Here is a 102,196-nt window from a genome sequence, read left to right on the forward strand (position 1 = left end):
CTTGCAGCCATATACATTTTGTTTTACACAACGGACGTACTCCCTCTTTTAATTTGAAACTTTTGAAAAATTTGTATGTGTAGGTAGGGGGCATGGTTTGAGTTAATTCACTAAGAGAGATTCTCCAGTTTCACAGTTTATCATAGTCTTCTTAAGTTGTTCATTTAATAGTTCATAGTACAGAAAAGACATTAATAGTAGATTTATGTAAAACAAAATACAAAGAGGGCCATTTTTGTCTTAAAAAGCAGGGTTGATAAATTTAGCTACATTCAACTTTATATCCGTTGGAATTTCAACTGGATGCCGTGACAAGGTCATGTGACTCTTGTCACTACGCTGTTATTTTTATTCGCTAAAACATTGGCATTATTTGATTAAAACACAGAAGCCCATAGGTATGTGCAGTTAAGACAATTTTATTGTTATCCTGCGATTCACCAAAAAAATCATTGTCAGTTGGTCATACAACTTCAAGCTGTTAAACAGCCCTATAGTACCTCATTTAAATTCGTGTAATTGAATGTGCATCGTGGGAGTCCAGATAAAATTAGTATTCACAAAAACGTAAAGTAAAGTGCGCTTTTATTAAGCTAGAACAATTTACAAGTGTCATGCTCTGTATTAGTATACTAACACTCACTTACACAACCTCGGAAAGGATCCGGTGGTTTTAAAAAAAAAATCCCTCGGGTTTTCCAGTGAGCAATAACAAAATTCCCAATTTTCTTTGACAGACGTGATTATTCTACGAAGACTCACTTGTGAGTAACTCTGGTTGTGGCAAGATTGTGACAATAATCATACAAAAATATTACTTTACAGAACCTACCACATTCTAGTTATGATACACGCACTATAAAAGTATAGTCATTTCCAATGTATGTGAACCAAAGTACTCATCTGCGTACAAAAGATTCACTGAAAAGCGTCTTATCCTGGAAACCCTCCGCGTTGGTTTAACTACCACCTATCAAGTTCAGTACCAGCAGAGTGTGGGACTGCTCCATCAAGAAACCTGCTTACTTTGTAGTCAAACCGAGTTGGACAGTGGTCTCTGTAGCACGCTTATTGCACAAAATGAGCTAATCTGTTGATAGAAAGAGCTTGTATATTTTTTTTTACAAAATAAGTGTGCATGGCAAGCCTGGCGTAACGTTTAGACACTCCGAACCGAAAGTAGAGTTAGGTTATCACATGATCAACTGACACAAATTCCAATATTGACCCTCATACAAATGTTAAATATTATGCTTAATTTGGGACTCGTCAACTGTTTTCATGCGATGAAAACGTAAAAGAAATAAAACCTGTGGATATCTATGCTATAACCTATACTTATCTATATCATTCTTAAATAAAAATATTTTACAAAACTTGTTGTAGTCAATTTTATACAATATATACATAAATAAACATATATTGATGGTCGTTAAACTGAACTGCAAGGACCCTCTATTTAGATAAAAGTACAACTTTAAATGGTAACTAAAAATCAAAACTAAACTTAGTGAAAAGTCCACTTTGATCACGAGACAAAAAACAAAGATTGTCAATTATTGGTATCATCAGTACAAAACAACAGCTATCATCATTACGATATTATCAATTGATGCTTTGGCATCAAAAGACAAATATTACAATGTTAAAGACAACTCGTCTTTCGGAAACTAACATGAACACACCATAATTCAAACCCCTATGCACAGTTAAGCACGAGTTTCTACTAAATAACAATACCACTGTACATGGAAGCAAGTGTCACACGTCTACATGTGCGTATTTGAGCTTGTTGCGTCGGCTTATGACAGTGACACGGTCACTTTATATATATATATATACTCATATATATTTAACGATAATATACACTATATCTTATCATCCATCTACGGTACTCTTTGAGACAAACAACGTCCCCTCAAATCGTCTGCTGTGAAATATTATCCGCCATTGTGGCGGGCGTCACGTGCTTCAGCTGGTCTTCTGCGTAGTTTATCTGGGCTGGGTCCTTTAAATGCTGGGGGCACATCTGAGCATTATTTTTCTATCCGTCTTTGTCCATGAGGTAATTGCATTAAAATAAGCTTTGAGCGTAACTGCTGGCTAGTATCCAGTGACTGGTGCAGAAAAAAGTTTTGTCGCCCATGCTTTCACTGAAGACGTGGTGACCAATACTGCGAAGTCATGGATCCCATTGAACTTAGTTCTTGGTGATGACCACCGCCTGGAACCTGTACCGGAACGGATACTCCTGGAGATATTAACCCTGTAAAAACAATTTTAACATTACTACTTTCTATCGTAAAATATTACTTTTTATTTCCCACAATGAAATTCACAATGAATGCTCTTCCGCAGTTGGGCTAATCAGTGTTCTTCAGTTAAACTAGGGTTGAAAACAACCATAACATTTTCAAATCCCACAAAATATTCATGCACTCTTCAACACCACCACCGAAAATTATTAACTTAAGGGTATGCATGTTTACCCGTTCCCTTACATGTCACGAACAAGTTATACCCATGCCATCATACCGGTGGATGCGCCGTTGGTGTTGCTCATATGACTCTGCATCCCTGGCGCATGGTTGTACGAGGACCGTGAGTAGCCGCTCAGGGACAGAGGTTCGTAAGCGCCCTTCGTGTAATCTGAGAAATGGTGAAAATGTGGTTATTAGTCAACTAAAATAACATGAAATTATCATGCACAGCATAAACATTATAGATATGAAAGAAAAAGCGTCAGAAGTCATCTAAAAGTTACTGCCGTGTGGAGATCATCCATTATACCACAATCCATGACATCGCCACTATGTCTAATGATTATCAACACTTTTTGACCGATTCTTGCTCATTTGTCTTCAATGATTTTCAATGTATTTTGTTGACACACACAAAACTTTTTAAACATCTATCAGTTTTTGAATCAAGTATGTAATGTTTACTTACCAGGAATCATACATGAATAGGAAGAAGAGGATCCCGATTGCAGGCACGCCGGGTTAGTTGGCCCAATGTTATTTGACAACGAGTAATTAGGCACTGTGGGGATAGAACTGGAACAAAAAATAAGATGTTTCTATTTTTGTAAAAACCTGTTCTTGCATAGAATCGTCACATTCAATTCAATGGGGGCAACAAAACCACAGCTAACACTTGTAAAAGTGGAAGTGAGTAGTTGTTAACAACCTACAGATTTCAACAACTTGGTACGTAATTTTATGCCTAATATGTTAGAAAAGCACGTACCTATTTTGCACGTACCTGTACGAATCGGCCATAGTTGCCATTGGTTGAGGAATTGTGGGGTACATGGTGTTCGGAAAACTGCTGTTTATTGGGATTCTTCCGGATCCTGGAGGACCCGACGCAGCTTCCCTTCGCTGGTTGCGGAGTTTTTCTTCACGGCGCCATTTTGCTCTCCGATTTGAGAACCATACCTGCAATAAATTCCAGACACAGCTATAATTCTCAATCAGTTAAACTATTTGCGTTAGGTACATTTGTTCGGTATTGATAAATTGGATCCCTGTTTTAGATGTAAACATCACTTCCGTTGTTACCAATGCACAAGTTACATGCTTTCATAAACGACGGTGTGTGTCACGAATGTTGATATACTAAAATTGACACCTTGATCACTAATTATCCTTTTCCATGTGCCTGTTATTTCAAAGGTCTCAAGTTTCCTATTACAAAAGAGGATTTAGATCGAAGAAGACGTTTGTTTACCTGTATCCGTGCCTCGGGCAAGTCAATTTTTTGAGCTAACCTTTCTCTGGCAAAGACGTCGGGGTAGTGCGTCCTTTCAAACTCTTTGAATAAAAACAAATAAAGAGAAATTGATTTGAAGGATAACAAAATATTCTCGATTGGAAAGAGGGGATATCGTGATATTATACTTCACACCACGAACCGGTACCATACAAAGGGGCCATAATTATACTATATTATTTGCCACATAATATGACCGGAATGTTGCTTGATTAATATATTTCATATATATGAAATACTCCTTCCTTATCTTCGAGCACTGTGTTAATGTATTAAATGGACAAACTGTAAAAAAACACCAAGGATTTGTAACATAGCCATAGGAATTGAGACTGTTCCTAAGAAATCTTCTAATTCGATTTTTTTACCTTTTTCAAGAGCTTCTAGTTGAGCATTGGTGAACGAGGTTCGGTTACGCTGGAGCTTCCTCTTCAGTCTCATTCGTAACTGCTCGTCATTTTCCGACGAGGAACCACCGTCGCCCTGCTGTGGACTGTCTGGGTGGTTACTATCTTCTGGAGCAAAAACATTATTACAGAACGGGGCATACACATTCCTCCCATTTCAATAAATTTGCAAACTACTTTATGTGCTATAAGAGAAGTAGAAAAAGAATAGCGGTTAGAAACTTTAATTTAGAATAAATACAATTGATCTGGGCGTTTGTCGTAAGATATTCATTAAATCAAGCATCATTAATACTAATATATTCAAATTTATAGGGAAATAAAAAAATGGGGGAGACTTGTCCCAGAACCTAGAGGAAAATTAACTGTAGTGCCTCGATATCACCAAAACTTGGAAGAGGTCAACAAGTCTAACCTCCGGTCGTCAGCAAGGCACTGATAGAGGTATAGTTTTCCAGAATAACTTAAAGAAGTAGCAGTGGCGGCACCTCTCGCAAGAAGCTATAGAGCTAGAATTACGCTCGAGACAATTTGCGATACAAATGCATCAACTCAAGTAGAACTTGAGCAATTTTCTGACAATATTTGAGATTTAAATCCCGAGGCAAAAATTTGCAGTCTGTTCGATCAAGATAAGCAGATCTGCTGTTTCAATTGAGGGCTGTTTGTGAACTCCACGAGTGACGAATGGGTCAGTAGGTACGTCCTCTGGTCGCCCGGGACGCACTTTCTCGGTGGCATCTTTGAGGGATTAAGGACACAATTCCACCAAAATACCTGGCTACTGACAGAGCCAGTGAATGCCCTATCCTTCCTTAATCCATGAGAATTAAACTCAGTGCCACTTTCCCAAACAGATAGGTTTAAATCAAGATGACCCCACACCAGACACCGCATTGGAACCCATCTTTCTGCGGTATGGTTAGAGTAGACAAATGCATTTTTATACATTAATACGTAAACACGCATGTTTAATTTTTACGCTGCAGGCATATCATTCATAGACCTGTTTACCTGCCATTTGCACTCTACTGGGCAAAATCCCTTTCTAAGTGAGATTATTTACTTTCGGTCAATCACTGAGCCCGTGTTCCTGCAAGGGACAACCCATTCAAGTGCAAATAATTGGTACTTGGGTGCCGTCAAGTACAAGACACTTATTGCTCATATTACATTGTATTAGACTGATAAAAATTTAGCGTTGAAATTCCCGTGGTGTCATAACCTAAAGGTGGTGATTCGTGGCTGATCTGTCGTAATTGTCATAAAATACAATAGTATTGAATTCTGCCCGAATACAGACTTGTAATTCCTTGTCTGTTGATTTACATCATCCTTTTATTAACTAACTCATTTATTTTACTTTCCAAATTTTGATAAACAGAAAAACGAATTACACAGAAATCGATGGCTTTAAGTCTTTGAATACACTCACATCAACAAAGTGACATCAACGAGTCTGTCACCCCCACTGCACCACAGATTGAGGGACAGATAAGCAACATTCCACGTCTACAAAACTCCACTACCTGTCAGACAGACCAAGTTGCCCTATACAGGCCAATGCCGAATGTCGCAACACCCAATCAAGTTTTAATTTGGAGTTTTATCAAAAGGTACAAATCTAAGAACTACATGAAAATGCTTTCTGGTGTGAGAGCGGTTGATAACGTTCTTACTCCCATCCATTACCCCGCAATAATAGAATGGGGAAAACTATCAAATATTTCTTTTGTCCCCACGCAACAAAATCCGGTGGACATGTTAATTCCTTTTATTTGGAGACAAATTTTCAAAATAGGTAATTTATCGCTGGGTTAGTTTTTAACAACACGTTGCCACGAGCTGATGGCCCTTCGCGCGCAAGGATATCTCCTCCGCGTTTTGTTGAATTATGGGGCAGGAAATTAACAAACAGAACCATTTCCACTCAACTGTGTTCTGACGTGTCAACTGGATCCAAACTACTGAGGCACCGCATGAATATGTTAGTGATAATTCTGGTCAAAGAACGCATTTCAGCCTATTGTACATATATGCCTGTGGCGTAAAAACGTACGCCTAGATATGTATAGTTAACCTTCAGTCTGATATACTAGACCATTTTATAATATTCTGCACGCAAAAAGTATTGGTTTTCAATATAAAGGTTTACCTTAAATCAACAAAATATCTACGTGTTTTATTCAAGGTGTTCAAGCAAAAAAAGAATAACCTGAAGGCACTTGGATCTCACGAAAGAAATCCACTGTTCTCACTAGCTATACAAGCACGTCTTCCTCTTTGAAAGCATGATAAAGGTAATATTCTTTTCCGAATGTGAAAAAGATCTCACAATAATTACAAACATGATATTTTCTTTTGGGAGCTTTCCCCCTTTTTGAGAGTAAAATAACGAGAGAAGCCACAAAAAACGTATAGCCTTATATCTAAAGATTTCAATATTAGTCCAATTTCTGAACTTGAGTGCCGATAAACGGCGACTTCAAACAGTCCAAACTAGTTCACCAAAGGGCAACAGAACTCTTAACCAACGGCTGGAAGCTGTGTCAACCCTATTTTTCGCACCTGTGATATTTGATCGTAGTGCCGCCAAAACAATCGGGTCAGCAGGTACAAGCGATTGAGAAACAGCTCCAGTATTGATCACAACACAGTCTTTACATAATGCCATTTATTAAGGAAATGGACAAAATCCTATTCACTCCTTGAATGCCTTTTGATCCGGTAGCATTGACTCATTCCAGCCAATTTCTAAAATATAATCAAAACGTCGGAAACGGACAGGTATGTCAATTTTTTTTCGGCTCATTGGACATGGACCACAATTCCTGAGACTCTTTTCCGCTATGGAATGCACTGCCAAAAGTACAATCCAGACAAGAAAACAATTTCAAAACCCTTTCATATTATTGACAATTTTCTTTTTTGTGTTATAACAGTGCAGCCGAACTTAGGTGAAAATAAAATCCTAGCAAACAACTCTCCGGGCAGCCGCGAGAGGTGCAGAGGTGGCGGCAGTAGAAGAGTTGCCATAGAAACCATGTAAGTCTGCGAGAGATTAGATTACTGCGCCTAGTTGATTTGATCACGAGGAAAGCAAAGTTCAATAAACCACCCGTAATTTGTTGTGAAGCTTGCAACAACGGATGAAGGAAGCCCATTAGAAACTGGGGCATGGTGAATTGTTCTCCCCTTTTAGAAAACAATGATATAGCAAAAGAGTCTTCGTGAGCACGAACAGACAAGGTTTACATTGCTCTTTATATTTTTTCTATGCTGCCTTACCTTTCTTAACTTCCGGTTGCGGGGGAGGCGGCGGGTTGTATTGGGAAGGCTGACTAAGGGTGTGCTGGGGCGCATACCAGGGGTTAGGACGAGGCCAAGCTAAACCATTGTTCAGTCCTAGTTTGTCGTACATGGTGTTCTGAGTCAACTGTTTTTGATTCTCACTGGCAAGATTCCGCAATACTCTATTTATTGATGAGACCTGAAAGAGAAAATGAATATCACCACTATCTGTCAATGCGCGCACAAATAAATTTGCTAAATATTTATGGAAAATAAAAAAAGACAGCAAATACATTTTCAACAACAGATAAATCAAAAGATGATTTATTCAATAAAATTATTGCCTCCATATCATTATGTGGATTTTGAATGGTTAAATGTAGACAACGAGGAAAATAAATAATTGGAATTTGAACATGTTTCAACTGGTGGATAAAGTCGTGTGATAATTCCTTATTAAGGTGTCACAGAAGGTTGAATGAGATACTGATTGGTTATTCAAACGAGAACAGAAAATTAGAACGATTTCTTTTATCAGCTACTCCACATTTAAATCATTTTACTTAAACAAGGTGATTGATCGTATCCTCGGTGGCGTGTGTGATAAGAACAAGATGTAATTGAATCTATTACAAGACCGTAAGACTCGACATTGTCTTCCACGAGGCACACTCCACCTGAAGACAACGCAGAACAGCAATGTGCAAACAAAAGGCACAATCAAGTTAAGAGAGATATCACCATAGACAATTATATTTCTAAGGATGACGACTCGGCAAAAGAATACGTATTAAATCGTGTTGGGAAATGATATCCAATGGCTGTGCCCGGCGCTCAGGGACAGAGAAAACTAGATTATGGGATGAGTTACAGAGCCGTGGTAATTTGAGCTACTGCTGCGAGCAGAGATAAAAGCCACAATGGAATTATGGAGATTCCATATTTTCTATCAAACCCTGATATATCTTTCATTAGGGAGCTCTTGTCATCGCTGTGGCGCCAAAGGAAGAGACATGTGCCGTTTTATACAGACTTTGATTTTTCGCTTGTCTCTTTTTTGAACGATATTTCTTACGTAGTATTATATGTTTGTTATCACCTGCTCGACGCCGCCCCACATTACTATTGCGACCGTGCATGAATAACATGCCATACCATTGTCACTTTAATTCCATAGTGATTTCAGGGCTTTTCAGATCCTCTCGTAATAGCACACAATACTCCGGCGTTTCCTATATACAACATACAATATAATCTCCTTTTCACTCATATTGTACAGACTTTGTTCAAACACTCAAGTAATTGATATGAGTCAGCAAGGACCACTGCAAAGCTGGCCAATTATTAGATATATTTTCTCGTCTTTTTATCAGTTCTGAATGACATCGAAGCTCAATTTTAACTTGGACAATTAACCCTTATAGGGAGCGGAACCCGCCGAGCCCAGCTGTTCAAACGATCAACCATGCTACCGTTTGTATGGATCACAATTTACAAGAAATACTGGGTAAAGAACTGTACAGCAAGGCAGCATGGCAAACGACACACGTGTTCTAACCTGTAATTTCCACAGCAAATATTTGACTATTATGCTAAGTACCGCTCTGAGAATCGTATTTTATCATTTTAACCATTAATACAGACCAAGGCCATGCACATTAAAAAAAGAATTTCCTTGCGCTACTAATATTCCGTTTCCTTCGGCAAACACGACCCTAGGATAATTGCTATACACTTTGGATAATATTCAGGGACTTATAATCCTAACTGTATACCGCTTCCGAGGAATAAATGGCAATTTAAGAAATTACTCTCTCAAAACACATTTAATTCTCTCTGTACACAATATTCTCTCCTGATGATTTGAACGAAATTGGTGTCAAATTAAGGAGAAAATGGAATCCTGATATTTTTGTCAAGAACTTCATTTGAAAACGAACGTCTAACATGGCGGGAAAATTATATTATCTGAAACTAATATTGGATGCAAACGACCAGAAGTGAGTTGAGTGTGCTGTCGACGTTACAGCCTGATATCAAATACATCATTTTTGCAGCACACGTGGAGATGCATGCGAATATTAAGATGTTCTGGAAAAAATATAGTTACAGCCAGAAACTGGCCACAACCCTTCCTTCGAATGCTCTATTTAATATTATCTTATAAGGATATTAAAAAAACCACATTCAGCTTGAAATGGCCACATTAAAGGGAAATGTTAATGAAAAAATATAAATGCCGTTTTATCACTAAAGAACGCCAGTATTTTTAAACTAACCTAAAACGCCTCGACGTTCGACCTTTAAAAATGTCGTTTAGGGCAGACTGCAAAGAAGTAACGCGAATTGACGGACCACAATATCTTTTACGACCTCGAAAAGTTTGTTCTTCATCATTGTATATCACAGCGTGGCAGAAAACAAAATTAGCAACCGCAAGGCAGATGTACTGAGGCAATTTTATCGAAGGAAATATCCCCCCTGATGCGCAGTGTTATCTAGTTTTTTTTATAACTTAGTCGCTGTCAGGAGAGGTGACGAGATGAAGACATCATAATACACTTCAAAATGAGTTGATGTAAAAACCACAATTTCTTTATTCCTAGATCCTTTACATACGACCGCAACAACTGGCGGCATTACAAAGGACAAAAGAAAAAAATCAAGTATAGGCGTTTCAAACTTACTCATTTAATGTGGAAAACGAAATACGTCTCAATCGTCTTAAGAGGCATCAAAAAATTATAACATTTAATTACAAAGATCAACAATAAATAAAAAATCTACTTACACTAGGAATATTATCCTGGTTACAAGTTCCTTCAGAAAGCAGCCTGTCTCTGATCTCCCAGGCGAATATGGAGGGGCACTCCCGCTTATAATGAGCAATCTTTGAGACTACCTCAGGGGTAGCGACCCTAGGTTTGCTTCCACCAATAGCCCTGGGCCGGATAGAGCCAGTCTCGTAATACCTGCCCAGGATTTTACTAACGCATCCGTTAGAGACTTGTAAAATGCGTGAGATGTCACATGGTCTTGCGCCACTATGGGCGAGCTCTACTATCTTTTGGCGGGTTGAATCGGGCAACGGGCGGCCATTTACAAATACCCCACCGAGCTGGTTGATGCCACTATGACCTAAAACGAGAAAAACGTTTGAAATACTTAATTTCAGCAGTTCTATAATTCATGCCCTTTTGGCGATTCTAAGATGGTTTTGTACACTAAATTAGAAATCAACATTTGAAAAAGATGAGTATTTCTTCCTCCAACCTTTCATAATCTATCCACATACTATCAATTCTCTGAACACGACTTGTATAAGACAGTCCTCTTGCACCGGGACACATTATATGTAATCCTATTGAATCAAAAGTTATCAGCTACTTAGCTGTTCATTGATAAAAAAAAGCCAAGATTAACCCCAGTTAGATAGGATCATCAAATGGAAACATTAATGTTCTATTTGTCACTCAATTTCACAATTTTCTGTCTGAAGTAGCAAATATTTCATCTGTATATTCTTATTTTATTGCTAGATACGTGATTTGGTTGCAAGAAGAGAAGCCTCAGGTTTTAATGGCAAATCTAACCACTTATGGATAATAGTAAGGAGTGGAGCAGCTATTCTGTGGACTTTTAATTTGAATTTAAAGAGACCCGAAGAGGGAATTAACCTTAAACAAACTGCAGCAGAGAAAATATTTATTGTGAATGTATTTTACAAAGTAGAAAAATATTGGGCACCCAGGTAATGATAAAAAACTGTCGAAATTTTGTGAATTTCGAATATTCTAAAAGCTACCACAGCAAGACCAACATATATACACATGCCTTTCCAGAACGATTATCTAAATGCTCAGTTTGTAAATGTCCTAACTTTTTTCATTTCAGAATTAAACAATTATTCTATTTTTGGCATGCAAAATTGAGAAAATTCTAACTTACTGGGGTCGTTTGGATCGAAGGACACGTTGTCCACGTGATCGAGATGGTGGACTTGCAATGGATTGTGGGAATCTAAAATTTCATATCAAAAGATTAATTTCTCAGCAAAGATAGGAACATCATCGACTTAACGTCAAGAGCTCATATTTTGAACAAAAAACAGGTATATGCCAGGCTCCATTAACGCTGCTCATATAAAAAACAGCCGGTCATATTGTTCTAGCCCCCACGCCAGCAAACTACTATTGGAAAAATAAGAACCAAATATCATTAATTATTGAAAATGAGAATTAAGAAATTATTGGAAATAATGAAATACATTGAACTGACAGTATGGGTAGATTATGAGGATAGGGATTCTCATTATCTATCTAATTAATGTTGTATGGAACGGCAACCCGAATATGTGACGAAGCTGACCAACAATTTCCCAAACGAAAGCTATCTCTATCTCATATTAAAAGAGACATCCGCTGTTATAATACTTAATGGAGCCGTTAAAGTCAGTGGAGGTTGTTAACGGATAGTACTAGTATCACAGATAACAAATGGATGATAAAACCAATGTGAGCACGTTTAAAGCGCTTAATGTCAACAAAGAGGACAAATTACCACCATCTGAATTTTCATAATTCATTCTCTGCAACTATTGTTCGGGTGTTCAATGATCTGAGCAAGAGCTAAGATGTGAAGTTTAAAACACACCTTTTTTTGTCTGAAAAACAATTCAACCCAGTGGATTGTAATGATACTATTCAATTTTTTTATTTGGCATTTAATCAAAGATTAATATTTTCAAAGATTCCAAATTCAGGAAATTCCCCTTCTGCTGTGTCGATGAGTATATATCTACATATAGCCGGATAACATATTTACACGTTCTTATATCCATACCACAAGAATTCTTAATTAAAACAAAAAATTGTACTATGCCCGGGGCTTCGTCTGACACAGTTTTCTACTAAGAAAAGGTAGGAACAGACTGAAAATCATATTTCTGGAAAATTGATAATGACACGCTGTGGTTTGACAGTGGGTTGAACAGAAAAGAAACCTCACTGGTTATGAACTCACCAGTCACAAATTTTTTCTTCTTTCTGGGAGAAGAAAAAATTTATCTGCAATATATCCTCGGATGAAAAAAATTAATCAGAATTCTGAATCTTAAAAAAGCAAAATATGCATATTCTCTGAAATCTTAATTATTCAAAAAAAAAAATAATAATAATAATAATAAACATGTCATTAAAAATAAACAATACAAGGTCAGTTTTACTACAAAAATCTTTGCACGAGCCCTAACTCTCTTCAAAGGATTGCCTACAGCTTGTGCTTTTCATTATACTTGCAGCTTCGTTATAATTACAAAACTCTGGGCCTTTCTTTGGCCACATCCCGAAGAGGCAGTGAAAATGGACTCCGGCAGATGAAAAGCCTTAGAATGAATGAAGACATACGACACGTGTTTTTCGAAGCCCTGTGAGTGCGTGAATAGAAAAATAGCTTCATCCCCAACTGATGTAATGACCTTTTAAATTACGGTCGTACACAACTCTAAACAGTAATGGTGAGATTGTTACGCGAAAACGAAGGGTGTCAACGAGTACGTAATGACTTTTCTATCAGATCCAAAACCTTATCGACCAACAGGTCCTTGTAAAAGACGCGTTGCTAAAGTCATGCAAAAGCCTTGAAAACAAAAGGGATCGATTTCGCATGGTTTTGTTTTTGCTCTTTCTCCGTCTTGTCGAACTCACGTTCTTGTATAGTGAGCGCATTCAAAGCTCACAAAATGTGGACTTTCTTATCGCTTGCTTTGATTTACTGCGACCCTGACCACCTGAATAACCTAGTATTTGTTATGAACGAAAGAAGAGCATGTAAGCAACAATAATAATTTTGGAAGGTGGAAATCTTTCCTTTCTGCGTATCAACCTTTTGAAAAGCAGAGAGAAGGTACGACTCCAATGTGCTCCAGTGAAAGGAAACCAAAATGGGGTCCTGACCCAATACTACGTTTTATGTGATGTAACCCGGTCAAGAAAGCCAGAAACAATGGAGTTCTTTCAAATCTTCAAAGACTATTGGTTTAGATATTAGAATTTGCAGATGTGCTCATTGTAATGGTGTATTGACTATATGATTGTCACATAGTTCCCAGCATGCATCATTTCCTTACACACATGAACATTCTTTTTGTTCAACCCACTCAGAAAAAATTAATACGAAGAATCAAAATTTCTTTGCAAAAACATAGTCATAATATTACTCTCTTAATTATAATTGATTTTCTGGTTCGATACAGCTGGGTGCAGCTCGTGCAAAATTCTTTTGAAACAGACGGTCACCGAGTCTCCAACCTTATGCACTCTAGGTTATGCTCCCCAAACTTTGATCGACTACAGCATTGTTTATTCTTTTCCTTTCAAATATTTATTTGTACATAGATTATTGAGAACATCACGTCCCATGTTACGTAAGTCTTGTAATATTTTCTCTGCTGAATAATGGAAGAACATGGTCAGTGAAATGGTCATTTTCGTCCTCCATAACACTCATTGTCGGCTGCTCATTTGGGAGACCAAGAAAACGCGGCTTGTTGCAGAAGAAATTGATAAAATCACGTTTTTTGGTTGTAACTTTCAATAAGAATGGAACTCGGTGAGTTAAATGCACATGGGCTGAGAGGTCATACTGGTGCTTTTATTTTCAGAGAGATTTAAGCAAACCAGTTCCAAAAATGGGTTGGAAAGCAATCGGCAGAATGTCCAAAAATAGACAGTTTTTATGTGCACATAAACAGTCAAAATTCCCAAAAGCAAGCAACCTTATGTTTAGCCGGACAATATGGATATAATATTAATCATATTTACCTCGCTTAGGCCTGGGTCTCGGTTGTGAGGAAGGACTGGACTGTGAGCCCGGTTGACTCTGGGAATCAGCTTGCTGCGCTTGCGGCTGATCTGAGCTGTCGTCTGCTCGAAAACAAAAACGAAAAAAAGTTTGAAAATTACTGGTTACTTTCATTTTTTACAAAAATATTTTTCTCATTTATTATTAAATATTAATGAGGTGTAAGCATCAGAATATGTATTTTCGAAAAAAAATCAACACTTAAAAACAAAATACAAAACGACATGATGTTATGTTCAATGAAAAGGAAATGGGACAAATTAAATAAATAGTATAGACTGTAACAGCTTCAACCAGTCAAATAACGGTGCCCTGTCTCCATTAGAGTGGAATTTCATGTTTTTGGAGAATGTTTTTGCCCGTCGGCGATATTTTTGACACTAAGTCTTATGTATACTTTAACATGATATTCGTCGTGGTCTGAAAAAAACAAAGATTGAAGGAGTTCGCAGCAAACAAGGTGGAGTACATCCAACTGACAGGCATTTTGGCAATTAAAGCAAGTTTGTTTGTATCTTGTTTCTGAAACTTAACACCAAAAATGTTAAGCTAATCTTAATTTGCTTAATGACCTTATTTCTGTGAGCTGTAACTTCCTTCATACAGGGATAAATTTGAAATAGTTTATGTTAAATCAAATTGAGAGAAAATGGTGAGTAACAGAGTTTGACTGGGGCAGATGGACTCGCCTACACTGTCTAAATGGATGAATTTCCGTGTTCAAAACATTAACTGAACAATGACTGCGTCCTTTATACTAAAATTTTTCCCATGTTACTGCTTCTCAAAGTGTCGTGTAATGGGCTTTTTTTATGAACTGGCTTGACGCCACAGCCTCTCACAAATGTCAATAATTTTTTCTATTCTTCTTTAGACGAATGCTTTGGAAATTATTTGAAAGAGCGGCATCGACTGGCACACCTGGGCCGAGCGGCCGTGCCAACAGAACTAGGTCAAACAAGGAAATTTACCAGTCAGAACAGCAGCTAATTAGGGTATTCCTCCTAATGAATTACCTTGTTAAATGCTGGTTGCGAAATCTTTTAGGATCTCTTGGTAATTATACGTCCGTATTGTTAACAAGATGGCCCCCGGCTTGTTCGACAGAATAGCTTGTGAACTGAGTCATGATGCAACGCGTAATAATATTATTAGTCGACCGTTTAGTTCGACGTGAAAGAAGGGATGTCCCTATCAGCCATGCCAAGAAGGTATTGTACAGATAAGTGAGTGACAGCGATGTTTGGGTGACACTGTCATCGCAGACTAATGAGGTGGAAAATAATTCTGCGAAGGAAAACAGGCTGCAAGAGCACTTATCATCCGAAATATTACTTGAAAAATGTATTCCGAGACCTAGAAATTAAAGTTGAAAATAACGCCCAATAGACGATTTGGGTATTACCGGGGATTTATATATAAATATATATAACAAACCGAACTTAAAATAAATCTCATTTCCTTCGGAGCAAAACTCCGACTTAATGAGTTATATCTATACGAAGTTAAAGAACCCAACGACAATTCACTATGGAAAATTGAACTTTAAGTATATTCCTTAAAGTCTAGTTAAATGGATTTTGGATTTAGTAAACAGTTGAATAGAACGCTCTTATGTCTTGTCAGCTGCGCGGGTATTCGTCGATACATCAAAGGGATTAAAGTTTTTAGCGTTTAAAAAGTGTCATTGTAAAGGGGAGATATTTTGGTAAGGTAAACTGGGAGAAGGCCGCGATCATATCGCTGCTCCCCACCGATGCTGAATCTCCTCGTTTTCAGACCTGTGACAGCTTCAACAATAGCATGGAAATTAGCTGTCCTTGCTTTAGATAAGGATTATTCTCTTCAGTAACTAAAGACAAAATTCAAGAAATCCTACCACCCAACAGCTCTCCTCTCTACGCTTCTGTAGATTGAATCTCCTTTTAATTATTTTGTCAGGGGAGGTAATAAACAGAGTGATCCAGTGTCACAAGCAGCGTTCTGCCGTCTTGGCTCTACATTCAATCTTAGTCAGGTGTGGGATATTTAGCTCACCTAATATGGGGGTTGGGAAGATCACTTGAATGGGCAAAAACTGCAGGTGTTAAGCTAATGTGGCAAGCTATACTTTTCTCAAGCTAATTGAAAGAAAGCTTGAGAGAACCCAAAATAAAATTCGTTTTCGACTTTAACTGTCGAGTTAAAAAGAAGAGAAATGTGCAATTTATTATGCATGTACCCCAACTATTTCCCCATAATATCTTTAACGGAAAAATAATTTTAAGAATAATTTGCTTTACATTTCTATTTTCAAAAGGAATTATTCATTTTAATAAAGGATCTCCGTCGCATAATGAGGACGTTGAGGTAAAGGGCCACAAAGCTGATTACTGACAGGAATTGAATATTGAATCTCCTAACTTCACTCCAAATAATTTCCCAGACAAAAGGGCGGTATGAAAAGCGCAAGTTTACATAAACCCAACGATCGCCGTTAAGTATTTTAGATTACGTGTATCGACTAGCGTTGAGTGCGTGTTAAGTCTGAATTGTTAGTCAAATAAAACTGGACGATATTCACTGACCGTTGTGGTCGCAGGGAACAAAATTAAGAACTCTTCGCTGCACTTAATATACGAACATTACAAATAGACCCCTAAGAAAACGTGATGCAGGGATGCAGAATAAAATTACAAAAAAATGTGCACAAAACCATATCTTCCGAATTTTGAAAGAATATTTACAGGGATTTTTTTAGCCATAAACGTGAAATATTTAAGAGTACATTAAATAGACCTACCTTTGTGTGGCATTGTCATTGGCAGGGGAGTGGTGTGGTCGTCGTCGTCTGCACAGAATGATTGAAGATCCAAGCCGTCGGGGGCTTGAGGGGTGTGAGAATACCTGAAAACGATAAAAAAATTATCTTACTAAGCTATAAAAATTAGAGTGTATATTGCTGCTCGAGGAACGTAGACTATGCCTAGGAAGTAAAAAAATAAATAAGTGCATAAAAGAAGCAGTCATCGTTGACGTGTGAAAAAAATATCATAATAAAAAAAAAGTAAAATTCTATTCATTCGATTACACCAGTATTGGTGTTAAAATTGAAAAACAAAATAAATATCATTCCACAGCCTGTTAAACCAACTTGATGGCGTTGAATATCCGTACCCCCAGTCCCAAGTCTGAGTTCTAATTTTCACTCATGTCCACTCGACAGACAGAACGCCTCGACGCTCACTCTCACTATCCTTGCTAGAGGTATCATCGGTTGTGCGACTAGAATGCCATTTGAGCATCGCTAACATGAAGTGAACGAAATAACCAGAGATCAAAACACCTTTTCCTCACGCTCGACCTCAGCTTTTCAAATTCGCCATCACCAATCAAACACGAGCATATTTTACACCGTAGTCCAACCGTGAGGAACAACATATACGATCAATCCGACTCCAGACGAGCCGGAGACTGCAGGGGTGATTCCCCGTTTATAAGGGGAGTCCTGTGAAAAAAATAAACCCATCGTAAATGAGGGCCTTTGCCCGGGGGTTAGAAACTTACTCAGCGTGCGCTGGCGAAACCACCGTGCCTCCCGTCACCAACATAGTATTGAACAGTGAGTTCCACTACTGAGCAATGCGGCCACCTCGCGCCGTGACGTAAATAGTCAACAGAGTATTCACCAACTTCGACCAATCAGCGCACAGCACAGGAGGGCAACCCCTCGCAGCGTAGAAATCTAAAGCGGGGAATTTCAATGAGTCAGTCAATCAAACTGGTTTTCGACGGGTTATCAACTTAGAACAAAAACTTCTCAATTAAAGTATATCTTTGACAGCTAAGTTTGACCTGCCAACATAATTATACAATAACCCCACAGCAACCAGCATCCCATTAAGTATTAAAAAATGTTATGCTTGCTTGTGGGAAGGTTTTCCAAAAATTAAAAAGGGGAAGGTTTAACAACAACTGTATTGTATTTTGTAATGTAATATTACTGAGATGAGAACAAAAAGTATTTGGTTTTCTTTGATTCGGTATGATTTTCATTAGAAAGGAAAAAATCGAAAGGGAGTTTTAGTATATTTCTATCAGATTTGTTCAAATGTAGATTTGGAAATGGCTTTAATTTTGGTATCCTTTCTTGTTTAATAAATTCATAATGGCAAGGACTTGACTTCAACTGCTCCTCTCTTTCACATTAACAGTACAATGTTAAGTGTTAATGTAAAGCAAACAGGAGCATTCTAACCAAATTTAAGTGTAAGCTGATTAATTTGCAACAGAAAACTTGTTTACTTGCTTGTCAAATTAGCCTTCTTCAAATGAATTGCAATTTTGAAGCCTGGCGTTTTAAGCTCTAAAATCCTCGCCCGCAAATTGGTTTCTTATTTAATTCCTAATCACGACACAAATGCGCGCTAACTAACTATCGGAGTAGGCCACAGGTCTAAGAGCTTCTCCGCCGTGGAAAGTATTGTACTGGGCGAAAATTACGCCGCATGCACAGCGTGAAAGGTGCAAATGGTCCAGAATCTAGGAAGAATATCAATACCGCTATTTTAGGTAGGTACTGTCAGAGTTCTCTGTCACCCCATGCTCTCGAATATTCAGCACAATAGACTCCGGTTAGCTATTGTGGCCACTTTGTACTAGACTCAACAAGAATTGCGTATCTTCGACAAATTTTGCGACGCACCCCCAGGGCTTTTAAAGGTGTGAATTACAATATTTCAAGGTGTCCCGATTGAGGTGGTATCTGGTTGGCTCTGTGGTACCCCTCACTGAGTGTTTATCCGAAATAAAATTTGCTTACTTCTTTATTTATTTTGTTTATTCATATATTCATGTTTATTTTCAATGTACTTCATTATGTTTTACAAAATATTTTGAAATTAAAATTTGGAACTCTTATCAAACCTGAGCTATGGTGTTGACATTTGTTGAAGCATAAAAGCAAAAGAAATTACTGCCCGAGATAACTGAAATCACACTCAAATTAATTGAAGTATGATATAAAAGTGTATTAGGAACGTAGGCGTCTCCGATAACACAAAACACGTTCAAACAAAACATAATTAGATAAAAACAAAAAAGTCTTAAATTTCTGATAATAATCCTACCTTTCTACTAAAACTTTCTTTTGATAGATTACTCATATTTTTCAGTCAAAGTCCGCGCACTAATAATCCTTTACATGTGCAAATGATATCTCTATTGGGTAGCTACAATGTTATTTACACGGAAAGAAACCTTCATCCGCACAACAACAACAACAACTGTGAATTGGTTACATGTCATTAGATCAGAAGTCTCCACGAGTGACCAGAACAGTCAGGAGCAGATTTTCTTGTCGACTGAGCTCCATAAATTTGCCGAAACCGCTCTTTACCCTATATTATCCGTCCAATATTTGCTAATTTCTTCCAATTTATTACACCGCTAAAGATATTCGCGTAAACGCTTCATATTAATGTGTCATTATATCAGTGCCATTGTTCAGTCTCTGAAGTGTGAAATGACTATTGTAAAAGCGTGAAATGTATTTGTCAAGACGGAGAAACTTTTCTCAGGTGTGAAATTTTGGAAAATCCACAGGTTATACCTCATGACCAGCATCAGGTCAGGTAGAACGGCATTCACAACGAAAACTAATAAAGTTGGAATGATAAATACCTGATACCCACTTGGTTCCCAAATGACTTCAATTTTTTGTCTGGGGAATTTTATTGTTATGAATACAGTATTATTGAGATGTACCCAATGCTTTAGACCTCAGATACAGTAAGTGCATTATACCTGTATGCTAAGCAATACCCTATATAGATAAAATTACAAGAAGTAAAAATCACGAATTCGAATGTAAAATTAAAAAGTCATGTGCTAGCTTTTACTGCAGGAAAAAACTCAACATAATTATCTATTTTTCAGGACAGATACTGTATCAAAAAACCTTGACTTTCCCTACGGCGTCAAGACAGAAACAAGTGTGTCTTCAGTGCGCAGCAAGTTAACTCGGCAGGTGGCTCGGATCCTGCCAGGATTAGGTACTTTACTGAACAAAAAACTGACAGTAATTAATTCAAAAACTCTAAGGGTCCAGGTCTAAGAAAACATTATATCTTGAGCTTCTCTTTTACTCTCCCGACTTAACCAATTAAATACTTCCTAAATAGAGAGCAAGGTACAGCACGGAGCACTTAGCCATGCTATCGGATGACATGTCTTCCCCGCCCAGCCAATTACACTTAATTGTGGTTCATTAAAGAGTATACCTGTCTTTATGCAGGATGTCACTTTATCCGACCAGGTTTTTAGCCTTATTTTTTTCTCACTGTGCTTTCGGCCCTCTGTGGCAAGGCATGCCTCCTCTTCCCTCTGCTATTAGTTGTGTCAAAGGTGTAAACCAGATTGTACGTTGTGTATACTTTTCCAAACTGGACGCACCGAGCAGTCTTGTGCAATTGGATTCTAAAGAAAACACCAAATTACGTCGTCCCTATAACATGCAGGGGTTGTTGAGTGTGGATTTTTGAAAACATCGGAAGCAGTGATTGATTGAAACGAGGCGGAGTTATGCTTTTATTCACGTGTGACAACGCATTTCACACTTTGTTGGCAAGCGATTGTTACCAAGCGTACCTGGTCCCGCTCGGTGCCTCTGTGTTCTTTCAACTCTGTTGTGCAAGTTACGAAAGAAGGAAGAAAAGAAGACTTTGAAAAGACAGCAGCGTACAATCAGACAACGCCTTTCAGCGCTCCCAGCCTGAACAAAGACGCTATATTCGCTATGGTTAACTTGTTTCACGCTCTTACACCTAAGCCAACACGCCGTGCCTTAGCGCACCCACTGTCCCAGGGTCCGTTTTATCACCAGTGGGGTCTACCGTGACTTTTCTTTTATTATTGTTTGTTGAGTACGCTGAAAGTCAAAGAGACGCCATTTTGAAGAGCATTTTTTTCACTGATAGCGCCCCCATAACTTGATATTGATTTTTAGAGTCTAAAAAAACTGCTGCTAATAACAAACACAATCGAACTAATCTTTTGAACATTTGGTACAGGTAATCTATCTGCAATATCTTAGTTCCCTCTGTACAAAACAAAATGAGACTAATAGAATTAACAGAACAAAAAAATTGTCTCGGTCTAAATAAGACATTTTGCTCGCTTGATAAAATATTTTGAGCGGATATCTCAATTCCCCCTAAAAGTATCAATGAAAATATCCCCTGACATTTTAATCCTACTCTTAGACATAATCAACGAAGTGCACATTCGTCATCAAACTGCGGCATTGAAAATATTCGTCCAAGGTAATTCCATGATATTCGAAGGCAATTTTGTGAGGTTACATACAATACGGTAGACGAAAGAAAAACAGACACATGTTTAATTGTGTTATAAACGAATTCCATTGAACCTTTAGTGGGGCAGTAACTAATCTGTTACCACTTTCAGTATTTCTCAAACAAAGCAGAGAATATATGTTGCCGTGTCATTCTTCTCAAAGGTCTCAGCAAACATGAGAACAATAGATTCGATCATTTCATTAATTTCAAGACCCGTAAGACGTGTATATTGTAACGTATACCAAACACTGTTGTTCAATTTTAGTCGTTGGGTGGAAAATCACATTAATATTAATTTTCATTGTGAATTCGTTCGAGCGGTCTTTAAGTATACTGCAAAACAAAACAAAACCAGACAAAACGTCATCTCTGCCGTAAAAAAACAAACAATTCTTATATTTTCTCGCAATATGGCTGCCACTGAAAACCACGAAATATGGAATAATATGTAAGATTTTGGCTGGGATATATATATGTGTGTGTGTGTGTGTGTGTGTGTGTGTGTGTGTATGATTACTGATTTGTATTAAAATTAATACTGTTCAACCTATGCTTATTATCATAGACACTTTTTGACGTTGTTTCCCCATTTTTTATCGTTTACATTTATGATGTCAGTAAAGCAAAATGTATTGGTCTGGATGCACATCCTAATTAAAGCTCGACTAATTGACCGTAATATCTGGCGTTTTACAAAAATTGCAAGCGCCCAGGATGATGTATTGGAGCAGTTGTGCGTGACGCGATTTAATCCGCCCGAGACCAGCGTTTCTTTTAGCCTCCCTCATTCTATCATTTTTGAACCACCGCTGCGCCACTTCGTCGTTTAGTTTTATAATGGTGATGAATGGCACTCATTAAGGGTTTTAATTACTATGTCAAATAGGTTTGTACAGTCGATTGGATGGGTTATTACGGGATGCAGAGACGCGATCTTGTGTTCAATTGCCTGTTTCATTGTCACCGCCAACCTGCCACGGTATTGCTACGATGCAGGTTTTGCTGGCAACAGACTTACAGTGAATTTTGAATAAAACAGTATCTCAGAATAAATTATTTGCCAACCTGCATAGATTACTATTAACACAGTTATCCTGGGTTTAATATTTAATTCGCAGTTTGTATAGCGTTTGTTTCATGGTGTGAAACCAGTGCGAGTCCGAATCAATGCTTCGACACGCAAGAGTAATTAACTCTACCTTTGCAGCCGCTTCAAAGTTATCGGACTTTAATAAGTCATTATTCCCCCCTCTCAATGGCCAGGGTAGACACAGCACTTAGATGACCAAAGACGCAATAGAAATGACCCTCTCTAATCGATTGTCACAACAAGTCAAGGAGTGCGTACACATCGACAAGCACGTAGTCTGAGTTATTATTTCCATTATTTTTGGACATACATTTATACAAGTAATGTGAACATTTCCTTTAAATCTACACCAGCGGAATTCATAATGAATTCAATATTACACCAGCTGCCCGCTTGACCATTAGAACGACCCACGCGGTCATCTCGGACGCTCACAAGTCGTTTATATCTGAAAGAACGCTTATTTGTTTAAGAAAGCCAAAAAATACGGGCATGCAGATGTGGTCGCTAATTAAATGCTTTAATAATTAAAATTTCTCCAACTTATTGATAATTCAGCTAACAAAACGCAATGAAAATTTCGCCCGAAAAAAAGAAAGTTCTGAATAATAAGTCCGAGCTTATTATGTAAGTTTTCACTTACGAACCATGGTCAGTGTTTTTGTGGATGGCTCGCGTACATTGTACCATGTGTTAGTATTTTTTTCCTGCTCGAGCCGTGCACGTCTGGTCGTCACGTATTGTGTGCTGGCCACACAACACCTTGACTTTTGAAGCATGACTTCGGTCCAAAAGGGCGGGTTGTCCACAACCAAGGTGAATGAAAAGGAATAATTTACCGAATGACCCCTGAATCAGAATCTGTATACTGAGACAGGATGAAACTTAAGAAATCATTTAATGGTTTTCTGGGGTCATAGAGTTCTCTTTGCAATATCTGATCACAATGATGATAAAATAAATAGGTAGGTGAAAAGGAAGACATTCCAAAGATACCAAAATGTCCCGAAGAAAGACAGTGACATTACCCAAAGAAATCTACATTTGCCGTGCTTTTATCCACACAATTAGTTTGCATGTTAATTATGTTGGATATCATACTAATACAAATAAACGAAGACATATATTTCTTATGAAAATTATTTTACAATTAGCTTGTCTTAAATGGCTCTATGCAATGTGTTGACAAATAAATGCAATGCATTTCCATTTGGATTCCCTTGAAAAGAAGTATCTTTTGTCAATGTGTAATCAATTTATTTGCTTTTTGCCAGTCAAGATGGTAATGTAAATGCCGTGTAGGTTTTAGTATAGTACGCCTCATGTGGGTTTCATTGGTCTTGTCTATTCATCCTTCTTTTGCTTCGATAAACATTTTTTACTTCAACAGAATTTCCATGCATAAGGTTGTCTAATAAAACGCTATAAATCGCTGACATAAAATGTTTTCTCCGTCTCCTGACACTGTGGTAATTACTAACAGTAGGTGCCCCTCCCCTCATATTAACACTCAATGATAAGCTTTGTTTAACAATTTGTTCAACTTATTAGCCCTCATAACATTGGGTCTCTAGTTCTTCCCGATGGCTACTGAGATACACGGCAATCGGTCCTGTGGCCACTTTAGTAGGTCTTAAAAGGTTTATCCAACAAATACTTCTTGGCAGGACGCACTTTTTCATCTCACTAGTGGTCCTCGGTAGGACGCCGAGACGCTTGAAAAGGCTTGGTTTCATCAGAGTACCCTATAGTATTTTAAACGCTCCTTGTAAATTTGTCGTCTTATAAAGCGATTTAATTTCAACCGGCGGCGTCTTTGCTCTGATGCTTTTTTGACACTTCCTAAAATGCAAAATTGTTTATTTTGTCCCTGCATTTATTTTAATCTCGTCGGGAGGCCAAGTTTATTGAGCACATTTTATCAAGGTAAAAAAAATACATATGAGCCCTAGATATGGGACAAAAGCTAATATATGAGATTTAAGCGATCTGAAAGGAAACTTTTTTTCAGGAGGGCAAGATCCTCTAATGTTATAGCCCGGAAGCTGCTTTATCTTTGAAAAGTCACTTCACAGAAAATAACAAACTATATATATATATATTAAAAAGGAGCAAATGTCGCTCTCAGCGTAGATGTAGATATTGACAACGATTTAACAATTGGCATTCCTAGTTTATTTACTACACTGGTTTACAAACGTTTTCGTCTTTTTTATATATAAATATTTACCATTAACAATAAATTCACCATGAATTGCGGTAGTTTATATTTTCAAGATTGGCATTTCACCAAAAGGTATGGCCCTAAATATTTTTATATTCGCCTTAAATAAAACGAGCATGCGTTTGTAATTGTAAAACAGAACACCTAAATTATTCCAATTTCTGTGGAAATCTCTACGAACCTTTCTTAGATCACAACTCTAAGCTGAATGGAAACCGTTTTCACTCCAGTGCTGAAAAAGAATGTCCCTCCACTGGACAGAAATAATAGCTCAGCTTGTACCCCCTCTCGTGAAATCAGAAAAGGAAATTAATCAGACGAAAATGCCTGCTGGGTCCTGCAATGAACGGCCTGGCGTGGTTTGTAACCTTGACACAGACCACATGATTCGCAATGAAGCCTGTGTTTAAGACAGATAAAGAAATCCGCTTGAAAACTTTGTTTCATAAAGTTCAAGTGTGCATTTTACTCGCTCAATTTCCCTGATAATTTTCAATTTCAAATCGTCGATTAATAAAAATCAAAAACAAAATATCATTACATGAGCAGGCTATATCATTTCAATTCATAAATTAGCAGGCAAAAATTAGATAATTAATTGAATTACAACGGCATGGATCTTTACGTTAGTGAGATGATTCACCCCCATCCTCTGCCGTAGGGATTGGTGAGAGAAGAGGTATGAGTCAGCTGAACATATGCGAAATATGACCTCTTCATACATTAGATAGAAGCTCATGAGAGGAAATGGAATAACATTCCCATCATTTCAAATTAAACAATTTTATTAATTTTCTACGACCAGTCACATTTCTACAGTGGGTTTTATTTGATAAATTCAATGAAACATTTTTATATTATTATAAGGACATACACATTTATCCTTTATCTGACAAATGAACTTGGAACTGATGGACGTTCAGGTTACGAATCTGGATATTGTACCTTGTCAATTTCAAATACCGTTCCTTAGGCAAAATCACAAACTATTTTTTACAACCAGGGGCTTAAAAGCATTCTTTGTGTACTCTTGTCATAATACCATATTACACAAACTCACATGAGGCGTACAACATAAGGAATATATGAATACGAAGATTGTAGAACTTTTCTGTCATTTATGTATTTATGCCAAAACAGATGGAGCCAGTGGGCACTACACATGGCTTTTGTGAATACAATCTCTGGGTTTCTGTCATTATTTCTGGGTTTGTCAGCCATTACTTGGAATTATTGATTTAAGTTCGATTTTAAAATGTCTACATAAAGTAGAATGAAAGATATTTTATGCCCACAATATACAGCAATGCTCGCTAGCATTTGTTGTCCTTTTTAATGTCCTCATGGTATCACTTTTAGAGTTTCTGCTCATAATGCTCTTAATTTCTGCTCAATATTTTCTTTTAAATGCACTGTCTGCACTTTTCTTAGATGTTTTTGTCCCAAGCACCTGTAGCGGATGAGTTACAACCGCGTAGCTACTACAGCTTACTACGAAATTTCCTTTTTAATCAAGTATCTACCATTGAACCGAGCGAGAGCGTTAAAGTTGTATAGCAGGCGAACAAAACGCGCAGAATATATAATGAAACACACGGATCGACGAAGAGATAATAAAGGAGCCGCCTTTCATGGAATCTAATTTAAAAATCTCTCTGATATTCATTTCATTCATCTTAAGGTACAGCACAAGCGTTAGATGGCTAATGAAAAATATACAAATTATATATATTTTACCGACAGAATGTGCTTCACAAATAAAGCAGAACATTTCAATTAGAAGACTGTGTCAAAACAATACATAAAATATGAAACCTAACAGATGTGTCAGCTTGATACTAAATCACTTTTCTTTGATGTTTTAATTTCTAACACCCCTTATATTTAAATAATATTTCAGTTTACAGAGACTCCAACTTGTTTCCACGACAAATACGTGAAATACGTGCCAAGATCGACCGTCCAATCAATGGTGCACGTGAGGGGAGGGACGCTTGAAGGCGCCCAGCAGTCTGGCACCATCAGACAGCATGGCGCTGACAGGGAGATCGATTTTTGTCGTCTGCCTTCAACAGGGCGAGAGAAATACACCCACGGGTGATTGGAACAAACAGGAGAAAAGAGTGAAAACATTGCCTGTCACAAAATTACCGTCACTGGTGATTTCCTCACTGATTTGCGATCTTTTTATTCAAGCGTAAATAGGGTTAAGAAAAAGCCGAGCTAATACAACATGTCATAATTTTCTATTAACTTAATTTAATATGTAAGTCGATACCTGTCTTTATATATGTACATAACCCCGTTCGTTTACTCAAAGACAAAATCGTTGGCGCACAATAGAAACCAGTTAAAAATAACAAACCTCATAGATAGGGAAAATGGAAAAGGAACTAGAATCCATAATTGCTATGATTTCAACACGTCTGCTATTGTGCAACGGGGTCAGTATATTGCACCCCTGTTCAATACTGCTTTCATACACGAATGTTCTTTTTTGCCAATAAAATGAGTATACGTGTCGTGATAATAGCATATTTGGCATTGAAATGAGCAGCCGACCTAAAGGGCCAGGAAGAATGGATGATTCAGTGCGTCAGCGTTCCTATTAATTTTTAATCTTAAAGGCACGTTATGCCACCTATCTCAACAGTCAGGAGGTCAAGGTGTGACATAACAATGGCGATATTGCAGAGACACACTGGAAATGTACTCGGTCTTTTTCTCTCTAGAATCGATCCTTTGTCAATATTTTGCATAGGTTCAGTCAGTTCAAATCAACAAGTGATCGCATAACAAGTCACTTGGTTTTTCGTATTGTCTATCTAGTATCATCTGGTATTTTTATCCCCTGCTTGTCGGACGAAATCCTTTTAGGAAATCATAATTAATTTTATGTCGATTCTTTGCTGATTGTACTCTATTTTTGAAACTTTAACCCCGAAGAAAGGAATACCAGCTAACATTTCCAAACATTAACAATGCCCTAAGCAAGAGCAAAAACTACAGCAACATAGAATCGAACGTAAAATCGTACTCATCACGATATTTACGAGAACGCTGTTAAATTATAATTCTCTGAAACACGTTGGCTTTTTAAATGTCAATTAACCCAAAAGGTTTTATTAAAGATAAAAAACAATTAATTTGTTTAAACTCTTTGCTTTCAGTCATAGAATTACTGTATGCCTTTAAAACAGATGCAATATGTTATTTACCAAACTATATATATATATATATATACATATCTCAGTAGATCCTAATTTGAAACATAAGAATATTTAGCTTGCAGCGCCACCTTTGGTCAACTATTTTCGGTTTACACAATCGATCGTTAAGTCCCAACGTCCCTTATAGATAAGGGAGGTCCATCAAATCTTCGTTATTATATTGCATTTAAAGGCAGTTCTGTACCGGCATTTAATAATGTATATTTTTTTTTCCTTTTCAATTTGTCTTTCTTTGTTTTTCTCCTTTTTTTGCGAAGAAAACGTTTGACTAATTCTTAAAGAATGAATGCCTCTGTAATCCTTCGATACTAAGACAATGCACTTTCGTGAGTTGTTTATGCAAGTCATTTTCCTGCATGCTTTATACATTTTGTTTTCATTTTTAACAACTATGTCATTAACAAAGATGAGTGTCTAGTATTTTTGAACCCAACACCCTGACTAATTTCCATCCCTGTAATAAGTAATATGTGCACAAGATTTCTGTTCTACATTGATTGGCTTTTATCATTATCATTATTCAGCACTCATTCTAAGTTCTTTTTATAACAAAGGGCAAAACAAACTAATTTCAACTATTGCATGTGAATGTATATACATGTATATGAAATAGTTACCAAAGGAAAATGCTAGAAATATAACTTAAATGTGTGGTTTTTAATTAATTGATATGTTTAAAGTAAGTGAACTATTTTCATAACACAACTCGGCACAGCAATTGAGATAAAATTCGTAAAACGACTTCAGTTATTTTGCATATCATCCGAAATTGAAATATTTATATACGCGTGTAACTTTTATTTCAGTGAAATGTCACTGGGAGCAATGAGTTAGAAATAGAAGTAATATATCTAGTAAGTACTGCTATTCATTTTAACCTGCATGGTAAATGGCTTAACATTTTAGCACCCATCATTCCCCCTGCAAGCAACAGCTCCGTTCTTCTAAACAAAACTATTAAAATTATTACCTTTGGTTTCATTATCCCCACCTTATTCTAAGAATGTTATTTTCACTATTTTTATTATGCAGAACTTAAGTCCTAAACTGTGTGGTCTCTCACTCTGTCGCGAACCAGTCTGCGAAGCCAACGATAATTTGAAAATAGCTGGCACAAAATATGATATGCTTTTACACAAAAAGAAGCTAATCTCATTTATGGATAACTGAGCATCATATTGTTACACTCAATATTCTACTGGGAATAAATATTTGCAAGAAAATTACTTAGAGTAATGAAACTTGATTAATTTTTCATTTATCTTACAGAGAAAGTTGTAGCACTTTCACGATGTGCCTATCAAAAGAACAAAAATTATTGGTATTTTTTATACATGTATCAGCGAGGTAGTTAAAAAAGATGGGAGTTTTTTTGCTAATTCGATATAAACAAACAGTAACGGAAATAAGAATTATTTAGTTCATTTAAGACTGATGAGTACCCGCATATATACCAAAATGTACGATAACTTCTTTGCACAGGGTTTGAGTATAATATTGTTTTTATTACATCGTTTTTCAGAAAACGGCACACAACAAAGGCCAACAAAATGTAAACCCATTAACCTAAGCGAACCGTCGTTTTCGTATCTTTTCTGCTTATAAAGAATTTAGTATTGCTTCTACACGACATTACCTCTGATATGAGATACCACTCAACAGTTAAATAATGAATCGTTTCACCAAAAACATCATTGCATATGAAGTATTTTGCCTCAAACTCTTAAATGCATTATACACTGTAAGTTGCAGAGGGTTCTCTGTCATTAACATACTATATCTCTGTTGTTGAGCTTATGGGAACCGTGTCAGGTTGCTAGTTAGATGAAGGAGGAGTGGAATATGGTACATTACGGGCCCTGATCTGATCCGCTCTACAACAGCTTGTACCTTAATCTGTGTGATTAGCCGATTGTCCGTGCAAGCCATTGCTTTCACTATCTACAACTACAGCAGCGCGCTGCAGGATTACTGCAATAATACCTGACGGTAGTAATTTAATGATTAAATTGAACAGATAAGCTTACAAACAATTACTGGTGCTCTTTGATCTCTGGTCCAGACATGACAAAGCATTGGCCACTGTGGGGACCATTCGTACCTGGTGACCTTTGAAAACTATAAAATTTACTACTATAGGAAGGCAAACACGTGAATGTTGTGACTCGGTGTAATCCCTTCGAGCATTCATGTGAGTCTGGGCATGGGGAGGACGGAGAGTTTCCCACGACAAGAGGGGCTGCTCACCATCCGCCATTTTAGTTCATCAAAAACCTAAGCGAATTTACAATCAATTGCACTTTTAACAAACTCGAAAATGAAGCCAAGTTTCTGTTTCAAAAGTACCGTTTCATGTGTTTTTAACAGGAGGCAAACTCTTCGAATGTACATTTCAATGAAAATGTAAATGATTCATATAACCGTCTCAAAAGAGGTGCCAACAAACAAGTTCTGGTCGATAACACCAACATTACCCAACAACGAAACTGGTTTTGCTATGGCATCAGGAACGAGTTAAGAACTACGTAGTAATTCTAGTAGTAAAGCTTGACACCTTCCGTCAATAATTGCACGGTACATTTGCCCCAGAGAACTACCCTGCCCCCACCTCCTCACCTTCCTGACCTTCGTTTCTTACTACAACTTCTTTGGGTGCCTTCATGAATAAACTTTTTCCGTGTCAAAGTGCAGGGGTTATATCTTAAGGGGTCATTGCATCGAATTACATTGAAATTGACCCAATTTTCCCCAGCGTTTATTCAAATAGAACTCTCACTTCAAATATAATGCATTTTTCATAACAATAGATATATCTTGTACGAACCTAAGTTGAAGTCAGATTAAGGGGAAATTGGCGGGAAAACACGGAGCATCGTAAACAATATAGGTTATGAAGAGTAACGCATATGCCTTATCAAACAAATATGTTTAAGAGAGAGTTACAGGATAAGGAGCAGCAAGACGGAAGATCGTTGAAAATTATATATTTGGATTCTTACAGTTTTTCCAGAACCGAACTGTTGAGTACCAAGGGTTGTCGTCTGCAAGCACCAGAATGTCACTGTTGTCAAGCTGTTCCAGCTACACAGTGGTTGCCTGAAAATGTCGAAAATTGTTACAGTCAGTAATATATATAGAAATGGACTTCTTAAAATGTCCAGACGTCTTTCACTGAATTTTGTTTGCGAAATACCTATGGCACCGAATATGTAATTAGCACAATTTTTATAATTTTGTAAAATTAGACTTTCGAACCTATAAAAGCGACCCTTAAAAGCATTAGCTATTGTTGATTTTTTTCCCTACATTTACATTGCATTTGAGGTATTTATATGGTATTTATTGAGCAAATTGTAAGTGCACCTAGCGATCTTAGAGGTAAAAGGTACAAAGTTGTATGGTTGACGGCGCTGCCAGAGGCGCTATGAGTTTTACAATGCACAGATATTGTGTTTCTCGCATGGCGGTACCAGCCTCTTTTATTACGTCATCTGAATTTGATCTCATTTTATTGTTGTATTATTTTTTGCTGCGGGTGGTAATAAATATTTCGTTATGAACTTGTCGGCTATTCGAAACACATAAGCTTATTAAATGAATGTGTGGTCATCTCCTTGTTATCTTGGTGTGTCGGGAATCTATGATCTTTGTGTGATCGGGAATTATAATCTTCGCAATATCCCAATTTTGTATCAAATTTAAATCCCTGTTATCAAACTTAATGGCAAATGTGAGTTGCATTGTCAGCATTTCCCTTGGCATCTGGCGGACGCGCTGTTGTGATGCAATTTGCCGGCGATGTAGTAGCTCTGTTACCTGCAAGTTTTCACTGCTGCGGCGAAACGCTTTGACAGATATAACTGCAGGTAAGAATTTTGTTTGTCATTTGGAAGTACTTGAGTTAAGTAGCAAAGATGCTTACTGATGACAGAAATAAAGTTATAAATCATTATGCTTAGAGATACACTAAGTTCAGAAAACGAATTTTTGGTAAAGTATGTGATATTTTAATGGTCATTACATTTACCTATATTATCGCAGCATTTTTGTTGGATTTTCGTCTGTTATTCTTTTCGCAAAAAAATTGAATGGTTGTTTATTTGAAGAACTGTGCTGTAAAATTTCTTTTTAGTCATCCTTAGAAGAAATTACTGCACATGCTTACTCTAGAATATATTTATTATTTCAAATTTCTATGTCCTGGTGAAACAATTTATTAAGTCTATATTTGGGCTATTCATTCAATCTTCTATTTTTTGTTTTTTTCATAACCTAGTTTGTTTTTTTTTCTTTAAGTACATTAACAAATTATAGCAATTACGTGCTATTCAAGTTATGATGATATTTAAAAATTAAATTTGAAACATATTAATTTACGTTACAAGTAATCGAACATTAAAATGCTGCGAATCAAATGTTTAATCAATTTATAATTACTTTATCTAACATTATTTTGGTTTGTTTGTTTTATTAATTAGTTTTGTGATATGAAGCAAAAATAAGGATCAGATATGTAGTGATCATGAAACTTATTGATTGAAAATTTTAAGCATAGCACTATTTAAAAATGCTAACGTTTTTAAAAACATGTTTAATATTTGAAAATGTATTATTAACATTTTATTTTTTAAAAAAATTAAGAAGTAAAATATGAAAATTATTTGTTCAGAATTTTCCAGAGCATCGACTGTTATAAACTCGCAATTGTCCGAAACCCATTTTATGCGCCCTTTGTCTCTAAATAAAACTACAATTTAATTCAAAATCACTGGTGAAATATTTTAAATTATAATGCATTTGTAAATATTATTTCTAAAAGAGCAGTAATAATATAATAACCCGAGGCTTGATTATCATATTTACACCTATTTGAGAATCATTAGAAATTTCACTATCATATTTAAGTAATTTCATACTTGCGCCTTTTTTACGCACCTTATCATACCATGCAGCCCTCTCTTTCAGCAATGCCCGCGCTATCCAGAGAGCTAACGTACAGCCGTTCCGTGCCACTGTAGTAATTATCTCCGATTCAAGCACTGTTTGTAATAACTACACTCTATTTCTAACAACACGGATCGATAACTACTTTATTCAGACCTACAATTGTAACATTTTACTTTCGTACGTTTATATTGATTATAGAGGCTGACACTAGGACTTGAGGAACAAAAAAAGACATGTCCTAACATAAATCACAAGTACTCAATGAAATTTCTGAAAAAGCTATTTTTTGAAGATGCCTTTTTTAAAAGAAAGCATTCATAAAATGGAAGTTTTAATAGGCAAGTTTTTTTTTACTTTAATCAGACACTGCAGAATTGATTTTTTAGTAAAATGCAAGGGTTTGTCACCCCACGGTTGCACATTGAAGTATTTCTACATTTTGCATTTCACAAATATCGTTATGTTATTTATTACATTCATACATTTAAAACTGCATGTTACCATCTGTTTCTCGAAATAAATCCAAATCAAACAAACTGTGCAAGCTTTAATATTTATGTTTTCTTATTCAAACCACTTAAACAATATGTATTTAAAATTGTATAAAGGTTTCCCGCCAATCAAACATGTCAAAACCTAATAGAATTGGAAAGCAACAGAAAATTCGAGGGTTAACTGGTGCGACTGGAATTCGCCGCCAGATGTCGCCACACCCTGATGGTCCCGCCTCACCACGCTGCGAACGCGAACAAGTAAGTGGGCGTTCAAAAACCTTCAGCTTTCAGTTAAGAAAAAATGAATAAGGACATACAACAAAATAAAAGTTAAATGTTGTCATCTAGCAAAAGTTCATAAATCAAACTTCATTCGGTTTCTATTGAGATCGGATTTAGGACAAGCTGTCATTTTACATGATAAGCAAACAGTTGATAATAAAAATGTTTAGAAATTTTATAACATTGGAGCTTTGGGGGTATCTGATAAATCGTAAGTTGTAAATTTTAAAGTATTGGTAAAAAATAAAAAACAAATATATAGCTACTGTATTAAATGTATTTACTTATGCAAATGTCTTCTTAATTTTTTGAAGTTGATAAAAACATTACTTTGGAAATGAAGGAAAAAAATAAAAGGGCAAACTATTAAAAATTATGCTTGTTCAGAACAAGATAGAATAATCATCAGAACAAAAAAGGTTACAAGAGTAAACTATCAAATCAATGGCAAGTGTTTTCAGAATTTACACGAAGGCAAAGAGCTCCTCTAATTAATTTGAATATAATAAGGTTGGATCACACGAACAGCGCTGGCTGTTGACGCTTTGCTGGCACGCACACACAGATAAATTGCATATAATGTGCACTTAGATAAATTATAGTGGTACTTGATCTCATCATCGTTTAAGAAATGCTGTTTTATTATCTTTTCTCTGCCAATTGGACAACTGTTTATAAAAAAAAGCAATTTTTTAACCGTGTTATTCTTTACGCGACATTATTTGTGATTTTTTTCACTTTTAAATAGTAGTCACAATAGAGTATTAATAAAATAAACGCGATTTTTTCAAATGTTGAACTAATTTAAAAACAATCAAAGTAAATTGAGATTTCATTCGAAATTATGTGTACAGGCATTTAAAATAATACATATCAATTCCAAAAAATTGTTCAAAATAACATAATATATAGTGATTTTCTTTTAAGTAATAAACATTTCCTTATTTCATTTTTGACAGATGCCTTTAAACCGACCATGCTGACAAAACCAAATTAGAATATTGCTTTAATGTCGTTTTTGAAGTTGCAAAATTATTATTGAAATGAATTCATCAAAGAAAAGACTTGTTCTCACAAATAAAAGAAGTAAAAAATCATCAGTATACTCTATATTTCTATGTTCCAAAGAAACGACCGATAATATTTTCAAAAAGGTAAAAAAAATGTGGACGAAAAAGATCTGCCAGCAGTTGACAACATCAAAAGTAATCATGGGATTCCATATATCCGAATGCGTGTGATAGTTTATATTCTCAGCAATATACAGCCATAAGACCTTGTTATCCATTATTTTTTGTCAAATATTGAACTGAAGTTGAAATGATTAAATAGTGCTTAACATTCCATGTCCCATCCTCTGAAATATTCATTGCAACACAAATTCTATCGAATTAGTGAATATTAAATTAATATCTGAACCGATAAGCTTTTTTGCGATAAAAACGCCATCTATATTTTCATTACAATAGTAAATAGCAAAATGTTTTTTTTTTCTTTTTTGTGTCTAAAATACAAGACAAAAAAGTTTATTCAAACATTAAAAATTTAAAATTTTAATGATGGTTTGACGACAAATGGCAACACATTTTAGATAAGTCATAAAATAAGCTTAAATAATGCTTTTTGTAAAAGGACATGTCTTGGGGGAAGTTGTTCTCGAAATATACATTTGAGATCCTCATCATGCAACAAAGATAAACTTGTTATACAATAATATCGAGCAGTTCCTATTTTTATAACTAGTCTTTATCGAAGTATGAGCATATCGAATCACAGGGAGGCCCTTGGCAAATACAAGTCATTAATTCAAATTCTTCAATCAATTGATGGCAAACAAACTTGACGTCGTTTTTACACAAATGAATGTGTACGTTACTTGACTCATCCGTAAAATCAGAAATGGGTCATTCTAGGGAGCGACCTGATCTTTTGATCCCGTGAAGACTAATCGGGCACACTGCCACAATGAAACTTCCTAGAAATATGTGAGCACCAGCATAGGTATGTCAGCGTTAGGACAGACGGATCTGTTGCCCTTTTAAGATGCATTTAAACCAGGTTTGTAGATTTTTTACAAGGAAATCCTTTGTGTGTTAAACCAAAGAACAACTTCCTTCTATTTCATATTCAATCGACATTTAACAAAGATACAAGCCGTCATGGCAGTGCTCGCCGCAGCTGACTTGTAAACAGTAACAGTAAACTCAGAACTGAGCAAACAGTGCCAACATAATAATGGTACTGGTGCAGCAACACGGTTAAATTTTGCAGATCTTTTCTTAAGCATATATTAATTTTCAGTAAAAAACTAATTCAGCATTCTTTAAACCAATCCATCTTAAAACGATAATATCCTACACCAGACCGTTAAGACCCTGTGTTACGGACACCATCCCAGTACTAGTGCGTCCCTGCTGCCATGTTGTCCCGCAGTGACGACCCAGCAGCGTCGACGGTAGTGATCCGTCAATATTTCCCCCGTCTACTGAACCAATGTCCTTTTAATCACTTATATATATAGCTCCTCTTTCCCTGTCATTCTATATTACACAATAGTTGTGTCAAACTTGTGACCAGTGAATTCCACTCTAATGCTTCGATGAACTAATCACAAAACTCCGATGTATGACTGCGAGGATGGGGAGATAATCATTAAAACCAGGTCATTTTTGAGCTTGATTAAGTGATTAATTGGAGAAATTATCGAAAGGTGTGTAGCTACTTTGTCACCTTCCCCTTCTCAAACATGCCTCATTAAGCCCTCATTCTTATCGAGATAAAGGCGCTTTTCAGATTTCCCCTGAAAAAACATTCAGTCAAAAATCTAAACAAGTTTGAATTTACATTACCTTTTTTCGCTTGAAAAAGTCAAGTGCGCTGAGTCAATCACTGATCTTCTCTCTCGCTTGATCAAAATAGCGAATAAGCACCAATTCACTTGCTAGGCTGTATTTATACGTCACATTAACGGGTGCAAATCTCCGTGATGTGATTGGCCAAGAGTTTAATGGCGGATCCAGAAGGTTGGGAGAATCTATTGATACGAGTCACAGCAGCGCGCATGATTGGCAGAGTATTAAAACCGAGCTTTCACAAACATAAAAGATGCTGGAGATTTAATACGATCACGGATTATGAAGCTTTGATTGTAAATATTTAGAATGTATGTAAGCAGCAGTGCTCAACGTGAATGAAAGCGATCACCGTTGAAAAAAAAATGATTGAGGGGAAGAATATAATGGTAAAATCTCGAGGGGCAAAAAAATAAGAAGTGAAAATTTTAATTGATTTGGAGACATAGAAATTTCCCGAGAATGAATAAGAGACGAATTTCGTGCCAGAACACCACAGACGGGAATTTGATAGACCTGTGTGATTCTGCTACCAGACGCTGACAAATCGCCTGCATCCTACAACACTCTGGCAGTTGCCGAAGCAGAAATATTGGAATAGGTAACGAGGCAGAATAAAGAGTATGATACCAAATTTTTGTTGACAGGTTTATTCACACGTAAGTTCTCTGCATAATTAGTTGGCAGGAACCGTTTTTTTTTACTCCGTAGAACGAGTCTGAAAACAAAGTTGACCCCTCTCCATAATCTACCATACTCTGCTGCTGTTTCCCGAGATAGTAAGCCTATGTCACTAAAACGAATGAAAAACCGTTTTGAAATTATTATCTTATATATAGAATTAATTTATGAAATGTTCTTTTTGGTTTATTTGATCTCAAACTAATGTAATTTTCGAGAGAATAGATGTTCCGTTCATATTTGTTAATCAATCGCGCTTGATTCCATCAAATGCCGAAAACATTCCTTTTGTATGATTCCCTAATATTCAACACGTTTTCAATAGGTGATGTTAATATTTTCCATTAAAAGGTCAACTATTCTTCGTGATTATGGAACAGAACTTTTGCAGAACCCATGCATGAATAATTATTGAACGTAATCCAACATTTTAACTGCAAGTGCCTTTATTAAACAGCACAGCCATAACTGAGTAACCCGAAAGATGGTCTTAAATATGCATTGGTAATACATGCCACACATAAAATAACTTTTAAAAATTATCTACTATAAACTCAATGGAAATACATTTTATATCTCTGTGTTGGATGAACAACGTTTACAATTCAGTTGTCTTTGTAATGTTATCAAGAAAGCTCACAAGACCAGTAAAATTATTGCCAATTGCGACTTAACATCTTCATACAGTATGATTTTTATTAATTTCTATCTTTAAAAAATCTAGCTTCTTATATGTACTTTACTACTTCACATATTCTGTCATTAACTTTAATAGTAATGAAGTTGCAACGGCCAGATGTGTACTGTTGCTCAATCGTATATTTGAATGACCACCTTGTTAACTCTAATATCTGATAATCAGCATTTCGCTGAGTCGAATTAAAAGCGACACGTTAATTAGACTGAGATGATTTGCTGCTGCCAGCTTGATGACTTAAGCCTCTGTAAACTGGTGTAAACAGCTCCACCTCTCTTCGCATTTTCATATTGCACACGGCAGGATGGAGGTGTGTAATTATAAGCAGTTACAGATCGCAAAGCTTAGGCGTGAACAATGGGGTTAACACCATGATTGCACGCCTCTGCCTTAGCACGCGCGCGCAGCAATTATGGAGCGTCGTGGGGCTAATTTTCAGGAAGTTATGCTATAGGATTTCGCAGGTGAAGAAATTCAAGAAAGTAAGGACAGATGCTGCAAAAATCTCCACAATATATGAATGTCAGAAATACACGAGTCTGTTTCTTTTACAAGTACACGCAAGAACTACAAAGAAAAATTGAGGAGCAGTTGTTTACGGGTTCTGGATTTTAAATGCTGCCTCGGAGTTCGTTGTTGATAACAGGTAGCTGTTACCTAAGCCTCCCTCTCGCAGCGCTGTAAGTGCACCGCGTGTTCGTGTATTTTCATCGTGATTGGAAATCTCTTAAAATCGCCTCAACATCATTAACATGATTAACAGCGCAACATGCAAGGGCCTATCGTGACACTTTTGTGGAAGAGGTGCTTCATAAGCTTGTGGTATATACATATCCTTCACTGTTAGCTTATTTCATTATCTTTCCAGGCAAAGGTTGACTTGATTAGATATTTTGAATGCTCAAAGGGGTTGATGAAAAATTAACAACGCGTCCATTTAAAGTCCACATGCAAATTTCGCCCCGCTTGGTCGGAAAGAGACACGATAGCCTCTCCATCGTAACGCAAAATAATTATGCATGATTAGTGTGCAATATGTCAAATTGCTCTTGTATTTGTGACAGGGATTAGTAACATTTTTGTAATCATCCCAGAAGAAGGTATTCTAGCAAAAAATTAAATTAATTCAACGCGCTTGTTAGTCGCTAGAATATTCGCCTCAGTGAATGTTCGAGATGACCGCAAGCGCACACAGACTATGCAGGGCTGATGTCTTCTGGCGGATGAGCACGCACAGAATAGGATATTATACAGAAGGTTCTTTACTGAGAGGACATGCTTGTTACATCGCCAATTTTTTTCACTTCCCAATGGGGTATTGTTTTACAAAGCGTTTCCTATGGCTGTTTTTCTTTTTTTTTCGTGAATTTCCCAGATGATCTAATTAGGGGGCTGTCGTTGTAACAGATTGTTGCGGTCATAGCACATTAATATCTCTAATACGTTGATCATATTCCTTATCGGTTTTATTATTGTCAACATTTTCAGCGTATGATGCTGAAAACACCTTAGCTCACAAGATAATTTATATTTGACGCATTGGATCCTTTTAACACCCCCAGTGACGCACTTTTCTCAGTGTGGTTATCTACATTTATTTTCGTTCAAAATCATGTCGGTTTTCACATTATTTTTCATTCTCAGAAATAAATAATTGTGCCGTTCAGCGTCATTGAAAAGTTTTCGTCCACCAGCAGACATTTATTTTCTTTAAGTAGTTCCACCTGAAGAAAACACGTGCACGTGTCCCTATTAGTGGTTCATGCGGCGACGAAGAGAGAGTAGGGTTTAAATGAATAAAAATGTCTTGTAAGAACGAACGCAGATATGACAGCATGTCAGCGTGCGTAAGCCTCTTACGGTCACGCAGTATTTTAAGTTGCAATTAAGAACATTTAGGTTTCGATTAATGTCGACGTAGTATAATGAAATACAAACTAGGAAAGCACAAAAAAGGCTATTTGCCTCATAACTGTGCTTGTAATCTCATTGTCAGTAAGATATTTCCTCTGGAGTTGCGTCAGATTATGGACCACTTCACGTGGCATTCCGGTTGCGAATGGCACAACTTCAATCCCACTCCAGACCTTAAGATGTTGCCAAACAGGGCATAATAATAGAAATAATCCGGAGTAATTTGAAGACATTAACAGCAACTTCTAAGTATACAACTTAGATGCCGGTAATGAGCGAAATCTTTCCTCTCCGCGGCATCATCTCCCATCTGTTCAAAGTATATTCACATTTCCCTTGTAGTATTTTTAAATCCAGATTATCATTGGATATGTAGAATGGCCTTTTAGTGAAAAGCCTTCTAAACTGCTGTCCAACAAACTATTTTAGAAGTCTTTTTTTCTTTGGTTTGCTGAATTTTCTCGGCGTTTCTTCAATGATGACTGCACGAATAAAATGAATAAATCACAGTCAATAAATGGGGACTGAAAATTGTTAACAATAATAGTATCATAAAATCGTTAAATGTTAAATCCTGTCGGTCCAATATGTTACCTATTTAAGCCCTGAGTAAATTCCGAAAGAACCAATATTTCATCTGCAGTCATTTGAATCTGTAGGGCATCTGACATTGCGTATGTTAGCATATCCTAGTCCCTAATGTGCTATCAAATTCTTCTACAATGTGATAAAAATACATTAAGAAATAATGAAATACATGAATGTCCTTTTGTCAAACAAATCAATGAACCAATATGGCAATATAAAAAAGTTGCAAATTTTTTAAAGAATGAAAACGTATTACTTAAACCAATATCATCAAAATGTATATTATCATATATAGCGCTTGACATTCATTTTACACCAATGATAAAAATTATATCTATTTACCAAGTTACCATTATCTTTGTATGGAAATATCCAGTGAAAGCGACTGCCCCTGTTTTGAGACGCCATGCTGTTGGCTTTTCCTGGCGAATGAAAAATTGAGAGAAATGCGTTTTGCTGAGAAGCAGTTTCCCCAAAAATGTGCAGGTTAAACTCCAGCAACAACGTCGGCGTATAATTCTCACTTGTGATTTGCAGTTTTGCCAAGCTATATATATTTTAATTGCTGGTGAATTCAGCTGGATGCATTAAGTATAGAAGCAGAAAATCTGAATCTTTCTGCTAAATGAACAATTGTTTACAGATAAATAGAGTGACGATTTGTCTTGACGCTCGGACTTAAATCGGTTCGACATGACTCTAGTAGGGTCCCAAAAATGCTGAAAGTGCGATAATTTATTTCATCAAAGCCGTTCAGCTATATTTAGAAAGCATTCTTTATGATGGAATTGTTGTGTATTTTTCATATTTCTTTAAAAATAACTTTGTGACTGTGGTTGGAAATTGAAATTCCAGACACCAGCGTTTCTCGGTAATTAGGCGTTCGTTGCTTCCAACGCCCTCGGGGTTTGGGGCTTTGGAAATGAAACAAAAGCCTTGATTACTAGGAGCTGCAGATAACAACACTGTCATCCTACATTGTGAAGATGAGCGGAAAATCGTGCGCTTTAACAACTATCAAATTTCGTTGTCTTTTGATGCGATCTTAATTAAGTTATTAAGGAAACTTGTAGTAAATTTGCTGTCCATTATCGGAGTAAAAGTGATTAGTATTTAGTTGTCGCGACGAATAATGTAACATTTATCTGGATTATATTATTATATTTTGTTTGTATTATACAGGATCAGGGGAAATTGCTGAGTTCATTTTCAGAAATTGCAAGGAGCTGTTTTTCATTTTCATTCATCTGGTTCATTCTATTCAGAGAGTGATGTAAAAAGTGGTAATGAGATCAAAATAGAAAATGAATCCCGCCATTTTTAATCTCATAACGTGCATAAGAATAACAAAGCGACTGAAAGTCATACACAGTAAAAAAGTAAATTATATCATCCCGGCCAATACTTTCAGTGTTTGCATGTCCAACGAACTGCGAGTCATTATTTCATCATTCCATTCTAGGTAATTCTAGCGCCAGTCGCATGTTCCCTGATTGACGTGGAGCGGATATGGGGATTTTATTTTAAGATGTTTGGGCTGAGTCGATACGTTTCCTGGTCACCTGGTGTCCAGCGCTTCTTAAGGCTGCTTCTTGCCGGCAACCAGAGGAACTTTGGCAGATGCGACCGGGTTCGTGTCACGAAAAAGAAAAAAAAAACAACCAGCGTTTATACAGCAGTTATGAAATTTTGCTTTCTTTACTTGTAAAACATAAGTGTGTTTTTCGGTAATGATCTGCTCATTTAAGGTTTTTCTTTATAGCAGGAAAAAGGTCAAATTCTAAAAAACCAAACCACAGGAAAATGAAAACTTTAGGAATGTTTGCTTTTCGTCTTTAGAGAGGACTTTTTTAAATAGGATTATTCTATTCTAAACATTATGAAAACGGATTTTTCTTGAATAAGACATCGCCTTTCTGCATGCTGAAAATAAAATAATATTTTAGCATTAGACCAAGAGTTTGTCAAAAAACCATTACAGCCAAGATATTGTACTGTGAAAAATAGGCATTGAAGTCCTCTCTAAAGATAAAACTGTCTGCTGGGATGAAACAGCTGTAGCTGAGCAAACTAGCTCAGACATTAGTATTCTTCACTGGCAATTGCCCATGTCTGTGTATATTTCATATTTCATTTCCATCTGTGTTATCAGTAATACCCACCACGTATTAATCAACAAGGAAATGAGGAATAAAGATTAGCTGACCCTTATATCATTCGGGGCCCTCGAGCAGAAGATGAGTTTGATTGAGCTTAGATGATCATATGAAATCAGATATTCAACTGATATTACTTCTCTCGTTGGCAACGTTGTGGTTCCTTCAGCACTTGCTGTGCTAGTAGAGAAGTGTGTAGCAAGCCAGGCCTTTTTTTATTATTAACAGTTACTTATGATCCTCAAACTTCTTTCGCTTGCCGCAGGACATTATGACAAGGCAAAAGAATTAAAGGAGACGCATTTTGAAGGTTTACTGTGCAGAACATACATGGAAAATCATCTTGTCGAAAAATGTGTGACGGCATAGTAACAGCACGCTTTTGAATATTATACGCGTGGACCTCTGCCTATTGACACAGACCAATTAAACCTAACAAGAGGAAAATGTTCACATTATGCAGATCAGTTTATTCTGACAGGTGATCAATTTCGACAAAAGCAGGTATGCTTATCGTAATCCAGACATGACTGGTGCCTAAACTCTGAAACAACAGCGGGGTGCATTTTACTGAACGAGATGTATAATATGAAAATAAACATGGCAATTCAGGGATTGTGTGCATATTGTTATACATTTATTGTCTGTCTTGAATAATGATAACATTTTGTGATATCAAACTTTTCTCGAACTCTTTTGACAGCTTACTTTACAATTAAACATTGCTGTGTCAAATAGTATTGATAATATAGTGGCATATCTTATGCAACAAGTCCAAAAAAAATCATATTTTAGCGAGGTGACTACCTACAGGATCCCATGTATATTTCATACTGTAAAAGTACTTATTTCTAATGAACTGTATGCTAGTTTATTTTTCTATAAGTTCAATAAGTGTTATACCTACACTTTTTCCCTAATCATCTTCCTTTAAGTCTGTGTAATTTTACTACCTTTACATATTGGCGTAATTTGTATAATATTTATACACATAACTATATTAAAACCCCATCCGCATTTCATAATAAATATTGTAAACCACCAGCCTGACTATTTTTCCTTCTTTTCATCCATAGTAACTGGTCAGGGAGATAATAAATTTCAACCTCGTTAGATAATTACACTGTTACACGAGTATTCCAAAGCAAGGGCATCCGATAGAAACGTTTAAGTTACATAAGTACGTGATAGATCGCGTAAATGTCATATGTGAGGTCTTTTTCAACTGCACTTGTATTACAGGCTGTCACACATCTCCACTGTGACCGGTGGGACCCAAAAAGAAGAAAACGGCGTTTGGGTAACCCTTTATCAGCCATCAATGAAATATTCAATATTCGGGGAAATGGTTCTGAAAACGTAGTTTGGGTCATATTAATGAGTGGCTATCTGTAAGTAAGAATGCGAACTCCCTTGGCATAAGACATAAATCATACAGCTAAATTGGATTTTCGGTCAATGGTGTGTTATTCTATTTGCAGAAGTAGAGGTTTAGTCAATGTTAACTGGGCATAAAAAGGAAAAGAAATAAAGAAATATAATTTTCATGGAACCGGAAGACTTGTTTTCGTTCTTGCTACATATTATCAATTTTCACCATCATATATTTGATCTCAAAAAGTGTGTGTGTGTGCGTGTGTGTGTGTGTGTGTTTACCATAGATCAGATTGAAATCGGAAACACGTCATTAACATTTGGATATCTCTGATTAAAATTCATTAAATAAAATGAAGTTCAATATAACAATGAACATTCTTAATATGATTGGAACCATTTACATGACCTCTTTGTCTCATAGCCGTTTTCTGTTATACTTTTTCTCAAAAAGAAAATCAAGCAAAGTGGATTCAATTAAGACCTTATTTTCAATTATTATTATCATTATTATCTTTTATCTCTTTTTTTTTATTTTAAATTTTTATAGAAATATTCTTATGGCTACTTTTGATAAATAATAGATTAAATAAATAGCATTTAGGTTTGCCTCTCTGAGCAAAATAAGATTAAATTTCTCTTTACCTGGAACGATTGGTAATGTGGCTTGACTCTCCCGAATAGGAGGCACAGTAAGAAAACTTTAAACCCTTTTTGTAAGGAACATTTTAGTCATGTATCAGCAAATTACCTTGTATCTGAATTTTTTATTTTAATATCTACCAAAATTGCAATTAAAATGTTCTTTTATAGTATGGTGCTATCTAAATTTAAAATTGCTCTGACTTTGTTTCACATTTCATTTCAGGTTTAAATAAAAAAAATAGGCACTGTACACAATCTTGAAATATTTGTGATTTCACCAATATCTATTTTTTGGCTAAAATCTCTTTCAAAAATACCCAAATATAACATCTTGATTATTATTATGTTTTTATGATGATTCTTAAGTGACCTGAAAACAAAACTAGTTCAGATAAGAGCTGAACTGGATTCTGATGTGGACTGCAACATATGTATTTGAAACAGCAAATATGTGACATTTTGGATTTAAAATGTCTAGTAATAGGGGCATTTTATACTTGAATAAAGTCATTTTCTGTTGTATTAGGTAAACCTGTCATATTTAGAATATCAAATCCGAATATATTGAACAAACAGAATAAATCCGATATGATATGCAGGTTTTACATGGTGAAAGCAAGTTTAAACTGCAACCGATCAAAATTTGTAATCTTTGGAATATATATAGAAATCGCAAGACTGGTAATGTTTTTCCTGCTAACAAGCCCCTGAAAAAAAGATTTATCGAAAAACTATCAAATGTATTTCCTTCGCAGATTACTTTCAGTATTGCTTAAAAAGGTTGTGCTTATTTTTCCATTATTGTTTATCCGTATAGAAAACTATTGCATGTCAAACTGATAACAAACCGCGACCAAGTTATTTGAAACGATTGAGTTTTTCAGAAAACTTGATTTTTTTCTCCAAGCAATTTTCTTGGATACTCTCACCAAGTGTGAGTCAATACTTCTAATAATAGAAATACTCCCTTTACACCAAACACTAAAAAGCTCACATAAATACACAAGAGAGAAATGTAAGTTCTTAACACAGACAAAAGACGAGGCGGCGATCAAATTAATGGCAAACTTCATCACAATATACTGTAAAAAGAATTTTGTTATAATGAGCCATGCACATATACAAAAAAGTGTACTCTCTATATTTATATTTATTGGCACATGATTTAGACATCATACCTATTACTGCTCATCATTAACATGTTAGATCATAACCTTTGTAACAAATGTGCCAGTGTTAGTAAACATTATCATTATCAATAATCCTTCTTCGCACACAAGAAGGCGATATTACATCCAGCGTTTGAAGACGAAATATGCTTAAGTCCATAACAGTGCAGGGACACGAACATGTCCTTCCTCATTATAACTGATGATCATACACGGCAGTTGAATACCTAGGGGTAAACGTGTTTATTTATCCTACCTCAATTATAGAAAAGTCACTGGTTTCATTAGGATACGTTCCTTAGTGGCAGTGGTATGCAGTCTGCTCTGATTTAACCAGAATAAATGTTCTTGCATGACTACTCCACTTGGCTCAGACCATGCGACATGGCGCACCATCGTGTAATGCAGGCTAACTGGGAATTGTTTTACCAGCCTAATCATGCGCAATTTTACTTGACTGTAACGTACAAAGTTTAATGAAAAGAAAATAGTCAAAAGACAATGAAAGCCATTGGGAATTTCCCACCTCGAAGTTTACAGAGGCAGCAAAAGGAGCCTCTATTTAAGTATGCGGGCCACACGGATAGACCACAAATAGAAAAAGAAAGAATTGCACAAAAACTTTAAATGTCTGACAAATGTTTCTATTCTCTAAAAATATATGTACCCCCCCCCCCAAAAAAAAAAAAAATACATACATACATATTTATTAGCGACATCTTTCTTAAATTACCTTGTACTGGTCAAATATACACTTATTAACCCCTTTGTTATCATTTTTACATGTTTTAACAAATTTAACCTTTGAGAAAAATTAATAATAATCATGATTGTGTCATTTGCTACTAGACAGGTGACTTCTCTTTGTTTTCAAGTAAGATAGCCGCATGTATCTCATTTATTTTCACGGATTCTGCACCCGAGTAGAAGTTTACCAATCAAGCACAATCACATGGCGAGTTTTCACGCCATTCTCTTACGGCTGATTCGAAGAAAACAATTTTTTCATCTTGGTCGAGTGAGCTATAACGCCTGGTCATTTCAAGTAGAAAATTCCCGCGTAACGCCACCACTGTCGCTTCCGAGAGAGCGTCCTATGGACACTATGGCCAAACGCCGGTCTATAATTTACTGGGAAAGACCCTCAATTTTCGGCGGATTAAAATCAGACCAGTTTAATGTTGTTTTCCATGTCGTTGACCATTCGAGTGCGATTTGAGTAGCGGAATTGATTTGCTGCAGATCTCCAAGGTAATTATAGCGATCTCAGCTAAGTCGCCCTTGTCCGTAGTATGAGAGGCACGCTGCTGCTCTTGCCTCTGGCGTCAAGAGCACCAAGTGCATCTCTGGATGGAAGCAGTCTTCAAGAGGCATCATGCAGATGTTTAGTAAGGTTCAACAAAGGTCACAATCCAAGTCCCCTATGGAAATTACACTGAAAGCATAAACCCGTAGATAACAGAATTTTTAAACTTGGGATTTTTTTCACGAATTTTTTTTTGTCTAAATTTTTCATGCGGATAGGGCGCAAAATTAGTTCCCCAGTGTTGGTCATTATGATTCAATTTTTAGCATTTTTTCCACATCCAATTGTTGTCACGCCTGCTTATTCCCAAACGGCCCCTGTCCTTGCAACATTCTGTATTTTTATACTATATATCCCATATCGTAATGATCCTTTCTGTCTATATTCATAGTATATCAGCAATACTACAGAAATCTCGAGAGGGTGACTCGGAAGCTACAGCCTACACGATAGCAGAGCTGATCTACGATGCTGATGAGCACATAATGCAGACGAGGCGGTAGACTATTTATCTAAGTAAATATGTCACTGTTAACCTGGGGATTGCCTGCACACAGTTCATGCAACTTCCACAGACGTATAGAAGTTATTAAACTAACGAAGCTTCAATAAACTTGTTACGCAGAGATGCGTGAATTATGGTTAATTATTGCTGCAGGGCATTAACTAATGAATCCCAGGGCTGCAAAGCGTGGTGAGATCGTCCTGTTCTTTTACTTGCTTACATCTTTGATTTCAATAGGAAACAAAAAGAAATCGTAGTGAGATTATTGTGGTGGAGATTGAAGAATTGTTAACTACCGGTTTATCAGTTCCCCGAAGAATTTCAATCGACAAGGCAAAGAAAAAAGGTTGGATTCGCAAGGAAATAGTTAGGTATGATGAAATTAAATAAAAGTTTGTAAATGTGCGAATACACCATCTTTAATATAGTCAGGGAGCCTAGATTTTTTTCACATGCACAAGGTGAAATAAAAAAGTTGATTTTAGAACAATAGATTTCAAGGGTGTTAAATATGATTCTTGGTACATTAGATAAATTAAAAAGGAAGTGTCAGACACCATGTGTAAAAACCGGTCATAAGAAAAGAAGCTGTCGTAATTATTTAGAAACAAGCTGGTCGGCAATCAATAGTTTCAAGACTGCCCATCTGGTATATATTCCTTTTTTCATTTTCGCGGTATCCGTTTGCTGTGCAAACAAAAGTGTATTGCGTTTTAAGAATGCATCAAAATTATATTGATATGCTTCAGGCCCATTTTTAGACTCACATTCGTAGAGATAGTTCAAATGCTCCAAAATGGTCCAGAATCAAGGAGTACACGGTATCACCACTATATCCCCACACCACTCCTACAGTTTTAACTCTCTTGTGCTATGTGCTAAATACACGATCGGTTATATGTACCGTTGACCACTGAACGCTGCTACCAAATCTTTGTTCAGGTGCGCCGTCTTCTAGCAGCAAGGTGAAATATATTGTACCATTTGTGGAGTACTCGTATCTTTTTCCTATATTTTCATTCAGAGTGAAGGAGGATAATATCAAAAATATTATACTGATATGCATAATTACATATTTTCAAAAGCGACGAGATTTTTACCAACCACACGCTGCGTAAAAGACTGCGTGTATCTGAGCGAATGAGCTGTCGCCAGTTGTAGTATAGCTTATGTGGGTAGTTAATGCCACTCTTTGATTTCAGTATCAATCCTTGTGTTTTTATGATAGTATCTTTAAAACAACAGCTAAGATCAATTATTTGCAATCCAAAATTATGTAAACCATAGTAAGTGAATGTATCATACAGCTGATGAAATACTTTTTAGACCTTTTATTACATATGAATTGTTTTTTCTGATATTTTCATTTAGAAAAAAAATTTCATCTATTCCATTTCAGTTATTCTATCAGTTAGTGGGAAGGTTATGTGCCCATGCTCACCACACTCATCGGTCCTGGGCAGTCTCACTGTGGTCCCCACATCGCATATTAATGACCTAAATAAATAATTAAATATCTCTTCATAATTTTCCTTTCACCTTCTGCTATTTAGGCCACCTTGTATTCAAAGTTAAGATGACAAGAACCTAAAGCCCCCCCCCCCCTCTCTCTCTCTCTTGTGTCAGCTCACGTCTACACATCCCAGCGAGTTTTACCTCCCCGAGGTCCACAGATTTATAGTTTAATGAAATTGCTTCAAAACAATATTGCGTTCGCATCTTAATTACTAAGAACTTATGTTGGTTCAGGCGCTTTTAAAAAGAAAATCTTCTTATAGCAAAGTACTGTTCCATTTAAATACCAAATGCAGGATTTGATTGATGGTACGTAGGTCATTTTTACGGCACCCATCTCTCCTTAAAAAAGTGAAAACGGGGAGAAAATTTAACTTTCAAGAAAATTGTCTTTACTTCTTGAGTGATTGCTTTTCCTACATTTTTATTTTGGTCTTATTTTTACTCTATAAATGCGGTATCGGACAAAAACGCAATTCTGTCCCAGTACCAACTACCGCAATGCATTGGTAACAACTGCTCACGTATAGAGTCACTTGTCCTTCCACCGACACCGTTTACTGTTCAACGACCATCCTAGACAACCGGGCTGTTGAAATGGCAGCAGGGACATTGGTCGTCGTATTTTCATTTCTTTGGGTTCGGTTTACTACACTGCCTGTTGTATATGGCCTACCCGTGCCCGGTAAGTTTGAGCGCAAGTTATTTTCTTTTATAACTTTTTATACAAAGTGAAAGGGTTTGTGGACGAAAACTGACCGCCACACAGGTTTTGTCTTCACAATAGTGAAGTCTAACTAGAACGTTTAAGCATGTAAATAAAAGTCTACATAAAAGTTTACGTAACAGGCTTTGAGTTTTCTGCAAAACGGGGCTGGTTCGATTGGACTAGATGTTGTTCTTTCAAAAATCGTACAGTATACAGTCCAGCATATTGCTCAGTGGTTTTTACACTGTTTGGAATGCATATTTCAGACCAGTCTCTTCCCAGGGCTTGTAATTCTGCACTTCGGCCAGAAAGACTCAGTGATGTGAAGGGAGTCTTTATGTCACCACGTACCGGACACGGTATTTATCCAAAAAATGTGCGATGTGAGTGGGACATTCAAGTTGCCACCGGCATGGTAATATCTGGATTATTCCCAGTTGTTTTTGAATGTTTGATATGTTAAAACGATCGTTTTATCTGAAAATTTAGATATATGTGTTCGTTTAATTAGGTTTTTTTTCTATTAACGATTTCTGATTATGATTTCTCTTTGAATATGACGTCATAGTTAAATAGCACCAAGTAAGTAGCTCATAAGGGCCCTTTCTGGATATATGATATATGATATATATGACAATTGGTCCCAAAACTGAACTACTGACGCTGCAGTTTAGATGTGTTTTATCACTGTTAAGGACCAAATTTTGATATATTTCAGATTGTAGAAATAACATTTCAAGAATTTGAATTGGAAGAGTCTGTCGCCTGCGTCTATGATCATGTGACGTTGCTAGATGGTGGGCCCGGCGGTCGTGTTTTAAAGCAATTGTGTGGAACTGACGGCGTTGCGGAGTCTCCTATTCTGTCTATACACAATAACGTTAGAGTGATTTTTGAATCTGATGCTTTTACGCAAGGCAAAGGGTTTAAAGGGTTTTACGTGCCATTTGATCCTGCAAAAAGAGGTAATTCGTTAATTATAAACATTTTTCCATCACATCATTATCTTTCATCATTTTCTTTTTTTTAATATAAGGTTATCGTTGTCATCTATTGGTAGAAATATTAGTTTCACCAAAAATTTGGAATCCAGAAATTGAAATTTAGGGAAACATTTTAAAAGATTAATGAGAATGCTATCCTATGATTGTAGATGACATCGATGGTGATCCGTGTGATGGAACTCCCCTTATTTTTCAAACCTTCTCGAGCGGAATTTTTTCCTCAAATTTCCCCGGCCGGAATTACTACGGCTATAACCAAGTCTGTGAATGGAGGCTTTTGGGACCACCTGGCACTGTAAGTGTTAGTCATGTTGTTATTTTGTCAGAGACATGAACGTTGAGTTTTATGAAAGAGCTTCAACGTTCAAAGAATAAAATAAAATGGTTTGCAATAAAACATTGTCATTTTATTTTAGATACTTCTTCGATTTACCTTTTCTTTTAAGCATTTTATTATTTCCTAGAAATGAGATGAACAATGTCTTGTTTAAAGAGGGCCTAAAAATAAAGTTTCGGTCCTATTCGGTCTTTCTGTTGCAAATTCAAATTTCTTGTTTGTTAATCTGCTTTGGTTTCATATTTCTTAATTATCCAAATGTACATTTTCTAGGTTTTCCAGCTTACATCTTTGAATTTCAATGTAGAATATACCGAGAAGTGTGTCAAGGATCATATGACGATATATGACGGCAGTGATCCGTCTTATGCCATAATTGAGAAATCCTGCGGTTATCACGCCCAACCTCTCCGCTTCAATTCCACTGGGAATGCATTGTGTGTGAGATTCATAAGTGACAATACCACTACTGGAACGGGATTCCAATTCAAGTTTTGGAGATTTGAAAGTGGTAAGTTTAGGCATCAAAACCAGACCACAATTCATGTTCGGACTTGATCTGAACACTTTCTCTACCTCTATGATCTGAACTAGTACGAGGTTGGTCTGGAACTCTACCCAACTGAAGATCCCAAAAATTCAAGAGTGTAGAAAAAAAATATATATAGAGAGAGAAGGAAAGTAAATTTCATTATGATCATACAGTTTACTTTATCATTCAATTCTGTTTACAGAGGATAATATTAAACTATTGGAAAAACATTACGAACCAGCTGGAATCATAATCGTGGCAGGGAAAGGAAAAAACATCTTGACTCAAGTAACCAAAGGCAAATCCACCGGGGCTCCACCTGCCCAGACTTTTACAAGTCCTGTATCAGTGCCAAAGAAGACGTCAGCAATTACCAAAACAATACCTGTTAAAACAAAAATGGACCCAGGCTCAGTTACGAAACAGCGTGTCATTTCACATCAACCTGAATTTGCTACGGCTTTGACGACTTCTGTCCCGTTTTACACGAAAGCGAAGCTGGCACAAACCGCTAAATCTGAAAAGCAAGCAAAAATATCCAAATTGGTCAAAGAATTCAATCACGTACCACATACTACCTTAGTTATTACCCCAACGACCTTGAAGCCAGAGAAAATTTCGATGAAAAGTCAACAGTACTCGACATCTTCAGGCATCGTTTCACAGACGTCTTTATTTACAACTGTAACGCAGACCACTAAAGAAATAATTAGTACACGTGTACCTTCTATAAAATACAACCAACACCCTGAAGGTTCACAGACAGAGAGCGAAGAGCTTGATGTTGCTCATCATTGCCGACCTTCCCTTACACAAGTGGACTCAGTTTCCGGGTTTATCAGGTCTCCAAACTATCCCCATCAGTATGATAGCAATGTATTCTGTGAATGGGATTTGACGGCTCCTGAAGGCAAGGTAAGTAAAACGTCTACACGTCTTTAAAATAGTAATAATTATAATGCTTTTATTTCATCATGATCAAGCCATCGTTGCTTTTATAATGCTTTGTTGATTTATGGTGTTTGATATCCTCAGAAACGCACTGTTAGTTGCTCAGATATTGTTGGTAATTGCTTTTAAAACAGAATAAATGCACTTAGTTTTCTACTCAATATTCCATTTTGTTAATGTCTTGATGTTTGCGAAGAAAATGTCATTGATAGAAAAGTTTTTCATTAAAATCCTTTGTTATAGGTTATAAGGTTTGAAATAGAAACGCTATCCATTGAATTCCACCCAACTTGCAATTACGATAGCCTGACCATTAAGGTGCTAGACCGAGAGGAGTACAGAACGCTTGCACAGTATTGTGGGTCATACCGACCGAGCCCGACCTTCATCATTGTACCTCAGAGAAGAGCTAAGGTTGTGTTTCAGACGGATGCATTTACAAACAAATACGGGTTTTCGACTAAGTATATCTTCACAGGTGAGTTAAATGAAATGCAACACTAATAAAATGACGACTTACTTTTTCATGCATTGAAATTTATATCCCGAATGAAAATAATTGATATGCGTTTCTTTTTTGATAATATTTGCTTTAAAATTATTGGTTTTAACTTCTTACAGTTCTTGCTGTCTGTCCAGAGAGTGTAACAATATCGCTTGTAAATATACGTTTCAGAGTGCGCAAATGAAGAGGAATATTTTGAATGTGGCAGCGGTGAATGTCTGCCTTCTCGTAAACTTTGTGACGGGAACAGAGACTGTCGTGATGGTGGAGACGAGAACACGAGATTTTGTGCACGTGAGTGGGTGTTTCATTGTTTAATAAATTGTGCTCTCCATGTAAGATTGACTTAATTAACTAAAACTTATATAGCCTTAGGCTTATCGTATATGTATGATGGGTCCAAGTCTACGCGTTGCATGTAAGTGTTTTATGGGATTGCTACGTATAAATGATTTCTCTCCCTTTAGCTACATGGGCGCTGTGCAGCTTCATACAATTTTCTGCGTTGTATTTACCTTGAGTTTAGAAGCTAAAATAGTTCTGTTCAGATCCCATTTTGTTTCAGCTGACTGTGGTATTAAATCGATCGAAGACATCGGAGCCACAGCCAGAGTCCTTGGCGGTGTTCCAGTCAAGTCGCCGACAGCGTGGCCCTGGGTTGCCGGAATCGTGGACCTCTCGGGTCGCCTGCTGTGTGGGGCAGCTCTTATTTCACCTTCATGGGTGCTAACCAGTGCTCATTGTGTCCAAACGTACGTCTTAAAGTTTTGAGAATATTAAGTCATCGACAGTTCTTTCATGTCTGTCTTTCAGATAACAAAATAGGGTTGAAAACCCATTCAATATTTATCCAAAGTAAAGTTCGCCATTAAAATATATTTTGAATGGAAACATTTCTTACATTTCCGTCTGGTCTTGCTGGTTTTTCTATCTAAAACATTTTTGTTAGGTTCTTATCAACTTAAATTACGACCACAAACATAAAAGGATTGCTTCATAACTTTTCCACTCAAAAGATATGAAGTTGTCAGTTATTCAATCACTCACCTTACGTCCAATAGTTATGCCATTAGTATTCGATTACGTATTTTACAGTGCAACTTCAGATCAGCGAAAAATCCATATCGGGTCACATGTAATGGATAATGTCAATAGTAATAGCGGTGTTTCACAGTTGATGGAGATATCGAAAATAATCAAGCACCCGAGGTATCATAATGAAACAATGGAACACGATTTGGCACTGATAAAACTTGTCCAGGCCAAAAGTGGAGCGACTGCCATTTGTTTGCCAGAAGCAGACGATTTGGTAGTTGATGGACAGGCGTGTGTTATGGTAGGGTGGGGAGCTGGAAAAGGTAGGGTGGCATTTTGAAATATTTTTATTTTATCTTTTTAATTTTCTTTCATTTACTCTGTTTAATTTCCTGTGTGAACCTATAGCTAAGCCTTAATTACCCAACTGCGAAAACGGACACTTCAAAGGGAAAGAATTAAATGAGTACATGGTATATTACATTTAAAATAACGCAGAAATATAATTAAAAAGATACCACCTGTTCCTCTTTTTATTGTTTTTTCTACAGCTGGACAAACCACCGGAAGCACAGTGCTGCAGGAAGTAGCGCTGCCTGTACTGACAACGGGCATGTGTCGCGAGAATACTATTTATGGCAATGCCATAAAAGACAGTATGTTCTGTGCAGGAGATCTTCAAAATGGCGGAAAGGATGCTTGTTCAGTAATATCTAGATAACATACTGTTAGATTTTAAGTTATTTGATAAAAAAATTGCATTTGTCAAATAATCCTTATTGAGACGTTTCTGTTCTCAGTTATAGAGATATATTTATAGAGAAAATATCTTGGCATGATCAGTGATGTCAGTGGAAACACTCGGAGATTTTATGAACAACCGTTAGGTCTTTAGTAGTCCGTTATTCATTTGAAATCTGATATTGCCTTTTTGAAATAAAAAAAATACAAAGCCTGTGTAGTTTCACTTGTTTTTTTTTTCTTGACTTTGATACTACGTGTTTTTTTCTTTTCAGGGTGATTCTGGCGGACCACTACAGTGCCATGTACGTGGTGTGTGGACAGTGGCCGGAGTGGCCAGTTGGGGGAGTGGCTGCGGTCAGGCAGATAAACCAGGCGTATACACTCGTGTTTCAGACTACCTGACGTGGATCTGGGCAGTAATGTCAAGAAACTGATCTCATTGCCGTTGCTCGTGTATACCGGGCATGCATGAGACACATTGAATACAGCCGTTAACCACCAACGAGCACATACTTGCAGCCTTGTTTTGACACACCTGCCTTACCTGTTGCTATAAACCTTACTTAGTTATCGTCATTTATGAGTACATAACCGATTATTAAGAAACTGGTCAATACCTGATGCATTAACTGACAGAAATTTACTGGATAAAACCCTATTGGCGGCGATAAGCTTGTGTAAATTTTGTTTGTTGAAACGTTATCCATTTCGATTTAAGTGGCACATAAATATTTGTTTTAAAACAAACCATTAGTGGAGTCGATTGTGTCGACCAGATCTATTAGTAACATTGATTGTAAACAACTGCAACTTGTTGTTACGAAAATGTGCCTTAACATATTCATTTAAATTGGCAGAGAGCGACATTATGGCCAAACTAAGTACCTGCTGAGTCATTCCATCATTACAGTTTTGGAAATCGGTCTAAAAGTGCATTAATTTAGGTGTGCTTCAGGTGCTTTAATTGCCAATTTGGTTGACATGTGTTTTGTTCTGAAAAATATATTAACTACACGTTTATTGTAATTTTTTTCTTTGGGGGGGGGGGGTGTCAATCCACACATAATGAACAAATGGCATTACTGAACAAATCTTTAATGGTGCGTTTTTGTAAACCAGGATATGGATGGAGAGGCAAGAGGAACATCGCTCTCCTTTTAAATACGTATCTTTTATTAACTTATTTTTACAAACAAGATATTACGTGTGTCCTTAAGCGCAGATGCAAGATTTGCCCCAAGTCCTCATTCAAAACAAGATGGGAGGACTGAGCCCCTACCACCTTTCTTAATGTTCTGCTTCCGCCAATGTCGACTGTAACGAAAGTGGCTATTAATCAATAACGAACTGGGATGTTGTTAATGAGATGGTCAACAGTTTCATTTTCTCTACTGGCTTGCCAAAGAATGAAAAGATTGATGTTTTAAAATGGACTTTTTGACTGTAAACCTCTCTGTAAATGGAAACGGACTAAATGGTCAATTAACGGGCAATGTGTTTGTCGTGTGTCTTCATTATATATGTAGTGTACAATGAAAATTCCAGTTTAAAATCAATATCTCAAACACAATTCTTTCAGACTTAGTCTGTGTACTTCCCGTTTTAGATGGAGACGGGAACAGTTAACCAGCATCAACAAAGTTCTTGTCAAGTGCACACAATGCAAAGTGCGCTTATTATCGTTAGTGACTACATAGGTTTCAACGTGAGCCCAAAGTAGTCATTTGCTGGCTGTCTCTTCGTCACGAACGCTTTTGTATATACGCGTGCATTAACTGAGGCAAAGTCCGTCCAGAGGGCTAGGTTATGGATATGGAAGAAAGGGTCGTCATAAATGTTGGTGGTACCCGTCACGACGTTCGCCAAGAAACACTGCGAAGAATTCCAGGGACAAAGCTTGCATCGCTTACTAAGCGAACTTTTCACTCTGATGATGAAGTTAAAGAATACTATTTCGATCGAAATTCTGCATACTTTGAAGTTGTCCTTGATTGTCTTCGCACTGGACAGCTTCATATTCCACGTAATTTGTGTGTTAAAAGGGTCCAGCAAGAGCTGGATTTTTGGAAAATTGATCGTAAAGAAGTAGGCTCGTGTTGTCTCCATATATTTACTGACGCAGAGGAACAAGAGACGGAAGCACTGGAGATGTCTAAAGAATTTGGACTCATCCCGATGAACGATGACCAGATGACAGAAAAACTAATTGGTGTGTCCAGTCGTCGTATCCGATTGTGGACTTTTCTTAGCGATCCGAATTCTTCCAAGGCAGCTCTGGTAAATTTTGTGGCTCATCAAATAATATTAGCTAGACTTGTAAGAAGTTAAAACCAAAAAAATTAAAGCAAATATTTTATCAAAAGGGAACACATATCAATTATTTTCATTCGGGATATAAATTTCAATGCATGAAAAAGTAAGTCGTCATTTTATTAGTGTTGCATTTCATTTGAATCACCTGTGAAGATATACGTAAGACATATTCTGGTCCCTTTTCATTAGGAGGTTGTGACTGTCGACGACGGGTTCTAATATTTTAAACTTAAGTCGTACAATATTAGAGACTGATTCAAACTACTTTGAACATACCTCAATCATATTTTCTTTCATTTAAAAAGCATCTAGTTGATCTTTGTCTCACAGTACCTTTAATACATTGTGTTTCAGGCATGGCTATACTTCTACCTAATTTTGGTCGTGTTGACCATAATTTGTACAGCCTTAGGAACTGATAACAATCTACGAATAGGCAAATACTTAGGAAACATATCGCTGGACGAGGAAGCTTTGGCAGCAGAATTTGACATCAGTTTGAAAAGATTACAACTAACAATAAGCAGCAAACCACAGTGGATGCATATAATTGACAATGTTGCTTTACTTTTCTTTTCCACCGAACTTTTCATTCGTTTTGTGGTTAGTCCGATGAAAGGGCGATTTTTCAAAGACCCGATGAATATTATTGACATTATCTGGATCATTTTGAATTTGACTATAATAGTCACCACACCATTCCAGGAAAGCAACCTAGATCTTTTTATTTTTGCAGTCATTGTAGACGGAATCGTGAGTGTTCTGCGTGTTTTTAAGATTTTAAGAGTCGCCTCTTGCTGGCTTGGCCTCAGAGTGCTTTTGCTGACCTTAAAGGCTAGTATTAAAGAATTGTTATTAATGATTGTATTTCTTGGAATGGGTTTGGTTATCTTTGGGACATTTATATATTATTCAGAGCTGGATGAAATGGAAGGCCAATTTCCAAACATACTAGTTGGCTATTGGTGGGCCGTGGTTACTATGACGACGGTAGGCTATGGGGACATCCATCCCACCGGAGCAGTGGGTAGAATCGTTGGGGCGATATGCATTATAATCGGCATGGTTATCACAAGTTTACCAATATCTATCATCGGGAATAATTTTAGCAAATATCTTTCTTTTTCAAAAACTGTAAAAGTCCTAAGAAAGAAAAATGATCGAAACCATAAAAAATAATGAGTCAATTTAAATGTATATAACCTTTAAAATAAAGATCGCACAAAGTATAGGGCCTATAGGACCATGCAAGGATCTTAAAACGGTGAAGGATGACGAATTTCCATTGCGCTAACCATTTCGTGATAATGATATAGGGCTGTTATCACGAAATGGTTAGCGCAATGGAAATTCGTCATCCTTCACCGTTTTAAGATCCTTGCATGGTCCTATATATATAAGGAACTCATAAACGTGTGAATTTTTTCTTTCGGAAAATTGACCCCTTTCAGAGTCTCAGCTTTGTGTGTTTGTTTTTTAAGCAGAAAACGTAGCAAAACTAGGAAAATCAGTGGCTGCGAGAAAAGAACAAATGAGATGATAATGATTTAATAACATTCACAGATTGGTAGATTGTGTCTTGATGTGTATTTATAACGTTTAGTTCGTGAGGCAGACCACAGGCACAGGATGGACAAACGCATAGCAGCACCAGTAGGCCTACATTGTGTGTTTAAATAAATGTAGTAGGTTACACAGACTTTACGTATTAAAAAACGTGTACTACGTTACGCAAGCTTTGCGTTGGATTGTATCAAACAAAACTCAGCTACATATCTAAAGAATGTATTTCATTTGAATTGGTGATACTGTCTTAGAAATGTCAGTTAGAACTTAGTTCTCTGTAAGCGTCTTTCACAAATTTCTAATGAGAAAAGAAAAATAAAAAGTTTTTTCCTCAGAATTTTTTGTTTCAACTCGCTTTGGCTTTATTAGCCTGGGTTTACTGTGGGGCTTTTTTCTTTTTCGCTACAAAAGCAACTGACATGGGCGTTACTAAGCAGCAAATCTTAACCAAATATGTTGACCTCCAGAGAAACCTAGGCTTATGGCCTTACTTGGCTTATTTGTAAAATAATTTGCGATAATTGAACACAGACTCATCTTGCTCTTCTTTGATGGGACGTCTATTTTCACACGTCCTTCAACGATAAAACAAAAGGAAAAATATCAAAACCGTGAGACCGTCCTGTAATAATGGACCTGGGTCAATTTGGTGTATTTTGTGCAAGCTTCAGAAGTGTATTTCATAATTTTTATTTTCTACTTATGTATTTCATAATGAAAAGCAAGATTGCTGCCCTATGAATCCGCCTGGTAGAATACATTTGCTTCACTACTTTACATATTTGAAATATTCATCAAACGTAAAATAGTACAAGAGGGCCTGTGAAAAAAAATGGGTCGATTGTGCCAAAATCCACACTCCGAATTTCGTTCAGCACCTCTAAAGCAATGCAATTTGTCAAATGTTTACGAGGCGAGTCAAGTGACTATACTTCGGTCGAATGTTCTTCATTAAGGTTCGGTTGACATTTGATCAAACTAAACTTTGTCTGTGATAATTTCTATGGCTGCATTAATGGTATGCTGATATCAAAGTTAAACTTCTACTGGACTGTCCATATATTTTAGACGCCATTAACGAGCTAACTGTTCATCTTGCTCTGGTCTACCGATTTTTGTACTATAACTAATATTTCCCAAACTAGAAAGAAAACAATATGAATGTAACATTTCTAAAAGGACAAAAAGGTATGTTTTACAGTCTGCTATTCTCCCAACATCAACTATGCCATAACAATTATGTCTTCCTTCTGATATTTTTTTATTCAAAACTTGACAAAACGTGATTTTTGTAAAATTTACCAAATTTCTGATAAATTTTAGGGGAACAGATTTCAGGGTACAGTTCTTGTAAAATGGAATTCTATGGAATCCCAGGAGGGCCAAGCGGAAAAAAAAATTAAAAAAAAAAAAAATTTGAAAAAAAAATTTGAAAAAAAAAATTTTGAAAAAAAAATTTGAAAAAAAAAAATTAAAAAAAAATTGAAAAAAAAATTTTTTTTGAAAAAAAAATTGCGAAATTTGCGAGATCGCGTGTAATCCCGCGAGATCGCGCGTAATCCCGCGTGGTCGCGCGAAATCCCGAGAGGTCAATCGTGTTTCATTTTCAAGATGAAATTTTAAAAAAACACAAAATCTCGCGAGAAAGTGCGAGAAAGAAAAAAGCATTGGCGAATGAGGCAGGGAGGGGCTGTTCAAAATGCCGACATTGCACCGAACATGAAGAGGAGGATGTCATTTGTAAAGGGAAAACCGCCCAACAGACTGGGATATTGGCTCCATGCTAGGCCAATGCCACGATGAGAAGGGATTTTATGGAGCTAGAATATTTAAAAAAACACTCTTTAGTACCACCAGCATGTACGCTGGCAGTATTCATGGCTTTAGTCCCGACCTATCTCATATGGCTCTGCAGGGTGTCGTGAACTACAAGTCACCGTTACCGCTTCTCCTCCTAGAGCGCATTATTTCAAGGTCAAACAGGTCACATTTTTCTAAAATTGCTAACTTTCTTGTGGAAAACAGTTATTATTGTCTATTTTCAGAAACTAAACAGATCTAATCTATAATACAATGGGCAGGTGTTACCCTTAGGGTAATCTTTGATCTTCGTGAGTTTGGGGTCAATTGGGGCATTTTCAGACGAGTAGTGGCTATTAGATGCCAAACTAAAAACTCTCTAATTCTGGAACCATCATTGCTAGAGACCTTGTTTTTTCATTTTGTAGAGCTTTGCATGCGCAACACTGCAGGTTTTTTGTATTTTTTATTTTTTTCGTTAGGGCTCGGGCATTGTTCTGTATCAAATAGTTCAACATCCAATATTCAGATGTGAAAATAAAATGTAAAATACACCAAAATTAGCAGAGATACACCCATTGTTACTACTGAACTTGAATAGGAAGGAGCAAACTGGTAATCAAAAATGATAGGACAATTTTATTAAAGTTGTGCTGTTTTTATCATTGACTTAATTGTTGAAAATGGAAGTAAACTCATTAGTTATAGTTCTCACTTGTGAACATAGTGGAATTTTCAAATATCATGGGCCTGAATACCTTTGCTAATTAATTTTTTTGTAAATACCATTTTAACTGCATTGCATAATTAAGAATTGGTGGTGAATATGCTCTTAAGCATTATGTAATATAGCATCAAAAGTGAGGGAAAATAAATTTTGGTCACTCTCACCTTAATGGCCATAAACGTCATGCTACTCGTGGCTCTCAAACCTACTGAAAGGGTTCTTGGTCTGAATTGTACCTAGACTTGCACCAGTTTGACTGCCTTTTATGTGCGTTCAATATTTTTTAAATATTAGCATTTTTATTGAGGGATTTAACCCCCAAAGGCATGAAGTCAAATGGCAGTGACCTTTTATACATTGTACTATTATGATAGTTCAAGGTTGTATCATTATGTAAAATTGTATCAGATTTGGCAAAACAAATTGTGTACTGCCAATAGTAACATTATAAAGAAAAAACAGTGACATATAAGTTTGAAAATCCAATAATAATTCTTAAGCACAGATCAAATTGGGAACCCAGCTTGATTGTTTTTTTTTCTGAAATTTATGCATTTTTATTTGAATGTTCATATTTCTCTTGCTTGCATATTTTAACTGTGAATTTGAACTGACATGGGTATGCTAGTAACATATTCCTAACAGACATATACCTGCAATGCTGTTCGACTTCCTGTTAAGCATACTGTATTTTGCATCAGTATTGACAGTTACCTACTTTGTGCATTTTTTAAATTCTTTTTTTGTAGTTTTGACAGCTATGCTGGGATAGAGACTTTGAATTATATGTATTGTCAAGTTTATTGAAAAGTGGTTGAATTTTTATGTACTGACAGGTGTGACACCAGCATCTCCATGCACATAAAGAGATAACACCATCAAGGGAAAACCAATTTACCTTTTTGTCTTACAGAACTTGTGGTTTCATAAAAATGGGTTGTGTAGCCTGTTGCGCATTGTATTAATGTATCAAAAAAAGGAAAATAACCTTTTTTGTGATTCTTTATTCTCTTTTTTCCTGTACAGCAATTTGGAATTTGCAGGTTGGTGCAGAAACATTAATATTACATTTTACACATATGTAGATGACTGTAATGCAGATCTTTCTAGGATGAAGTGTCTCCTTAGTTGAATATAACTCTCCTCTTCAGTGGATATTTCTATTGTCAAGTGGTTAGTGGCAGTGAAGTTAGTTGCTTCATTATAGAAGTCCTGTGGCACACGAGCAGATTGTTCATAGTTCAGTGTTTTTTCTCGTGCAACTTCTGCCAAATCTCTATCACTGACAGTGAATCCACACTGGTGACCGCCTGCAAATATATATTGCATAAAATATGTAGGTTGATATACCTTAAGCCAGTTGTTCCATTTAGTCACATAGCCATGCCACAAGAACATGGTGATGTGTAAAATTGACTACGTGTTCATATTTAAAGTAAAAGATTTTTAATACAAAAATGTCTTAAGTTTTAAATATTTCAATCTTTTATATGCTAAACATGTAACTGAAATTGCCAAATTTACCATATAAATGTGGAAATGCATAAATGTCATTTGGAGCAGCACCAGTGGGTAACCACACCTGCCTTTGGTGTCTTATTTTGTGGTTGTTCCACCACAGTTGAAATGCATCTATATCATGTTGTATCAGAGGCAAGTAAACAATTACCATGCACCACTTGTCAATGCAACTGTGTCTGTCATACCAACCATCTCTGTGCAAACCCTGAAAAGTATAATACTTGTGAATTTATCAGTCATTCTATGATATGCCAACGGATTAAAACTCTCTTTAGGAAAGTTGACCAGAAACACTGAAATAATTGCATGACATCAGAATAGTGCGTGATCCAACTACAGGCTTTAATAGACATCCTTGTGACAAATGGGTAAATATAATAAGAAATTTACATACCTGGTTCAGTGGTGAAGGCCCCATGATGTGACTATCGGAAAAAGCATGCTGATCACTGCTATTTCTTCTTAGGAACATTTGGCATTCAATTAAGTCTACATTCTCTGTCCCTGGGTCACTTCTAGTTCTATTAGGGCAGACTATTAAAAAAACGGTAACTATTAGCACAGATGTTTAAGAAGACCACAGTGTTGAAATATACCCCAAACTAGTATGTTACAATGGCAAAATCAGAAATGGATAATACTAGTAAACTCTTTTAAACCCAGTAGTGTGTGGTTAGATAAGGGATAGAGTTTTTTCAAATTGGTTTTTTACTTAAAACAGTGCATTATATACATACACAAAAATTTGCGTGAAAATGTATCAAAGCATCCATGTATGTAAATATGGAAGAACTGAAACTTGTCATTACCATCCACAGACCAAATCCAATTTGGTCCCTGAAAAGAAATAGTTGATATTATCACATGAAAACCTAAAATTAAATGTCATTTTGAAAGTATATACATGTGAATAATCTGACTGATACATTCCTCAAATGAACGAATCAAACAACTTTTACTGATAAGTGGCTCCATCATACAATTATCTTTCTATAATCTTAAGTTAGTTGAAACTGACAGTATGATGACTTGGCAATTTTTGTGACCAGAAAAGGGTTTAAGACTAAATAGTTTTCCACATATTGTGTTATTGCTGAAAGTGCATGGCTTAAATGATCAAGACAGATAGGTCTCTGTGTCTATACATAAAAATAATATTTATCTGTGATTTAAAAACTCGTCGATTTAAAGCCCTTCGTATCCTTAGTTTCCGACCTTCATGATCAACTTCATGCAATATCTCTTGCACATCAATTCTTAGGATAGAGTAACAGAATAATATAATTTAATAGAAGTGAAACAAAAATAGATTTTTACTTTCATTTTTTAATTAACTGCTTAATTGCAAAAATTAATCCTTTGCTTAACTAACCTTTTTACTTTCTTGTGATATTTCTGGCGACACTGATCATATATTCGCCTTACACCTGCCAGTCCCCCACAAACAACGAATTCTTGTTGAATAATATCCTTCATAAAAAGATATGACTCACACATTAAAATGACCATTTATTATGTATATAACCTTATTAAATTATAATTGGAAATATAAATCACTGTAAGATGTCAATATTTTTATTTTATTTGTACAAGGGGGATAATTAAGTTTTGGATTGTAACAGACTTTCTATCAGACATATCTATATACTAGTACTGTACTGGTTGGTTGGTGTATTTATGCCATCTCCTCTATTCTAAGACTTGAGTGATCAAAATACTACAGATATTATTTCAACATACAGATTGATTCAAAGTAGGCAGCATCAAAATTATTGCTTACCCTTAATTCTTGGACAGGGACATGTTCATGTCGCTTGATTTCAAGAACATTTAACCTTCTCTTGAGGGTACTTTCACTGACAGTGAAAAAGAAAATAATTAAAAATAATTAGATCCTTTCTGAACTTATTACCTGCTTTAAGATATTCAGTGAGCTGACAACTTTAAAGTTTGCCCTTCATGCAATAGGATTTTGCAGATTTTTATGGGAATCTATATGAAAATGATAACACGGACCAAGACTTTTCTGGGGATTCATGCCATTTAAAATCACCACTTGTAATTTTCAACAAAAATTCCAGGAGTCCAAGCCATCATTAAAAAAAAAAACTATCCAGTGATGTCAGCAGCTGTCCAATTAATAGTTAAGTTTGTCACCAAGAAAAGACTTGACGTGGGCGATAAGCAATGAGCTTCACTAACAATAAGAATTAAACATGACATTGATTGACACAAAGATTTCTCTACAAAAAAGCAAATATAAATAAGCATTTGTTGCCACAAAGAATTCTACACAAAAATATTTACCTCCAGGTAATACCAATGTCCTTTAAATATTCTAATATCAAAGCTTTGCTTTTATAATGTTCCACTAGATTATTGAGGAAAACCTTTAAATCTGAAATTCAAAAATAAAATGAATTTTTTACATGAAGCAATGACAGACTATAGATGACTTATAAGAGATACAATTAAACATACACACATTATAAGGCAATTTCATTTAGTATGCTCTTTTGTTTATTACAAAATGGATGTGAATTTTTTCTGATATTTCTCCTCGAGAGCCAGTCACATATGAATAACAGTCTTTTACAGTGATATATATATATATATATATATATATATATCATACTTGTAGCCCAAAGAAAAGCTTTGATAATAACACTGGAGATGTGTGCCTCAACATAAAAGGTGAATTATACAGGTTAAATCCACCTAATTCAATTTTATGATTTATATTTTATACTTTCTTAAATCAACTTCTGTTTCATGCTTTCATAAAATAACTATTATTTGAATTGACAAACTGAAGCCCAAGAATTAAAAATATTTCAAGTAATATCATATATGAAACTATTTCAATTCTTATTGTATTTTAACACAAATAACTTGGTAGATCCATGTTGAAAAAAGACAAACACTGAATTTGCTCACCAAATTTGAAGTCCTGATCCATCGGCAAGTGCCCACAGTTGACACAATGTCTGATGGTTCTAATTTTTCGGTATCCTGGACATCGACATTGCCTTTTGTTACAAGCACCGACGACACTCTACAAACGTAAATTACAAATGAAAAGCAATACTTTCAACATTCCTATCCTTAACGGGAACTGTACACGTGTGGTTTAATAATTGTTTCGAGGAAGTCTAATGAAAAATACTGTAAATTTATGTAAATGTATGTAAAATAAGTTAAATACCCAATGAAGACGTTTGCATAACCAGTCAGTGTCACTGTGTCAGGAAAGGCGACATATTTATTTAACCGGTGTTGCTATCTTCTTTTATTGCCCCTAGTACGTTCTAATACTAGTAATAGTAAAGAAATAAGACTAAGAGGACACTCGTCCTTGATTCACTAATAATACTATACGTCACACTATCATCTGCATAAAGAATAAAGAGAAAACAACTTACGTGCAATATATTATCACATCCGCATGATTTACAAATGGGAATGTGAGCCTGTTGTTCATAGTCCGTGCTATGTTGGCATTTTAAACACATCGTGGCTTCTTCCGCCATGTTTCTATTCTCGCAATTTCTCGTGAGATATCGTGATTTTTTTTCTCTTTTTCTTGATTTCCTTTTGAAATAAAATTTGCTCGGTATCGCGGGATTTCACGTGGCCACGCAGGATTACGCGCGATCTCGCGGGATTACACGCGATCTCGCAAATTTCGCAATTTTTTTTTTCAAAAAAATTTTTTTTTCAAATTTTTTTTTCAATTTTTTTTTTTTTCAAAAAATTTTTTTTTTTCAAAAAAATATTTTTTTTTCAATTTTTTTTTTCGCTTGGCCCTCCTGGGATTCCATAGAATTCACTTTTATAACAAAAACACTTGGCTCTATAATATTCAATATATATAATAAAACTCTAAAAATCGGATCTTCCAGCTGAAAAATGTCTTAGATAGTGCTATCTTTATAACGACAATGTCTTCCATTGCGCTTTTCTTTTGAATAGTCACGTAAAGTATTCAGTTTAATTCTCGGAAGCTCTATGGGCCCCAAATTGTTTGTTTTAGACATATCCTGCCAGAGTAGACAATTTCTGTCTATATGCGCCACTACATTGGGTCCTATTGTTGGCCTTTGGTCTGATCGCAGGCTCTCTGACGAATACGTAGATTCACTGTGGTGCTCCACCTTAGAGTCGCTAAAATAAAAATGATAACAAATGTTATATTTGGTACTATAGAGAAAGAAACTAATATAAAATATAACAGGTGAATTCGTCTAAAAAATAAAGGTAAAAATACACGTAATCAAATATTATATTGTCCAATACTTTATCGGTGGTAAATTTTTGTTCCAGTGTCAACAATTTCGGCAGTTGCAGGAGGGGCATACTATCATTGCATTAGCACGCTACATGGATGACACCACAAATCTGCCATATTTTTAATTAGCGACTTACCATTTCTTGCCCCTTTTAGAGCAGTTCCACTTGACAGCCACAATCACAATAACGACAGCAAAGACCACTAAAAACCCTACTGAAGCCAACGGTGTCCTGAAACGCGAGAGGAACGCGATTACAGGGCTCTTGCCCTCGTGGCCGTCTGTTGCTCCCTTCACTTGAACAGTGGTGCTCATTGTGACTTCTGCAGGCTTCATGCTGTTTCGCCCCTGTTCTTTTTTCGTCGTAGCTGACAAAGGATTCCTTTTAGTAACCTTAAAGTGTAGGTCTACAGTTGAGTCGGGAGAGTGCGGCTGTTCAATTTTAGTTGGCTCATTGGTTTTAAGTTGGGTTGTTTGGGTTGTTGGTGCTGTGTTATAAACTGCTGTAACCTCTTGTGCTTTCGTGTTCATCGTGCTTGAACTATATTTTTTGTTTTTACCCCTGGTCGTGTGGGCTTTTATATTCGTGGTGGTGGATTGTAGTGATTTGGGGGAAATTGTTCTCAAATATGTCGAAAGTCTCGAATTCATTCTATCTGTTGTAGGCCTATAGTAAGATGTGAAAGCTTGCTTTGCAGTTGAAACAGCCGCCGTATGTAAAGGCTTTTGGGGTGCTTTTGTTGACAGTTTTGGCCACGCTGTTGTTGCTAGCCTTAATTGGGTGGACGAAGGAAAATGCCTCGCCCGTGTGGATATCACTGGCATTGTGACGAGTTCTTCCGACGGCGTAGTCGGTTTCATAGATTTTTCCGAAGCTTCAAGTGTCACTGACGCAGACATTACAGTGGATGATGTCACTGTTGTTGACGGATCACTTGTTTGAGCAATACTGTAATTATCCTCAACCCCTAGTGTTAAACGTGTGGTAGGTTCCCTCACTGCTGCAGTCGTCGACTCAGTTGATCCAGACATATGCTCTGTCTGATTAGTCCTAAAAGATTTTGTTTCTATAATTCTAGCCGTCGTATTTCTAATGGTCGTTCTGGCTGTTGTGAAACTTAATTTAGTTGAATTAATGTTCATATTCGAGATAGTTTTTGTGTCTTTGGTCGTTTTTTCCGTTGTATCGGGTGAGATCTCTGTGGTTGACTTTAGTTTAGTTAAGTTTGCCTTTGTTAAAACTGGTAAGGCAAATGTTGTAGGCCTACCATTTGGTGCGGTTGTTGCTATTTTTGATGATGATGATGTTGTTAGTGCCGGCAATGGCTTGGAAAAAGGCAAGTACGATGTCTGCATCGGTCTCTGTGGGACTGTATCGAGGTCTTGCGACAGCGTAGTTTGTTCTACAAATTTTGTTGAGATTTTTAATGACATAGTCGGTAGTAGTGTAATTGTTGATGTCTCTGTTTTTGATGGATCAGATGTTTTTGCAGAAGTGAAGATGACTTCATTCCCCATATGTGAACGCGTGGTAGATTCTTGTAATACCGTGGGCGTTGTCTCAGTGGGATTTGAAATGTGTTCTGGTGCTGTTGTTTTTGATGCTTTAAGCTCCGACGTCGATTTTTCGTCGATCGTTTTCGAAGTTGTATAATCTAGCACCATTTCAGTAGGTTTGAGTTCTGATGTGGTAAATATTGCTGTTACCTTGTCTCTACTTGCTGGGCTCGTTGTAGTAGAGCCTGTTTCGTTGCTAACCATCAACGAAGTTGACGTTTCAGCCACTGCACTTATTTCTGGTTGTGCTGTAGAATTCAATTCTACATTTGTGGTTTTTATGGATTGAGGTAATTCTGTGGAAGACCCTATTTGTAAGTTTTGCGTGTCTGTTGCAGTAGTTTGTTCAGCTTCAGTACTTGTAGCTGTACATGGTTGTGTTGGCGTATTTGCGGCTTCTGTTGTTGTTTCCAAGGTAGTGGTCATTGGTACGCAATGTTCCCCAGATTCCACGTACCCAGGCTTGCAGGTGAGCTTTCCTTCTGCAGTACACACATGAAGAAGAGAGGTTGGTTTACACCTACAGCTGGGTCCGTATAGACCTGGATCACAGCTCACGTTAAATTGCACCACCAATCTAAACAAATATAGCTCTTGGTTTATAACACTCTAAAACTCCTTGACTGTCAGTACTTAAATTACCAGAAATGTGTAGGCAAATTTAATAGTCGTTATGAATTTAAAAAAAAAAAAAAAAAACAGATATGACAATATATTTTGATTAATTATTTCTGACAGTAATTGCAATTATAGGCTATTTAAACTGTCTGTCATATGCACAAGGCTCACCTTGTTTGTATTGTTAATCCTTCTAGCGTCACGTTCACAGCATGCCCAGTGGTCAATTTTAAATCATAATCGGAGCTTTCGAATCTATCCACAAGGCTATCACTATCTCCAATCGATGATTTTTTATGGGATACCCAAACTTCAACCCGATATCCGCCCTGTAACAGCAATTACTTTACCATCAAGATGATAGGAACACGAATGTACTGATGGTTATAAATATTCATTCATTGACTATATTGAAAAGTGCTCTGCTTTCTACGCACATTTTAAAAAATCTACTCAGCGATTGAAAAAAATTCAAAATGAAAGCATTACCGTCCATTTAATGAATGGCACCAGAATAGGGTTTGGTTTCATATTGTCATTATCAAGATAATGTCCAAAATTCACGGTATTTCCCCTGTATACCATGGACGTGGTGGTCTTTGAGCACACCACATCTCCCGCACATCTGAATAGCAATGATATGAACATGAGAATGGTGATAATTTTAACAACAACAAAAAATCTATTTCACGCATAGGTCCGAGATACTACAGATACTGTAATGAATTTGATGTACTTTGAGAAATTAAATGCGCACAAGATACAAAAGTTGAATCAAACCTGGTGTAAGCCATAGTATTCCAAAAGTACCATTCTTAAAACTAATTATACATTCAAACAGATTGCAATGACACACTTTGATGAAACAATGAAATGTCCCTTACCCACTGAAAACGTTAATCTTTATTTTAAATGCATGCGAACAGTCCTCCTTAAACAAACTTTTGTCACATGGTTGCCAATTTTTCCTCACCCCTTTCTCGTTCTCATACTCTATCAGTTTTACCGACAGAGTCCCGGATCCTGTTATAACTGATAATGAAACTTCTGGCATCCAGAGTATCTGGAAATAAGCGACTTTTACACAATTAAAAGGAAAAAACACTATCTGCCCCCATGACAAAGGCCCTGGATTGAAAACCGTGATATACTGACTTTTGCCACAGTTGATCCTTCTACTGATGGCCTTATTTGTCTGCGTTATGGGGAAATATGGGATAACATAATAATAATAATAATAATAATAATAATAATAATAATAATAATAATATATTATTATTATTATTATTATTATTATTATTATTATTATTATGGACAAGCAAGGAGAAAGATTACAAAATGAATAATCAATGTTAAATTTGTTTCCTCTTTTTATTGCCTAAAAATATTGTTAGGTCATCATATACATGTATAACTGCGAAATGAATTGAATAAGAAGAGAAGACAAGTTTCATTGTTAGGATTTTCAGTTAGTTCCAAGGTCCTGTCTGAATCGCTGACTAGAAATTTTATAGACTGACATATAAGTGGACTACCCAGAAACGAGATGCGCTTTTCTGATATCAGGCTTTATTTTGTTGGAAAGATCAATTATCATTTAAATAACATACCTCAATCCAAATGACAAGCAGGAAAGTTTTCCTCATCAGATTGGTAATTTTCCAGAATTGAGTAGCTTTCTTCGTCGTCATTAAAAACCAGGATGTAAACAGCACGAATGAGCTGCAATGACAATTGCTTTATGTTAATCTTAGTATTTGTTTGAATTATCCATGCGACAATGACTGAGTGATGACCGCCATCTGTCTTGGAAAGGAATGGCAGAGACATGTTAATTTTCGAAAGCTATAAAAACTAATTGATTTATAGAATCTCTGTTATAGGCCCCGGGCGACCTTGCATGTCGCTGAACAGAGACGGCAGTAATTAAAGTTTAAAACGGCACGCTGCTATCTGCTAATATTGGCCAACAACAAGTAATATGCTAATACTCGGCTTCTGTAGCCTTGATCCCATTGACCATGGACCATATATCTTGTTACACCGGTTACAGCTATTCTCTGCCAGAGGCCTGTTAGTTGCTAACGTGTTACCCCACTCCCATACCTAGATCGATCTAGCAGGATTGACAGGAAAAATTTTCGGTATATGGATGATAATAAAGGGTTACAATAACCTTAAGCTGAATGTAATTTAGCGAGAAAACCCTCGGAGATGGGTCAATTCTGCTAGATTGATCTTGGAATGGGAATGGTGTCTACTTGTGCAAAAATCTTCGCCAAACGAAAAGAAATGTGCACAGCTAGTGAATAGCCAGTGAAATAAATGTAAATATCTAGTAAAACAGATTTTGTCCATGGCCCTGGTGATGGGTGAGCTAAATCATCGTTTTGACAAATGTCAATAGCAAACGTGGATTTTTAGTTTGTATCTTATCTCAAAAGTCGCGAGCAACAAGAAGCTCTTGGGTCTTCTACATAAAAAAATGGATTCTACAAGGTTCAGTGCTTGGTCCAGTGCTTTTCACATTATATATTGCACCAGTTGAGAACATTGCTGACAGCTATGGATTCATTATCATATTACGTGTATATGCCAATGGCTCACAAATCTATGTAGTATGTGATAAGCCAGGGGTTTGTTCGAACTCGACAGGGTACAAACGACCTTCAAAAAATATATGATGTCAAATTCTTTAGTTCTGTACGGTGACACACAAAAACCATTCACTTTTGCATGCAAATATTCCTCAAATACACAAAAAATTTAAAGAGGAATATATGACATAAAGTGCATAAAGTGAACAAGGTAGGGGTAATTTTCTACACTAAATTCGAGTGCGTTTTAATCATTAACAGGATATATAACATGAAACAATACTCTAAGATATTTTTCCGCACTGTGCTTTAATACTACATCAATGAAAAGTAAAAACAGTATAATCCATTGGCTTCCTAAAACTGTGCAAAATGTTTTCCTCAGACAATAGGTCATACAAGTCAATTTTTCTCTCTCACATATGGAAATGCATAGACCATTTTTTACCTTCTGAAAACTGTTATCCTTTAGCTTCTACTGGCTACGAAATATATACATGTAGTATAACTGCTAGTAGAGATCATAAAATGTCTCCCATTTCATATGTGACATTTTGGCAAGTGTAGTAAGCCATAATACATTAAGTTTACACCTACGATCCGTCAAACTACTGGTAACAAAATTTGATATTGATGATTCAACACTAGTAACACTAGTATAAGGCCAGATATCATTACAAAATTTTAAAAACTTTACATAAATATAAAAGATTATTACCTATTTTCCACACATAACTTCATTTACCTTTTGGGGATACTCTTCAAATCGGGCGCAAGTGGATCGTACTACACCGCGTTGGAGATATAGCTTCACCCAATCAGTCCCAGTTATACTTATTGATACTTATATATATGGCGGCACTTGAAACATTTATTAAGTGACATATAAACCACTTGATAACACTGTTGATATTGTGTGAAGACTTCTTAGTCGGTCTGTATGTTTAGATGATTACGATTATCTTAACACAAAGGTAAGTGTTACAATCAAGTGTCTAGCAGAGTAGATGGACACCTGCTGATTGATCACGGGGACAAATAATGGTGCAGTCTGAAATTAACTGAGTAAATAAAAAACTTTATTTATCTCAAAATTCCAATGTTTTTGTCTCCTAGTCTCCTATCATATGATCAATTGAATTTTTATATAACGAAGAATTCGTGCAGAGAGAAGTATTTTTTTTTCTTCTGGAGGTCTGCGCTTTTCAAACAGACAGGCTTTCACTTCATTATCTCGTCCTTGTTATTCCAGCACGACCTTGATCTTTTCTCCATCACTATTGCTTAACGATATCAATGTCATAAGTACTAACTTACCAACACTGTCGTTCTTTAGTTCTATTGCTTAACATGTTATTAACAATAAAATATTGCCTGAAACAGCGAGAACCTATACCAAACAAATTGAATGCGCCTAAATTTCCAGAGTCAACATCTTCGCTAAGTGAAACGAGGCGCTTTAAGGTGTATACAACTTGTTTTAATCAAAATATTTTTGGCAGATTACCATTTGAGCCCGGTGAAAGAAATGGAAACATACTTAAAATACAAGAAAACTAATGCCTGATATAAGCTTTAAGAACAAGATTTTTTATAAAAACGGTGCGTCTCACCATGCTTCAGCGGGGGCTCATATGTTTGACCCAATCTATAATAACCTGACGGGATGGACAGTAAAAGACTGCAGCCCACCGTCTTACTCTCAGTTTATAAACAAAATAGAGGATTGGCATATATTAGAAAGATATTGAACTGACTTTGACCAAGATCGTAGATGAACTACGATAAAAGATAAAACCAACAATCCGACTAACATGTTTTCATTCTGATGGCGGCTTCTTTCGAAGCTTTTGAGATAATCTGCAAGTTGATACTGGCTATAATACATTGTCAGGTAATGGGGTAGTAGTCAGGCCCTAACTTTCAGCGATTTTGAAATTGGAAGTATTGGCATATCAATCTAGATAAACAGTGAGTTTTGACATTGATTATTATTATACTTGTAAGTCCATTACACAAATAAGTAGGCCCGTATAAGTTTTAAATTGATTAAAACCATCATTGGTGAAATATAAACAAGGACCGGATATATGAGATCTGTTAAATCGTTTGAATTTATTAAGGTGTGAAAATATGACAGGACACATTAAGTCATAAAATGATGTTATCAGTTAAGGCTTTAAACCATACCAATATCTTAAATTTTCTTTCAGGCTGTGTGTTATAAAAGATATTTTAAGGTCTCTCTTTTCACTTTTGGTATCACAAACTAGATGTCCCTTTCTTACATTTCTTTTACCAAAGCAAACAGCCACAACCTTACTTTTCAGATCAGAATTAAAAGTTCTCAAAGAATCCCTCCTCTCCCTCAGGGTGGGGAGGTTACCGGCCTGAAGGAACGGTGTGACTTGAACCTGGGTAAATTATTCTCTAAGATCTCTTTTCGAATGAACTCTAAGCATTCAAATCATTCAGCTGCAAGACCCTGTCCGCTCACAGGGGAAGCATGTTCTAAAACAACTCTAATTATTGGCTAGTATATTAATGTTATAGATCATAGGTGGTCAAATTTGACATTTTTAATTTCATAAGAGGCGCAAGTCATAATAGCCTTGAAAAACATCATACTATGAGATGGCTGGTTGATCATTAATCGCGAAAGGCAATCATTGCCAGATGTTATAGTTTTCAAAGTATTTATACGTAATGTGTAAATAGACGAACCCGTTTTCTTATCTCGCAGAGAATTTTCGTCAACTTTAATATTAGCTGGCAGAGAATTCGGAGAACTGTTTAACCAAAATTCTCCATGTTCCAAGAAAACAACAAAGAAGCATATATTTGTTCAAAAGTATTTATTGTTCTCTAAATAAAAAGCTTCCAAAGAATAAATCCTTCCTCAAGATTCTGTAAAGTAAATCTTTGGAAACGCCTTACAGGCATTTTAAAACATTAAGTACATTTCGTTGGCCTAATCTTTAAAAAAAACTACACACTACTGCAGGTAAAATATTGCACATTCTACTGAAATAAATATCACACTAATATAAAAAAACTATTTTAGCTAATTACACGCAACTAAAATGTCATTTGATAAAAATGTCATGGAATTTGAATGAAAAATATTTGTACAAAATAACCAAATGATTTTTCTACACACTTAAAGATAGATGCAGTTCTTTAAATGAAGCAATGATTAACTATATTAGGAAAGAGTCCATACTGAGTCACCTTTCTTACGCACAAGCTGGTTGTTTGCCAACTGATTTTCATAAACATCCTTGAACATCTTCTCTTCATAAAATATAATACATTTTAGACAACGCGGACAACAGCGTTGGGATGCTATAGCACCATAACCTAAAATACATATTTGGTGGGATTAACAGAATTAGAGGATTTCTTATTTTTCTCTCACATTAAACAGTGTCTTGTTATACAATATAATATAATACTATGGTACTAGAAACCTTGCTGAGCAGGCATGACATGGCATGATAAATATAACTGGCATAGTGAATTAGAATACTGCAGCTCATTTAAATGCCAGAGTGAAGACACCCACTCCGTGAATAAATGAAATATCATAATATATATAAAAGTGTCAGCAATGTTATGTTTATAATGCAAGTATGACACAGATCTTGGTTCCAATATTCCTATCAGTCTCTAACATCCAGTGTGCCTTATGATTAATGCATCTTCCTGTCCACCTAATCAACAGTGGCCTTCCGTGCCAGAGAGGCCAGGGCAGAAGATGTGGAGGCCTCAGACGTAAGTGGAGTCAGGTGGATGACATCTTCATCCTCATCTTCATCTTCTCCTGGAAAGTATTTTTACACTGAGTTTTTTTTTTTTGTGCAAGTACACAATATTTCAAATGATATCAAGACATACCTTTATTATATGCTGTTATCTTATATCAAGCATAACATATAAGTGAAAACCTACTTCAATCAATTTTTTATTACCAGTTTCTAATTTAGGGACATTAATAATCAGGTAGAAATAAAGCCTCCTTAGCAGCCTGTTGGGTATAAGATTCCCTTTACTACAATATTTATGTGTATGGGACTCATCCAAGAAAAAGAAAGTCTTTGTCTAGCATGAAGTCAAACACTGCCCCCACCCCTCTCCTACTTTACCTGCTGAATTAAACATAACCACCTAGTCTCAAAAAAGGACCCTTTTATCAAATCAATATTACACTACATTATAATAGAGCATATCTCACCTCCAGCTGATGTTATAACTTTGTGGGATGGTGCATAGAGCACCATGAGGCTGAACACATAGATATTCCACATTCCATATACTCCTGAAACATATAAAGCCATACTTCAAACATTGGTCCACTAACATACTTGCATGAGACAAGTGTGATGAAGAAGATTTAGACTAACTGTACATCCCATTGTATTTTTGTTTAAACATCATCAAATCAAAATGACTTACTTTTGTCATAATGATACACTTTGAAACACCCCGACTATTGCTAGTTTTTATCAGAAAATATTCTGGCATGTAACTTTCTATAACAAACAATCACAATATACAGATACGACAAACCTGATGATAATCACTATGCATTTTTTCATCAATTTCCTTACCTGTGAAGAAAGCACTAGTGTACTCCAGTGAGACTCCCTCATCTCCCCATTTCCACTGAGCCTCACTGATTTGACTGATAATAAAGAAAATCACTGTCAAGGCAGCACAAAAAACTGTAACCAGCAAGAGGAAGCGGAATCTGAAGATCAGGCCCTGGAAACACAAATCATTGTCAATTAAGCTGTATATATTCTGTTAAATAACTACATAAATGAAAACAATGTTAAATTTGAAAAGCCATAACTGAAAAATCCATGTCATCAAATTTACTGTTTAATCAACTGTAACACCACCTAACAATTCAGCTTTTCACTTGCTGCATATCCCTTGGTCCCTACACTACAATGATCATCAATATTTGTTTCTAAAATCTAAATCTTAGCACTTACCTGGTAATATTTCCTTCTGCTGCTACTGAAGTGTAGAAGTGATGTTGACTTTCTTCTCATGTTAATAAACACCATGACCAGCATGTACAGCATGAACAAGAAGTAAACACAAGCAGCTATTCCAGCAAGGCAAATGAAAGCAAGCTAAAACATACAGTTAAGGCACAAATGACAGCTGCCATACAGATCTTTGAAGATTTTATAGATAAATATGACAATACCTCCACAACATCATTTCACCAACATATTAATGGGCATCAACACATAAAACTGCATCATTTTGTCAGAGCAATTTCTTTTTTCTGTCTTTATTTTCTTAATGTTTTTTTCACAAAGGATACACCCAACTTAGTTCCCGTGTCAGTCACCCAGATGCTGTAGAAAGGGTTGGCCAGCTGGACACCTCTAGAATAGAGTGAAGACAAAATGTGAAGAATATTTGGGCAATAATGACTGGGTGCAGAGTAACCAGAGAAGCTCTGAATCACTTATCATTTCCTCAAATCATGTGTTTGAAACATAAATCATATGTATATTTATAATTGCAAATTTCATTTCCAAATCAAACATGAAACAGTCATAATTAAGATGGGCTACTACTCTTCTAGAACAAGTAAAATTTTTCTTGATGGCAGTTGTTCTCAATATTTTGTTCTCAACAGTCTATCATATATGAAAAAATTTCTGAAGATATTCACTTACTTTTCACACAGTTCAAAGATGAAAAGGCAAATACATCCAAGGATGACAGCACTCAAGTGCTTCCAGTACATCACCAGCCGGTTCCTCTCATAGTCATCCTAGGTAATATAGATATATTTCTTCTTACTTAGAGAACCACAAGCCTCAACAGCACCCTCTATTTATTACAGAGAAAGATTTGAACATATTTTACCAATGTCAAGATTTTTAAAAGGTTGAGATCAAGAGAACTTTTTGACATTAGGACAGAAATCAATAGCAAAATTGTGTGAAAGAGTTTGTTGATAACAGACGTAAGGAAATTGCTTTCACCAGACATAATTCTGAACACATACCCATACTTCCCTCTAGCATATTTTGAAGAAAAAATTGAAAATATTAAAAAGAAAAGGTTTAATGTTTAAATATAGAGATCGCTGCAACACAACAACACATCAGAAAAATCTTTAAAAAAATTATGCCAATGATATCGATATAAACATTGTTATTAAGTAAATGGAAGTATAGATCTGCATGCAGGTGATGTGAGGAGAGGTCTTACCAGCATGTGCTCTCCTAGGAAGATGATCCAGAATGCCATAAGAACAGAGTAGAAGATACCCTGTCTGATGTCTGACAGCAAAGACATAAAGGGGATGTTGAATGCCAAGGTCAACCACTCAATAGGGACTGAAAGTAATAGATCAAATATATTACAAGGCATTCAGGCTACAAAACTGCACAATTATGCACTGCATAATATTGTCTAAACTTAAAAGTTGTCCTTTTTCTATTTAGGAGCATCGAAACATTTTAGTGACTATCATGCTTACATGAAGTTGTGGACTGTAATCAGATCTCTTAATGTAAAAGGAACAAAACTTTCAAAAACAACATTAAAACGGCATAATAAGAACACATACTTAAGTTAAAGAATGATAATAAATAATTCCATTACAAAGGATGCAGTGCATGTCCACAAAGAGGCGACACTTACGGTTCAAGAAAGTGAGAGCAAGACCCAGTGTAAAGAGTATCCTGGAACAGAGCAAGTTTAGTGATTACCAAAATCAACTTTACAAAAGCATATGCAGCAAAAGAAAATTCACACAATAAAATAATATAAACCAAAATAAATACACTACACTAATGGCAAGTGCAATTTTTGGGCAAAGTAATATAATATCTATAACAAGTAAAGGAATTCAAATTACAACATATAAAAGGGGTACCCTTTAAATTCATAATCAGTATGACACATGAAATAATTATGAAGTGCAACATAACATAACACTTTTGAACTTACTTTTCCAAAAGGTTTGGTAGCCTAGGCAATTGCTGAATCCGTCTCCAGTACCAGATCATTATACCCAACACAACTGGGAACACACAGGTTTTCATGATAAACCAGACTTGAGTGAAACCTCCGGTTTGGTGAATTACCTAACAAAAAATATATCACAGGCTATTAGATGTTTAATACATATACCATAAGCCTGATCACTGGAAGTACCTTTATTTGAATTATATCGTGTTATTATGATGAAACTTCCCAACCCAGCATTGCTGGGCTCTTCAATCTCTCAATGTAAACAAAATGATCACAACTTTCAAAAACAGTATTGAAAGTGTGTGTAAATAAATTAATGACCTACTCTAATTATATTATTACAAACTAGGATTTGTTAGAATGTCGGTTTATTTCAGACTGTTGGAATTTTTATTTATATGAAGTTAACATTTCTAACAATAATAATAATAACAAAAAATGCTAATATATGTTTACAAATTGATCTTACATGCATCCAAATATCTTCCACCTTTCCAATGCCCCAGTTCTTTGCAGAATTGTTATGAACTGGTATGCGGATGTTCACCAAATAGTCTTCATAATATACACTGCCCAGCTCAAAGAAGGCAGTCATATTGCAGTCATAGTAATCATTTTCTTTCTTCTGAAAAAAAGAAAAGAAAATTTGAGAAAATCAATAAGGCAAAAAAATGACAGAAATAAGCAAACCTGCTATTCTTCATCTAAAAATAAATTATGCATATGTAGATTTTAATCTTGCCTAGCCAGATTTTAATTTGGCCTCAGCCATATTGAAACTGTAATATGGGTCGATGTAATATCAGCCTTGGTCAAATTAAAATCTGAATGAACTTTAATTTGTTCTAGGTCGATTTAAAATCTGACTTGATTGCAATCTTGCTTACGACACACACACGTCAAATTATTTTATAAAAAATCACACAGTGAATGTTTACATCAATTGTTGAGGATTAAAATTCAAATTTCTCTATTCTAAATACTTTTAAAATTGCTAAATTGATAAGGAAGTTATGTTACATTACCTGTGTATAGGCAGTACCTACCTCACCAAGGTGGCAATCAAGTTTTCTCTGCTCATTGGATCTGGCTATTTCAATCCAATCACTATTTCCACTTCTGGCTGCTATTCTGGAATCCATATCTATCACAGCATTTTCCACTGAAAAAAATTATTAAGTAAAAGCTTAATATAAGAAAAAGCTGTTCTGGCAATATTAAGAAAAATAATTTGAAATTCATTTTACACATCCATCACTTTACAAAGGGACTACTTCAAGAACAGTTTTTTACAAGTTACCATGGCAAAAAATAATATAATAAATACTAACCCATGGGATTGTTCTCTTTGTATTTGATCTCAAAGCCCAACACAGCAATCATATATTGAAACCATTTATTCATTTTTAATTCTTTTCCTTCTCTTGGGATTGGAAATTGAAAAGCAAACACAATCTGGTTGGCCCCAATCTCATCTTCTTCAATCTTCTGGTCTTCAAAGGTGCTGACTGAAGTGCAGCTTCCCGATCCCCGAGGCCAAAATAACTTGTGTTTGTGGTTATGGCCGCCATGTTTGTGCTCATCTATACACTTGGTGGCAAGTAACTGCTGCACATGATGGGGTGACGGTGCTAAATGGAGAAAAAATGAATTTATCAGGAAATGATGGTAAAATCAATAGTCAGCAAAAAATGAAAATGTCAGACATTTTTGGATGCTCAATGTCAAACATATTATATTCCTAATCCACTCACCATATATTCCCCAAAAGCAGTTTCTTTATTGGCAGGCACCCAATCAATTCATCATGATCTTTTTTTTTTCACTTACACTGTATACCGAACAGTTCTTTACCTCAATGCCATGTAAAACTATACATTATTTAATCACATAATATGTTGCAATAAGACAAAAAGCCTGTGTGCTACCAGTATTGATGTCAAAGATATTTTCAAAAAGATCTATTCCTGCTTCAGCCACCTATGTAGATTGCATGCTTACGCCAAATTGACATCAGAAATTGGCAACATTTCAATCAATGACTTCAGGATAAAAAAATAACTAAGGTACAACATCATGATTTATATGGTGCAGTTTTATTCAGCAGACGATTTGCCCATAGAAGTAGACACATTTTTATTCAACATAAATTAAAAAAATGATTTAGTTAACAACCACTTAAGAAGAATCAGTACATTCACCATAACTTACATTCTATTATTCAAACAAACCAGTAATTGTATAACGTGTATTACATTAAGTTAAGTAAATAAAACAAAATGAACATACTGATTCATTTCACTAAAACAGCAGATTTGTCAAGTTGAATTTAACTAATTTTTACTGAAAGTGAACCAGTACAGTCATATACTTTGGGGTTTCCTTTTCCCTCAAAACTCTCTCAGTTAAGAGCCTCAATCACCTTGATGCTAACTCTAAAATTACCTTCCCTAACAACAAAAGATCTTGGATAAGAAAGGGCTTCACATCTATGAGTGTTTGATAAACCTGGAGGCAACATTAAATTGGGAACAATATTGAATGCTATTATTTAGAGCAGGATCAGGTGACTAGATCAAAGGATGCACAATATAGTGCATATTAAACCTGAAAATATACAGTGGGGTTGGTTGTTTTATATGAGGCCATATCTATTGGACCAGGTCATAAAGATTGCAAGGCTTTGCAATACTTTTATAACTTGAAATAGATGTCCTAACTGCTAGTTTGAATAATGGACAACATGAAAAAGTAATGCTCATCATCTGGAAATATTATAAATAAAATGGTCATTTCATAACACTCAGCACTTATTTTAGTCCTTGCTCATTCTACATTATATACCACAGATACAACATATATAAAATAATATTCCAATCAGTAAAAGCTGTACATACACTGTACATCTACAACTGATTAGTGAAAATACCTTAGTTTTATCATAACTTGAGAACCACTTTAATTTCTTATTTGCAGTCTAATAAGAGATCATTCCACATGATAATTATCATTCTCAAAAGAAAAAAGTCAATTAAATCTTTTTCAATTTATCAGAAAATATGTGCCAATGGCTATAAGCATAAATTATCTCTAGCACAGAACAATCAAGCTATTAAAACTGAAATAAATGCCCACTTTAAATTATTTGTGAGGTCTGAGTCTACAACCTGAAACATCTACATGTGAAGAGCCGAATGCTGAATTTCTAGTATACTTATGCCTGCAACCAAATTATAGTTTCATATCTTACTTAAATTACACTGACAAGGGATGAATTCTGGGAGGCCGATACATATTACTAGTATTTGAAAGTCATCTTTTTTATTACGTCAAATACAGCAATCTGCTATTTGATTTTTGAAGACTGCCCCAATGCCAGTTAACAACTACTAGCTTTTTAATCTACTGGTTAGAGTGGGACCTGGGACTGAACCGAGACCAAACTACATAGCACAGTGAAACCCCTGAATCGGCAAAAACACGATTCAGTAAGAATTGTGGAACCTACTTTTAGAAATCAGCTATGCTGGAAACATAATCCCTTAGCATCGATACGTATGTGTGAGTCTAATTAAACAGCGAACAAATTCAATTTTAAAAGATCTAAGGAATGACTAAAGCAAAGCAATCTTCCACTTACCTATCTTCCCTCCAATCAAGAAGAAACCAATCTGACATATCAACAATACAATGCTAAGTGCAATGAGTTTCTTCCAACTAAGTGTTTCGAGAACAACCCCTGCCATCTACAATGTCGTTCGCCGTCCAGAGATAGCTCAGAAAACTGTTGTGACGATTCTCTGGTAAGAAAATTGAGATATTAACACTGTATTTTGTTTCACTTCACGCCGTCTCTGTTCACAACTGCATGACTTACAGGCAGTGCTTCCTAATATATGCCCTAGCGCAAGCGCAATGTTGTTGATGGATAATATAATTAAGAAAAGTAACATATATTTATGGTCTTGATTCTATCGAAAAATCATCAAATTAGGCTTGAAGCCATATTAAACTTTTCATGTATAATATATGGCTTCTATACCGAACAAAAACAATCACCATACAAATGTTTACTTGCTAATGCCTTTACGAAATTGGACGAGTCTAAACAGAAGTGCTATGGGGGTTGTTTAGAAAGTTGTAAAACTGAAATTGTAGCATCTCGCTAAGGGCACATTGAATCTTGCTAAGACGAGTATTTCAATGATTCTAACTGATAGCAGATACATAATATTTACTTCTTATATAGATTGTTTGTAAAGTTTCCTGGTGTTTTAAACCTGTTTACCCTAACTTCGTAAAAATTTAAAGCGGACATTTTGAATGTCAGAAACTAGGCGCTGTGTACTCTAAATAGAAACTGTGCACTTACAGAGGGTAAATCATTACGTAATTTCTTCTTTAAACGATGCTTGATTATATGCTCTTTATTTAGAAGTTGTTTAACAGTTAGCCTACAATTTTTCACACATACACCTTTCCTCTTGCATCGACGTGAGGATCTTGGAAACTGCCCAGCTTTCTGGATAAGTCTAAAAAAAATTTAATTAAATTAGTTTAAAGATTCTAAACTGATTTTGGTGTTAAATTTCATCACGGTAGACTAGTGTGGTGCATGTATTCTAAAGTCGATTTGTGGTTTTTGAAATCATAAACGGATCATGCCTTTCATGGTGACAGCCGGGGGTGCCATGAAGGCATGATAAGAATGAGAGTGCGTAAATCTAATAGCAGTTATACAAGACAAACATAAAAAGTAGATAAAGATAAAAAGATTAAATAAATTATGTACACAAGATGTAGGCAGGGTTCAATATAAATGATATAACTATCTCATATTTTTTAAAATTCTATAGGGTAACGGTAACTCTATTACACAACAGCAGTAATATTGCAATTGGGAGGTGAGTTGTAATGTCTGAATATTCAGAAATGGGAGATTAAAAAAAAAAAAAACTGTGTGTTTTAGGATGATAATAGAATGAACACTGCAAAGAACAGAGCATTGTCCATCTTAGCGAGAGAGGCTGATACTGCAGAAAGCTCTCAAATGTCACAAAGGTAAGTATTAGTCGACTAGACAGCAAAAGATTTTATGAACTTTATTTATTTCAGTTATGTTTGAATGACTAATGTATGTAGTATTTTGCATTTACTAACATTATGTCCGAAATAGATATTCTGTGTGCTTCATATTATGTCTACTAGTAAATTATAAGTTGAAAATATTCTTTAAGTATATGGTATGTAGAGCTTCTTGGAATACTCTTAACTGTATGGGAATTTTTTTTCTTCTGAAGGAGAAAGATTTGAAAAAGAAAATCTAAATAATGCTTAATATTAGCTTTGTCCGTTTCTATTCAAAATTATACTAGTAGGAATACATACTCAATTTTTTTACTTTTTTCCAATTGACATTCTTAAGTGTCCATCCAGAGTCAGCATCTCAACCACAGGTTTCCCCTGCAGAACAAGTGATGAATAAGAGAAGACATACTGAAACCCACATTCAAACACAATTTAGCAGCCACGAGAGCTTGAATTCTGCAGCTGAACAGCTGATAAATGACATAAATATGAAGAGAAAAGAGAACACACAGATGATAATTGAATTTAAGGATAGCTTGGATGTGCAGGTGAGTACTTAAAATACACACAGGAATTAGATTTTGCATTTCACCTTTGGTTTTTGAAAAAATGTCTAATGAAAATATGAGACTAATACAGACTAATGCATTTACTGTTTCACAGTTCACCTGGGATTTTTTGTTTGTAGAATCGGGCTTAATACCAGTTTAATATATGTATTTTTTTCCAAGAATCCATAATATCTCTTAATCAATTTAATGAAACCATATTTAATCTAATTAATAGCTTATTTTCCTTTTTGGGTAGTACATGTTAGAAATTCTATCTGAACAGTTACAAAATCTTCTTAAATTGCTCAAAGTAACAGATGGTGTTACAGTTCATTAATTTTGTTATTGAAGGTGCAGCATACTTGTAGAGAGGTTGAAAAAAGAATGTTTGATGTGTACGAAGAGCAAGGAAAAATTCTGCAAGTAAAATTGCAAAACCTTTTCATCATTCTTGACCGAATATCCAAACTGGAAATGGAACTGAAACAATTTAGAAGAGCACTGGGAATGTTGTATCAGGAAGTAGTGACAGACTGACAAAGCAATGATGTTTCATCTGTACAACATAAGTATGGGATGGTGGATAAGGGAATACTGAAACTGTTATAGTAATTAACCCAAAAGGAAAAATTAATCCAACTCAAGATGCTACTTTGTAGAAATTAATAATTGCATCGTTTGCTTTTTTTCATTTTTTGACAAAACAAAAACTTACAGTTTAAATAACTTTGTGTATCCAAGTTGAAAAAGTGATATCTTTTTTCTTTCCAAATGTACATGATGTAATTGACTTTTGACTTTCAAAAGGGTTCTAATAGTTTAGAATTATTGATGAGATTTAAATTCTTAATAAAACTGTTCAGCATACTACAGAGAAAATTTAAGCTATTTGTTGATGTTTTGTTTCTGGCCTTATTATTTTTTTTCTCTAATTCCCTAGAAAATTTTATCAAGCATTGTTTGGCCATTTTAATCTTGTAAGGAAGCAGGTGTACAGGCAGAACTTTATTTATGTTTATAGCCTGAAGAAGTTAAATGTTTCACACACAAGAAAAAGTTAAAAATAAAAAACTACATGTTACTGAAACTGGATTTCAAATTTCATTATATAGCAGCATCAGTTACTTTCAGTATTATACTCGTTATCTAACCAAAAAATAAATGTCAAATGTTTGTTGAGTTTTAAAGCTGATGTAGGGATGATATTTTAAACATGGTTTCCACCCATTTCTGTACTTTAGCCTCCCAAGGAAATTTTTTTTTTTTTGCTATGATCATAAAAAAAAGAAAAAAAGAAAGAAATATATATATATATCAATTATTTTTTTGTGTTTATGTTAAATGGAGTAAATTTTTTAGATGTAAAATTTCCCAATCATTTTAATGAGGTATAACTGATGATCTACAGGATTCTTATAATTGAAATGAATAACAAATCTGTAGTTCACTCTGCAATTGGCTTTATTGATGATAAGCATCTTCAGCATGATTTTATAAGTAATACTTTTACACAATAGGTTTCACATAGGAAGTACACTAAATGGCTTTAAAACACTTACAACAGATTTAATATATGAAAACTAAATTTGTCAATTTTGATAAACAACTGTAGTGACTTGTATCAAAGTTTGTATATATATATATATATATATATATATATATATATATATATATAGATGGGGTTCTTACAAAGGATACATTGATTTCATCAGAAAAGGACAATTTGAATTGTTTCACTTTCATCATATTCTATCCAGTGTAAGAAAATGGTAATATTTATCTGTTATTGAATACGAAGCAGTCATTATCAGAATTATATCTGCAAAAGCAATGTTCCATTAATCATAGTTCCATAATCATAAAGTTCTTCTTTGCCTGATCTACCATATTTAAATCTGACAGTCCTCTGGGTATTCTACTTCCTTGCGCATGTGCTCAGGCTTGGTGATGAGCTCCTTCAGTGGTCTTTTGTTGATGTCAGCATCCATCTGTTTGGTTGAGACAGCATTAGCAGGCAGGCAGTGGTAAGGGAGTTGCTCGCGCTGGATGCCAACTTTCTTGCAGGCTGCAGGGCACTGCCTGACTGGTCTCAGAGAGAAGCAGATTTCCTGTTGGCCTCTGTACTCTCTGGTTTCTTTCTTGTTACGGAATATTGGTTTGCATGCTGAGGAAATGAAAAATGCAAAACCAAATGACAAACCAGTGAAACTTTCCATAAGAATAATAATTACAAAATAATTTTTCAAATTGAAAATTGCAGATGTTAGCTTGAGAACCTGTTTATAATTCAAAAATATATATCAAACTGCAATGTTTAGTTAAATAAGGAAAAGAACATAAAAAAAAACTTTTACTTTGTACAAGGCCTTTTTTTGCAAAACAACTCTGATATTTATCTGTAGCATTATCCAAGAGTTGTAAAATCCCACACTGGTAAGAATCCCATAAAAATACCTTATTCTACAAACCTGGTACTTTTGCCTTGATCTGCTTGTTGCTCTTGAGGCTTTCAATCATTTCAGCTGGACATCTAGAACTTGGAATCAAATAGCTGTAGGCAAAATGTTCTGGGTTATCGTAGCGCTCCTTGCGTGGGCCCTCTAGATCATCTTTGGTCTGGCCATTCATGTTACCACACAAACCACATGTCTTACCACGGTACACAGCTGGGTTGTTCTTAAAATGAAAAAAGCAAGCAATGTTAAATATATAAAACATCTTACTTTAATTATCCTTGAAAGTGAATAATTCATCCTGCATGAAATTGAAAAAAAAAAAAGAAGATAAATTATTCAGTTTTGTTACACACACACACACACACACACACACACACACAAAAAAAAAATTGCATCCATGGCTGTAGATTCTTTTTATCAAAAGAAGACCTGTGTGACTCAAAAGCTTGATTTAAATAGTTACACGAGGAAGATTTCTATAATATTGATACAAAATTATCAACAGTTTTAAAAATATCAGAAACTGCAAGAAAAAAAGAGGAGAGGAGAAGAAGAGAGGTAGAGAGGCAGAAAAGATTAAACAACAATCTTATCAAATTGTACCTGTACTTTGACTGTCGCCAAGTCTGTCTGAACAGACAGGCCCAGTTCTTGGCAACTAATCACATAAAGGTTTGCCGTCTTGCGTACTGTAGCAATAATAGGACTGCTGGAAAATTATGAATGGTACCATGTAATGAGGCACTTCAGATGAATAATCAAATATCACAGATTTAACACAATATTACTGTGTTAAGTTTCCAACAAAATTTTGTGTTATGAAAATATTGCTTACTGATGCAGAAAAAATACACAATAAGAGATCAGTGCCAATGCTAAAAGTGTATTTTTTTTCCAGATGCCAAAGGTGTACCTGGGACTTTCTGCCTCACGAATCTTCAGCTCTCCAGATGGAGGGACTGCCTTTTTGGCACCATTTACTATAATTTCAGCAGATTTTCCCTGAGGTGTCAGCTGGATATTAACTTTCTTCTTAAGGGCAATTCTAATACCCTGATTGAAAGAGAAAATTCAAATGCATTACAAATGTACATAATGGAAAGATGCGAATTATTATACCCCAGAACAAGACATCTGAATGATTCCAAACAAACATTAACTGAGAAGAACAATATATCAAACAACTGTGTAAATGTGCCATACTTGTTGTTAGAGAAAATTGATAAGTGACAGAATGAAACAATTTTGCTATTATATTACAGTATGTTATTTAAAATGTCCTTACTATTTGGTCATTGGCTTTATTACTCTCCAAAATGACCATAAAGCTTTCTCTTGGGGAGCAGTCCTTGGACAGCAACACATCGCAAGGAGCTTTGGGTAATTTGGAAGCAATTCCATCATAGGTTTTCACAGTGCCCCCTTGAACTTTGCAGACAGCTATAAATGTAAAATAATTTCTTCAACAATGTGCACTTCAAATTTTACCAGGCAGCACATGCTACCAAATGGGCAGACACACATATTGTAATAACATGTCAAAATAATAATAATAATAATAATTCATTAAGCACAAAGAAATGGTTTACATTTACAGGCTCTCTAACTGATACAAATATTAAAAGAATAATTTGAGTAGTAAACTATGCTCATCCACGCAGGGATACACGCTTTCTAATTGCACTGTACAAATTTACATATGGCAATCACACTCTGCACAGAGAGTGGATTGAGTAAAATAGATAGTTTATTGTCTGTTGGACCCTGCAAATTCACCTCCGGTATGGAAGCGAACAGTATTTCCCGTTCGACTCTGTGTTCACTGCAAAATGGTTTCAACAATAACATAAAAAAAAACTGGTGAATATTAACGGATACAAACTGACACAAAATGGAAATTTGTAGAAAAGTTTAAATTCATGGAAAACTATTCAATTTAACAATTTTTTACGTAAGTAATTTTGATGATAGTAATTATGTTTTTATTTATCCAATTAGTGATGAATGAGGAAAACACAAAATATAATTTTTGGCAATTTTAACATATGATTACACAATGTGTGATTGCGTAATCACCAGTTTTAATAATGGACTAGTATTATTGTTGACATTCAAAAAATGTGAATAGGACAGCCTTATATAAACACATGGATATAAACTATCACTTGGAAAATGCAAATGTGAGTAAAAAAAAAAAAAAGGACAGGACAACTCTGAGTAAAATGTTCTAATTAATCCAGCTGATTTTCAAATGTGAGCTGAGTTAAAGTGCAGTAAAGCATTCCTATTAAGTTATATATATTTGCAGTCATTACAACTTACCAGGTAGTTTGCCACCACTTGCTTGCTGCAAAGTTGCCTCAACAATAGGGGTGGTGAGGGAGACAGTGGGCAGAGCAAAGGGGAGAGGGATGCTTTGGAATGTAGAAATCTCAGTGGGAGTCTGGCATCTTACAGCAATCTGGGGCTGAGAAAATATGAAATAATTGGGTTTAAATGGTATAGTTAAGTGACAGATAGGGAAATGTTCAAGATTTTAATCATATGTTTTAAGATAGTGCAAATGATAAATACACTCTAGTGTACCTTTTCCTTACCTGGTTTGGACTTCCTATACTTGTAGCCTGGATTCTGATTTTGTTTGGCTGGTTGTTAACATCAATGTCCTCCACACTCAGACGGCTGTACTGCTGGTATTTAGCATAGCGGTAGGCACTGGAGATGGCTGCTCTAAACCAATAGGGAAGCTAAAAAGAATCCATCAGAAATATGCGTTAACAAAATTTGCTGTGATGTGATAAATACAAATTAGATGTTAACTGTAAATTTTAAAGAAAAAAAAAAGAAACATAAGACTAATTTAATGGAATAATTTTTCTCTTCCTGTATTTTATGATATATTTCAGCATTGTAAGGCAAGTCTTTACGAAATCACTCCTACATGTACCTGCTGGTATTGGATCAACACATCCCACTGTTGCAGCCTAGCAGCCTCCTGTCTCAGTCTCTCACACGCCACTGCTCTCTCATATGTGATGTTTTGTGCACGTGATGAAGGGTTGGCCCAGTCAGCAGCTTGCCCACCAGATTGCCTGGCATACTTGTTACGGTATGTCTGTTGATGCTGGGGGGCACTAGCAGGCTGCCCCTGGGGATTTCCTTGACACTGTTCCCTCAGCTGCTGTATCTGTTCACTCTCTTGTTGAATCTGCCCACTGCCTTTGCCTGCTAGAGCCTGGATCAGAAAATAAGATTATGTATGTCTCCATGTGAATTGATACGGAAAACTGAGTGTTGGGTTACCTTCCAATATATCGCTACAAACCACATACAAATCAGAAAATATAATTTATTGACATTAATTAACTTAACATTAATCTCTACTATAAAAGACATAGATCATTTTAAAGAAGTCATCTAAAATACAACATGACAAATTAGCCATTAATAAAGAATCTTATTAGCTGAAACAAATCAGAATGTCGCTGTTTCACCACTTGCCTTGATAGCAATCTGTGGGTTGCTGCACTGTCTGCCCCATGCCACAGTGACTCCTGCATCAACAACCTTCTGAGACTGAGGGACCTGGGCGATTGCCACATTGTCAGGGAGTCTGGGATAGCTCACTTGACCATCAACACATGCCTAAAAGAGTAATTTTTTAAAATTTTTTAAAAAAATATTTCTTCATTTCTGATAAAGAATTGACATGTTAATAAATGTGGATTTTATTGAAACTTTAATATTCCAGCTCAAATAGTATTACTGAAAAGCTGCTGAACAGGACTTTTAGTGTTATCTTTATTACCTATCTTTGTTTATTACCTATCGTTGTCTAACAATTTATAAAAAATATCTGAATTATCTATCACTGATTGAAAAATAAATATTTAACTACAAAAATTCACAGTGTTATATATTTCTGCTAAAGAACTTTAAAAAGCAAAAAAGATGCTGTTCATCAACTCTGGGCCATTGAAAAAATTGTTCAAATGCACATACACAAATTGACAGTTGTTTTCAAATGGCATGAGAAACTTACCCTCCATGGGTACTCCACAACACCTGGGATAGGAGTAGGGACAATCACATGCGCACTCACTTTGCTACGCTGAGACTCTTGGTCACGTGTATAGGCCAAACTGACCTTAGCCTGGCGAGGCTGACTTCCTCCTTGAGCTGTGTTAGAAACATTGTAAAAGAAGTTAGACAAAATCACAAATATTAAATCTTTAACAATAAGAAAAAACTAAACACCTGTTTAGAAAATTTTATATAAAATGCTGTAAAGAAATTAACAGGATAGGTTAATTGTAAATGTTATGCAACTTACATGTACTTCCGATGCACCTACTTGTAGGTGACTGTAAATGAGTGACTATGTACATGTATGTAATGGTTTTAATGGCTGTTGTATCACTTTTTCATCTTTCTTTTTTTAAATCTCACTCTTGTGTGTGCCCAAACTATAACTAGTGTATTTCTGTAGAATGAAAATAAATATATTACATTGCACAGCAAACAAGATCTGAGTGCGTTCATATGGACCAGCAGGCTGTGGCCCATAGGCAGGGCTGGAATATCCAATCTTTGAGCTTTCTTCTTCCTCCTGACCACCAAAACCAAAGTAGCTCCAGAAGCCTCCCTCAGATGCTCCATCTTGTTGTTGCTCGGTATAAGGTGGGCTTCCACCTGCAACCGATCCACCTCCCTGTTGTCTGCCAGGAACTGGGCTGATTTTCACGGACAGTGGTTCATTAATTTCACTTACTTGCTGTCTCCTGTTGAAGTATGGAAAAAAATTAGAAAATCATTCTAATATTAAAGGTGGGACAAAACTTGACCACAGAATTTAACTACAAACTTATCATATTTAAAGCATGAAAAGACATATTTTTACTTCTTCAACTGAGAATATACTTTGGTTCAAACTCACCTGTATTCGAAGGTAATCTGGTAAGCCTGTGCTGCATTACCTGCAGGTCGAACCTTGACCTGCAGATTTTGCTTGCCTACCAGTGGGTGGAATGGGGCAAAAGGAGCACCAGTGCGATTTACATACTGGGCAAAAATCTCAAATTCAACACCAAGACCTTCACCGCCATATCTGTATCTTCTCTAGAAGAACAGAAGACATTAATTTAATTATTATATTTTCTGTTTAATCTCCACAAACATGCTGACTTACTCAACCTTTATTACATTTTGCTGATATTATATATACTTATTCATGGAAAAATATGTCATGGAATTTTTTTAAAAGTTGCGTCACATCTTTTATTAGGTCTTTGTGCAAATACACCATTCCTTCAATTCCATGATTGATCTGCTTTGCAAGTTTAGGCTCCCAGAATACTTCTATTAAGTGCAGAGTAAAAGTTAGTGAAATCAAAACAATTCTATTTCATCCAGTTTCAATATTCTCCTACCTGTTGTGGAACATTGACCTCCTGTCCTGTGATCTCTATGCATTGTTCCTGTGCAGGCTGGGACGGCTGGCCAGGGACATCTCTCCAGCAGGTCATGGGGACAGCAGTGGCACCCACAAGTGTCACCTCCTGGATACAATAGGGTGCAAAATTTATTTCAAAATGTAATTCAGCAGCTGAAGTTCTATTTGAACTGAAGATCTTACATGTGCTTAGGAATATGCAGTATATGTAGTTGTGCTAAAAGAATGTTTACTATCAAAAGATTATATGTCAAATAATTTGGATAAATATTCAGTGTTAAGCTGCAAAAGCTTGTGATGTGATACAATTGATATAATATATAATGAAATAATATAATGATATAATCTATAACTAAGAGAGCAAAACGTTCAGAAGTGATGTTTGATGTGTTTATGCAACTAGTATGTAAAATCCAATTCATACACATTTTTATAATGATGATTTATTGATGAATTTACACCATCTTGTTTCCCAGTTTCCTAAAGTAAAACTAACCTGTTGTGGAGCATGGATCTGAGCAGTAAGCTGGCTGGTCTTGGTGTAGTACTGGGCATTGCCACGAATGGCCTGTCCAGAGCTGACGCGCAACTTGGCAGCAGCAGAGGCAGTAAACAAAACACCATCACAACCCATACGGTAGGTCTTCTCAAAAGCAATTCTACAAATAAATTTATTTACATATATTGTGCAAAATGTGGCGAAAAATGAAACAAATACAAAGAATCTTCAGGGCCAAAGAATCATGTTCTCTAATATTTATGTTCAACAGTGTTACATTCACTTTTATGAACCTCTATCATGCCACAAAACTTTCAAATTATAACTGTCCTTTTGATGTAAGATCTAATTTACCTTGGTGTCAGACTTGCTTCAATGTTGATAACATCAGGGATCAGGCTTCCAGCTGGGGTAGTCTTTGCCTTTATTTGTCCTTCAATTCTTACTGCAGTGATTGCAGTGAGGTTAAGAGTCAGTGGCAGACCAATACAGGTGGGCACTTGGTAGGTAGCATCAGCATTGACAAAAGAGCGAACGTAATCTACTGGCATTCCCTGTTCACTCTGGATTTGCTGCAGATCAAAGTAATCTGGAATTTTTGGTACTTATTTATTATTATTATTTTTTTAAATTGTAAAATAAATATGAAATCTTGTTTCAAATGTATTATTTCAGTGTATACTTAAACTTCATAGATTAATCATTTTTAAAATGTCAAATAAAGTGGTATATTCCCCATAATCTTATCTAATATTGCTAATGTATCAAGTGTCAAGTTTAGTTTTCTAATATAATATGCTTATAATAATTAACAGCTGAAGCAAAGTAGTGGATCTATAGTCTTTAAGTTGTTAATTCTTCATTTATAATAGATGTCAATGTACTTCTTACCAGTCAGCAACTGTCTTACAGACAATGGGTCCAGTGTGTAGTAGGCTACCTCTCTCTCATTGACTCTGTAGTACACTTGACCATTCAGTCTCTCAGACTGGCAACCTTGAAGTTTCAACTGATAAAACATAAACAAAACTGGAAACATTAAAAAGCTGGTTATGATTAAATACATTTTTATGTTCACATATGATGTCCCTAATTATGTGTAGTTTTTCCCGTGAAAGTTTAATATAACATAATATGAAAAAAAGTTAATTACTTCAATCTGTTACACAGAATTTGTTCACTTTAAGTCTGCCTATATGACTGATATCATGTACCCTGAAAAGCATCATTATATCACCCAGTTTGAGTTTTTTTTTAATGGTACAATTAATAATTTAAATTTTACATGTTCCTTGATTCTTTCTTGTTCCTGAACAATGTTCTGATTGACTGGCCCCTCCCTCTGTTGGTAATGTCTGGCACCTCTGGCTGAGTGTCTAGGGCTCTGGAGAGCATCCTTGAATGTCTTCTTAATGATGTTGAAAGCAGTTTGTTTTGGGGCAAAGATTGCTTCCAAAATGCTCTGCAGTCCCTCAGCTCTGAAGCCAACCTAAAGGAAAACGTTTCAAACATCGCATAGTGGAAGCTCTATTGTAATAGTAATACAATGTCCATTCAGTTTAGGGAAAATCCACCAAATTTAATGAAAAGCTTAAGCTAGTTCTAGACAAAACATGTATAAAGTGCCTACTTACCTCAAATAGGTTTGTGGAGAATCCAAACATAGCAAGGTCATATCTGGCAGCCAGTGAACGTGGGAGGAGAGAGTATGGACTGTTTACTTTGTGGATTCCCTGAGCAAAACCAATCTTCAGATCATTATAGTATTTGCTATAGTGCATGGCCTTGGAGTACTGGAAGCCTGGGTTGTATGGCCTACAGAAACGGAGAGCAAACTGCGCACGTCTGGCCAGAGTCCTGTAGCAGGGATGTGAGGCATTGGCCACAGTAATAAGGTATGAGTAAACGTAGGAGCCGACTTCCAAGTCTTGTTCTCTCCTAAGAGACTGAGCAACAAGTTGAAGAGCTGTGCGGCTTGGGCTTTGTCCTATGAAGATCCTGAAGGCAGCAAGCCTGAGCTCTGTTGGTTCTTCACCATCAAAGTACACTGTCAGACAAACGTCATTGATCTGAAGAGAAATGTAAAACACGTTTATGTATTTTTTTGTTAGAATATTTCTGTTTGAGCAATTGAAAACAAAACTATTGACTGATGCCCAGTAAATTATATCTTTTACCATATCATGTATTTCCTGTCTGTAATTTAAAAATAGTTGATCCATTCCTGTTAAAGTCTAAATTGTGAAATAAAAATCTTTATTATCACTTCAGAGCTATCAGTTTTTGTTTATATCTCTCCAAATATTTTGCCAATGGTGTCTTACCCTGTTTGGAATAGTTCCTACAAGATTTCTCAAAGCATTTACAGCCACCACACGCAGTTCCTGTGGCTGTTGCTTATCCTGAATCACCTTCTTCAACCAGGGAAAACTTCCTTCAATTCCTGCATTGCCAAAAGCCTTCAAAACAAGGATCTTCTCATCTCTATTCTGACCCTGGTTATACAAAGCTTGAAGTTGCTGGACATACTTATTAAGCCTGGTTTCAGTGCAGCCTTGGTCCCTGGCATATGGTCTTTGGGATGGGTATGGGTGCCAGGTACAGCTGGCATTTATCAGGGCCCCAGCTGACAGGAGGCAGGAACGGCGCACTATGGGGCTGTATGATGCAGGGAGATTCTGGTAAAGTGCCTGCAAGGGTAGGCCAAACATCACATCTTACTAACTACTAATTTTAATGGATGAATATAGTGTGAATGCCGAATACTTACTCAGTATACTCAGAAAGGAAATAATATTTCAGCATACTTTTTTCACTTAGTAAATTTATACACATTGTATTAAAGGTATAAGTACCAATTTTTCCTAAAAACTGCAATTGCACTTATATAACCATGGCTATGAAGTAAACTTTACCAGGAGTTGGTCAGCCATGGAGAGGTTTGGCAGTGGACTAAAGGCTAAGCCTGACAAAACTTGAGCAGCTTCACGGTCTGCTAATTGACCTCTCTTGATGGCTGTTGCTACCCAATCCACTATAGCTCCATTGCTCACAAGGGGCAACACATCGAACAGTACTTGTCTGCAATAGAAAAAAGTGTCTATGTTGTAATTTGACATTTATAACAATTTGACATGTGTTCAAATTTGGCATTTAACTTTCTTTGATGGATTTAAAGCAAACAAAATCATGCCTTGCTCTTTTTAAATCATATACATTCATACATTTTATTTAAGAATTAAACTTCAAAACAAGCAAATAATTCTGTTTTACTATACTACCTACCTTGCTCTCTGGCTCTGTTGGTCATTCAGTTGTTGTCTCCATCCTTGCTGTTCATATTCCTGGTGGTGTTGCTGTTTCCTTCCCTGATGCCTTTGTTTCTGCTGCCTCTGGTCTTGCTGGCCATAGCTCTGTTGTCCCTGGCCTTGTTGGCCATATCTCTGTTGTCCCTGGCCTTGTTGGCCATATCTCTGTTGTCTCTGGCCCTGCTGAATTGTTGGTGCTGAGCCTTGCTGGCAGTACTGTTGCCAGATTGCAGCCAGTTGTTCAGTGCTGGACTGACGCAGGGAGCGCAGAAGAGCAGCAATATACTTGGGTGCCTCTACTGGAACCCCCTGGTCAAGTTCTGCGGTGATTTGGGACAGAAGCTGTCCAACCTGAAATATACATATTTTCTTTCAAAGTCAAGTTGTAAAAACACAGTGTTTATCATATTACTATGCAAAATATAGAGTGTACATGTAAAGACATTCAAATTGTGATTTTGGATGAACAAACCTGTTGCTTTTTAGCCACAATTTCACTGGGTGTGCTTGGTCTTGGCTGCCACTCTGGATTCTTTGCTACTTCTTCTCTCTTGGGGATGATCATTCTTAGGTTTTCCTGGTGGATTTGTGGGTTTGTGGGTGCAGGGATGGGTGCACCATTCTGGTCGGCTCCTTGAATACGTACGCATTGGCTGAAAAAGTATATGGTTGAAATTCTAGTTGAACCATGATAATTCAAAGGGGGAAGATTCTGTGTAAAAAATTTAATCAATAAATCTTTACAGCATGCAATTATCAATGAACATACTTTCACTCCTTCAAAGTAATCCATTTTCTTCACTTTGGCTACAGTACTTTTTTCCCTTCTTCATCAATTTTAAAAGTAAGAACTTCCATCCATATAAATCTTGATGTTTATAATATAGATGTAATGAAGTAGCAATATTAGCTTTTCATGTGAACCATGAAAATCTCTTCCACTTTTCACACTCTTTTTCCAGTTTCACAAACATTAAACAATAAATGCCCATCTCACTTCTAAACACTTGTTCAAAACTTTTTCAAAAGTACAACCCCATACTTACTTGATGTATGTGACAGCACTGCCTCCCTGCTCAGAGTATGGAGTGAAGACATGCTGGCTCTCTACTACTGCTGATTCTATAACATTGCCATTTTGACCTTGACTGGAGATGTTGTAGCGGGCTTGGGTGCCAGATCTCAACAGAGGCTGTTGCTGTGAATAATAATAATAATAATAATAATAATAATAATAATAATAATAATAATAATAATAAATTTATTTGAGTCTAAAATCCATAAAATGTTCTGTGACTTTACAAATGTAGACTTAACAAATAAAATACGAAGTTTATAGGATTATCTTAAATTGAAAAGTAATGGTATTATAATGGTATGTTCTGTAAAATTTTTAATGTTCAATCATAATTTTAACAGTTTTAAGCTCTTTTTTAAATCATTTGTTGACCTAATATTTCTTCTTAGTTCTGATGGTAACTGATTCAATTCGTATGGGCCGCATATACAAAAAGATTTTTCTCTAAATGTTTTAAGCCCTGCTTATTGAGGTTTCAACAATAATAATTATAATAATTGGTCCTTAGAAATTTTAGTGCTATTTGGTGTGTATTGAGATACAAGTTCACAGAGATAATTGGTGCAAGTCCAGTATGTATATCTACAAATTGTAAATAAATCTTTCTTGCACAGATATATATCCCTCCTTACACAATTACTTCCTTATGTCCTTTCTTACACAACTACATGAACCTGTTCTCAGCATTCTGTATAAATTCTTCCCTCAAATATGTGTACTACTGAAACAATCTCCTTAAAATGTTGCAAAACAGTTCCCATTTAATAATATATATATGAAATGGGTTACCTGATCATAGTTGCAAGAATCACAGCGGACAGCTGTATAGATGCTCTGTTGGAAAAGTGGCTGTTCCAGGCAGTTCCTATAGTTGCGCACCTTGGTGACATTGATCACATTCTGGCTAGCATACTGGGAGTAGGAGTAAGGGTAAGAGCCTACCTGGTACAGAGTCTCACAGTCACCTGATACACCATCCTAGAAAAAATGAATTGGAATCTTATAAAAAAGATGAATAAATAAATCATTTTAAAAATAAAGGAATGAAAAATATCTCCAATTTTCACTACACAACACCAAAGTCTACATACATTCCAACAAAAACAGAAATATCATCTGACAATCACAGATAATAAATAAATAAAAAATAGTAAATAACACATAAGTGCCACATGTTTGTAAAAATCCTCAAATTTCATTATAATTGACCTGCACTCCACAAGTATATAGTAAAAAGAAATATGGCTTGCCAGTTTCCAAGAAAATAAATAAATAAATAAATAAATAAATAAATAAATAAATAAATAAATATTTTTAAAAATTGCAATGAGTTTTGTGAAAAAAGTAATTGTCCATATTTTCAAAATTCATCTGCAATTTCAACATTAAAAAAAGAAGAAATTGACAATTTTTAAATAAAAGGAAAATGATTTTTGCAAAGTGAGTTTTGGGTGGCAACTGATTATCAGTGTTTACTAAAGTCGCAACATGTACAAGCACAGTTGAGCAAAAATTATGCAGACAATCACAGTGTCTTTAAGTAAAAAACAAAATTGCTTTTTAGATTTAAATAATTTTAAAAAGATCTCAGATCCATTTGCTACATCTCTCTCTCTCTCTCTCTCTCTCTCTCTCTCTCTCTCTCTGAATTAAGGCAAAAATACCACCACTTTCTTTAACCCAAGAAATAATCTCTAGATTTAATGCATTCTAATACACATTTTAAAAAGCATTTTCTTACCTCCATTACTTTGTAGACATTCCTGTTCTGTGTGCTCTGTCTGCGAATGTTTGTAAACCAAGCATCCCAGCTGGACCTGTTGTCCTCATCTAAAGCTCTGTACTGCTGCAAGTTGACTTGGAATACACTCAGGACTCCCTTCTTGATATTCACTGACCAGTATGGGTCATCCTGTTCAGTCTGCAACTGCTTTACAATGCCATCTTCATAACTGGAAATAATATTACTATGGTTACTGAGGATATCTCCACAGGAAATATTTCTTTGTTTGTTTATCAAATCCACTTAAGTTATTAAGTCAAAAAACTAGAAGATGCAATGCCAGCTCCCACAAACTGATTAACTGTTAAAACAATTTTTCAAAAAACCAGCTTAAAAAATTAAAAAAATACCATCTCTGTCATAAAGATCACTAATTTTATGTACCTTTGCCTTTACACCTCAAACATTAAGACAATTGATCAAATTAATACATCCACATTCAAAACTTTTGATATGTAAAATATCATTTTAAATAATTGAAATATTCACCTGATTTGGAATGGTCTTTGCAGCTCTTGGCTGATCACTTGCTGCTGCTCCTGTTGTAGGTCTTGGAAAATCTCCAGTGGCAGTTGCTGGGTTGGTTCACCTTGTACAACCTTCTCATTCAACCTGCGCACCTGAACACCTTCCAACTAAAACATAACAAATGCTTTTTTATCAGTTCCATATAACACAATTAATTCATTAGTACTGAAACTGTAAGAGGAAATTAAATCTAAATCAATTGTAACACCACAAGTTTTACAGTCTCATCATATTTTCCCTTCTCCGATTTTCTCATTTGTTTTCCTTTATTTTCTTTTTCTATTATTTTTTAAGTAAGATGAGACAACAGGAAGGTTTGTACCTGACATTGGACCTGTGAGGCAGATGTGAACTGCAGTCTGACAGTGGCTCTGATTCTGACTCCACTGTACTGCTGAGATGAGCCAGGGATTCCTGTCAAAACCTGACCATCATACACATATGCGTATTCACGACCTGAGCGGAAAACTGAAAAGAACAAAATTTACAACATAAATTACAGGAATAACTCATTCTTAATCTTCTTTTTTAAAAATTGATATTAGATTATTCAAAGTTTCAGTCTAGCAAAAATTTTACAAAATTATAATAATAAATAGAATAATAAGAAAAGGTTACAGCCAGCAAGGCTGAAACTTATGCAGGCAATTAACAAAAAAAATTAGAGAAACAGATTGAATGGAGACCATAAAATATGGAAAGTTATACAGAAAAAAAATAAACAGCAACAACATTGACAAGATCAGATACCAGTGATCAGGATAGTATTAAATATATATTTCCTCATCCAGTATTTTAGTAGGTACAGTTATTTACTGTTTACAAGTTTACCAGTTAACAGTTGAGACATACATTACTTACCAGATTCTCTTCTTGATGCACCTGTAGGGAAAAAACAGATTGATAAAGACAATCACAACTTTGAAAATTTTTTCTTCGTGTGTTATAACGTGTTTCTTGTCATTTACTCCTTATAGAAGAAGTAGTATGATATAGTGTTACAACGTTGTTGAAGCTTGCAGATCTTTTCAGACTATGCTTAATTAATTGACCAAAAAGACAAATCAAGCACTGAATCCTTTCCTACATAATTATCAGGATCAAATAAAGTAAAAAGATTTAAATCAGCACTTACTTGCAAAGCAAGCCCCAAGAAGTAACAACAGTGTGAACTTCATGGTTCTAGTCCCCAGTGCAGCTGTGAAGACGCCACCGTATGCACATCTTTTATACAAATTGAGCCTCCTGCAGCAATGTCAGACAGCCTCACCTTCACACCACTTTTGTCAGTATTCTCACACACCAAGTTTTCTTGTTTTTCTTTAAAGGTTGACAGATCATGGTTAATCATATCATTGTACTGTTGTTTTTTCTAAATGTAAATCAAAGAACAGATGTGATATAGAGGAAAACAGCACTGATTGGCACTTGGGATCCAAAGGGAAAAAATTGAACAGGTCAATATTGACACATACAAGGGACATTTAAAAAATTAAATATAAACTAGTTTAACCATTCAGTATAATAGGCAAAAATTTTCTTTGAAAATTTTAATAATTTTCAGTTCAAAGCCAAGGTATACCCAATCTAAAATCACTTAGTTATGTTCACAAACTATTTTTTGAGCAGAGTTTTGAAAACAGATTAACTCTTTAATTCAGCTCATCAAAACCATTGTTTTCTTGGATTAAAACACACCATGGTATTTATGGGCAAACAATTCCAAAATACTTGAAAAATACTTCGCACAGTGGTGTTTTGTCTGTGAAAATATTCAGATTATGCTGATCTTCACTTCAGTGAAACAGAAAGCTGTTTTGGCAATTATGTCATAAATGAGTACCTTTCTACCTGTGACAGCCATGGCAATGTGCGAAAAAATTGCATCTACAGCATCTCATAATTTAAGATTACCTCTCAGGTCTGTTTTAAAGCACAAAAATGAGCTTCCTGAAGCTAATGATCCAATCCTTTTGTTTTTTACTTTTTAATTTTCTGCCTTCTTTCTTATATGCAGTAAAATATTCATGAAATGCACAAATGCCTCAAATAGATAATTCTAAAGCAGTGTATTTTCTTTCCTTGTGGTCTTGGAGGGGATATTGTTCAGTGTGTGTGTGTGTGTGGGGGGGGGGATTGTCCAGGGAAATTGGGTGGAATTGACTGGGGGGAGGGGGGAATTGTCCACTGGGACTTGGGGAATTGTATGGGTGGGAGGGGGGGGGATTGTCCTAGGTTCTCAGAATATATATATATATATATATATATATATATATATATATATATATATATATATAT

At 35.8% G+C, this 102,196-nt stretch overlaps 7 protein-coding genes and 1 long non-coding RNA gene across 28 annotated transcripts; 3 read left to right on the forward strand and 5 right to left on the reverse strand.

Moving 5' to 3' along the window:
* Nucleotides 1–399: 399 nt before the first annotated feature.
* Nucleotides 400–36,870, reverse strand: LOC106173155 (paired box protein Pax-6). 15 transcript variants are annotated; one of them, XM_013554181.2, is made up of 13 exons: nt 36,787–36,870; nt 31,214–31,310; nt 17,116–17,219; nt 14,294–14,395; nt 11,421–11,492; nt 10,264–10,610; nt 7,470–7,671; nt 4,143–4,289; nt 3,733–3,815; nt 3,250–3,440; nt 2,950–3,056; nt 2,536–2,649; nt 400–2,266 (listed from the first exon to the last, which is right to left on the reverse strand). In XM_013554181.2, exons 3-13 carry the CDS (start codon nt 17,132–17,134, stop codon nt 2,151–2,153), a joined length of 1,500 nt encoding a protein of 499 aa, XP_013409635.2. In that variant the 5' UTR covers nt 17,135–17,219; nt 31,214–31,310; nt 36,787–36,870; the 3' UTR covers nt 400–2,150. The 15 variants fall into 15 exon arrangements, with proteins under 15 accessions (XP_013409635.2, XP_013409638.2, XP_013409630.2 ...); XM_013554184.2 differs by lacking the exons at nt 31,214–31,310; nt 36,787–36,870 and adding an exon at nt 20,594–20,819; XM_013554176.2 differs by lacking the exons at nt 31,214–31,310; nt 36,787–36,870 and adding an exon at nt 17,880–18,052.
* A 2,745-nt stretch (nt 36,871–39,615) lies between these two features.
* LOC147764434 (uncharacterized) lies at nt 39,616–41,299 on the reverse strand. 2 transcript variants are annotated; one of them, XR_015332157.1, is made up of 2 exons: nt 41,012–41,299; nt 39,616–40,563 (listed from the first exon to the last, which is right to left on the reverse strand). It is a non-coding gene; the product is annotated as an uncharacterized LOC147764434 (long non-coding RNA). The 2 variants fall into 2 exon arrangements; XR_015332156.1 differs by having other exon boundaries at nt 39,616–40,798.
* An 8,569-nt stretch (nt 41,300–49,868) lies between these two features.
* On the forward strand, nt 49,869–56,188 carry LOC106173116 (uncharacterized). The gene is made up of 12 exons (XM_087001276.1): nt 49,869–50,024; nt 50,315–50,463; nt 50,767–51,013; nt 51,202–51,347; nt 51,663–51,900; nt 52,124–52,836; nt 53,116–53,350; nt 53,549–53,671; nt 53,943–54,129; nt 54,473–54,735; nt 54,964–55,118; nt 55,429–56,188. Exons 1-12 carry the CDS (start codon nt 49,937–49,939, stop codon nt 55,588–55,590), a joined length of 2,706 nt encoding a protein of 901 aa, XP_086857402.1. The 5' UTR covers nt 49,869–49,936; the 3' UTR covers nt 55,591–56,188.
* A 141-nt stretch (nt 56,189–56,329) lies between these two features.
* LOC106173128 (potassium voltage-gated channel protein egl-36-like) lies at nt 56,330–58,739 on the forward strand. The gene is made up of 2 exons (XM_087001277.1): nt 56,330–57,433; nt 57,824–58,739. Exons 1-2 carry the CDS (start codon nt 56,963–56,965, stop codon nt 58,646–58,648), a joined length of 1,296 nt encoding a protein of 431 aa, XP_086857403.1. The 5' UTR covers nt 56,330–56,962; the 3' UTR covers nt 58,649–58,739.
* Nucleotides 58,740–62,535: 3,796 nt separating this feature from the next.
* Nucleotides 62,536–66,789, reverse strand: LOC147764435 (uncharacterized). 4 transcript variants are annotated; one of them, XM_087000519.1, is made up of 9 exons: nt 66,506–66,789; nt 66,021–66,138; nt 65,391–65,481; nt 64,864–64,939; nt 64,456–64,553; nt 63,821–63,920; nt 63,478–63,617; nt 63,232–63,288; nt 62,703–62,872 (listed from the first exon to the last, which is right to left on the reverse strand). In XM_087000519.1, the coding sequence occupies exons 1-7, from the start codon at nt 66,611–66,613 to the stop codon at nt 63,573–63,575; spliced, it is 636 nt and encodes a 211-aa protein (XP_086856645.1). In that variant the 5' UTR covers nt 66,614–66,789; the 3' UTR covers nt 62,703–62,872; nt 63,232–63,288; nt 63,478–63,572. The 4 variants fall into 4 exon arrangements, with proteins under 4 accessions (XP_086856648.1, XP_086856645.1, XP_086856646.1 ...); XM_087000520.1 differs by having other exon boundaries at nt 63,893–63,920; nt 66,506–66,788; XM_087000523.1 differs by lacking the exon at nt 63,821–63,920 and having other exon boundaries at nt 66,506–66,786.
* Nucleotides 66,790–66,982: 193 nt separating this feature from the next.
* LOC106173158 (uncharacterized) lies at nt 66,983–83,164 on the reverse strand. The gene is made up of 21 exons (XM_087012336.1): nt 82,796–83,164; nt 80,487–80,786; nt 80,202–80,317; nt 79,625–79,780; nt 79,132–79,268; nt 78,823–78,863; nt 78,388–78,515; nt 77,847–77,944; nt 77,486–77,549; nt 77,145–77,288; nt 76,755–76,908; nt 76,379–76,462; nt 75,860–75,967; nt 75,368–75,504; nt 72,890–72,930; nt 71,158–71,269; nt 70,432–70,610; nt 70,037–70,172; nt 69,719–69,876; nt 67,509–69,506; nt 66,983–67,247 (listed from the first exon to the last, which is right to left on the reverse strand). The coding sequence occupies exons 1-21, from the start codon at nt 82,899–82,901 to the stop codon at nt 66,998–67,000; spliced, it is 4,647 nt and encodes a 1,548-aa protein (XP_086868462.1). The 5' UTR covers nt 82,902–83,164; the 3' UTR covers nt 66,983–66,997.
* Nucleotides 83,165–83,385: 221 nt separating this feature from the next.
* Nucleotides 83,386–85,881, forward strand: LOC106173157 (synaptonemal complex central element protein 2). 2 transcript variants are annotated; one of them, XM_013554185.2, is made up of 4 exons: nt 83,386–83,532; nt 84,125–84,216; nt 84,581–84,791; nt 85,146–85,881. In XM_013554185.2, the coding sequence occupies exons 2-4, from the start codon at nt 84,137–84,139 to the stop codon at nt 85,329–85,331; spliced, it is 477 nt and encodes a 158-aa protein (XP_013409639.1). In that variant the 5' UTR covers nt 83,386–83,532; nt 84,125–84,136; the 3' UTR covers nt 85,332–85,881. The 2 variants fall into 2 exon arrangements, with proteins under 2 accessions (XP_013409639.1, XP_086854099.1); XM_086997973.1 differs by lacking the exon at nt 83,386–83,532 and adding an exon at nt 83,848–83,869.
* A 356-nt stretch (nt 85,882–86,237) lies between these two features.
* Nucleotides 86,238–101,181, reverse strand: LOC106173125 (vitellogenin-6). Of its 2 annotated transcripts, XM_086997969.1 has the most exons (30): nt 101,034–101,180; nt 100,760–100,780; nt 100,221–100,366; nt 99,860–100,005; nt 99,329–99,539; nt 98,377–98,565; nt 97,556–97,707; nt 96,982–97,162; nt 96,659–96,860; nt 96,487–96,628; nt 96,117–96,282; nt 95,526–95,891; nt 94,836–95,270; nt 94,487–94,690; nt 94,093–94,210; nt 93,556–93,790; nt 93,199–93,361; nt 92,680–92,808; nt 92,187–92,368; nt 91,760–92,031; nt 91,293–91,429; nt 90,752–90,895; nt 90,198–90,485; nt 89,848–89,997; nt 89,573–89,717; nt 88,536–88,690; nt 88,164–88,303; nt 87,854–87,959; nt 87,263–87,470; nt 86,238–86,958 (listed from the first exon to the last, which is right to left on the reverse strand). In XM_086997969.1, the coding sequence occupies exons 1-30, from the start codon at nt 101,074–101,076 to the stop codon at nt 86,684–86,686; spliced, it is 5,451 nt and encodes a 1,816-aa protein (XP_086854095.1). In that variant the 5' UTR covers nt 101,077–101,180; the 3' UTR covers nt 86,238–86,683. The 2 variants fall into 2 exon arrangements, with proteins under 2 accessions (XP_086854095.1, XP_086854091.1); XM_086997965.1 differs by having other exon boundaries at nt 96,487–96,860; nt 101,034–101,181.
* Nucleotides 101,182–102,196: the final 1,015 nt, after the last annotated feature.

Source organism: Lingula anatina, chromosome 1 (assembly GCF_051362555.1).
Source record: "Lingula anatina isolate TDL-2025a chromosome 1, LinAna3.0, whole genome shotgun sequence".
NCBI lineage: Eukaryota > Metazoa > Brachiopoda > Lingulata > Lingulida > Lingulidae > Lingula > Lingula anatina.

Coding starts and splice junctions, on each gene's coding strand:
- LOC106173155 (XM_087009903.1), bottom strand. CDS start 17,753: ATGTTGTTCCTCACGGTTGGACTACGGTGTAAAATATGCTCGTGTTTG. Junction 11,493..14,293: donor GAGACCCAGGCCTAAGCGAG/GTAAATATGATT, acceptor ATGAAATTTTAG/ATTCCCACAATCCATTGCAA. Junction 2,650..2,949: donor CTATTCATGTATGATTCCTG/GTAAGTAAACAT, acceptor ACCATTTCTCAG/ATTACACGAAGGGCGCTTAC.
- LOC106173128 (XM_087001277.1), top strand. CDS start 56,963: ATGGATATGGAAGAAAGGGTCGTCATAAATGTTGGTGGTACCCGTCAC. Junction 57,434..57,823: donor ATTCTTCCAAGGCAGCTCTG/GTAAATTTTGTG, acceptor ATTGTGTTTCAG/GCATGGCTATACTTCTACCT.
- LOC106173158 (XM_087012336.1), bottom strand. CDS start 82,901: ATGGCAGGGGTTGTTCTCGAAACACTTAGTTGGAAGAAACTCATTGCA. Junction 78,864..79,131: donor CTACCAAACCTTTTGGAAAA/GTAAGTTCAAAA, acceptor GCTCTGTTCCAG/GATACTCTTTACACTGGGTC. Junction 70,611..71,157: donor TGCTTGTCATTTGGATTGAG/GTATGTTATTTA, acceptor GCTTATTTCCAG/ATACTCTGGATGCCAGAAGT.
- LOC106173125 (XM_086997965.1), bottom strand. CDS start 101,076: ATGAAGTTCACACTGTTGTTACTTCTTGGGGCTTGCTTTGCAA. Junction 87,471..87,853: donor TGGCGACAGTCAAAGTACAG/GTACAATTTGAT, acceptor TTTCATTTTAAG/AACAACCCAGCTGTGTACCG. Junction 86,959..87,262: donor GATCAAGGCAAAAGTACCAG/GTTTGTAGAATA, acceptor TCATTTCCTCAG/CATGCAAACCAATATTCCGT.
- LOC106173157 (XM_086997973.1), top strand. Junction 84,217..84,580: donor AGCTCTCAAATGTCACAAAG/GTAAGTATTAGT, acceptor GACATTCTTAAG/TGTCCATCCAGAGTCAGCAT. Junction 84,792..85,145: donor AGGATAGCTTGGATGTGCAG/GTGAGTACTTAA, acceptor TTGTTATTGAAG/GTGCAGCATACTTGTAGAGA.
- LOC147764435 (XM_087000519.1), bottom strand. CDS start 66,613: ATGGCGGAAGAAGCCACGATGTGTTTAAAATGCCAACATAGCACGGAC. Junction 65,482..66,020: donor GGATCAGGACTTCAAATTTG/GTGAGCAAATTC, acceptor TTTGAATTTCAG/ATTTAAAGGTTTTCCTCAAT. Junction 64,940..65,390: donor GACATTGGTATTACCTGGAG/GTAAATATTTTT, acceptor TTTCACTGTCAG/TGAAAGTACCCTCAAGAGAA.
- LOC106173116 (XM_087001276.1), top strand. CDS start 49,937: ATGGCAGCAGGGACATTGGTCGTCGTATTTTCATTTCTTTGGGTTCGG. Junction 50,464..50,766: donor TTCAAGTTGCCACCGGCATG/GTAATATCTGGA, acceptor GATATATTTCAG/ATTGTAGAAATAACATTTCA. Junction 53,672..53,942: donor GAACACGAGATTTTGTGCAC/GTGAGTGGGTGT, acceptor ATTTTGTTTCAG/CTGACTGTGGTATTAAATCG.